We start from the raw sequence: 120,000 nt of genomic DNA, 5'->3' as shown, positions 1-120,000 counted from the left end.
AATATTTTAATAATAAAAGTTTGAAAATGTACTTTTGTGGCATTTTCTTTTCTCCATCTATATGTAAAATGAAATTGTGCATGAATGTCTAAAGCTTACAGATGTTTTTTATGTGAAACGAAGTAGAGTAGATCATTGTGAAAGGTTAGGGCGTCTATTTGGAGATTGCATATGAGTTCTCTGCATGCATTGCATAGGAACCCACCACGAGGTGTCTATGTTGTATCAATCTGATCATATTTTGGATAGTCTCTGATTGATTTACCTTATAGTCTTATTGAGCAAAATTGTGGCTGTGCTGCAATTGGTCTGTTTTGAAATAAGGAAACAGGTAAAACAGGTCTGTTTAGGCCAAGTAATATCTTGACCACACACCTTTAATGTAGTGAGAACCCATTAAGATGTTCAATATAACTAGTTGTTTGTTATATGAGAACCCATTAAGATGTTCAATATAACTAGTTGTTTGTTATATGAGAACCCATTAAGATGTTCAATATAACTAGTTGTTTGTTATATGAGAACCCATTAAGATGTGCAATATAACTAGTTGTTTGTTATATGAGAACCCAGTACACTGTTCAATGTAACTAGTTTTATGTCTCCTTTTACAAAGTAGACTTTGTAAATTAACGTTCATCTACTCTGCACGCTCGAAAGCTTCCATTCGGGTTCCCCGAAATGTGAAGATGTGTGCTTCCCAGTCATCACTGTGGCCAACACACCACTGAGGTACAGACCATAGAGAGAGATAGAGGACTCATCTTTGTCTCTGTGCCATTACAGCGTCTGTGACAGTGTGGGGCAGCGCCATTGAGGCTATCTCCATTTTGAAGTAGGACATTTTCTTCTTCACGATTGGCCGATCCCTCCTGATGACCCGGTTGGACATGACTCCAACTGGGTTTAACCGGTGTGAAATGGCTAGCTAGTTAGCGATGCGCGCTAGTAGCGTTTCAATCGGTGACGTCACTCGCTCTGAGACCTTTTGAAGTAGTTGTTTCCCTTTGCTCTGCAAGGGCCGCGGCTTTTGAGGAGCGACGGGTAACGATACTTTGTGGGAGGGAGTTGTTGATGTGTTAAGAGAGGGACCAAAGCAACACTGTTATATGGGCCACCAGGAGGGATCAACCAATGAAGTTGGAAGTCCCACCAAGTTGACTACATTAAAATGGTGGAAGCCCTCAATGGCGCTGCAAATGCTAATTTAGCCTTTTGGCCGCTAGAGGCCTCTATCATTCTATATGGTATATGCACACAAGCACCCCTCTTTGCCCCCCTCCCTAGGCCCCTCTCTCCAATGAAAACTGAGATTGCAAGGGGAAGGGTAGAACGACCTGTGTGACGCTAGCCACAATAACGATTAGCCACAATAGTGCAATTTGCGGTTCGCCTTCAAAATAAATGTCCCCCACTGAAAGTGATTCAAACGGATGCAAATATTAGAATCATGCCATATTTGGACTAGAGAATGCTAAACAAGGTCGGAATGTTGTTACATAAATTCAACAAAAGACAATAATTAGTTAATTTGACACCAGAAAAATCTGTTGAAATCGCACTGTGGATGTATTAGACTTTAGAATTGCATTGCGGGCATACTTATATGCACTGTGCAGCCTAACCTATGGATGAAATGGGGTGTCAGCCTACGCAGTGACACTGACAGAACACAACTCCGTGGAGTTTACACAAACATTAGCGTCTTAGCTCTTACTGCAGGTCTTTGAAAACCAGTGTGAAATGAGCCACATTCAGCCTATTAAAGCTATGGATAATCAGAGTGAAAACAAGGCAGATGTTTACGGCAAGAATAGGAAAGAGCTCACCTTTGAACTACGAGACATTCAGATGATGGGATCAAAGGCTACCTTGCACAGGAAATAACCCAACAGAGTGGGACGTGTAGCATGTGCAATAATTCCTGCAGCACAGCTATGTAATCCATGCAACCTAGACATTACTAGTAAAGATGGACATGACAACAGAAAGCAACCTGCCTAACATGTTCCTCGATCCTGCACACAGAGCAAGCACACACATAGAATTGTCTAGTGTAATCACATTTTCAGATACATGGTACATTTTTGATAATGTACACGTCAGGATCAACGTTTGGTATATTAACTGTACTCAGGAAACCTAAATCTACAGCCTATACGTTTGAAAAAGTAGATCAATTATTTTCTGATGCTACATTTGTAGGGGTAGTATGTCTCCCGAGTGGCGCAGTGGTCTAAGGCACTGCATCACAGTGCTAGCTGTGCCACTAGAGATCCTGGTTCGAATCCAGGCTCTGTCGTAGCCGGCTGCGACCGGGAGACCCATGGGGCGGCGCACAATTTGTCCAGGGTAGGGGAGGGAATGGCCGGCAGGGATGTAGCTCAGTTGGTAGAGCATGGCGTTTGCAACGCCAGGGTTGTGGGTTCGATTCCCACAGGGGGCCAGTATAAAAAAATATAAAACAGATAATGTATGCACTCACTAACTGTAAGTCGCTCTGGATAAGAGCGTCTGCTAAATGACTAAAATGTAAATATCGTAGAACACAAAGCACGAAGAAATAGGATTTCCACCAGACAAAGACCACTCATTTGTGCACTGCCAGGTGTGTTGGCAAGCATTCACCTGTTGAAGTTCCCATTCCAGCTAAGTGTCTACCATCTCTGCTAACGAGAGAGGATTATGACCCAATAAAAGAGGGAACGTGGTTTAGTGGTGGGATTATACTGTAGAAGTCTACAACAATCTGGTCAAGATTTAGTGGTGGGATTATACTGTAGAAGTCTACAACAATCTGGTCAAGATTTAGTGGTGGGATTATTACATTTACATTTACATTTTAGTCATTTAGCAGACGCTCTTAACCAGAGCGACTTACAGGAGCAATTAGGGTTAAGTGCCTTGCTCAAGGGCACATTAACGTCATTTAGCAGACGCTCTTAGCCAGAGCGACTCACAAATTGGTGCGTTCACCCTATAGCCAGTGGGATAACCACTTTACAATTTGGGGGGGGGGGGGGTTAGAAGGAATACTTTAGCCTATCCCAGGTATTCCTTAAAGAGGTGGGGTTTCAAATGTCTCCGGAAGGTGGTGTAGAACTGTAGAAGTCTACAACAATCTGGTCAAGGTTTAGTGGTGGGATTATACTGTAGAAGTCTACAACAATCTGGTCAAGATTTAGTGGTGGGATTATACTGTAGAAGTCTACAACAATCTGGTCAAGATTTAGTGGTGGGATTATACTGTAGAAGTCTACAACAATCTGGTCAAGATTTAGTGGTGGGATTATAGTGTAGAAGTCTACAACAATCTGGTCAAGATCCACAGGGATGCTGGCCCATGTTGACTCCAATGCTTTCCCACAGTTGTGTCAAATTGGCTGGATGTCCTTTGGGTGGTGGACCATTCTTGATACACACAGAAAACTGTTGAGTGTGAAAAATCCAGCAGCGTTGCAGTTCTTGAAACCGGTGCGCCTGGCACCTACTACCATGCGCCTGGCACCTACTACCATACCCCGTTCAAAGGCACTTCATCTTTTGTCTTGCCCATTCACCCTCTGAATGCCACACATACACAATCCATGTCTCAATTGTCTCAAGGCTTAAAAATCCTTCTTTAACCTGTCTCCTCCCCTTCATCTACACTGATTGAAGTGGATTTAACAGGTGACATCAATAATAGCTTTCACCTGGATTCACCTGGTCAGTCTATGTCATGGAAAGAGCAGGTGTTCCTAATGTTTCGTACACTTAATGTAGATGTCTACAACAATCTGGTCAAATGTTGCTTTTCAAAACAAGTCTGTACTAATGCCTCCTGTTTCTTTTGTTCGCCAAGAATTGAAGAACCTTTACTGGGAAAACAGACGTTCTGCCTAGTGTCCCCATAGGAGAATTCACTTGGTGGCGTTCTGAATTAGGCGGAGTGAGAATACCTGTGCATTTCAGGTATTCACATCAGGTTGCCATAGACATGGAGCATAGAGCGAATAATGAGACAACCATAACATTAAGCTGTAGAATATTGAGACAACCATAACATTAAGCTGTAGAATAATGAGACAACCATAACATTAAGCTGTAGAATAATGAGACAACCATAACATTAAGTTGTAGAATAATGAGACAACCATAACATTAAGTTGTAGAATAATGAGACAACCATAACATTAAGCTGTAGAATAATGAGACAACCATAACATTAAGCTGTAGAATAATGAGACAACCATAACATTAGGCTGTAGAATAATGAGACAACCATAACATTAAGTTGTAGAATAATGAGACAACCATAACATTAAGTTGTAGAATAATGAGACAAATATAACATTAAGTTGTGGAATAATGGACTCCTTACAGCAATACCAAATGGAAATCAAGGGCATTCTGTACAGATTACAAAACTACCTGACTGTGCAATACTTGGCATTGAATAGAGTTGTGATGGATATTGTCCTTGATTATGAATTCTGGCGTCGATGCCCTAAATTTAAAAAAAACGGCAGCAGTTGTGGTATCTACAGTGAGGGGGAAAAAAGTATTTGATCCCCTGATGATTTTGTACGTTTGCCCACTGACAAAGAAATAATCTGTCTATAATTTTAATGGTAGGTTTATTTGAACAGTGAGAGACAGAATAACAACAAAAAAATCCAGAAAAAAGCATGTCAAAAATGTTATAAATTGATTTGCATTTTAATGAGGGAAATAAGTATTTGACCCCCTCTCAATCAGAAAGATTTCTGGCTCCCAGGTGTCTTTTATACAGGTAACGAGCTGAGATTAGGAGCACACTCTTAAAGGGAGTGCTCCTAATCTCAGCTTGTTACCTGTATAAAAGACACCTGTCCACAGAAGCAATCAATCAATCAGATTCCAAACTATCCTACATGGCCAAGACCAAAGAGCTCTCCAAGGATGTCAGGGACAAGATTGTAGACCTACACAAGGCTGGAATGGGTTACAAGACCATCGCCAAGCAGCTTGGTGAAAAGGTGACAACAGTTGGTGCGATTATTCGCAAATGGAAGAAACACAAAATAACTGTCAATCTCCCTCGGCCTGGGGCTCCATGCAACATCTCACCTCGTGGAGTTGCAATGATCATGAGAACGGTGAGGAATCAGTCCAGAACTACACAGGAGGATCTTGTCACCAAGAAAACAATTGGTAACACACTACGCCGTGAAGGACTGAAATCCTGCAGCGCCCGCAAGGTCCCCCTGCTCACGAAAGCACATATACATGCCCGTCTGAAGTTTGCTAATGAACATCTGAATGATTCAGAGGAGAACTGGGTGAAAGTGTTGTGGTCAGATGAGACCAAAATTGAGCTCTTTGGCATCAACTCAACTCGCCGTGTTTGGAGGAGGAGGAATGCTGCCTATGACCCCAAGAACACCATCCCCACCATCAAACATGGAGGTGGAAACATTATGCTTTGGGGGTGTTTTTCTGCTAAGGGGACAGGACAACTTCACCGCATCAAAGGGACGATGGACGGGGCCATGTACCATCAAATCTTGAGTGAGAACCTCCTTCCCTCAGCCAGGGCATATAAAATGGGTTGTGGATGGGTATTCCAGCATGACAATGACCCAAAACACACGGCCAAGGCAACAAAGGAGTGGCTCAAGAAGAAGCACATTAAGGTCCTGGAGTGGCCTATCCAGTCTCCAGACCTTAATCCCATAGAATATCTGTGGAGGGAGCTGATGGTTTGAGTTGCCAAACGTCAGCCTCGAAACCTTAATGACTTGGAGAAGATCTGCAAAGAGGAGTGGGACAAAATCTTTCCTGAGATGTGTGCAAACCTGGTGGCCAACTACAAGAAATGTCTGACCTCTGTGATTGCCAACAAGGGTTTTGCCACCAAGTACTAAGTCATGTTTTGCAGAGGGGTCAAATACTTATTTCCCTCATTAAAATGCAAATCAATTCATAACATTTTTGGCATGCGTTTTTCTGGATTTTTTTGTTGTTATTCTGTCTCTCACTGTTCAAATAAACCTACCATTTAAAATTATAGGCTGATCATTTCTTTGTCAGTGGGCAAACGTACAAAATCAGCAGGGGATCAAATATTTTTTTTCCCTCACTGTATGTACAGTGGGGAAAAAAAGTATTTAGTCAGCCACCAATTGTGCAAGTTCTCCCACTTAAAAAGATAAGAGAGGCCTGTAATTTTCAGCATAGGTACACGTCAACTATGACAGACAAAATGAGAAAAAAAAATCCAGAAAATCACATTGTAGGATTTTTTATGAATTTATTTGCATATTATGGTGGAAAATAAGTATTTGGTCAATAACAAACGTTTCTCAATACTTTGTTATATACCCTTTGTTGGCAATGACACAGGTCAAACGTTTTCTGTAAGTCTTCACAAGGTTTTCACACACTGTTGCTGAATTTTGGCCCATTCCTCCATGCAGATATCCTCTAGAGCAGTGATGTTTCGGACTTTCAACTCCCTCCAAAGATCTTCTATGGGGTTGAGATCTGGAGACTGACTAGGCCACTCCAGGACCTTGAAATGCTTCTTACGAAACCACTCCTTCGTTGCTCGGGCGGTGTGTTTGGGATCATTGTCATGCTGAAAGACCCAGCCACGTTTCATCTTCAATGCCCTTGCTGATGGAAGGAGGTTTTCACTCAAAATCTCACAATACATGGCCCCATTCATTCTTTCTTTTACACGGATCAGTCGTCCTCGTCCCTTTGCAGAAAAACAGCCCCAAAGCATGATGTTTCCACCCCCATGCTTCACAGTAGGTATGGTGTTCTTTGGATGCAACTCAGCATTCTTTGTCCTCCAAACACGACGAGTTGAGTTTTTACCAAAAAGTTCTATTTTGGTTTCATCTGACCATATGACATTCTCCCAATCCTCTTCTGGATCATCCAAATGCACTCTAGCAAACTTCAGACGGGCCTGGACATGTACTGGCTTAAGCAGGGGGACACGTCTGGCACTGCAGGATTTGAGTCCCTGGCGGCGTAGTGTGTTACTGATGGTAGGCTTTGTTACTTTGGTCCCAGCTCTCTGCAGGTCATTCACTAGGTCCCCCCGTGTGGTTCTGGGATTTTTGCTCACCGTTCTTGCTCACCGTTCATTTTGACCCCACGGGGTGAGATCTTGCGTGGAGCCCCAGATCGAGGGAGATTATCAGTGGTCTTGTATGTCTTCCATTTCCTAAAAATTGCTCCCACAGTTGATTTCTTCAAACCAAGCTGCTTACCTATTGCAGATTCAGTCTTCCCAGCCTGGTGCAGGTCTACAATTTTGTTTCTGGTGTCCTTTGACAGCTCTTTGGTCTTGGCCATAGTGGAGTTTGGAGTGTGACTGTTTGAGGTTGTGGACAGGTGTCTTTTATACTGATAACAAGTTCAAACAGGTGCCATTAATACAGGTAACGAGTGGAGGACAGAGGAGCCTCTTAAAGAAGAAGTTACAGGTCTGTGAGAGCCAGAAATCTTGCTTGTTTGTAGGTGACCAAAGACTTATTTTCCACCATACTTTGCAAATAAATTCATTAAAAATCCTACAATGTGATATTCTGGATTTTTTTTCTCATTTTGTCTGTCATAATTGACGTGTACCTATGATGAAAATTACAGGCCTCTCTCATCTTTTTAAGTGGGAGAACTTGCACAATTGGTGGCTGACTAAATACTTTTTTTCCCCACTGTATGTTTGTTTTCCAAAGCAGTCCTTTCAGCGTTAACCCATTTTGCGACAAAGGAATGAGAGACCGTCTGTTGAATGAGTTGACAGAAAACGCAGTACTTGTTTAGAAAGATGTAGCTGAGTGATATAATTTTATGATATGCCTGTTTTGAATTACTCATTAAATTAATGAAGTCATCTAATGAAATGTAGATGGCTTGAATCTGACGTTTCATTTTTCGTTTCACAGTTGTGTTCTGTGAGTATCACTGAATAGGCTGATACCCCATTTCAGGGGTGCAACAATCTCTAATTTAGGCTGTACAGTCCAATATGTATGTTCAATACGCACAGTTGGCTGTATGCTTAATGTGGCTTATTTCACACTGGTTGTTCGTGTCCCACAATAAGAGTTAAGACGCTAATATTTGTGTCAACTCTACAGAGTTGTGTTCTGTGAGTGTCACCGAGAAGGCTGACACCCCATTTCATGGTTACAACATCCATAGGTAAGGCTGTACAGTGCATATAAGTATGCCCACAATGCAATTCTAAAGTCTAATACATCCACCGTAAGATTTCAACTGATTTGTACTTATTTTTGTGTCAAATTAACAAATGATTGTCTTTTGTTGAATTCGCATTCCGACCTTGTTTAGCATTATCTAGTCCAAATATTGAATGATTTCATCATTTATATCCGTTTGAATCACTTTCCATGGTAGACTTTTATTTTGAAAGCGAACCACAAAATCCACTATTTGGGAAGTGTGCAGGAGGGCATGGGAAAGAGGATTGTGTAGTTCCGGTGGATAAAGATGTGTGTGTCAACTTTAGGGGTGCTCATGTTGCTGGGGATCGGAAGTGTCCGGTACGAGAGAGGCAGGTTGAGGTGGTCAGAGTCAGAGCAGTGTAGAGGGTGTCGTATGCTGAGGCAGTGGAGAAAGTGGAGGAGGATGGGTCAAGGGTCAAGGGTCAAGGGTGAGGGATCCTGAGAGGATCCCAGTGAGTAGTAGATTTGTGCCAGCACAGAGGGATAGGCCAACGAGTGTTATGCTTCAGTAAGGTTGGCTTCTTAGCGTTCATAGCAATGGTTATCAACCGTACCGCAGAAATGGGACGTAAATCACAGAAAATATATATTGTGGTGGCAGCTGCAGAGAAGTATTTGGCTATACGAGATTTAACTTCAGAAGAGTTACAGGGTGTGTTGAGGGGTGGTGTCCCGTCCTCCCAGGCCGTTGGCATGGTGCAGGATCAGATAGGTTCAAAGTAGTGGAATGGGGTAGTGGGTTTTTAATGAGTGTAGGTGGCAGCTGCAGAGAATTATCTGGGTGTATGAGATTTTACTGCAGAACAGTTAATGGGGTGGTGATTTTTATGACATGGTGTTATATAGATGTAGGGTTAGTTGGTGGTGCAATTTTTTCCTTTTAGGAACAGGAATAATGAAGATCATTTTATGTAGATTGGCCGTGACTGGCCTTACACTTTAATACAGTAGGTGGTGTTGTATACACCTTTAAATTGGATGTGATCCGCCAACCCAATCCCAAAGAAGAAGAAGAAGTCCACTATATATGGAAATATAGCATATGGATCAGAATCTCAGACATCTTTAAAAAAAAAAGCTAGATGTTATCCTGGCCCAAGCGCTAAGAATACGTTGTGGAGCACTCAGGACCTCCCCGGTGGCAGCGATGCAGGTAGACTTGGGAGAGACGCCGTTCAAGTTAAGAAGACAACAGCTAGCCGTGACATATTGGGTAAATCTACAAGGACATCAGGTTACACATCCTACAAAAAAAAGGTGCTCCTAGAGTGCTGGGAACATGAACACAATCTGAATACAAGCTTTGGGTGGATAGGCAATTGCATTGCGAGAGAGATGGGTTTTTTTGGGGGAGGGAGTTTAGCCTCTCTGTGGTTCTTTCTGCTATCCCATCTTGGTTTCTCCCTCAGCCAGTGATAGATCTAGGGTTGCTTGAGAAGGTAAGAGATGTTGAGGAAGGAGTACATTCAGTTGTAAGTGAACATTTTAAGAACACAATACTACGCTTTCTTGAATATATTCCCAGATGGATCTAAGGACCCTGAAACAGGGAGGACAGGAGCAGCTTTTAGTGTTCCTGAGTTTAAGGAGGCAGTGACGAAAAAAAAAACAACGGATCATTTATCTGTTTACACAACGGGAGTTGCTGACCGTACTATTGGCTGCAGAGTGGGTGGAGGAGGTGTGGCCAAACAGGGTGGTCATCTGCTCTGACTCCTGGGCAGCACTGATGAGCTTACATTCATGTGTGTCTCAGAGCAGCCAGGATGTATTGTATGAGGTTTTACAGTGTTTGTACAGGGTGAAAACAGATGGGGGTATTTGGGATGTTCCTCTGGGTAACAGCTCATGTGGGGAGTAGAGGGGAATGAGGAGGTGGATGTTATCGCCAAGAAAGACTCCTAAACATCCTAATGTTGAGATGGAATTGTAAAGCAGAAGCCAAGGGATTAATAAGAACAGTGGTTAAAAATAAGTGGCAAGAGTTGTGGAACAGGGAGAGAAAGGAAAGACCCCTGTATAAGATCCAGGAAAAGATGGGGGCAGGGAGGTTCTCGGGCCGAGAGAGAGAAGGGAGGACAGTGTAATCACAAGGCGGAGACTGGGAAACACAAGGCTCAATAGTAGATTGAAAGTGGTGGGGAAACATCCGACTGAGAGGTGTGATCATTGTCAGGAGGAGATGGAGACAGTGGAACGTGTTCTATTTCAGTGCCAGAAATATGTGAGGGAAAAGGAGCGATTGTTATTAGATTTGAGGAGTAATGGGGTTGAAGAGCCAGGACTAAGTGAACTGCTGGGGAAATCTTCAGGGGATGTAGTATTTAATTATGTATTTCGTTTCCTTAGGGAGACGAGATTATTGGGTAGGATTTAGACCAGGGTTCTTCAATTCCGGTCCTGGAGGGCCGAAACACCTCTGTTTTTCATCCTCTCCTTCTAATCAGGGGCTAATTCAGACCTGGGATACCAGGTGAGTGCAATTAACTACCAGGTAGAAATAAAAAACAGAAGTGTTTCGGCCCACCAGGACCGGAATTGAAGAACCCTGATTTAGACCTTCGCTGTCTCTGGTCCACACTCCAGTCCAGTTGGTGGCGGTAATGCACCTTAAAGTTGGTTGCCAACCGCCATATAAAATCCACAGAAAAATCTGAAGTCCACTATTGTGGCAAGCTTCACACAGGTGGAAGAACGAACCATGAAAGCAGAAAGCTAGATGTTATATTCGGGAAAATCTTAACTATTTATCTTTTTTAAAAAGTTAAATAGATCTAAGTTGTATAATATGTGCAAAGGACTGTGAATCCAGAATTGTATCCAAACATTGGCAAACTTGACAAAAAAAACTAATCGCATATTGGAGCGCGGTCGAGTCTGGCCGAAGTTAGCGTGTTCGGCTAATCAGTTAGCTAGCAAACTATCAAGAAGCACGAAAAACCTGGTGAAACGGGGAAGAAAACAAAAGAGCGATTGAATATCAAGTAGTAATGTTGCCTTTAGGAATTAACTTGCGCTACGGATGAAAAATAAATCGAGGATTTGGAAAAACGAGGCTCGGGGAATCAACTAGCGAAGAAGCACAACAGCTAGCTACAAGACAACTGCAATGTTGTTGGGGCAGCAGGGACTGGTTCGCCGTTGTGTCAGCCCCTCGGTGTGTCGAGGCTGGCCACATTCGGTTCAGTGGAGACTCTGGGGTTTGTTTTTCCTGCTGTTGGTGGAAGGGGCCGTCTGCCTCGCCGACCCCGGCACCAGCAGTGCCCCTGCTCCGGGCATCGACAATCGCCCCAGTGTCAACGTCTACATGAGCGAGGAGGAGGTCAAGAAGCTTTTGGGTAAAGCACATTGTTGATAAAGGACTGATATAACAGCTAGCTAGCAGTTAACTGTTAGCTAATCACAACTATTTAGTTAACTACTGGCACAGGGTTAGTTATACATATATTTGCTACGGGTGTACTGCATACCCTTGACTGCTTGCTCCTAGCTAACTGGCTAGCCAGCTGGCTAACGTTAGCCCCCTGTAATGCAAACTCGGTCTAACAAACTAGCTAACTAACAAGCTACACCGGCTAGGTAATAGCTGACTTTTAAAATATTCAGGTGAGTCCAAGCAATATGGACCGCTGAGGAAGTGGTTTTCTTTTCGAGTAACCCATTCATAGACGCTAACTACCTTTCTAGCGCCTATTGACGATGGTATCTTCTGGCCGGGGTAGGTTTGTTAAGAGCCCCGACGCTCATTCTGAACGTTAACGCATCACTTGCGGTCATTGTTCTTCTATGGTATATTGGAGATCACACACTAATGTGCATCCCGACACCTACTATACGGGATGGAAAGAGGATCTCTCTCCCCCCCCCCAAAAAAAAAAAACCTGAACAAACTACCCACAGATCTGATCCCTACACCGGCTCAGGGGAAACCTGGGAGGGGAAACCTTGGCAGGTGGGTCTTCCTGTGCCAATGCACCTTACAAGGCTTTAGATGTAAAATCCTTGAGTCCCAAAACCTTTTCTGCCACAATAATGTCCAGTTTCTTAGACTTCTTTGAGACTTGTGCTCTACAGTTTATAACTTGTGGCAATGAATGCAACAAAATCCACCTTTTTAACACACAGGGTATCTTTTGTCTGGCAGCAAACATTTTACTACAGGCTGTGGTGCGTCCTCTACCATATCTTCACTAGCATCACTTGTTTTCCCAATTATTTTTTTAATGGCCTCCGCATAGGAGATTCGATTGACCTCTAACTTTTGCCACCTCAATTTCCTAAACCCTTACAGGAACCTCCAGGAACTCAGGATCATGATCTGTGGTCCTCTGTAGCTCCGCTGGTAGAGCACGGCGCTTGTAACGCCAAGGTAGTGGGTTCGATCCCCGGGAACACCCATACACAAAAATGTATGCACGCATGACTGTAAGTCGCTTTGGATAAAAGCGTCTGCTAAATGGCTTATTATTATTATTATTATTTTCTCCACCACAATCGCAACACCGTCGTCCTTCTACACACCGTTCTTCAGTATACTATGGTCTGCACACACTTGAAACATGGCCAAATCCTTTACAATTCTTACACTGCAGTGGTTTGGGGACGAAAGCTCATACGGCATATCTTGCATAACCAAGCTTCACATGTTTTAGTTTTTTCTTTTTTTTTCTTAAAAAAACAACAGGACCGACAGACATTCTTATTTCCCTCCATTCACCCAGCGGGTCAGACGGCGGGCACCAACCACACCAGGAATTCTCTTCAGGATTCAACCTGAACATCCGTCGTCGTCATCCCTGAGGCCCACTGCAGTCTTCCACTGCTCTTCAGAAATACACAATGAATCAAAATCAGACCACTCCTGGTCACTCTGACAGACTCCACTTTTCCAAGCGTACACTTCACCGTTTTCGACACCTCAAACGGGTTTCCCCACATATGCATCCTTACTCAACAAACGCATCCCAACAAGAAGCGATTCATTATCATTCATGCACGTATCCTCCACTCCAATTTTAGACAACTTCCTGTTTGTTCCAGTTTTCGATACTGCTGTTGTCCATTCAGAACATTCGTCTTCACCAGCTTTGCTCGACGCGCTGCTTGATTTCGAACTCTGCATCCACATGTTCGGAAGCTGAAGTCTATGCCCCTCGTCTGTGATTGGTCAACAGGAGGGATTCTTCAATGAAGTGTTTGTTGTCATTCAACATTTTAGACGACTTGTTTTCATGCACGTTTTTTCTATTGAGAAATACTGCACCAAACATCCTAGTTATATGTAAAGTTGGCGACCTAAGATCTTGTCAAAAATGTAAAAAATTGACAGATTTCTTTTCGAGTTATCTCAGATTTAATTCTGACTATTTGGAAGAAGTGTAATACTCGCTATGCCGTCTCAAGATGGACAAACAGTACTATTGCCGCTTTTTTCTTGTTTTTCAAGCAACAGTCTTTTCAAGCAAAGGTCGAAGGTATGCAGCACACTCTTTCGGTTCAGCTAGGCGCCAGCCAAACTGAAGCATGCGGAAGCCTTAAGCATTACCTGGGAGGAAGTGTAGGTTGTCAACTGGAGGCACACACAGTTTATGGATCTGTGCAAAACCTATAATGCAAATGTAAGTTCTCTGGGAGAAGTAGCTAGGGTTAGCTACCAACATTAATGCAGATGTACCCCAACAAGTTACCCACGTCTTGCGCTTGCAGATGCAGAAAAAGTGTATCTGCATTTGTTGGCTGCTTTGTAAAGTTGACTCCTAAAACAAGTACGCTATTGTGAGTGGCAGAAGCAGTTTTGGATATAGGCTATACAGCACGATGCATGCATTGTTCTTTACCGATTCACCCATAATGAATGCCTGCCTTGTGTGTAAAATATATAGTGTGACCATTAGTAACATGGAAAAAGATTTGAAATGAGAGATGCAGTATTTTTCAGATCCAAACCCATGGCTTTTAGGAACTCATTACGCTAATAGGAAGCATATGAAATGAGGACAGGGACCACTTTGTATTGAAGGAATAGGAAATCTGCTGCAGCATTTAGAGCCAGACCAGGAAGCCCAGGCTACAGGCATTCTGAGCCAAACACATGCATCATATTCTTAGAAGCACAGAAAACTGAATCTGAGATCTTGTTAAAGCCATCACATAATGGCATTTCCAAACTCACATGGGCCTAATGAACCCATTGCATGAACAGTAGGCTTTGGCCTAGCTTCTATACTGTTGACCACGGTCTATAACGCTCTGGTCAAAAGTAGTGCACTATGTAGGGGATAGGGTCCCATTTGGGACTAGACGTAACATCGTAAAAGTAAATCAGGACACTCAAATTAGTATGATATGTTAAGTTTTGGTATGGTTACATAAGACCGATTTTTTTGTTTTGTTTCTTAAGGCAAAAAATAAAGTAGGGTGGGTGGGCGTAATAATGCCAAAGTCTAGCAATCAAAAGGTTCCGCTTTCGAATCTCACCACGGACAACTTTAGCATTTTAGATCATTAGCAACTTTTCTACAACTTGCTACTTTGCAACTACTTAGCATGTTAGCTAACCCTAACCTTAACCCTTTTAGCTAACCTTAACCCTTTTAGCTAACCCTAACCTTAACCCTTTTAGCTAACCCTAACCTTAACCCTTTTAGCTAACCCTAACCTTAACCCATTTAGCTAACCCTAACCCTTTTAGCTAACCCTTTTAGCTAACCCTAACCCTTTTAGCTAACCTTAACCCTTTTAGCTAACCCTAACTTTAACCCTTTTAGCTAACCCTAACTTTAACCCTTTTAGCTAACCCTAACTTTAACCCTTTTAGCTAACCCTAACTTTAACCCTTTTAGCTAACCCTAACCCTTTTAGCTAACCCTAACCTTAACCCTTTTAGCTAACCCTAACCTTAACCCTTTTAGCTAACCCTAACCTTAACCCTTTTAGCTAACCCGTCCCCTAACCCTTTTAGCTAACCCTAACCTTAACCCTTTTAGCTAACCCTAACCCTTTTAGCTAACCCTAACCTTAACCCTTTTAGCTAACCCTAACCTTAACCCTTTTAGCTAACCCTAACCTTAACCCTTTTAGCTAACCCGTCCCCTAACCCTTTTAGCTAACCCGTCCCCTAACCCTTTTAGCTAACCCGTCCCCTAACCCTTTTAGCTAACCTTAACCCTTTTAGCTAACCCGTCCCCTAACCCTTTTAGCTAACCCGTCCCCTAACCCTTTTAGCTAACCCGTCCCCTAACCCTTTTAGCTAACCTTAACCCTTTTAGCTAACCCTAACCTTAACCCTTTTAGCTAACCCTAACCTTAACCCTTTTAGCTAACCCGTCCCCTAACCCTTTTAGCTAACCCTAACCTTAACCCTTTTAGCTAACCCTAACCTTAACCCTTTTAGCTAACCCGTCCCCTAACCCTTTTAGCTAACCCTAACCTTAACCCTTTTAGCTAACCCGTCCCCTAACGGTTTTGAATATTTCCTTTTGTATTGTGTTGTGGAATGTTGGGCTCCACATATTCAATGAGTTTCCTGCTGCATCACACACAGTATGTTAGCTAGCCTAGCACTAGTTTTGTTCCTAAGAAATCACATCGTAAAATGGCAACTACACAGTAATAACTTCTGCCTTCTTTTTTAAAGGCCTATGTGTATCCGGACTGGCGCGGTAATTGTGTAGTCGTGCAAAAAAGTCGTGCAAAAAAGACGTGACTAAAATAACCGGCATAACTGTTCGAAAAACATTAATTTTATTGTATTTTAAGTAAATATATCCTATATACACAATAGCAGTAGTGTAAAATATTTTTTTTATAAACAATTGTTTTTTTCTACCTTAATCCGTCAAACTGTCCATCTCCTCCCTCCAACGTGCGCTCCTCTGATGCTGTAACAGGGGTTTTCAACCATTTCTTGCCCAGGGACGACCTCCCAGGCAAACCGGTGACCCAGGGACCCCCATCATATGTTAGCAAAACATTGTTTTCTCTCACACGTCTTATCAGGTGAATGATAATGGCAAGGAGAGGTAATCAACGTTTTATTAATGATTTTTTGTTGTTGTTGTTGACCTCCCCACATTATAATTGGAAGAAGTGTAAACCCTTAACAGCCTATTGGCTAGAAAGGTAACTCCAAACACATGGTCTCTAATAGCAGCTGTTTAGCTGGTTAAACAAAGGTTAGCCATGTGTTGGCAAAAAATAATGTCCAAGTCAAGAAAGCTAACCAGCGGCACTGCCACACTGCTACTCATGGCTGCTTGTTCAAACCCTATGCAGATACTCCGGTGAGTATAATTAGCTCCAATGAGTGTAAATTGCTCAAGATTAAGAGTTGAGAAATTAAGTTGACATCATTATAAAGAACAAATGCCCCTCCTTTTCTATTCAAGATTCGTTTTATTCTCTTGTTAACAATATTCATAAAAACATTGAAAAACTTATAAAAAATAAAAAAATCTATTTTTTGCGGACCCCCTGGCCTGCAGTATCTCGGCGGACCCCCCCGGTTGAATACCCCTGCTGTATCATGATCTGTAGCTGTACTTATGCGTAGTGCTCTGGCTAGACGTTTTAATAAGAGTAGGGACAAATAATAACTCTGAAATGAGCTTAACAAAATTGTAAAAAAATTTTTTAGCAAATGATCAGCATATATGTGCGAGGAATGATGACAGGTGCCAGTTTTAGCGTTTTTTTCTTTTCTTTCCTCTCCATTAATGGGATGCAACTGAGCAAAAACGTAGTGTGATTTGAATCTTGTAGGCTAATATTTTCTATATCATTATTTCTCTCTCATTACAGAGTCCTCTCTACATGCTCTTGCATTGACCGCAGCAGGTCCTAGATTTTATATATTGCACCCACCCCATAACGTTGCCATGGAAAATTTTAATGTTTCCAATTGCCGATCAGCAACTGTCGTAAATCAGGCTGCATATTGTGGGTCCCGTGTAGCTCAGTTGGTAGAGCATGGCGCTTGCAAAGCCAGGGTTGTGGGTTCGTTTCCCACGGGGGGGGGGCCAGTATGAAAAAATGTATGCACTCACTTAACTGTAAGTCGCTCTGGATAAGAACGTCTGCTAAATGACTAAAATGTAAATGTGAAATATTGAACGTTGAGATTGCCGAAAGGTTTGGCAAGGAGTGGAATGTTAGTCTGAGTACCAGTGTCTTTAGCTATCAGATGTATACATCCTGTGAAATATCTGTCTCCTTGTTCCATCTGTGCTGCAACTGCATGACCACTGCAGACAGAGATGAGATGAGAAAATGGCGCGCCTTCATTTTGCCATTCAAACAGTTATAACGGTGACCGTGGACATTTTTTTTTTCCTGACAAATAACCACAACCCAAAACTCCATGACTTATCACAGCCCTAATCTGGTTATACTTTCACATATCGTACCCATAATCCTTCTGCCATAGCCTGGGTACCTAATCTGTTTAGCTAACGTTCCACTCCGTGTAGCTTTAGTGGTTAAGAGCGTTGTGCCAGTAACCGAAAGGTCGCTGGTTCTAATCCCCGTGCCGACTAGGTGAAAAATCTGTCGACGTGCCCTTGAGCAAGGCACTTAACCCTAATTGCTCCTGTAAGTCGCTCTGGATAAGAGCGTCTGCTAAATGACTAAAATGTAAATTGAATGTCATATGCCAGCGTTTAGCATAACCGTGTCAAGGAGTGGAATTGTAGCTAAACAGACTGGTAGCCAGGCTACTTCTGCCATGGCTATTTCATCTTTTGTTTAGGTAACAGGTGCTGCCTTTCTGGGCAGCAAGCAAAGCAGAGTAGGGCTGTTGCGGTGACCGTATTACCGCCACACCGGCGGTCACGAGTCATGAAGGCAGTCAAATTCCACGTGACCGTTTTAGTCACGGTAATTAGGCTTCTCCAAGCTCTGATGCTGCTGATGGTCATTAGTAGCCTACCAAACTTGCTATCTGCCTGATGCTCAGCACTCTATTGTCCCTCTAATCACTCTGACGTCAATGCAAATGTATCGAAAGTCTAATCAAACACTTAATGAGAGGCCATGAGCTCATGTTGCGCAACGTTTCAATAGGCTATGCAATTGCGCGAGAAAACAGAGTGATGGCCTCTACTAAAAAGAGGAGGATCAGCTTTTCTAGGCCTACTCTATTTATTTCTCAGCTTTCCTAATATTAAGCACGTTGCTTATATTTACAACAGGAGTATAGCCTACCTGGCTGGCATGATGTGTCTGTCTTCACTTGTAGCCTGTGAGAGACCCGATCACATGATGGAGCGCGCAGCACTCATGGAGAAGGGCACAACGGCCACTGGCCACAAAAGGCATGGATTTCTTTTAGGGTGCATTACGGCCACACAAAAGGGATGCCACCGTGAAATTCTAGGCATTATCAAGTGCTTGTCAAATTGTGAGTGACTGTAATGTGTACAGCCTGCGCAAAAAACAAAGCAGAGCTCATGCCTTTTCAAGTGACTTCTTTCAAATCATTATTAGTCTCATCACGCAGCCTTACAATGTATTAAACATCAAAACATATAGCCCAACGTTTGTAGAACAACTAAAGTTACATGAATAACTCTAAATGAAGCATATAGGAATACCTATTTATTTTGTTAATCGCTCAACACAGAATAGCCGCATATGCGCACTCCCTCAAATCCTTCGGAGAAAATATCCTTTCTATTTTATTCAGCTTTGTTCAATTTTATTCTTCATGCTATAAAATAATGCCACGGAATTCTAAGATAATCTTGTCTGCTAAATGAACTAGTGTAGCCCACAGCCATATGGCATAGCCAGATCAGGGCATAACATAAGGACAATTGAGAGTATGCTATTCTGTTCTTCTAAAATAGACTACATTTTCTTCATATCATGCTTCTTTAGACCTGTCTAAAATTAATAATAATTAATTTATTGTGAAGGCGTAGGCTATATCACATGGATTTATTAGATTTTTTAAATTTATGTAGATGTTCCAAAGGTCAGCATCAGTGGCTTGTAGGCGATGTGTTGAAGCCAGGAGATGCTGAATATGTTTATGTTAATCAACGGTCAATTACCGTGAGACCGACCCCAGTTATTTGCTTGATAATCACCGGCTGACGGAATTTCGTGACCGCCACAGCCCCTAGTGCAGAGTAGTGACTGAGAATGAAAGGGTCATTTGTAAGGGACTGTGATCCTTGGGGAACGGACCTAGAGTGGGCCTCTTGTTGCTGTTCTGCTACATAGATATCACATTAACATCAGGAGCTCCTGCCTTTTTTATCAGGGGGTGCGTCCCAAATGTCACCCTATTCCCTATATAATGCACGACGGGCCCTGGTCAAAAAAGCTAGTATACTATAGAGGGAACAGGGTGACATTTTGGACCATCCCATGATTTTATCTTGATGTTGGACTACATTTTTTTTTTTTCAGGAGTTTGCTGGCTGCAGATAGAATTCATTCAATTAAAAATAGGCCTACTTTCATTTAGGCTTTTCAACAAGAAGTGATTGTTTTTGTCGGCATAGCAAGCACAGCTGCATATATCGACCCTGCCAGACACTAGTTCCACAAGGAGTATGCCAAGACCTGAGACCAACAGCAAAAACCCTCTTCTCTCCTCTTTCTGACTCCGCTCGGGACTCAATAGAGACGACGTGTGTTCCTGCCATCCCCTCATCCCTCTCAGCCATTTCCTTTCCAATGCTCTGTGGTCTCTGGGGTCTCCCAAAGCTCTGTAATTCATTTTACAGACACTAATCGGATTCATTTTGCAACAGGAGTCAGAGTAGCTATCTGCTGCAGAGCACAGGACTATAGCCTACTGGTCTGTTCTTCTTCTCTGTTCTGTCTACTGTGTCCGTCTCTCTGTCCTTTTTTTCTTTTATGTTGACACATTCAGTTTTTTTCCCTCTGTGTTCAAACAACTGGAGTGTATTCACTAGAAACCAAACAGAACCAAAACGAAACGTGGAGGGACCTACATGAATTTGTCCAATAGAAACTCTTGTTTTTGTTGCAAAAGGTTTTCCGTTAGCAACTGTTTGCTACGGTTTGGACTTATGATCTCTCTGCTGCGTTTGAGAGGTGGAATATGATTGGCTGTATTTACATTACAGTCAGTCTGCTCCGATTCGCTGGAGTTTTAAACTCATCTGACACACCATGTAAACAACGTTGGAGATGGGGTCTTGGTGTTCTAAGGGTCTACAGGAGAGGGCATGTTTCTCCCTGGTTGCCTAAATCAATAACTCCTGTAATATGTGGATAGTTACATTCATAAGGCATAGGCCTAACTACTGTAATATGGTCACCATGTCAGAAACCACTTTTAGTTGTTGACGCTAGGGCATCTGGATTGTCTCACATCAGGCTAAAAGGGAGGTTGTCAAATTTGGTTAGTCCTGTATTGTGCGTTTTCTATCTCTGGTAGAGAAAACGTGACTTTTTGTTTTGGCAAAATCAAATCCAACTGTTTTCGATTCTTGGAAAGGGATAAGGCAGGTTTCCCGGAGGTGCTTTTTTAGCAGTAGGACTGTCGGTCAGTCTACCAGGGTCTTCTCTACAGTATGTATCTACAGGTAACAATGCCACAGAGTCGACAAAAGGACGTACATTTACACCCCTCCTACCTACCTCTACTGTTCTAGCCTGCTAGTGTGTCCTCTCTCGCTCTCTCTGTTTAGTTGTTGCTTCCTACTAGCCTGGTGGCTTAGTGGTTAAGAGCGTTGTGCCAGTAACCGAAAGGTCGCCTGGTTCTAATCCCCGAGCCGACTAGGTGAAAAATCTGTCGATGTGCCCTTGAGCAAGGCACTTAACCCTAATTGCTCCTGTAAGTCGCTCTGGATAAGAGCGTCTGCTAAATGACTAAAATTAAAAATGTAAATGTAGTGTGTACTTCTCTTTTTTTATGGCGTTTTTGATAGAGGCAGCCTGGGTATGGCTATACACTGTGTGGTTTCTGTTCGCCAGTCTCCTGAGGTTTGCCTGTCTGCAGTCCCTCTGGCTCTGTGTGGAAGACCATGTCCCACATGGCACCCTATTCCCTATATAGTGCACTACTCTGGTCAAGTTGGCTGCTTGCTTGGTATGTGGGGATGAACGTTTTTTGTGGATAGAGGATTCCTCCAATAAATGATAACTCACTCTGAAAAGAGAGAAGTGGATTGGAGGAGAGGAGAAAGAGCTTCCATGGTAGTGCGAAGGGGTGTGGTCTGTCTCTGTCCCACTGCAGGCTCTTTGCTAGGATCTTTTGTGTCTTAGGATCTTTTGTGTCTTAGGATCTATTCTCATTGACCAGAATTTAAGGAGAATTTCGAGAGATTCTTGAGAGGTATCGATTCTCGAAAGACATTACTGTAATGTGAACTTGCGTATTTCTCACATCTCGAACGCCACCTCCAGAGGCCGCCCACGACACTTGCCCAACGTTTGCCACTCTAAGCAGGGCAGTGTAAACAGAATGGTCTCGTTGAGTCCAACATTCATACAGTAAAAATGCTAATAGCGTATTTTAATGTTTTTGAAACAGCTGAAATGCATAGTCATTTTCATTATATTTGAAACTTGTTTTATTGAGTTTTCACCTGAAATTGCAGTAGCCCGTTAAATTCTGAAATTGTCCCTTTATCATTAAGGGTAGGGAGTCCAATAAAAAAAATCATATTTTAAAATATGTTAACTGTGTAGATACTCCTCTAGGAAAACCAATGGTCCAAACCTCACGTCTAAAACCAAAATCTGTTAAAGTTATTTAAGTTTTTACGCTTGTATGATGGTCAAAATTAGGGTGACTAAATCAATGGAGGCCAGAGGGGGGGAAAAAAGTGGTCAAAATATATTTAGCGCATAGCTAAGTATTTGTTGGGTAAGTATTAGGCATAATACCCAAGACGGTACAGTATGAAGGCAGGCAGAAACTACTTCTCCAATAGAAATCCCAGATGTCATGGCAACATCGGCTAGCTAAGCTCAACGCGCAGAAACGTGACATTGGGTCTAGCAGTCGTCTCCCGCCGGACTGCGCATGTGCAGACCGTCCAATCAAAGGCACTCTTTCTCTATAAAGTTGTTTTTGACAAATAAAAAAACGGGTACGTTTTTCGCTTTCACGAGGTTGGCCTAATAACACGTTCAACTACTTAAGACATTGACTAATCTAGGTTGTGCCTTTTTTTTTTTTTTTTTTTTTTTTTTTTTTTGTTGAGAAAATTAACAACTAATTATTTTTGTACTTCTCTCATTGACTTCTCAAATCCCGGCCTGGTCTGCTTCGCAAGCGTTCCCGGAAGTGTCACGATGTTGCGCCTCTGGGTTTAGAAACTCTGATACTGCAGTAAATGTATCATCACCAGCCAATGTGATCACACCATCGCATGCTTTCTCTCCTTTTAAAATGGGTGATGAGAGGGGGAAGGATATCCAGGTGCAGGGCAGGCCAATATTACTTGGCCAGTTGAACAACCAGAGAGCTGTAGGGCAGGCCAATATGACTTGGCCAGTTGAACAACCAGAGAGCTATAGGGCAGGCCAATATGACTTGGCCAGTTGAACAACCAGAGAGCTGTAGGGCAGGCCAATATGACATGGCCAGTTGAACAACCAGAGAGCTGTAGGGCAGGCCAATATGACTTGGCCAGTTGAACGACCAGAGAGCTGTAGGGCAGGCCAATATGACTTGGTCAGTCAGTTTGGTAGAAATGCAGCTGATCGCTGGTGCCGTTTTTTAAAATGGTGCTTTTACGTAATCCTTTCGACAGTAGGAGTCCTGGGCTGAGTGTTTAGCCCCAGGATGAGCTCTTTGTTTTCAAAAGTGTTGGGTGCCTTTCAGGTTGGCGCAATGCCTCGGCTGCCACCAGGTCTGTGTATACACTATACTGTTTAACACGCACGGCCTGCTGTTGACTAAAAAGGAATGGATTGTGATGTAATGATGGTTTATATGAAAAATTGATACATATTCAAAGCATTGCACGTTCTAGTTAGTTATTTTGGGAGTAAGGCTGTTTTGGGATTATATTTTCCTCTTGTCGTCTTCTCATTTTGATAACTTTACCAAAATTAGCCTACATTTCATGAGGAGAATCCCTCTGGTGGGATGAAGAGAGAACCAGACGTCTTAATGGGAATCCAGGCTTTGCCTCCACAGCATCACTAATTGTTTTCCCACATGACTGACAGCCAGGCTGGTGACTTCGTCTCGTAAATCCTTCTGTGTGACACTGGGTGTTTGCTTTGCTAACCGTCTCCAGTCCCCTCACCACCTGGCGTTCTCGTCTCCTCTCTTCTCCACCCCCTTGATCTGTTGGGGCTAAAGACATCTCCATATCTTCCTGGGTATCCTCTGGACAGCCTCAGACCCCCAGCACTTTAGAAACTAGAAAAAGCAGATTTAGAAAGAGGCCGTGTCATTCACTTTCCCCGTTAGGAAACGTCCGTGTGAACAAGCAGGAGAAAAACCATTGAAATACCCTTTTTATTGAAAATGAGCTTTTCATCAGCAGATTCATCAGCTGTGTGTGTTTGTGTGTGTGGGGCATGCACATATGCGTGTGTGTGCGCCCACGCGTGTTTGTGGTTTCTATATTCTCATAATACTAGTCTGTTCCACGATGGATCCCCTTCAAATCAAATTTTTTTTTTTTGGGGGGGGGGGGGGGGGCTCCTAATATTCAGGTTGGGAGAAGACATGGAAGAAGCAACTTTTGCAGATCTAATATTTGTCTGGCAATACTTCATCTTGAAAATGTAATCTAAAAGGAAACTTGGAAAGGGTCTCTCAACAAGTATCACAGAATCTGCATGTGTTGCACGTTGTCAGGATTCCACGAGGGCTGCCTGGCACATTCTGCAATGAGGACAACAGACACTGCTCTTACCGTCTTCTAGCAAGCAGATATCCAGCTTTACTTCTCATAGAGATGTGTGTGTATCAATGTGTAGCAACAATGCTCCCCTCACCACCCTCTCCTCCCCCTCTCTCCTATCCCTCTCTTCTCCCTCACCCCCCCCCCCCCCCCGTCACCTCCCCCTCTCTCGTTTCCTCCCCCTCTCTCCTCTCCCCCTCTCTTCTCCCTCTCCCCCTCTCTCGTTTCCTCCCCCTCTCTCGTTTCCTCCCCCTCTCTCGTTTCCTCCCCCTCTCTCGTTTCTTCCCCCTCTCTCCTCTATTCTACCTCTCTCGTCTCCTCACCCTCTCTCCTCTCCTCCCCCTCTGTCCTTCAGATGGTCTGAAAGGGGAGTGGGTGGGCTCAGAGAACAGAGCCTGTGAACAGTGTGTGGATGATTGACAGCTGTATTCATTTCCTCCTTGCCACTCACCAAGGGTTGTGGTGCCGTTGAAAGCGGGAGGCCCCCCCCCGCCCGGCCCTCTCTCTCTCTCTCTCCAAGATCTGCTGCTTTCATTTCACTGGTGGGAGGATTGCAGTGTAAAGGACACATTGGTTTTACCGCAACAGTGATTTGGTGCATAAAGTCATTCTTATTTAAATTAATACGAAGCCACAAACAATCTCATTAAATCATTGTTCAAATCAGTTTTTTTAGGCCTAGTTATTTTTTTGTCTAGGCTGCAGAATGATTTTCAAATTGGTAGGGCTATTTCTCTTGTCCATTAAAATACTCAGATATAAGTTATATTAGCCTACCTTTTAAAAACTAATATTCTAGCCGTATCAAGTGTAGGCTATTGTTATTTCATCTGGGTCAGCACATCTAACATTCTTTCTTCATTAGGCTGCTTTCAGACAGTTAAAAACAAGGAAGTGATGAGATTTAACTTAGTAACTATAGTGTAGCCTTCACTTAGTATCTATAGTGTAGCCTTCACTTAGTAACTATAGTGTAGCCTGCCTTCACTTAGTAACTATAGTGTAGCCTGCCTTCACTTAGTAACTATAGAGTAGCCTGCCTTCACTTAGTAACTATAGAGTAGCCTGCCTTCACTTAGTAACTATAGAATAGCCTGCCTTCACTTAGTAACTATAGAATAGCCTGCCTTCACTTAGTAACTATAGAATAGCCTGCCTTCACTTAGTAACTATAGTGTAGCCTGCCTTAGTTAAATCAGAATAAAACAATGGCTGACTTGGTGGGAAAGAAAAGCACGTCTTTGCCTGTTTGGCGGTTCTTCAGTTTCAGGCTGAATGATGGTGAGACAGCAGACCTGACCCAAGTCACTTGCAGAATATGCAGAAAGATTATCAGGGCAAAGGATGGACAGACAACAAACCTCCGTCATCCTGCTTAGTTCGCTACTCTGGGGCAGAAAAGGTGAACAGAATGATTAGAACGAACGACTGGGTCAAAACATGAGAAGATTTTAATGAAAAAAAAAGTAACACAAATATTTTTATGAATATGGACAGATACTCCAATCTCTGCTGTGGAGCTTTGCAGCTCCTTCAGGGTTATCTTTGGTCTCTTTGTTGCCTCTGATTTAATTCCCTGGTCTGTGCGTTTTGGTGGGCGGCCCTCTCTTGGCAGGTTTGTTGTGGTGCCATATTCTTTCCATTTTTAAATAATGGATTTAATGGTGCTCCATGGGATGTTAAAAGTTTTGGATATTTTTTTATAACCCAACCCTGATCTCCACAACTTATCCCTGACCTGTTTGGAGAGCTCCTTGGTCTTCATGGTGCAGCTTGCTTGGTGGTGTTGCAGACTCTGGGGCATTTCAGAACAGCTGTGTATATATACTGAGATCATGTGACACTTAGATTGCACACAGGTGGACTTTATTTAACTAATTATGTGACTTCTGAAGGTAATTGGTTGCACCAGATCTTATTTAGAGGCTTCATAGCAAAGGGGGTGAATACATATGCACACACCACTTTTCCGTTATTTATTTTTCCGATTTTTTTTTTTTTAAACAAGTTATTATTTTTCACTTCACCAATTTGGACTATTTTGTGAAATGTCCATTTACCTGAAATCCAAATAAAAATCCATTTTAAATTACAGGTTGTAATGCAACAAAATAGGAAAAACGCCAAGGGGGGATGAATACTTTTGCAAGGCGCTGTAGTCCCATGGTCACTACGTAGGGAATAGGGTGCCATTTGGGACGCAGACACGGTCTTGTTTGAATTCCTTTGGCCCATTCTAATGCCCCCGGAATATTCCACGGAATAGGAGAGGGGAGGGGGTATGTACTATCGCTGTCTGAAGTAAGTGAAAGGGAACACCTCAAAGATGGGCCTTTTTGTGAGTTACTGTGTGTGTGTGTTTCCACTGGGAGCTGAAATATAACGTTCACAGTATTTGAGAAGGTTGACTAGTATGTGTAGGTTGTTGTTGACAGGACACATAAACATGCTAGTTTAAGAACTCACTGGGCCATCACTTACTTTGGATTAAATGAATGCTAGGTTGCATATTGACCGTGTAGTGAGTGACTGCTAGGTAGCATATTGACCGTGTAGTGAGTGACTGCTAGGTAGCATATTGACTGTGTAGTGAGCGCGTGAGTGACTGCTAGGTAGCATATTGACCGTGTAGTGAGCGTGTGAGTGACTGCTGGGTAGCATATTGACTGTGTAGTGACCGTGTGAGTGACTGCTAGGTAGCCTATAGACTGTGTAGTGACCGTGTGAGTGACTGCTAGGTAGCATATTGACCGTGTAGTGAGTGACTGCTAGGTAGCATATTGACCGTGTAGTGAGTGACTGCTAGGTAGCATATTGACCGTGTAGTGAGTGACTGCTAGGTAGCATATTGACCGTGTAGTGTGAGTGACTGCTAGGTAGCATATTGACCGTGTAGTGAGTGACTGCTAGGTAGCATATTGACCGTGTAGTGAGTGACTGCTAGGTAGCATATTGACCGTGTAGTGAGTGACTGCTAGGTAGCATATTGACCGTGTAGTGTGAGTGACTGCTAGGTAGCATATTGACCGTGTAGTGAGTGACTGCTAGGTAGCATATTGACCGTGTAGTATGAGTGACTGCTAGGTAGCATATTGACCGTGTAGTGAGTGACTGCTAGGTAGCATATTGACCGTGTAGTGAGTGACTGCTAGGTAGCATATTGACCGTGTAGTGAGTGACTGCTAGGTAGCATATTGACCGTGTAGTGTGAGTGACTGCTAGGTAGCATATTGACCGTGTAGTGAGTGACTGCTAGGTAGCATATTGACCGTGTAGTGTGAGTGACTGCTGGGTAGCATATTGACTGTGTAGTGTAGAGGGGGGGGGTTCTCTTATACAGAACACCATCTGTGTGGAGTGGGGGGGTTCTCTTATACAGAACACCATCTGTGTGGAGGGGGGGGGGGGTTCTCTTATACAGAACACCATCTGTGTGGAGGGGGGGGGGGGTTCTCTTATACAGAACACCATCTGTGTGGAGTGGGGGGGGGTTCTCTTATACAGAACACCATCTGTGTGGAGGGGGGGGGTTCTCTTATACAGAACACCATCTGTGTGGAGGGGGGGGGGGGTTCTCTTATACAGAACACCATCTGTGTGGAGGGGGGGGGGGGTTCTCTTATACAGAACACCATCTGTGTGGAGGGGGGGGGGGTTCTCTTATACAGAACACCATCTGTGTGGAGGGGGGGGGGGGTTCTCTTATACAGAACACCATCTGTGTGGAGGGGGGGGGGGGGGTTCTCTTATACAGAACACCATCTGTGTGGAGGGGGGGGGGGGTTCTCTTATACAGAACACCATCTGTGTGGAGGGGGGGGGGGGGTTCTCTTATACAGAACACCATCTGTGTGGAGGGGGGGGGGGGGGGGTTCTCTTATACAGAACACCATCTGTGTGGAGGGGGGGGGGGGGTTCTCTTATACAGAACACAGTCTGTGTGGAGGGGGGGGTTCTCTTATACAGATGTTTTAAAAGAGGTGTAATATATTACGGTTGGTATGTTAATGAGGCCCAAACACCTCCCACTTTGACAAGATGGTCTGCCCCAAACACCCCCAACTATACAAGCCAGTGGTCTGCTCCTTCATTTTCACCCAACACCAGATAGGCCCAACTTTTACTCTGTACCAGTATCACCATTGTACATTCTCAGCCAAGTGTGAACCAAACATTCCTCAAAGGTTCAACCAAGCCATAACAACTTCTTAAACGGCTGGCTTGATGAAGATCAACAAATGCCTTTGCCCAGTTGTGGCTGCCCAATTTTAAATATCTAGGCTACAATTCAACACTTCATGCTCTCCTAATAACAAGGTCCAGTCCAAGGTAGCATCTGAATATTTTAGATGTTTCTCTATTTCCCTTCTCTGTAGTGATGAGAGACCTGGACACTGGGACTAGGCATCCACTATATTGCTTTCACCTATCCTGTGTTTTCAGTTCAGCTCAGTCCAGTTCATTTAGTACAAAATACGTTTCTCACAGATGCTGATCAATGATCAGTTCACACCACAACAAAAAGAAGGGAAAGCAGTGTTGATTTGTCTCATGTCAGTCCAAATGTTGGGACCTTTGCTGTAGTGATGGGGGGGAATCGATAGTTAGCATATCGCAATATTATTCTGGACGATGATACAGTGAGGGGAAAAAAGTATTTGATCCCCTGCTGATTTTGTATGTTTGCCCACTGACAGACATGATCAGTCTATAATTTTAATGGTAGGTTTATTTGAACAGTGAGAGACAGAATAACAACAACAAAAATCCAGAAAAACGCATGTCAAAAATGTTAGAAATTGATTTGCATTTTAATGAGGGAAATAAGTATTTGACCCCTCTGCAAAACATGACTTAGTACTTGGTGGCAAAACCCTTGTTGGCAATCACAGAGGTCAGACGTTTCTTGTAGTTGGACACCAGGTTTGCACACATCTCAGGAGGGATTTTGTTCCACTCCTCTTTGCAGATCTTCTCCAAGTCATGAAGGTTTCGAGGCTGACGTTTGGCAACTCGAACCTTCAGCTCCCTCCACAGATTTTCTATGGGATTAAGGTCTGGAGACTGGCTAGGCCACTCCAGGACCTTAATGTGCTTCTTCTTGAGCCACTCCTTTGTTGCCTTGGCCGTGTGTTTTGGGTCATTGTCATGCTGGAATACCCATTTACGACCCATTGTCAATGCCCTGGCTGAGGGAAGGAGGTTCTCACCCAAGATTTGATGGTACATGGCCCCGTCCATCGTCCCTTTGATGCGGTGAAGTTGTCCTGTCCCCTTAGCAGAAAAACACCCCCAAAGCATAATGTTTCCACCTCCATGTTTGACGGTGGGGATGATGTTCTTGGGGTCATAGGCAGCATTCCTCCTCCTCCAAACAAGGCAAGTTGAGTTGATGCCAAAGAGCTCCATTTTGGTCTCATCTGACCACAACACTTTCATCCAGTTTTTTATTTTTATTTATTTATTTCACCTTTATTTAACCAGGTAAGCCAGTTGAGAACAAGTTCTCATTTACAACTGCGACCTGGCCAAGATAAAGCAAAGCAGTGCGTTTAAAAACAACACAGAGTTACATATGGGGTAAAAAACATAAAGTCAAAAATACAACAGAAAATATATATACAGTGTGTGCAAATGTAGCAAGTTATGGAGGTAAGGCAATAAATAGGCTATAGTGCAAAATAATTACAATAGTATTAACACTGGAATGCTAGATGTGCAAGAGATTATGTGCAAATAGAGATACTGGGGTGCAAAAGAGCAAAATAAATAACAATATAGGGATGAGGTAGTTGGGTGGGCTAATTTCTGAATCATTCAGATGTTCATTGGTAAACTTCAGACGGCCCTGTATATGTGCTTTCTTGAGCAGGGGGACCTTGCGGGCGCTGCAGGATTTCAGTCCTTCACGGCGTAGTGTGTTACCAATTGTTTTCTTGGTGACTATGGTCCCAGCTGCCTTGAGATCATTGACAAGATCCTCCTGTGTAGTTCTGGGCTGATTCCTAACCGTTCTCATGATCATTGCAACTCCACGAGGTGAGATCTTGCATGGAGCCCCAGGCCGAGGGAGATTGACAGTTATTGTGTTTCTTCCATTTGCGAATAATTGCACCAACTGTTGTCACCTTCTCACCAAGGTGCGTGGCGATGGTCTTGTAGCCCATTCCAGCCTTGTGTAGGTCTACAATCTTGTCCCTGACATCCTTGGAGAGCTCTTTGGTCTTGGCCATGGTGGAGAGTTTGGAATCTGATTGATTGATTGCTTCTGTGGACAGGTGTCTTTTATACAGGTAACAAGCTGAGATTAGGAGCACTCCCTTTAAGAGTGTGCTCCTAATCTCAGCTCGTTACCTGTATAAAAGACACCTGGGAGCCAGAAATCTTTCTGATTGAGAGGGGGTCAACTACTTATTTCCCTCATTAAAATGCAAATCAATTTATAACATTTTTGACATGCGTCTTTCGTCTTTCTTTTTTGTTTTGTTATTCTGTCTCTCACTGTTCAAATAAACCTACCATTAAAATTATAGACTGATCATTTCTTTGTCAGTGGGCAAACGTACAAAATCAGCAGGGGATCAAATACTTCTTGACTTCACTCTGTGTATATATATATATATATACAGTGGGGAGAACAAGTATTTGATACACTGCCGATTTTGCAGGTTTTCCTACTTACAAAGCATGTAGAGGTCTGTCATTTTTATCATAGGTACACTTCAACTGTGAGAGATGGAATCTAAAACAAAAATCCAGAAAATCACATTGTATGATTTTTAAGTAATTAATTTGCATTTTATTGCATGACGTAAGTATTTGATACATCAGAAAAGCAGAACTTAATATTTGGTACAGAAACCTTTGTTTGCAATTACAGAGATCATACGTTTCCTGTAGGTCTTGACCAGGTTTGCACACACTGCAGCAGGGATTTTGGCCCACTCCTCCATACAGACCTTCTCCAGATTGCTGGGCAATACGGACTTTCAGCTCCCTCCAAAGATTTTCTATTGGGTTCAGGTCTGGAGACTGGCTAGGCCACTCCAGGACCTTGAGATGCTTCTTACGGAGCCACTCCTTAGTTGCCCTGGCTGTGTGTTTCGGGTCGTTGTCATGCTGGAAGACCCAGCCACGACCCATCTTCAATGCTCTTACTGAGGGAAGGAGGTTGTTGGCCAAGATCTCGCGATACATGGCCCCATCCATCCTCCCCTCAATACGGTGCAGTCGTCCTGTCCCCTTTGCAGAAAAGCATCCCCAAAGAATGATGTTTCCACCTCCATGCTTCACGGTTGGGATGGTGTTCTTGGGGTTGTACTCATCCTTCTTCTTCCTCCAAACACGGCGAGTGGAGTTTAGACCAAAAAGCTCTATTTTTGTCTCATCAGACCACATGACCTTCTCCCATTCCTCCTCTGGATCATCCAGATGGTCATTGGCAAACTTCAGACGGGCCTGGACATGCGCTGGCTTGAGCAGGGGGACCTTGCGTGCGCTGCAGGATTTTAATCCATGACGGCGTAGTGTGTTACTAATGGTTTTCTTTGAGACTGTGGTCCCAGCTCTCTTCAGGTCATTGACCAGGTGCTGTGTAGTTCTGGGCTGATCCCTCAACTTCCTCATGATCATTGATGCCCCACGAGGTGAGATCTTGCATGGAGCCCCAGACCGAGGGTGATTGACTGTCATCTTGAACTTCTTCCATTTTCTAATAATTGCGCCAACAGTTGTTGCCTTCTCACCAAGCTGCTTGCCTATTGTCCTGTAGCCCATCCCAGCCTTGTGCAGGTCTACAATTTTATCCCTGATGTCCTTACACAGCTCTCTGGTCTTGGCCATTGTGGAGAGGTTGGAGTCGGTTTGATTGAAAGTGTGGACAGGTGTCTTTTTTACAGGTAACTAGTTCAAACAGGTGCAGTTAATACAGGTAATGAGTGGAGAACAGGAGGGCTTCTTAAAGAAAAACTAACAGGTCTGTGAGAGCCGGAATTCTTACTGGTTGGTAGGTGATCAAATACTTATGTCATGCAATAAAATGCAAATTAATTACTTAAAAATCATACAATGTGATTTTCTGGATTTTTGTTTTAGATTCCGTCTCTCACAGTTGAAGTGTACCTATGATACAAATTACAGACCTCTACATGCTTTGTAAGTAGGAAAACCTGCAAAATCGGCAGTGTATCAAATACTTGTTCTCCCCACTGTATGTGTGTGTGTGTGTGTGTGTGTATATATATATATATATATTACTTTTTTCCCCACTGTATATGTGTATTTAGTCAGCCACCAATTGTGCAAGTTCTCCCACTTAAAAAGATGAGAGAGGCCTGTAATTTTCATCATAGGTACACGTCAACTATGACAGACAAAATGAGGAAAAAAAATCCAGAAAATCACATTGTAGGATTTTTAATGAATTTATTTGCAAATTATGGTGGAAAATAAGTATTTGGTCAATAACAAAAGTTTCTCTATACTTTGTTATATACCCTTTGTTGGCAATGACACAGGTCAAACATTTTCTGTAAGTCTTCACAAGGCTTTCACACACTGTTGCTGGTATTTTGGCCCATTCCTCCATGCAGATCTCCTCTAGAGCAGTGATGTTTTGGGGCTGTCGCTGGGCAACACGGACTTTCAACTCCCTCCAAAGATTTTATATGGGGTTGAGATCTGGAGACTGACTAGGCCACTCCAGGACCTTGAAATGCTTCTTACGAAGCCACTCCTTTGTTGCCCGGGCGGTGTGTTTGGGATCATTGTCATGCTGAAAGACCCAGCCACGTTTCATCTTCAATGCCCTTGCTGATGGAAGGAGGTTTTCACTCAAAATCTCACGATACATGGCCCCATTCATTCTTTCCTTTACACGGATCAGTCGTCCTGGTCCCTTTGCAGAAAAACAGCCCCAAAGCATTATGTTTCCACCCCCATGCTTCACAGTAGGTATGGTGTTCTTTGGATGCAACTCAGCATTCTTTGTCCTCCAAACACGACGAGTTGAGTTTTTACCAAAAAGTTATATTTTGGTTTCATCTGGCCATATGACATTCTCCCAATCCTCTTCTGGATCATCCAAATGCACTCTAGCAAACTTCAGACGGGCCTGGACATGTACTGGCTTAAGCAGGGGGACACGTCTCGCACTGCAGGATTTGAGTCCCTTGCGTCGTAGTGTGTTACTGATGGTAGGCTTTGTTACTTTGGTCCCAGCTCTCTGCAGGTCATTCACTAGGTCCCCCCGTGTGGTTTTGGGATTTTTGCTCACCGTTCTTGTGATCATTTTGACCCCACGGGGTGAGATCTTGCGTGGAGCCCCAGATCGAGGGAGATTATCAGTGGTCTTGTATGTCTTCCATTTCCTAATAATTGCTCCCACAGTTTATTTCTTCAAACCAAGCTGCTTACCTATTGCAGATTCAGTCTTCCCAGCCTGGTGCAGGTCTACAATTTTGTTTCTGGTGTCCTTTGACAGCTCTTTGGTCTTGGCCATAGTGGAGTTTGGAGTGTGACTGTTTGAGGTTGTGGACAGGTGTCTTTTATACTGATAACAAGTTCAAACAGGTGCCATTAATACAGGTAACGAGTGGAGGACAGAGGAGCCTCTTAAATAAGTTGTTACAGGTCTGTGAGAGACAGAAATCTTGCTTGTTTGTAGGTGACCAAATACTTATTTTCCACCATAATTTGCTAATAAAATCATAAAAAATCGTACAATGTGATTTTCTGGAGAAAAAAAATCTCAATTTGTCTGTCATAGTTGACGTGTACCTATGATGAAAATGACAGGCCTCTCTCATCTTTTTAAGTGGGAGAACTTGCACAATTGGTGGCTGACTAAATACTTTTTTCCCCCACCGTATCAGGAAGGTGTGACGGGAGTTATATCCGGAAGGTGTGACGGGAGTTATATCAGGAAGGTGTGACGGTAGTTATATCAGGAAGGTGTGACGGGAGTTATATCCGGAAGGTGTGACGGGAGTTATATCCGGAAGGTGTGACGGGAGTTATATCCGGAAGGTGTGACGGGAGTTATATCCGGAAGGTGTGACGGGAGTTATATCCGGAAGGTGTGACGGGAGTTATATCAGGAAGGTGTGACGGGAGTTATATCAGGAAGGTGTGACGGGAGTTATATCAGGAAGGTGTGACGGGAGTTATATCCGGAAGGTGTGACGGGAGTTATATCCGGAAGGTGTGACGGGAGTTATATCCGGAAGGTGTGACGGGAGTTATATCAGGAAGGTGTGACGGGAGTTATATCCGGAAGGTGTGACGGGAGTTATATCCGGAAGGTGTGACGGGAGTTATATCCGGAAGGTGTGACGGGAGTTATATCAGGAAGGTGTGACGGGAGTTATATCAGGAAGGTGTGACGGGAGTTATATCAGGAAGGTGTGACGGGAGTTATATCCGGAAGGTGTGACGGGAGTTATATCCGGAAGGTGTGACGGGAGTTATATCCGGAAGGTGTGACGGGAGTTATATCCGGAAGGTGTGACGGGAGTTATATCCGGAAGGTGTGACGGGAGTTATATCAGGAAGGTGTGACGGGAGTTATATCAGGAAGGTGTGACGGGAGTTATATCCGGAAGGTGTGACGGGAGTTATATCAGGAAGGTGTGACGGGAGTTATACCAGGAAGGTGTGACGGTAGTTATACCAGGAAGGTGTGACGGTAGTTATATCCGGAAGGTGTGACGGTAGTTATACCAGGAAGGTGTGACGGTAGTTATATCAGGAAGGTGTGACGGTAGTTATACCAGGAAGGTGTGACGGTAGTTATATCAGGAAGGTGTGACGGTAGTTATACCAGGAAGGTGTGACGGTAGTTATATCAGGAAGGTGTGACGGTAGTTATACCAGGAAGGTGTGACGGTAGTTATACCAGGAAGGTGTGACGGTAGTTATACCAGGAAGGTGTGACGGGAGTTATATCAGGAAGGTGTGACGGGAGTTATATCAGGAAGGTGTGACGGTAGTTATATCAGGAAGGTGTGACGGGAGTTATATCAGGAAGGTGTGACGGGAGTTATATCAGGAAGGTGTGACGGGAGTTATATCAGGAAGGTGTGACGGGAGTTATATCCGGAAGGTGTGACGGGAGTTATATCCGGAAGGTGTGACGGGAGTTATATCCGGAAGGTGTGACGGGAGTTATATCCGGAAGGTGTGACGGGAGTTATATCCGGAAGGTGTGACGGGAGTTATATCCGGAAGGTGTGACGGGAGTTATATCCGGAAGGTGTGACGGGAGTTATATCCGGAAGGTGTGACGGGAGTTATATCCGGAAGGTGTGACGGGAGTTATATCCGGAAGGTGTGACGGGAGTTATATCCGGAAGGTGTGACGGGAGTTATATCCGGAAGGTGTGACGGGAGTTAAACCAGGAAGGTGTGACTGGAGTTATCACTAAATTACTTATTTGTTTCCTTGCCTTGAAAGCAGTCCATGGACAAGGAGAAACTGCAATCCAGACATTTGTGTTTGTTTACCTCGCCTCACTGTGGCATAGGTTTTAGCCCTGTTCATCTGAGCATGCTCGGCAGTGTGTTTCTCTCTGGAGAGGCCAGACGGGTGGAGGCAGTGTGTATCTCTCTGGAGAGGCCAGACGGGTGGAGGCAGTGTGTATCTCTCTGGAGAGGCCAGACGGGTGGAGGCAGTGTGTATCTCTCTGGAGAGGCCAGACGGGTGGAGGCAGTGTGTTTCTCTCTGGAGAGGCCAGACGGGTGGAGGCAGTGTGTATCTCTCTGGAGAGGCCAGACTGGTGGAGGCAGTGTGTTTCTCTCTGGAGAGGCCAGACGGGTGGAGGCAGTGTGTATCTCTCTGGAGAGGCCAGACGGGTGGAGGCAGTGTGTATCTCTCTGGAGAGGCCAGACGGGTGGAGGCAGTGTGTATCTCTCTGGAGAGGCCAGACGGGTGGAGGCAGTGTGTATCTCTCTGGAGAGGCCAGACGGGTGGAGGCAGTGTGTACCTCTCTGGAGAGGCCAGACGGGTGGAGGCAGTGTGTACCTCTCTGGAGAGGCCAGACGGGTGGAGGCAGTGTGTACCTCTCTGGAGAGGCCAGACGGGTGGAGGCAGTGTGTACCTCTCTGGAGAGGCCAGACGGGTGGAGGCAGTGTTTACCTCCTGTGCTGTCATGGATGGAGGCTCTGGGAGGTACAGTTATACAGAAGGCCCCTCTGTTATACAGGAAGGTCTTTGTTCTACCGGCCTGGCCAGGCTGCGTCCTCCTCCTACCTGGCTACCAGCACCACCAACCGCCGCTAGCTGCCCATTGTCCTCCTGCTGTATGGGCTGCAACATGATCCACAGCTCCTCTCCTTACCCAGACAACATGGTGGCAGCATCCCAAATGGCACCCTACATAGTGCCCAGGGCTCTGATCAGTCAAAAGTAGTGCACTTTTATAGGGAATGGGATGCCATTTTGGAACGTACACTCTTGTTTACCCAGAGCTTCAGGACCAGAGTTATCACTCCAGATGGGCTGTTGCTCTTTCCTGTCCTGTTTATACCGTGGTAGCTGGCTGCGTAGGCAGCTGTCCTGTTTCTACCGTGGTAGCTGGCTGCGTAGGCAGCTGTCCTGTTTCTACCGTGGTAGCTGGCTGCGTAGGCAGCTGTCCTGTTTCTACCGTGGTAGCTGGCTGCTCATATCCCAGGCATGAATGCCAAGCTCATGATGAGACGGTGTTTTTCAATATGCATATTACCGTGCTCCACACTCCCACAATCTAGCTAATTTAATTATCAGCTAGCTATATGTGAATTGTATTAATCTAGCTAATCGGGTAGTTTTGCATGTAAAAAACGACCTGAAACTATTGGTCAACGTTAGCTACCAATTCTTTGTCTGTTATCCTGTGGTCTACTCACTAGGGCTGGCACAATTACCGCATAACCGTGTAACCGACCGTTATGAATGAAGACAGTTATGAATGATATTATTATAATTATACAATGTTGTAATCAGGCAACAAATGAGATGAGTGGGCAACTTGTCGTTCCGAAGTCAGTTCATTTTCTCTTGCTTCAGCTCAAAGCCAGACACCATTTGTTTTCAAGACATTTTGCATAGCTTTTTTTACATGGTTGTGTCACATTACGTCATCAACCCTGGGAATATTTCAGTTGAAGCTTGCATCGATTCATGCTTCAAAATGTGTACAAACAAAGTATGCATCTAGAACTGCCCTCTGTGCTCTGTTTCCCATACTGCCCTCTGTTTCATATGTTCATACGCTGACTGTTCCCGTGCTCCAATTTGCATGCTTGGAGCACGGTAGTATGCATATTGGGAAACACCCATTGTCTTTCCCAAATCACACTGCCCCATCGCTACTGAGACTGGTGTGTTTTAAAGATACTCTATGCAGAAATCGCCCCGCCATTTCCTGGTTGTTAAAATTCTAATTTCAGTTTGTGACAGAACAAGCAAGTACAGTGCCTTTCGGAAAGTTTTAAGACCCCTTGACTTTTTCAGTTACAGCCTTATTCTTAAATGGATTAAATAAAAAACATTTTCCTCAGCAATCTACACACAATACCCCATAATGACAATGCAAAAACTGGTTTTTAGAAATGTTTGCCAATTTATTATAAAAACTAAAATATGTTATTTACATAAGTATTCAGACCCTTTGCTATGAGACTCGAAATTGAGGTCAGGTGCATCCTGTTTCCATTGATCATCCTTGAGATGTTTCTAAAACTTGATTGGAGTCCACCTGTGGTAAATTCAATTGATTGGACATGATTTGGAAAGGTACACACCTGTCTATATAAGGTTCCACAGTTGACAGTGCATATCAGAGCAAAAACCAAGCCATGAGGTCAAAGGAATTGTCTGTAGATCTCCGAGACAGGATTGTGTCGAGGCACAGATCTGGGGAAGGGTACCAAAACATTTCTGCGGCATTGAAGGTCCCCAAGAACACAGTGGCATCCATCATTCTTAAATGAAAGTAGTTTGGAACCACCAAGACTCTTCCTAGAGCTGGCCACCCGGCCAAACTGAGCAATCAGGGGAAAAGGGCCTTGGTCAGGGAGGTGACCAAGAACCCGATGGTAACTCTGACAGAGCTCCAGAGTTCCTCTGTAGAGATGGGAGAACCTTCCAGAAGGACAACCATCTCTACAGCACTCCACCAGTCAGGCCTTTATGGTAGAGTGGCCAGACGGAAGCCACTCCTCAGTAAAAGGCACATGACAGCCCACTTGGAGTTTGCAAAAAGGCACCTAAAGACTCTCAGACCATGAGAAACAGGATTCTCTGGTCTGATGAAACCAAGATTGAACACTTTGGCCTGAATGCCAAGTGTCACGTATGGAGGAAACCTGGCACCATCCTTACGGTGAAGCATGGTGGTGGCAGCATCATGCTGTGGGGATGTTTTTCAGCGGCAGGGACTGGGAGACTAGTCAGGATCGAGGGAGAGATGAACGGATCAAAGTACAGAGCGATCCTTGATGAAAACCTGCTCCAGAGCGCTCAGGACCTCAGACTGGGGCGACGGTTCACCTTCCAACAGGACAACGACCCTAAGCACACAGCCAAGACAACACAGGAGTGGCTTCGGGACAAGTCTGTGAATGTCCTTGAGTGGCCCAGCCAGAGGGGTGGCTGAGGCTGGGGGCTAAGGGTTGGCCGGGCAGGGGCTAAGGGTTGGTAAGGGGTAGCCGGGGCTGAGGGAGGGAGGGAGGGAGGGAGGGGGGAGGGGGGGGGGGGTAGCTGGGGATAGGGGCTAACCAGGGCTGGGGGTAACCAGGGCTGGGGGTAACCAGGGCTGGGGTTAAGGCGTAGCCGGGGCTGGGGTAAGGGGTGGATGGGGGTAAAGTCTGTAAGGCCCAGATAAGGCAGTGACTGACCGAGAGAGGTGAGAGGTGAGAGGTGGAAGCTGAGGAATGTAAAGCTGTTTTGCTAGAGAGATCCACACATTACTCCTGAGGAATTCTCCCACTACCATGGTCTTGTTTTCCCCTAACCCTGGTCTACGTTCCAAATGACACCCTATTGCCTACAGAGTGCACTGCCTTGGACCAGGCTGGGCTCCAAGCTAACATTTTCCAGCCCATGATTTGGTTCACCAAATGTTGTTTTGCGCCGTCACACAATGGACAAAATGAATATAATCTTCTAAAGTCATTCAGAGCTTTGATAAAACGTGTAGTAGACTTCTGAGATGGTGTTCAAGAAATAAGCCGTTTCATCTTTTCATGTTGTGATTTCAAAATATTTTAATGTGCAACCTAAGCCAGTGATTGTCATGCATTTGTGTTGACAATTGAGCTAATTCTGTACTTTTAAAATAGGGCTCCAGAATTATTATTGATGACACTGCCTGCATCTCTATGTGCACTAATATAAAAGTCTACTTTATTTGCGGCTAATTCACCACCCGAGTAAATGGGAACTCAAAACACATTAGCTAGATCGCTGACTCCAAACATAATACCCACTGCTAGTATTAATCTAATGGTATTAATCTAACGGTACATTCAATGTCCTAAAAAACTTTGCAGTTGTGGCCTACCGCCCCAATGAGGGCCTATGCAATCTCAATGGCCAATGTGCATTTTGCACGCTCTGTATCTCAAAGCCATATGAAATACAGTATATTGGTTGTAAAATAGTTGCTATTGAGATTAATATTGATAGCTGTATTTCTCCCCCCCCCCCCCCCCCCCCCCCCCCCCAATTGGATTTGAAAATGTTATACAATCAGAAGACTTGTTTTTGTTTGTGGCTCGCTGGACACGGCAGTAGGCCCCACTAAGAGGTACAGGGGCAGGCAGACATTTTCATTACAGCAATCATGAGGATAATGTACTTTACTGTTGGACCGTGTGTGTGTGTGTGTGTGAGAGAGAATTCAACCCCTTTTTTAGCGCAAGCCTAAATAAGTTCAGGAGCAAAATGTACCTTAAAATGTGCTTAACAAGTCACATAATAAGTTGCATGGACTCACTCTGTGTGCAATAATAGTGTTTAACATGATTTATTTGAATGACTACCTCCTCTCTGTACTCCACACATTATCTGGACGGTCCCTCAGTCGAGCAGTGAATTTCAAACACAGATTCAACCACAAAGACCAGGGAGGTTTTCCAATGCCTCGCACAGAAGGTCACCTATTGGTAGCAGACATTGACTATCGCTTTGAGCATGGTGACGTTATTAATGACACTTTGGATCACAGTTTCCCGGTAATAGAAAACAAATACAAAACAGGATCAATAAAATTGGCGTCTACCAATTGTCCGGGAGAAAGAAAAAATCCCATTGCAAAATAATGCTTTTTTATCCCTTTTCATTAATGGAATTACCCGTTGATGGAAATACATTTGACCGGTCTTACTTATCGGTCTATAGGGCAATTTGCATAATTTAGTGGAGTTAAATTGGTGCATGTGTACAGCATATTCGTTAAGTGTCTTATTTATCACACGCATACAGATACAGAGCCTTTGAGCAGAAAATCTGTCGGCATCTCAAACAGCAACTGAATATACAACGGAAGACGGGCATCATCAGCACACCACTTTGCAATGAGCTGGAGGCGGTATGCATTTTGAAAACGTATACTTAATTTTCCAAACTTTTTAAAACATATTATATGAGGCATGTCTTACCTTGCTTCAAAGTAGCCTAGCCAAAATCAGACCATATCGATGGAGGCAATTATTTTATATCAACTTTATTTCGTTGTCCTGTAGCCAAAAGCACAATCCTAGTCATATTAGCATCCCATGCTAGTTGTTGCATATCAGATCTCCCCTCTTTCTAAATTTCTACCAGATATTTTCATCTGTCACATGAAACCGCTCTCATGTGCATTACAGAACCTACCAGTAGGCGTAGCCTTGTGCGCATTGCTGCGCTTCTAATGTGAAAAAATTAAGCTAAACTTTCTGATCTGTTGCATCATAATTAATGCTTTTTAACGTTTTTATTTTATGTAGCCGAGGCCTACTGGTTGTATGAATTTGGGATCCATCATCCCACAACTGTCCCAGAGTCTTTTTGGAATAGGCAATTTATTTTCTCGAAAAGCTGACCAATATAATAGGTAAACTGTTGGGGGATAGTAGATTGACATAGGCTAGTGATTTTGCTGTTTGTTACTTCGTATTGTTGGCTGAGGAAAAGTACATCTGGACAGTTTTCTAACATCTTCAAAGTGCACATCAGAATTCGGTAAGAAGTGACTGTACATCATTGCATCCTCGACATTCATGTTCTGTTAATATGAATTACCATAATCTAAATGTGATTTTATTTCATTCTGAGCACCCCGTGGGTGGACGCCGTAATCAGGTTATGCACTCAATGCATATGGGTCGGGTAAATTTCTCTCAAATGTCCGGTATATTAAAATGCTGCCGGTCAAATTAATTTCCTAATGTAAACCCTGCTTTGGATGGTGTATAAATACACCCAGTCTCTACAAACATACAGGCGTCCTTCCTAACTCAGTTGCCGGAGAGGAAGGAAACCGCTCAGGGATTTCACCATGAGGCCAATAGTGACTTTAAAACAGTTACAGAGTTTAATGGCTGTGAATAGGAGAAAACTGAGGATGGATCAACAGCGTTGTAGTTACTCCACAATACTAACCTAATTGACTGAGTGAAAAGAAGGAAGCCTGTACAGAATAAAAATATTCCAAACATGCATCCTCTTTGCAGTAAGGCACTCAAGTAATACTGCAAAAGATGTGGCAAAGACATGAACTTTGTCCTGAATACAAAGCATTATACTTGGGGCAAATCCCGACACAACACATCACTGAGTACCACTCTTCATATTTTCAAGCATAGTGGTGGCTGTATCATGTTATGGGTATGCTTGTCATCAGTAAGGACTATGGAGTTCTTTTAGGATAAAAATAAACAGAAAATAGAGCAAAGCACGGGCAAAATCCTGGAGGAAAACCTGGTTGTCTGTTTTCCAACATACACTGGGAGACATTCACCTTTTTAAGCAGGACAATAACCTAAAACACAAGGCCAAATATATACACTGGAGTTGCTTACCAAGACGACATTGAATGTTCCTGAGCCGCCTAGTTAAACCGGCTTGAAAATCTATGGCAAGACATGAAAATGGCTGTCTAGCAATGATCAACAACCAACGTGACAAAACTTGTAGAATTTTCAAAATAATAATTTGCAAATATTGCGCAATACAGGTGTGCAAATCTCTAGGAGACTTAGCCGGAAAGACTCACACCTGTAATCCCTGCCAAAGGTGGTCCTCTGTAGCTCAGCTGGTAGAGCACGGCGCTTGTAACGCCAAGGTAGTGGGTTCGATCCCCGGGACCACCCATACACAAAAATGTATGCACGCATGACTGTAAGTCGCTTTGGATAAAAGCGTCTGCTAAATGGCTTATTATTATTATTATTATTATTATTATTATTAAAGGTGATTCTAACGTGTATTGACTCAGGGGTGTGAATACTTATCAGATACTTCTGTATTTCATTTTCACACAAAAAAATCTAAAGTTTCTAAACATGTTTTCACTTTGTCATTATGGGGTATTGTGTGAAGATGAGTGGGAGGGGATATATATATATATATATATATATATATATATATATATATATATATATATATATATATATATATATATATATAATAATCTTTTTTTATGTTTAGCACATAATTTAATTTAAAGCATTAAGGTGTCTGTAATAGAATAAATGTAGTAAAACAAATGTAGACGTTAATAAATGCATTTCTATAGCTTCCACATTTATTTTATATAATGGTGGGGGAGTACCAAAATGGACCCACTTTGGCTTCAAAACAGCCATCTAGTGTATTTACAGAATAAGACACTGGTAGCAGCTAGAAGTGAGAGATCTTTAATCAATGCAAAATGAGTTAAATGAAGTTAGCTAAATGAGAAGGAGTAGGCTACAACGAGCAAGCATCAGGTAGGCTGTTTAATCCGAATGGAGTTGTTGTAGACAAGGACTGGGAGCGCTGCAACGTAGCCAGATGTTAGCTAGTTGGCTAGCTAGGCTAATTGAAGCTATATCAGCAAGATTCTTTTATATAGATTTTATATAATAAAGGCAGATGGGATGATGATAAGTTTGTCAACCTTTTCTCTCTCCCTCACGAGTCTCACACATCACCGGCCCATCCCCACACCATCTCTCCCGCAGGCTGTGCGGCGAACAAGTGTCCAAGTTTTAAAAAAACAAACGCATTTTCCCACTATCCGGATATCCATTAATTTTTTTTTTTTAATGAATTATTCAAAGAGTGACATTATTTCAAATGCCTGTGTTTGTGTCACTCTTTCAGGTCTGTATGTTGCACTAACCGTGTGTGTGTGTGGTTGTGTGTGGTTGTGTGGTTGTGTGTTTTGCAGGTCTGGATGCAGAGCTGTACTATGTGAGAGATGACGTGGTGAATCACTACGCTCTCTCCTTCATCTTGCCTGTACCCAGCGAGACCAACAGCCTACACTTTACCTGGAAATCCAAGGATAAGGTACACACTCACGCGCACAAAAACACACACACACACACACACACATATACATACACACACACACACACACACACACACACACACATATACACACACACATATACACACACACACATACACATACACACACACACACACACAAACACACATATACACACACACACACACACACACCCTTCTCTCCTCTCCTCTCCTACAGGTTGATTACAGGATGGGTTTCCATGTAGACAACCCTGCAGCTATGAACCAACCACAGAGCAACATCTCTACCCAGGGGGAGGTGCCTCGCACAGCCTCAGGTCTGTCAACCAATCACCACTTCCCATCCTCCTCTGGTATTATGAAAGTTATACATCTTCTGTATTATAAAATTATGTATTCATATTCAGTAGAGCCAGCTAAAATTGATTTGAGTTTTTATAAAGCCTGCTTTACAGTACAGTAACTAGACCCCCCCCCCCCAGACCTAGCAACACAGGGGAACCCAGTGTAATCTCTCTCTCTCTCTCTCTCTCTCTCTCTCTCTCTCTCTCTCTCTTTCTTTCTCTCTCTCTCTCTCTCTCTCTCGCGCTGTCTCTCTCTCTCTCGCGCTGTCTCTCTCTCTCTCTGTGTGGGTGTAGTGTTCAGAGTGGACCTGTTCTGCTCAGGGAAGGTGGATGGAGAGGCGGTCCTGACGGTACAGCTCAACCTCACCATCCACTCCAACAACTTCACAGTCCTCAACTTCAAGAGGAGGAAGATGTGTCACAAACGTAAGGCTCCTCTTCCTGTCAGTCAGGGCTGGCACAGTAACCGTGTAACCGACGATTATGGATGGAGACAGTTAATAAAATAACTGTTTTAATACATTAATAAATATATCCTATATACGCAATAGCAGTAGTGTACATTTAATGATTATTATAAACTGTTTTTCTACCTTTAATCCGTCAAACTGTCTCCATCTCCTCCCTCCAACGTGCTCCTCCCTCTGATGCTGTAACGCCATCTGTGTCTCTACTGATGCTGTAACGCCATCTGTGTCTCTACTGATGCTGTAACGCCACCTGTGTCTCTACTGATGCTGTAACGCCATCTGTGTCTCTACTGATGCTGTAACGCCACCTGTGTCTCTACGGATGCTGTAACGCCACCTGTGTCTCTACGGATGCTGTAACGCCATCTGTGTCTCTACTGATGCTGTAACGCCATCTGTGTCTCTACTGATGCTGTAACGCCATCACCACATATCTATCTTCTCCCACTGCCGGCCACCGGGCTAGTGAGTGGAAATGCCAACCGGATGCTTCAAATGGAATGTCTGGCTCTTTGTTCTGTCTGTGCTGCAATTGCATGACCACTGCATGATAGACTTGTTTACTGTGGTTGCTAGGCAATGCAAATAAACGTCCTACTGCAGGGCTTGACGTTAACAGGGGACAAAAAAATAAATTAAAGTTGGCCAAGAAAAATATAGATTTAAGTTGTCCGAAAGGACAAGTGAAAAAAAATAAATAAATAAATCACACACAAATCACAATATCAAACAATTATTCCGATCAGAGAGGCCAACATTGGAATAATATTAAAATCTATTTTTCATGTAGCCTGCAAAAATAGAAAGTGTAGGTGAATTGGCTACAGCCTCATGTCCAAACCGATGCTGACATGCATGAGGGAGGCGCCAGAAAACGGAGCCAAACTTTAATGACTTTTTAATTAGATGAATTTAGGCTAAACACCAGTCATGTTTGACAAATATAATGAAGGATAATTTAACATCTAAAGGCTTGACATAGTCGACATAGGCTACTCGAGGCACGGTTCATTCAGATCAAATGGTCACAAGACCGGAGAGTGAAGGACATTGCCTGTTGCACATCACCCACCTTGAATCTGAGCGGAGGCGGTCTGCGTTTTGAAACTATTTCATTATTTAGTCTTAAGATGTTATTAGCTCAGTTGGTAGAGCATGGCGTTTGCAATGCCAGGGTTGTGGGTTCGTTTCCCACGGGGGGGCCAGTATAAAAAAATAAAAACATTTTAAAAAAAACATGTATGCACTCACTAACTGTAAGTCGCTCTGGATAAGAGCGTCTGCTAAATGACTTTAAAAAAATAAAAAATAAACATGTTGGGAGGGGGTGGGTGCCAAGCTGACAGATGGAATTGTTTTAAGATGGTCATACTATGGATCATTTAGCTATTTGATTTTGAATTTTAGGACCCCTTTAGGTATAAAAAAAAAAAAAGGATTTGATAAAATATAGATTTTGGCCTTTACTACTGTGGCCAATTGAAACGCATTGAATAACACATTCATAAATGGCAAAAAGGACAGGTTACCTTCAGACGAGTCCCGTGACACTTGTGGAGGTCCTAAAGCAAAAACGGGGAACACCATCGTGTTCGTGAGAATCTCCCCTTTCTGACGCTACCAATCAGAAGTTGGCACATTGACGGTACCGACTTCAGACGACTTTCCTGACACTTTACGCTAAACGGTCTGATCTGTTGCATCAGCCTCATTGCTTTTTATCAAATGTTTATGTGCAGTGGTTGTATGCATTTTGGATCTATTGTCCCGGAAATGTCCCAGAGTCTGTTTTCAACCATAGACATGATTTTTATTGTGCCAGGGACAACCTTAATGTTGAGCCCTGGAGGTAATTATTTTATGAAGACAAAGTATTTGGTTGTAATTGTGATGTTGCAATATTTTATAGGCTACCAAGGGTGGCCAACCATCCTTCAAGAGAGCCTTAAAGGGGCAGTGTTGTATTTTGAGACAGGCTTGATTATGCAGAGAGTAGCCTACATGTCTTTTCTGATTCTCTATGGTAAATACACATTTTATTTTCTAATGTGGTTCCTTGCATCATACAATTATGTACAAATTGTGTTGGGGGGGATAAATGACTTGAGCATTTGGACAAGTAAAAAATCTGTCCTACTTGTCCAAAGGACAAGTGGCTAAAAAAGTGAATGTCAAGTCCTGTATTGCTGCTCCTGGAAGCCCTGTATTGCTGCTCCTGGAAGCCCTGTATTGCTGCTCCTGGAAGCCCTGTATTGCTGCTCCTGGAAGCCCTGTATTGCTGCTCCTGGAAGCCCTGTATTGCTGCTCCTGGAAGCCCTGTATTGCTGCTCCTGGAAGCCCTGTATTGCTGCTCCTGGAAGCCCTGTATTGCTGCTCCTGGAAGCCCTGTATTGCTTCTCCTGGAAGCCCTGTACTGCTGCTCCTGGAAGCCCTGTACCGCTGCTCCTGGAAGCCCTGTACCGCTGCTCCTGGAAGCCCTGTATTGCTGCTCCTGGAAGCCCTGTACTGCTGCTCTTGGAAGCCCTGTACTGCTGCTCCTGGAGGCCCTGTACTGCTGCTCCTGGAAGCCCTGTATTGCTGCTCCTGGAAGCCCTGTATTGCTGCTCCTGGAAGCCCTGTATTGCTGCTCCTGGAAGCCCTGTATTGCTGCTCCTGGAAGCCCTGTATTGCTGCTCCTGGAAGCCCTGTATTGCTGCTCCTGGAAGCCCTGTATTGCTGCTCCTGGAAGCCCTGTATTGCTGCTCCTGGAAGCCCTGTATTGCTGCTCCTGGAAGCCCTGTATTGCTTCTCCTGGAAGCCCTGTACTGCTGCTCCTGGAAGCCCTGTACCGCTGCTCCTGGAAGCCCTGTACCGCTGCTCCTGGAAGCCCTGTATTGCTGCTCCTGGAAGCCCTGTACTGCTGCTCTTGGAAGCCCTGTACTGCTGCTCCTGGAGGCCCTGTACTGCTGCTCCTGGAAGCCCTGTATTGCTGCTCCTGGAAGCTGCGCAGCAGACAGAGATGAGAGGAGAAAATGGTGCTCCTTCATTTTGCCATTCAAACTGTTATAACGGTGACCGGGGACATTTTTTTTCCTGACAAATAACCACAACCCAGAACTCCATGACTATCACAGCCCTACTATCAGTGTTAGTCCTGTGTTTGGGTGCAGTGTGTGTGTTTTGAGGCCCAGTTCCTCTCCTCTTTAATGAGGTAGGGGTGTGTGTCAGCACCTTGGTATGGTTCTCCCTCAGGCAGCTATAGCAGTGCTGAGTTGATGTGAGGGTTATGTTGAGGGAAAGGGTGTTTTGTCTTAAGCTCTGCTGCTACTATTTTTAAACCCCACTAGATAATTACACGCACACGCTCTTGTAATGGCCCACAGCCTACTTGTCATTTGCTTGCTTAGAGGAAACTGACAATAAATCTAATAAATCTGCCCGGACGGCTTATTTTTAAGCACATGAATCAAATCAGCCACCTGAGGAGGATGGTGTTTGTATGCCCCTCTCTCTCTCCCTCTGCCCAATATACCATGTTGTAAAATGGTGTCTGTCTGTCCAGGACTGTTAAGCAGCTGGCTATTTCCAAGTTGTATCACATCTTGGTACATGCTTAGTTTGTGTCAATCAGTGTGGCTACAGCCTTGTCTGGCAGACCTCCTGTGTTACCTCGCCATCCTTATCTATCCGTTAATGTTTTACTGTTTCCTGTCCTAACTCTTTCTTCTTCCTCCTCCTGTGTATCTCTAACAGGAATGCATTCTGATCCCAAGATTCCTCCGGTCTCCAACAACAAGACCATTCAGAGACCAGAGAGTAAGTAGGTCAATATATCATACATCATATATCCTGTCCCCTAAAGCAGCTCCATATAGACATACATCATATATCCTGTCCCCTAAAGCAGCTCCATATATCATACATCATATATCCTGTCCCCTAAAGCAGCTCCATATAGACATACATCATATATCCTGTCCTCTAAAGCAGCTCCATATATCATACATCATATATCCTGTCCCCTAAAGCAGCTCCATATAGACATACATCATATATCCTGTCCCCTAAAGCAGCTCCATATATCATACATCATATATCCTGTCCCCTAAACCAGCTCCATATATCATACATCATATATCCTGTCCTCTAAAGCAGCTCCATATATCATACATCATATATCCTGTCCCCTAAAGCAGCTCCATATAGACATACATCATATATCCTGTCCCCTAAAGCAGCTCCATATATCATACATCATATATCCTGTCCCCTAAAGCAGCTCCATATAGACATACATCATATATCCTGTCCCCTAAAGCAGCTCCATATATCATACATCATATATCCTGTCCTCTAAAGCAGCTCCATATATCATACATCATATATCCTGTCCCCTAAAGCAGCTCCATACACCCTCTAGTAAAGTCCTTTTGCCCACCTAGACTAGGATGTTACAGTGGACAGACTCTGCTCAGACTAAGTAGCAGTACACAACTACGGAGTTAAATATGGAACACAATGAATTGTAAAACTCTTTTTAGCTCAAACCCTGTAGGAGCCTCTCGTAAGAATCTGACAGTTCTGTTCTAAAGGCAAATGGCTCTTGGTGATCATTTCCTTCATCGTTAGTTCTACAGGAATCCTCTTTTTAAGACCACACGTCTGCTGTAGGATGTATACAGCCATGCAGTGCAATAACCCCCCCCCCCCCACTCCTCCACCTCTCCAGTCATCTGCTATAGACTCTGCCACAGCAAGGCCGTGTAACAAGAGTATGATACTAGACCTAGAGGGAGATGTGTTTGTCCTTTTCAAACTCTCTCTGATGCCCCCCCCCCCCCCCCCCCCCCTTTTTTATGATTATTTGTGTATAGTATTGTACTTTTTAAACATTTACTGCACTGCTGGAGCTAGAAACACAAGCATTTCACTTCACCTGCTTTAACATCTGCTAATCTGTGTACGCGACAAATACAATTTTATTTGATGAATTGATTTGACACCCTTTAAACCCCCCTGTGCTACTTTTGAGATCCCTCTTTCAAAGTCACTGAGATCTCTTCTAGCCATGGTAGCAAACATAATTATAAATGACCCTAAGGATGATGGGATGTTAACCGCTTAATTAACTCAGGAACCACACCTGTGTGGAAGCACCTGCTTTCAATATACTTTGTATCCCTCATTTACTCAAGTGGTTCCTTTACTTTGGCAGTTACCTTTATTTGACCAGTCTGTTGACCTTGGATCCTCTCCTCCAGATGGAGTATCCATCCCTACCACCTCTACCAGGGCGTTCTATATCAGTGTTGTGCTGTCTGTCTCTTTCTGACCTCTGACCCTCTCTCTCCTCCAGATGGAGTATCCATCCCTACCACCTCTACCAGGGTGTTCTCTATCAGTGCTGTCTGTCTGTCTCTTTCTGACCTCTGACTCTCTCTCTCCTCCAGATGGAGTATCCATCCCTACCACCTCTACCAGAGTCTTCTATATCAGTGCTGTCTGTCTGTCTCTTTCTGACCTCTGACCCTCTCTCTCCTCCAGATGGAGTATCCATCCCTACCACCTCTACCAGAGTCTTCTATATCAGTGCTGTCTGTCTGTCTCTTTCTGACCTCTGACCCTCTCTCTCCTCCAGATGGAGTATCCATCCCTACCACCTCTACCAGAGTCTTCTATATCAGTGTTGTGCTGTCTGTCTCTTTCTGACCTCTGACTCTCTCTCTCCTCCAGATGGAGTATCCATCCCTACCACCTCTACCAGGGTGTTCTCTATCAGTGTTGTGCTGTCTGTCTCTTTCTGACCTCTGACCCTCTCTCTCCTCCAGATGGAGTATCCATCCCTACCACCTCTACCAGAGTCTTCTATATCAGTGCTGTCTGTCTGTCTCTTTCTGACCTCTGACTCTCTCTCTCCTCCAGATGGAGTATCCATCCCTACCACCTCTACCAGGGTGTTCTCTATCAGTGTTGTGCTGTCTCTCTTTCTGACCTCTGACCCTCTCTCTCCTCCAGATGGAGTATCCATCCCTACCACCTCTACCAGAGTCTTCTATATCAGTGCTGTCTGTCTCTTTCTGACCTCTGACTCTCTCTCTCCTCCAGATGGAGTATCCATCCCTACCACCTCTACCAGGGTGTTCTCTATCAGTGTTGTGCTGTCTGTCTCTTTCTGACCTCTGACCCTCTCTCTCCTCCAGATGGAGTATCCATCCCTACCACCTCTACCAGAGTCTTCTATATCAGTGCTGTCTGTCTGTCTCTTTCTGACCTCTGACTCTCTCTCTCCTCCAGATGGAGTATCCATCCCTACCACCTCTACCAGGGTGTTCTATATCAGTGCTGTCTGTCTCTCTTTCTGACCTCTGACTCTCTCTCTCCTCCAGATGGAGTATCCATCCCTACCACCTCTACCAGGGTGTTCTCTATCAGTGTTGTGCTGTCTCTCTTTCTGACCTCTGACCCTCTCTCTCCTCCAGATGGAGTATCCATCCCTACCACCTCTACCAGAGTCTTCTATATCAGTGCTGTCTGTCTCTTTCTGACCTCTGACTCTCTCTCTCCTCCAGATGGAGTATCCATCCCTACCACCTCTACCAGAGTCTTCTATATCAGTGTTGTGCTGTCTGTCTCTTTCTGACCTCTGACTCTCTCTCTCCTCCAGATGGAGTATCCATCCCTACCACCTCTACCAGAGTCTTCTATATCAGTGTTGGGGTCTGCTGTGCTGTCATCTTCCTGGTAGCCATCGTCCTGGCTGTTATGCATTTACACAGCATGAAGAGAGTAGAACTGGATGACAGGTCAGTACCTGGGGACCCTAAGGAGGATCAATAAAGTTGTATGGAATTGAATTCTCACACAGCGTGCTGTCCCTTTTTTAGACTGGGGTGCGTCCATTCATCCTGTGTTCCCCTAACCTTCTCACTTCAACTGATCTCCGTTTACAGTGCCCTCCGTCAAATGTTTTATTTTGGCTCTATACTTTGAAAGTTTGGATTTGAAATCAAACATAGTCCTCCCATTTTCAGGAGACCAAAAGTATTGGGACAAATTCACATAGGTGTAGTAAAAAGTGAAGTATTTGTTCCAATAAGCTTCTAAATGAATGTGGATGCTACCATGATTACGGATAACCGTGAATAATGATGAGTGAGAAAGTCAGATGCACAAATATCCTACCCCCCCGTTATTGTAATGGTGAGAACTTTTCTTTTGTTGTTATTTACAATAAAAGTGACTCCAAAATGACACAGGACATTATTTACAATTTCACTTCTATTGGGCACAAAATAATCTGAAACGCAACCAAAACAAACAGCAAATACATCCAACAAATGTGTAGAGTCACGAGCGTGATGTAGTCATTGCGTGCTACGAATACGGAACCAAATACTTGTTACTACTTGAATACACATACAAGTTAATTTGTCCCAATACGTTTGGTCCTCTAAAATGTGTGTGTGTGGGGGGGGGGGTACTATGTACAAAAAGTGCTGTAATTTCTAAACGGTTCACCTGATATGGATGAAAATACCCACGAATTAAAGCTGACAGTCTGCACTTTAACCTCACAGTCATTGTTTGATTTTAAAATCCAAACTATTGGGAGTATAGAGCCAAAATAAGAAAAAAATGCATCACTGTCACAATAATTACAGAGGGCACTGTATTTGGTGACTGAACACACACACACCAGGGTTTCCTTTAGCCCGTAATTCAATAAATGAAAAGCCGATAAGTAAGATTGTTGCCGGCCAAATTGACTGGGCGAAAAAACAAAAAAACAATCCCATTGCAAAATAATGCTTTTTATCAATTGATGGAAATAAGTCGATGGAAATACATTTGACCGTCAAGCTTATTGGTGTGTGTGTGTGTGTGTGTGTAGGTTAATTTGCATAATTCTGTGGCATGAAATTGGCACGTGTTGTCGTTAGTCAACATGTATCTTATTAACCACCCATACACACAAATGTATGCACGCATGACTGTATGTCGCTTTGGATAAAAGCGTCTGCTAAGTGGCTTAATATTATTATTATTATTATTATTATTATTATTATTATTATTATTATCACATGCGCACAGCATACAGAGCCTATTTTGATCTGAATATCACCTCTGCACTAGAGCTCCAGCTGCCAGCTCCGCAGTTCGTTGCTGCTGGAGTGAAATTATTATTATTCTAAATGCAATTGTGTGTTTAACTGTTTTGATGGCCTAGATTTAAAAAGAGCTACTATTTATTTATTTTTCTCGACTGCCAGCCTAATTGAAGCCATTCAAGGCTTAGCGCGTTACCCACCACTTTGCAATGTGAGCTGGAGGCTTTTTGCTTTTTGAAAACTGATACTTCATTCTTTACTTCATATTAATTGTCTTTAACTTGCTTCAAAATGTGGCCAAAATCCGACCATTGAAACGTGGAGGCAATTGTTTTATAAAGACTTCATCTATGCAATGGAAACCGGCATTTCTCTCCTGTTCTATTGGTTTTCATATCAACTTTCATTCGCTGTCCAGAAGCCAAAGGAACAATCCCAGTCATATTAGCATCCCATCCTAGTTGTTGCATCTTTAGATTCCTCCTCTTTCTTTCTAAGTTTTTTTAATGGAGATTTTCATCTGTCAGCCGTTGAACCGCTCGCATCAGGTGCGCCGTTTAGAATGGTGTTTTCACGCAAAACTGCTTCGTTACTTGAGTTGCATGTTCTGTTAAGATGACCGTGGGTGGACGCCCGAATGGGTCACCCCCCCGATGCATACGGTCTGGTAAATTTCTCAAATGGTCCATAAATAAAAAATCTTCCCGGTCACGTTGTCTGGCACCGGAAACCCTGACACACACACACACACACACACACACACACTCCTGACAACACCCAGGCCAGTCTTTATTTAACAATCCAGCCAAACCTAATTGGAGGAAATCTAAGTCATGAGAACCAGCACACTACACACTACACACACACACACACACACGACACACACACACACGACACACACACACACACTACACACACACACTACACACACACACACACCAGTGGAACCACAGCCCTGGTTAGGCCTGTGCCTCACTGCATTTACCCAGGGTTGTGTTCATTTAAGCATCAAATGTAAGAAAACTAACTCAAAAACAGTGAGGGACTACCTTAACTTGTCCAATAAGAAACAGTCATTTTCGGTTTCTGTTGCAAAACGCTTTGCTACGTTTTGCTAGGATGTGCGCTAATGAATACGTTTTATTTTGTTATATTTACTATGTTAGCTGTTTCCTATGCCATTGTCTCTACTGCAGTAGCATATTGATGTCTACACACAGTGCATCATAAGCCAGCACAGCTTTTAATATCTCCATAGATATGTGCTTTAGATGGGTTAGAACAAGTTGAAACCTGCACAATGGTTATAAAGAGGATATTCATCTGTATTATTTCAGTTATCGGAAGGACCCACATTAACAAGGCTTCTCAGTGCTGATCAGTCATAATGTAGATGACAGGATGACCTGATCCTAGATCACCATTCCTACTCACAAGTATGGATGTGGTCTGAATTAGATTTCCAACAACAGGATTTTCAGGTTCACTACTTTTTATAGATTTCTACCACCGATTCCATCTTGGTAGGTTCATATCAGTCAGTCTCAGTGTTATCTCAGGCCATTGTTGATATGAATCATCCGTTTCTCTCGCTCTTGAATAAATTCTCACATACTCCCACAGCCAGCCAGGAATCTATCTAATTCAATATTTGAGATAAATCGAGTTGCTTTAATGCTGTTTATTAGGGTTGGTTTGATTGAATCAGTCTGCTGTTGGTGAGGATGTGAACAGACAGACCCTCCTGGTATTCTAAATGGGAAGATGCTAAACAGGATTTCTTAGTGGCGTGTTGTACAGCAGTGATGGGTTCTCTCTCTGTTAAAGTCTGGTTTGAGACCTAGCAGGACAGAACAGGCTGCCCCAGGACGATGTCATAGGGTGCCTGGCCAGGTGGCCAATAGGAGCAGAGCAGGTGTTTTTTAACTGAAAAATGACTTTATATAATGATGTTAGAGACGTGTGTTGTGAAGTTGCTTTCTTCCTCGTTCCTGAGTACGGTTCTCATCCCCTCTCTCCTCCCCTCCTTCCTGAGTACGGTTCTCATCCCCTCTCTCCTCTCCTCCTTCCTGAGTACGGTTCTCATCCCCTCTCTCCTCTCCTCCTTCCTGAGTACGGTTCTCATCCCCTCTCTCCTCTCCTCCTTCCTGAGTACGGTTCTCATCCCCTCTCTCCTCTCCTCCTCTGTGTTCCAGTGTCTCGGACAGCGGTAGTTCCCAGGGCCTGTCCCAGCCGTCCACCCAGACTACCCAGTACCTGAGAGCTGACACACCTAACAACGCCACCCCTGTCACCAGTAAGACACATGCAAACGCGCGCACGCAAACACACACACACACGCAAACACACACACACGCAAACACACACACACACACGCAAACACACACACACACGCAAACACACACACACACACACGCAAACACACACACGCGCAAACACACACACACGCGCAAACACACACACACACGCGCAAACACACGCGCAAACACACACACACGCAAACGCACACACACACACACACACACATACAAGCACACACAAGAAACAGTAAGACACTTCGACGACTCTACACCCCCATCTACACTCACACAGAAAATAACAGCAAGCTTATCCAAGAACATCTTATCATATTCAACTTCCAAGGTGCCGTAACTAACAGGTTCTGACAATGTCCTGGTCCAGCCAGTTGTTTGCAGTGAGTCCTCAGCGTCTGTGTGCTGTGTGGCATTGCTAAATCCTGTCTCTTTTGACACTTACTTGCATTACTTTGGTATTTTCTTATGCCATGGACTGATGGTCACAAACATTCTTTACTTTAACGATAGGATCTGTGTCCTTGTTGAATACACACACACCTTCTGATGCCGGCACCATGATAAGATTAGAATCATGGAGTTAGAATACTAGAATGGACATGAACCTTCTCATGATGGGATAAAGGTCAGCCATTTTGGTCAGGGAGTTGGTCAACCATGGATTGCCAGTGCTGTGAAAAATAATGAATTTGAAGAATGTATCTGTATGTTTGTTAGCTAGCTAGCTAGTTTTAGAGGAATTATTTTATATACATTTTTCAAATTAACTGCCAATATGTCAACATTACATTCAAACAATGCAGTCAATCCACAGCAATACACTGGCTGAAATCAGTTGATAGGACTTAGACAAGTTGTAAATGCAACAAGTACTGATATTGTATCATATAATAGCACTCACAGCTGTCTGTTTTACAAATATTCTAGAGGCTATTTATACAGAACATTTGTATGAAACCAATATAAACTGTATTTATAATTATAAGACAATATTTTAGGTTACAATTCGTTTACACGATTTCTGATATATCACAGGATTCTGCCTCTAATGCTATTCATTCCAATTAGACTGGTTTGGATTTGTCCCTGACCAATATGGCTGCAATTTCCTTGCCTGGCTAGCCATCCACATCGCTCTGGCCAACTGACATTTCTTCCCCACGATGAGTCTGGGTTTGCTTCCCTCCCCGGCGATTTCTAGAACGCAAACACATTCTGACCGTTCTGATTGGACCCAGAAACGGATGGGCTGGGCCAGAGTTGGCCTCCATGATGATGACGTTCTCAACTTTTGATACTCTGATTTGTTAGAGACCATCCAATCGTTGGTCAATTTTGTACAACGTCCCTAATTTTTAAGTCGCACAAATTACTTCTAGGATGGCAGTCTCAGACTGAATATACACTGATCAAAAATATAAACGCAACATGTAAAGTGTTAGTCCCATGTTTCATGAGCTGAAATAAAAGTTCCCAGAAATTTTCCAGACGTACAAAAAGCTTATTTCTCTCAAATTTTGTGCACGAATGTGTTTACATCCCTGTTAGTGAGCATTTCTCCTTTGCCAAGATAAACCATCCACCTGACAGGTGTGGCATATCAAGAAGCTGATTAAACAGCATGATCATTACACAGGTGCACCTTGTGCTGGGGACAATAAAAGGCCACTCTAAAATGTGCAGTTCTGTCACACAATACAATGCCACAGATGTTTTGAGGGAGCGTGCAGTTTGGCATGCTGACTGCAGGAATGTCCACCAGAGCTGTTGCCAGAGAATGTAATGTTAATTTCACTACCATAAGCTGCCTCCAACGTCGTTTTAGAGAATTTGGCAGTACGTCCATCCGGCCTCACAACCGCAGACCACGAGTAACCACGCCAGCCCAGGACCTCCACATCCGGCTTCTTCACCTGCGGGATCGTCTGAGACCAGCCACCCAGACAGCTGATGAAACTGAGGAGTATTTCTGTCTATAATAAAGCCCTTTTGTGGGGGCAAAAACTAATTCTGATTGCCCACCCATGGCTGCGCCCCTGCCCAGTCATGTGAAATCCATAGATTAGGGCCTAATGAATTTATTTCAATTGACAGATTTTCCTTATATGAACTGTAACTGAAATTGTTGCATGATGCGTTTTATATTTTTGTTCAGTGTATGTAGCGATCAATAGAGGAATTAAATTCAAGGCCATTCTGAAACTGAGGGTTTATAAGAAATAGCCCCTGTAGTAATTTAATAGGATCTATATGGTATATGTCTATATTATCTGTAGGAACTATGCTTGTGTGGGATGTGGATCTACACTGAATGTACAAAACATTAGAAACACTGTCCTAATATTGAGTTGCACCCCCTTTTGCCCTCAGAACAGCCTCAATTCGTCGGGGCATGGACTCTACAAGGTGTCGAAAGCGTTCCACAGGGATGCTGGCCCATGTTGACTCCAATACTTTCCCACAGTAGTGTCAAGTTGGCTGGATGTCCTTTTGGTGGTGGACCATTCTTGGTACACACTGGAAACTGTTGAGCGTGGAAAAACCCGGGAGCGTTGCAGTTCTTGACACACTCAAACCGTTGTGCCTGGCACCTACTACGATACCCCGATCAAAGGCACTTCAATATTTTGTCTTGGCACACATACACACTACTGGTCAAAAGTTTGGACACATCTACTCATTCAAGGGTTTTTCTTTATTTTTACTATTTTCTACATTCTACATAGTGAAAACATCAAACCTATGAAATAACACATATGGAATCATGTAGTAACCAAAAAGGTGTTAAACAAATCAAAATCTATTTTATATTTGAGATTCTTCAAATAGCCACCCTTTGCCTTGATGACAGCTTTGCACACTCTTGGCATTCTCTGGCTTGTACTGTACACAATTCATGTCTCAATTGTCTCAATGCTTAAAAATCCTTATTTAACCTGTCTCCTCCCCTTCATCTACACTGATTTGAAGTGGATTTAACAGGTGACATCAATAAGGGATCATAGCTTTCACCTGGATTCACCTGGTCAGTCTATGTCATGGAAAGAGCAGGTATTCTTAATGTTTTTCTTGAAATCAAATAGAGCCAACTAAAGGCGTTAACCCTCCACATCTCTCAAGACAGCTGGAGCACCTGGGCCAGCCACTCTTAAACACCTGACTAATGAGATGACAAGCCAGCACAGGTGTGACACATACTGACTAACACCAATCGGTGCGCCCAACTTGCTAACGTCCAACCTCGAAATATAAATGGAAAAACCAAAGCCTGTAACACCTTCCCCCTAAAGACAACAAATATATTCTATATATGTTTGCGCACAAACAGAAAACAACTTCCATTTCACAACATGATCAACTTAAATGGGTCACAGTCACACGTCCGTCCGTCTGTCTTGATGTGCACCCTGGTGAAAAGTAGTGCACTACAGTGCATTCAGGAAGTATTCAGACCCCTTCCCCTTTTCCACATTACAGCCTTCTTCTAAAATGGATTAAATAAAAATATCATACTTCTACACACAATACCCCATAATGACAAAGTGAAAACAGATTTTATAGAAATGTTTGCAAATTTATACAAAATAAAAAACAGAAACCTTATTTACATAAGTATTCAGACCCTTTGCTATGAGACTTGAAATTGAGCTCAGGTGCATCCTGTTTCTATTGATCATCCTTGAAATGTTTCTACAACTTGATTGGAGTCCACCTGTGGTAAATTCAATTGATTGGACATGATTTGGAAAGGCACACACCTGTCTATATAAGGTCCCACAGTTGACAGTGCATGTCAGAGCAAAAACCAAGCCATGAGGTCGAAGGAATTCTCCGTAGAGCTCCGAGACAGGATTGTGTCGAGGCACAGATCTGGGGAAGGGTACCAAAACATTTCTGCAGCATTGAAGGTCCCCAAGAACACAGTGGCCTCCATCATTCTTAAATGGAAGGAGTTTGGAATCACCAAGACTCTTCCTAGAGCAGGGCGCCCGGCCAAACTGAGCAATCGGGGGAAAAGGGCCTTGGTCAGGGAGGTGACCAAGAACCCGATGGTCACTCTGACAGAGCTCTAGAGTTCATCTGTGGAGATGGGAGAACCTTCCAGAAGGACAACCATCTCTGCAGCACTCCACCAATCAGGCCTTTATGGTAGAGTGGCCAGACGGAAGCCACTCAGTAAAAGGCACATGACAGCCCACTTGGAGTTTGCAAAAAGGCACCTAAAGACTCTCAGACCATGAGAAACAAGATTCTCCGGTCTGATGAAACCAACATTGAACACTTTGGCCTGAATGCCAAGCGTCACATTTGGAGGAAACCTAGCACCATCGTTTCGGTGAAGCATGGTGGTGGCAGTATCATGCTGTGGGGATGTTTTTCAGCAGCAGGGACTGGGAGACTAGTCAGGATCGAGGGAAAGGTGAACGGCGCAAAGTACAGAGAGATCCTTGATGAAAACCTGCGCCAGAGCGCTCAGGACCTCAGACTGGGGCGACGGTTCACCTTCCAACAGGATAATGACCCTAAGCACACAGCCAAGACAACAGTCTCTGATTGTCCTTGAATGGCCCAGCCAGAGTCCGGACTTGAACCCGATCGAACATCTCTGGAGAGACCTGAAAATAGCTGTGCAGCAACACTCCCCATTCAACCTGACAGCGCTTGAGAGGATCTGCAGAGAAGAATGGGAGAAACTCCCCAAATACAGGTGTGCCAAGCTTGTAGCGTCATACCCAAGAAGACTTGAGGCTGTAATCGCTGCCAAAGGCGCTTCAACAAAGTACTGAGCAAAGGGTCTGAATACTTATGTAAATGTAATATTTCAGTTTTTTATTTTTAATAATGTCTAAACCTGTTTTTGCTTCGTCATTATGGGGTATTGTGTGTAGATTGATGAGGGGGAAAAAATACAATTTAATCAATTTTAAAATAAGGCTAACGTAACTGTGGAAAAAGTCAAGGGGTCTGAATACTTTCTGAATGTATATAGGGAATAGGATGCCATTAGGGATGCCTCCTGTTTCTCATCCCTACTGCCTGCTCTACTCTACTGTCACCAGAACTGCATTCCTCCTTCAAACACCATCATGTCTGTGATGGAAATCATCTAATTAGCTAAACTGGAGTCAGAAGGTTGTGAGAAACAAGACCGGATTCTTGTGGCAGACAAGGGCCTGTCTCTGTTGAGAGGGTTATATCTGTATGTTTGTCCCAAATGGCACCCTATTCAGTGCACTACTTTTGACCAGGGGCTGTAGGGAGTAGGGTTCCATTTGATACCTGCCCCCCCTGTGTCAAAGTGTCGTTGATGCGAGAGCAGCTCTCTGTTCTGTCACCTCAACTGTCTCTTTCAGATGTCTGAGATGGGAGCAGTAGGAGTCTTGCCCTGCCTGACATCACGTGGTCTTGTTTGATAATGTGAAGCGGTTGGGGTCTAAGCTATAGTAGTGGTAGTAGCAGTAGCAGTAGCAGTAGCAGTAGCAGTAGTAGTAGCAGTAGTAGTAGCCTAGTAAAGCTAAGCACTGTCCGTTCGGTTTAGTACTCATCATTAGTTTTGGAAAGGGATAGCCCCTCAAATACAGAGAGAGCTGATCCAGGGTGCTGGTGCCAGAGAGAGCTGATCCAGGGTGCTGGTGCCAGAGAGAGCTGATCCAGGGTGTTGGTGCCAGAGAGAGCTGATCCAGGGTGTTGGTGCCAGAGAGCTGATCCAGGGTGTTGGTGCCAGAGAGAGCTGATCCAGGGTGTTGGTGCCAGAGAGAGCTGATCCAGGGTGTTGGTGGTAGAAAGAGCTGATCCAGGGTGCCAGAGAGCTGATCCAGGGTGTCTGTGGTAGAGAGCTGATCCAGGGTGTCGGTGGTAGAGAGAGCTAATCCAGGGTGTCGGTGCCAGAGAGAGCTGATCCAGGGTGCTGGTGCCAGAGAGAGCTGATCCAGGGTGCTGGTGCCAGAGAGAGCTGATCCAGGGTGCTGGTGCCAGAGAGAGCTGATCCAGGGTGTTGGTGCCAGAGAGAGCTGATCCAGGGTGTTGGTGGTAGAAAGAGCTGATCCAGGGTGCCAGAGAGCTGATCCAGGGTGTCGGTGGTAAAGAGCTGATCCAGGGTGTCGGTGGTAGAGAGAGCTGATCCAGGGTGTTGGTGCCAGAGAGAGCTGATCCATGGTGTTGGTGCCAGAGAGAGCTGATCCATGGTGTTGGTGCCAGAGAGCTGATCCAGGGTGCCAGAGAGCTGATCCAGGGTGTCGGTGGTAGAGAGCTGATCCAGGGTGTCGGTGGTAGAGAGAGCTGATCCAGGGTGTCTGTGGTAGAGAGAGCTGATCCAGGGTGTCTGTGGTAGAGAGAGCTGATCCAGGGTGTCTGTGGTAGAGAGAGCTGATCCAGGGTGTCTGTGGTAGAGAGAGCTGATCCAGGGTGCCAGAGAGCTGATCCAGGGTGTCGGTGGTAGAGAGCTGATCCAGGGTGTCGGTGGTAGAGAGAGCTGATCCAGGGTGTCGGTGGTAAAGAGCTGATCCAGGGTGTCGGTGGTAGAGAGCTGATCCAGGGTGTCGGTGGTAGAGAGAGCTGATCCAGGGTGTCGGTGCCAGAGAGAGCTGATCCAGGGTGTTGGTGCCAGAGAGAGCTGATCCAGGGTGTTGGTGCCAGAGAGAGCTGATCCAGGGTGTTGGTGCCAGAAAGAGCTGATCCTGGGTGTTGGTGGTAGAGAGCTGATCCTGGGTGTTGGTGGTAGAGAGAGCTGATCCAGGGTGCCAGAGAGAGCTGATCCAGGGTGTCGGTGCCAGAGAGAGCTGATCCAGGGTGTCGGTGCCAGAGAGAGCTGATCCAGGGTGTCGGTGCCAGAGAGAGCTGATCCAGGGTGTCGGTGCCAGAGAGAGCTGATCCAGGGTGTCGGTGCCAGAGAGAGCTGATCCAGGGTGTCGGTGGTAGAAAGAGCTGATCCAGGGTGTTGGTGCCAGAGAGAGCTGATCCAGGGTGTTGGTGGTAGAAAGAGCTGATCCAGGGTGCCAGAGAGCTGATCCAGGGTGTCGGTGGTAGAGAGCTGATCCAGGGTGTCGGTGGTAGAGAGAGCTGATCCAGGGTGTCGGTGGTAGAGAGAGCTGATCCAGGGTGTCGGTGGTAGAGAGAGCTGATCCAGGATGTTGGTGCCAGAGAGCTGATCCAGGGTGCCAGTTAGAGCTGATCCAGGGTGCCGGTGGTAGAGAGAGCTGATCCAGGGTGCCAGAGAGAGCTGATCCAGGGTGTTGGTGGTAGAGGAGCTGATCCAGGGTGTTGGTGCCAGAGAGAGCTGATCCAGGGTGTTGGTGGTAGAGAGAGCTGATCCAGGGTGTCGGTGCCAGAGAGAGCTGATCCAGGGTGTCGGTGGTAGTGAGAGCTGATCCAGGGTGTTGGTGGTAGAGAGAGCTGATCCAGGGTGTCGGTGGTAGTGAGAGCTGATCCAGGGTGCCAGAGAGAGCTGATCCAGGGTGTAGGTGGTAGTGAGAGCTGATCCAGGGTGTCGGTGGTAGAGAGAGCTGTTCCAGGGTGCCAGAGAGAGCTGATCCAGGGTGTTGGTGGTAGAGAGAGCTGATCCAGGGTGTTGGTGGTAGATTGAGGGATTTTTTTTATTTTAATCAATTTTAGAATAAGGCTGTACGTAACAAAATGTGGAAAACTTCAAGGGGTCTGAATACTTTCCGAATCCACTGTATATCAACATTGTTTTTTCAGTTTCATTCCGTTCATGCCACCAACCATTTCCATTCATTGTGATTACCGTTTTTAAAAGCCAATTTATGCTTGATCCGAAAACGTGGTCTGAGGCTCCTTATGGAGAGTGAGGCGCAAGTACGTAGCCTCTGGAGGCATGCAGAGGCCAGATCGAGCTCCGTGCCGCATCGGCGTGCGCCTCCCAAATGTTGTAACAATGCGGAGTGCTCCGTATAGCTCCTCATTGACATGATTGGTTGACAGTAGGTGGGTGTGGGAGGTCCTGTATAAACGCAAACTCACTTCCTTGACAACTTCCTCTGCTCAACAGCTCTGTGCTGCTCCGCAAAGCACAAGAAGTATGAATGCGCTGACTTCTGCAGAGGCCGTATCACCCTAAACGCTGCACGGCCAATGCAGATGTCGGTTTGACCATGCCTTTTACTCAGTGGTGTTTACATGCGTCTGTGTAAGAGGGTGTATGTACACTGTGGCCATCTAGTGGCTGTGTCCTCCTATTACACGTTGTTGTGGCTGTTCAGCCCTCTACTGTCTTGTGGTTGCTTGCTTCAATGTGTTTAATGGTACCATCCAACACCAGCCATTTACCCAACCCTTAATCACCTCTGTTGCTCTCTCTCTCCAACTCTCCCTCCCTCCATCCCCCTCTCTCCAACTCTCCCTCCCTCCATCCCCCTCTCTCTCCAACTCTCCCTCCCTCCATCCATCCCCCTCTCTCTCCAACTCTCCCTCCCTCCCTCCATCCCCCTCTCTCTCCAACTCTCCCTCCCTCCCTCCATCCCCCTCTCTCTCCAACTCTCCCTCCCTCCCTCCATCCCCCTCTCTCTCCAACTCTCCCTCCCTCCCTCCATCCCCCTCTCTCTCCAACTCTCCCTCCATCCCCCTCTCTCTCCAACTCTCCCTCCCTCCATCCCCCTCTCTCTCCAACTCTCCCTCCCTCCATCCCTCTCTCTCCCCAACTCTCCCTCCCTCCCTCCCTCCATCCCTCTCTCTCCCCAACTCTCCCTCCCTCCATCCCCCTCTCTCTCCAACTCTCCCTCCCTCCCTCCATCCCCCTCTCTCTCCAACTCTCCCTCCATCCCCCTCTCTCTCCAACTCTCCCTCCCTCCCTCCCCCTCTCTCTCCCCAACTCTCCCTCCCTCCATCCCCCTCTCTCCCCAACTCTCCCTCCCTCCATCCCCCTCTCTCTCCCCAACTCTCCCTCCCTCCATCCCCCTCTCTCTCTCCAACTCTCCCTCCCTCCATCCCCCTCTCTCCCTCCAACTCTCCCTCCCTCCATCCCCCTCTCTCTCTCCAACTCTCCCTCCCTCCATCCCCCTCTCTCTCTCCAACTCTCCCTCCCTCCATCCCCCTCTCTCCCTCCAACTCTCCCTCCCTCCATCCCCCTCTCTCCCCAACTCTCCCTCCCTCCATCCCCCTCTCTCTCCCCAACTCTCCCTCCCTCCATCCCCCTCTCTCTCCCCAACTCTCCCTCCCTCCATCCCCCTCTCTCTCCCCAACTCTCCCTCCCTCCATTCCCCTGTCCTCTCACCATCAGACAATCACTCTGGCACTGCACCCATTCTCCAGCTTGCTGCTGCCACCTTCCCAAACCCTGGTGCCCCCATCCATGAAACCAAAAGTAAGTTCACTCACTTGTAGTCCAGTCTTACCATGGGCCCATCCATTGCACCTGTTTCAGAACTAGGCCCCTGTGTTTTGGGCAGTCATGTCACATGACCTGCATTTTGACCTTTTTTTATTTAAAGCTTTTTCATCAATCCGTCCCCTTTTTTTCTTATGTCAGATGGTCCAGCTCCGTCCTCAGACAACTATATTTCGTTTTAGGTGGATTTCTCTTTTCTGGACACAGCTTCAAATACAGGATAATCTAGGTCATGTGACATTATAGTCCAAAACACAGGGCCCAATTCATAACTTCTACTAACTCATTAGTTCTTCCCCATGTTTATTCTCTGTCATTTATATATGTCTACCTAATCCATCCACATTGCTGGAGTTGGCTCCGTCCTCTAAGTGCTCACTTTTCATGCTCCTTCCAGTAAATGTATTTCATTTAATCAGTACTATCATTGGGCGATGTTGCAGTGCCGTTCCTCGCAGTGAAAATGACTTAGTCTGATCTCATCACCAGGGCTGGTGGCACCATTATCCTATAATCTTGTAACGGACAATTATGGACAATGACCGTCAACAAATTTGTCATAATCGTCTCAATACATTTATTTGAGGAGGGATTTAACTTTATTTTCAAGTATATATAGTTGACCTAATAGCAGTTTAAAATGTTGACATGAAAAGGGTAAAATTGGTAATGATTTTACGAGCAGAACAGAACGGTCTGGAGGAAAAGCTTCATTTCCAAAAGTTCCAAGTAGTCAAACAATTTTTTTTTAAATATGGGGGTGTCACCAGAGCTATGTTGTATTCGTTAGGCCGTAGCCAAAGATGCAATACAATCTCTAAACATGTATCAACAAAAATGACAATTATGAAATCCGTGGTCGTTTTCATGACATTCGTTACCCAAAATTCCATAATCGTCACAGTCCTACCCATCACACTCGGGTGGTTGACGTTGAACGTAGTTTGGTGGTGTTCTCAGTTTACACACTAGGTGGCAACAGCAAGCTGTAACATCTCTTGGGTCTCAAGACTGTAGAAATACTAGAAGGGTTATGTCTGCTCGCTGTAACGGATGGTACTGACCTTGTGCTACAGTTACATTATATAATAAATAAATGACCTTATTTGCCTTTTCTGATTATTTCTTAATAAGTAAACAAATATGTATTTGTGTACAGTATCTTACTGTTAGATAGTATTGTGCTGTTTAAAAAATCAAATCAAATGTTATTTGTCACATTCTCAGAATACAACAGGTGTAGACCTTACCATGAAATGCTTACTTACAACTTACAAGCCCTTAACCAACAATGCAGTTTTCATTTACTAAATGAACTAAAGCCCCCCCCAAAAGGTTAGTTGAGGTAATTTGTACATAGGTAGGCAGGGGTAAAGTGACTATTCATAGATAATAGACAGCGAGTAGCAGCAGTGTAAAACCAAAGGAAGGGAGGGGGTCAATGCAAATAGTCAGGGTGGCCATTTGATTAATTGTATATACAGAGAGGGAAAAAAGTATTTGATCCCCTGCTGATTTTGTACGTTTGCCCACTGACAAAGAAATTATCAGTCTATAATTTTAATGGTAGGTTTATTTGAACAGTGAGAGACAGAATAACAACAACAAAATCCAGAAAAATACATGTCAAAAATGTTATAAATTGATTTGCATTTTAATGAGGGAAATAAGTATTTGACCCCCTCTCAATCAAAGATTTCTGGCTCCCAGGTGTCTTTTATACAGGTAACGAGCTGAGATTAGGAGCACACTCTTAAAGGGAGTGCTCCTAATCTCAGCTTGTTACCTGTATAAAAGACACCTGTCCACAGAAGCAATCAATCAATCAGATTCCAAACTCTCCACCATGGCCAAGACCAAAGAGCTCTCCAAGGATGTCAGGAACAAGATTGTAGACCTACACAAGGCTGGAATGGGCTACAAGACCATCGCAAAGCAGCTTGGTGAGAAGGTGACAACAGTTGGTGCGATTATTCACAAATGGAAGAAACACAATAACTGTCAATCTCCCTCTGCCTGGGGCTCCATGCAAGATCTCACCTCGTGGAGTTGCAATGATCATGAGAACGGTGAGGAATCAGCCCAGAACTACACGGGAGGATCTTGTCAATGATCTCAAGGCAGCTGGGACCATAGTCACCAAGAAAACAATTGGTAACACACTACGCCGTGAAGGACTGAAATCCTGCAGCGCCCGCAAGGTCCCCCTGCTCAAGAAAGCACATATACAGGGCCGTCTGAAGTTTGCCAATGAACATCTGAATGATTCAGAGGAGAACTGGGTGAAAGTGTTGTGGTCAGATGAGACCAAAATTGAGCTCTTTGGCATCAACTCAACTCGCCGTGTTTGGAGGAGGAGGAATGCTGCCTATGACCCCAAGAACACCATCCCCACCGTCAAACATGGAGGTGGAAACATTATGCTTTGGGGGTATTTTTCTGCTAAGGGGACAGGACAACTTCACCGCATCAAAGGGACAATGGACGGGACCATGTACCGTCATCTTGGGTGAGAACCTCCTTCCCTCAGCCAGGGCATATAAAATGGGTTGTGGATGGGTATTCCAGCATGACAATGACCCAAAACACACGGCCAAGGCAACAAAGGAGTGGCTCAAGAAGAAGCACATTATGGTCCTGGAGTGGCTTAGCCAGTCTCCAGACCTTAATCCCATAGAAAATCTGTGGAGGGAGCTGAAGGTTCGAGTTGCCAAACGTCAGCCTCGAAACCTTAATGACTTGGAGAAGGTCTGCAAAGAGGAGTGGGACAAAATCCCTCCTGAGATGTGTGCAAACCTGGTGGCCTACTACAAGAAACGTCTGACCTCTGTGATTGCCAACAAGGGTTTTGCCACCAAGTACTAAGTCATGTTTTGCAGAGGGGTCAAATACTTATTTCCCTCATTAAAATGCAAATCAATTTATAACATTTTTGACATGCGTTTTTCTGGATTTTTGTTGTTGTTATTCTGTCTCTCACTGTTCAAATAAACCTACCATTAAAATTATAGACTGATCATGTCTTTGTCAGTGGGCAAATGTACAAAATCAGCAGGGGATCAAATACTTTTTTCCCTCACTGTAGGTCCTGGATGGCAGGAAGCTTGGCCCCAGTGATATACTGGGCCGTACGCACTACCCTCTGTAGCGCCTTACGGTCGGATGCCAAGCAGTTGCCATACCAGGCGGTGATGCAATCGGTCAGGATGCTCTCGATGGCGTAGCTGTAGAACTTTTTGAGGATCTGGGGACCCATGCCAAATCATTTCAGTCTCCTGAGGGGGAAAAGGCGTTGTCGTGCCCTCTTCAACTTTCTTAGATAGTATTGTACTGTTAAACAGCTGGAGCTTGAAACACAAGCATTTCACTTCACCTGCTTTAACATCTGCTAATCTGTGAATGCAACAAATAAACTTTGATTTGACAAAGGCGCATACCAATCCTGACCTCACTGTCGCCTTTAGGCATCATGTGGTTCTTGGAAGTTTATTAAGCATTTTCCCCTTTTTCCATATGCTGTCCCAAACAGCTTTGAATGAATGGATGGATGTGCACTAGCATGCGAGGATCCCTCAGGCTTAGCTTAGTTTAGCTTGTCCTGGACTGGATTAACTCAACCCAAAGAGTCGGCCTGTCCGTCTGACTGAAGCTGGGATGTTTTATGGTGTTTTGTTACTGATGTTTAAATGTGCAATCTGGGATCTTTACAGGCGTTTTTGTCTTTAACGTGAGGAACCACTTGAGTAAATGAGGGATACAAAGTATATTGAAAGCAGGCGCTTCCACACAGGTGTGGTTCCTGAGTTAATTAAGCGGTTAATATTTAATCATGCTTAGGGTCATGTATAATCATTTTGGCTACCGTGGCTAGAAGAGATCTCAGTGACTTTTGAAGGATCCCAAAAGGAGCACAGGGGGTTTTAAAGGGTGTGTTAGTGACTCACAACCCGCTGTCCCCGCGGTTATATCCGTGGGGTGGTTGGGTTAAGGGTCATGAAATATTGGGTGGCGGGCAGATGGGTTGAATAAAGAGAAAACAATACGTTTTAAAAACAATCCATAAATTGTGACGAGGTGTGAATAAAGGAGTCAGGCGCCGGAGGTAAAACACAGAAGTCCAGAGTTTATTCCGTTTACATAAATCAAACGCCCCAAGCGTCAAAACGTAACTATTACAAGGGAAAACACCCACCTTGGCAATAACACAGTGAAGAGTAGCTCAACCGAGCTACACGCTCTCACAACAAACAATCACTCACAAAGACAAGGGGAACAGAGGGAACACTTATACACATACTAATTAGGGGAATGAGCACCAGGTGTTTGTGTGTGTGTGATTGACAAGACATGACAAGTGGAGTGATGAGAATGGGATCGGCAGTAGCTAGTACTCCGGTGACGACGAACGCCGAAGCCTGCCCGAACCAGGAAGGGGGGGGGCAGCCTCGGCGGAAGTCGTGACATAAAAGTATCATTCTTGTGCAATTTATATCTACAGGCTACATTGAGGTTTTTCTTTCATTATTTTTAGGCTGTCTGGCGTTTAGTGCGTAAGCTTTAGGGCCTAACTTTTAACACACCAATCGCCTACACACCAATCGCCAAACGCTTTTGGGAAGGGGCAGAAAAAGTGAACGTTGATCCGCTGAGGGCAAAAAGGATCATGTCAAAGGTTAATTCAAATAGAGAAAAGCTGCGAAATGGAGATTTGAAATTTAATAGAAGGGAAGGCCAGAACAGTAGTCTAATGTTTGGGAAAGATTTGGTGAAGTGGTAAAAGAGGATGATAGCAGTGCCGGCTATGTTATGTGTGATGATTGTGAGGCGCTATACAAATTCGACAGTCACAAGACGGGGACTTCAAATAGGCCTGTGGCACGTCAAGGGAACTGTAGCCCACTGTTCAGTTGGGTTAAATGGAAACTGAAATCCGGACCCTAACTGTAGGTCTATAACCTAGCCTTAATAGTAACTCCTGCAGAATTACTCCTGCATTGCTTTCAGTAAAAATAACACACCAAATGTACATTTTGACTTGGGAACAGGAGTGGAGAAATGTGACTTCTTTCAGCATCTTGAGAGAATGTGAACGCGCAGTTGGGGACTTCCGTAGAGGTGGTATCTTTATCAGGATCATCCAAGCCCAACTGGGAAAAACTAATTTTCTATTTTAGCGCGTTAGGCCGGTGCGGGCCTCCCCAGATTTTCACTTTATCACATAGTCTGGTGGTTACGGATGGGGTTATTAGCAGTTGCGGGTAAACAAACAGCTGACCCGCGCACCGTGTTTGTGGGTCTATCACCTGATCTCAACTCAATTGAACACTTAGGAAGGTTCCGGAGGGGAACCTGAGACTGCGTTTTTTTTCTCCACCACCAGCAACAAAACACCAAATGATGGAAGTCCAATAGAGTCTATGCCGAGGCGCATTGAAGCTGTTCCGTTCTGCTCGCGGTGGCCCAACACCCTGATTTAGTCACTCTATTTAGTCAGTTACCTGTGTATTCAAATGTGTCTGCTGTTGGTGCTCAAACTCAAATCCCAGATTGTAGCTTTTAATACTTTCATGCCAATCTGATTGCTCAACTCCTCCTCTGTTTTAATATCGGTATTTTTGGATTGCGTCTCGTCTCGCCTCACTGCTCCAGTCTTCACCGGCGGTTAACCAGACGCGGCTGAGGTTGAGTCCCAAATGGCGCCCCTATCCCTTATCTAGTGCCTTACTTTTCCTCTGGTCAAAAGTAGTGCACTACATAGGGAATAGGGTGCCATTTTGGGATGTACCCTGAGTGACTGGGAATAAGGCGGCCTCACAAAGGATTCCTTCTTTACCTGTTAGCCAGCAGCAGTCAGATAACACATTACAGTACAGCATATTGTAGTCTATCTTCACTAACATGTTACAATATGCATCAAAACTATGAAATAACACACATATGGAATCATGTAGTAACCAAAAAAGTGTGAAACAAATCAAAATGTATTTGAGATTCTTCAAAGTAGCCAGCCTTTGCCCTGATGACAGCTTTGCACACGCTTGGCATTCTCTCAACCAGTTTCATGAGGTTGTCACCTGGAATGCATTTCAATTAACAGGTGTGCCTTGTTAAAAGTTAACTTGTGGAATTTCTTTCCTTCTTAATGCATTTGAGCCAATCAGTTGTGTTGTGACAAGGTAGGGTTGGTATACAGAAGATAGCCCTATTTGGTAAAAGAAAAGTCCATATTATTGCAAGAACAGCTCAAATAAGCAAAGCGAAACGACAGTCCATCATTACTTTAAGACATGAAGGTCAGTCAATATGGAACATTTCAAGAACTTTAAACGTTTCTTCAAGTGCAGTCGCAAAAACCATCAAACGTTATAATGAAACTGACTCATGAGGACCGTGACAGGAATGGAAGACCCAGAGTTACCTCTGCTGCAGAGGATAAGTTCATTAGAGTTACCAGCCTCAGAAATTGCAGCCCAAATAAATGCTTCACAGAGTTCAAGTAACAGACACATCTCAACATCAACTGTTCAGAGGAGACTGCGTGAATCAGGCCTTCATGGTCGAATTGCTTCAAAGAAACCACTACTAGACACCAATAAGAAGAAGAAGAAGAGACTTGCTTGGGCCAAGAAACACGAGCAATAGACATTAGACTGGTGGAAATCTTTCCTTTTGGTCTGAGTCCAAATTGGAGATTTTTGGTTCCAACCACTGTGTCTTTGTGGACGCAGAGTAGGTGAACGGATGATCTCCGCATGTGTGGTTCCCACCGTGAAGCATGGAGGAGATGTGAGGGTGCTTTGCTGGTGACACTGTCTGTGATTTATTTAGAATTCAAGGGAGTCTTAACCAGCATGGCTACCACAGCATTCTGCAGTGATACGCCATCCCATCTGGTTTGGGCTTAGTGGGACTATCATTTGTTTTTCAACAGGACAATGAAACACCTCCAGGCTGTGGAAAGGCTATTTTACCAAGAAGGAGAGTGATGGAGTGCTGCATCAGATGACCTGGCCTCCACAATCACCCGACCTCAACCTAATTGAGATGGTTTGGGATGAGTGAAGGAAAAGCGACCAACAAGTGCTCAGCATATGTGGGAACTCCTTCAAGACTGTTGGAAAAGCATTCCAGGTGAAGCTGGTTGAGAGAATGCCAAGAGTGTGTAAATCTGTCATCAAGGCAAAGGGTGGCTATTTTGAAGAATAAAATATATTTAACTTTTTTTTTGGTGTTATTTCATAGTTTTTATGTCTTCACTGTTATTCTATAATGTAGAAAATAGTAAAAAATAAAGAACAGCCGTTGAATGAGTAGGTGTGTCCAAACTTTTGACTGGTACTGTGTGTCTGTAAAGATGTTATGAAATGGACTCTGGATACATGCGGTTTATCTAATCAGCCTAATCCCTGGTTGGTTGTCTTGTGTGATTGTACTGTAACAGACATCAAGAGAATTTAAAACGAACTTGCCAATTTGAAGATGTTGATTCAGTTTTAGACATGGATTTCAAACTCTTTGAGCCTCAGATAAAAGTCATATTTCAGTCATCATACTAAGGTTCCAACTCCTTTACATATTTTCACGTTTATTGGAAGGCGACGGTGAAAGAGACAGTAAAGTTAGGAGAGAGTGTATTAGAAGGGAGGAGAGCGTGTATTAGAAGGGAGGAGAGCGTGTATTAGAAGGGAGGAGAGCGTGTATTAGAAGGGAGGAGAGCGTGTATTAGAAGTCTGATTTCAAACCCTCACTGACTTGTCTGTATGTCTCCCTCCCTCTCTCTCTCTCTCTCCCTGCCTCTCTCTCTCTCTCTCTCTCTCTCTCTCTCTCTCTCTCTCTCTCTCTCTCTGTCTCTCTGTCTCTCTGTCTCTCTGTCTCTCTGTCTCTCTCTCTCTCTCTCACCCAGGCTACCCGTCCCTGCGTATTGAGAAGAACGACCTGAGAAGTGTTAGTCTGCTGGAGGTCAAAGCCAAGGTCAAAGACATCGCCATCTCCAGACTGAGAGTCACTCTACGGGACGTCCTGCACGAAGGTAACCACACACACACACACACACACACACACACACACACACATACACATACACACACACACACACACACACACACACACACACACACACACACACATACACACACACACACAGAGTATTGCACCAGCGACTGCAACAGTTCGCAACCAGCGACTGCAACAGTTCGCAACAGTTTGCGATGGTTAACTGCATTAACCATCGCAACACAAATATCCTGATTGCATCTCTACAGCATTAGTGAGACAACTATAGCCTACAGTCACAGGACACAGACCGTGACTGTGGCGGGACCCAACTTGTCCGATAGATCTGCTGTTGACTTCTGGGAAATGTGTCCTCTGACCTCTGCAATTATCTCCATGTTGTGAAACGAAAGAACACAGAACACACTGTTCGACTCCATTTCCTACTAAGCCCTTACAAGGTGTTTTGTGACGTCTGTGCGCACGCCCCAAATGGCACCCTATTCGCTGGCACGCCTAGGGGCCCTGGTCAAAAGAAGGGCACTGTATAGGGTTTAGGGACACAGACGCACACATTGATTCATGACTGATGGATGAATGTTATTGTTTTACGTGGTTGTGAAATTTAAAGATGTTACAGAACACACGGTCGAATGACCAGATCCCACTTCCAACTAAGGTGATCTACCCCCAGAAAAAAAAAATATAATAATAATAATAATTACATTTGCCCAATACATAGATCAATGAAATTCGACCAAAACAAAGGAAACGCCATGCACGGAAAATTAGCCAACTGTGTGTTTCACATAATGGGTAAAAATGGGAGTATATGCATGTCAACCCCAATACATGTTCATGCCATCGTCACCAACTGCATTACACTTCAAAACGGCTTCAACTACCACCACCGATTTCTATATGGCTAGTTATGCTACCTGCTTATGCGAATGGGGTGTTAGCACTTAGCAGCCATGTTTTATAAAGGTGAAAAGGGATAACTTCTAAATATAATGCAGCGAAAACAGCCAAATATATCCAAATGGGATTTTAGTAACCACGTTGTGGGCCGGCCGGTTAGAACACATACATCATGACTGATTTTTACAAATATCCACATTGTTAGACCATATGTTTTTGATTGGCCACCAATGAGGGCTTCCTTTACACTTTGCTCACGGTCTGCATTCCATTGACCTCTATACGACATGTATTGCTTCATTCAGGTAGTAGTATGCGATGTGTGGATATTTGGAATTAGAGGTCTTCAACGTGTCCAAAAAGTTGGACCCGTTCCGAAATGGTTCCGTGGCTTTCCCACCCCACCAGCTATGCGTACATAGCTCGTAACCGACTTCAGTGGCCAAATGCTCACCTTCGATGGCCACTGGCACGCTGGAGAAGTGTGCTCTTCACGGATGCGTGTATGGCGTCGTGTGGGTTAGCGGTTTGCTGATGTCAACGTTGTGAACAGAGTATCCCATGGTTACTGTGGGGTTATGGTATGGGCAGGCATAAGCTACGGACAACAAACACAATTGCATTTTATCGATGGCCATTTGAATGCAGAGATACCGTGACGAGATCCTGTGGCCCATTGACGTGCCATTCATCCGCCGCCATCACCTCATGTTTCAGCATGATAATGCCCGCCCCCATGTCACAAGGATCTGTACACAATTCCTGGAAGTTGAAAATGTCCCAGTTCTTCCATGGCCTGCATACTCACCAGACATGTCACCCATAGAGCATGTTTGGGATGCTCTGGATCGACGTGTACGACAACGCGTTCCAGTTCCCGCCAATATCCAGCAACTTCTGTCTAGTTCCTCGTTTAGATCTCTTGGAGACAGAGTGCTGAGGAAATGTATCCAAAAGGACTCGTCTCAGGAGGAAATTGACAATATCGCCCTGGCCTTGCTCCAGCGTAGCTCTGGTCTGGCCCTGGCTTTGCTCCAGCGTAGCTCTGGTCTGGCCCTGGCCTTCCTCCAGCGTAGCTCTGGTCCGGCCCTGGCCTTGCTCCAGCGTAGCTCTGGTCTGGCCCTGGCTTTGCTCCAGCGTAGCTCTGGTCTGGCCCTGGCCTTCCTCCAGCGTAGCTCTGGTCCGGCCCTGGCCTTGCTCCAGCGTAGCTCTGGTCTGGTCCTGGCTTTGCTCCAGCGTAGCTCTGGTCTGGCCCCAAGCTGAGGAGTCTGCTGAGAAGATGATGACACAACGGCCTGCAGAAATCACACTACTCCTCAGCAAAAACCTGATCTGATCCTCCCTGGCCTCCCATAGCCCAAGGCTGTGTGTTCTGTGTTATAACAGCGAGTGCTTATTTCTTGTATGTTGGAGAACATCACCCACTTCTTTGCCGTATTCCTGTGAATATGGTTTACTGAGTTTATTTGGTGGCTTTTTTTTATCACACAGCCACAGACCACATTCAAAACCCTCAGGCACACTGCATAAACGGTGTTGTTATCATTGATGACCAGTCACACATGGTGCACGTGTAGACCTAATGATCTGTGCTGGCGTCTTTAGTTTAGGATTGTTGTTTGCTGACCACTCGTGATATCCAATTCCCTCTCCCCGGAGACCTCACCTTTATCAATGTGCCTGCCTTGTGCAACGAGGACTGGAGAAAGTTGTTTTTGCCAAAGTGATGTTGGAACTATTCCATTCAGATTTACAGCAGAAAATTACCTCAGTCGGTGCTCTCCAGAGCACCGGCCCTATAGGAAGAGGTCAGGATGTTTGTGAGGGAGGGAGGGAGGGAAAAGGAGCCCTTGGAGGGGGCTCTCCACTCTGTATGGGTTTCTTCTGTTCCAGCGAGCCTGCAGGTCCAGACTCGCCCGACAGAGCCGGGGAGAGAATGAAGAGACAGTTAAACACTAACCCTGTTGTTATCCGTCATCACCACTCCTGTTGAGACACAGGGCCAAGTTACACAGGGCCAAGTTGGCCTCCAGGCCTGTATTCTTCAGTTTACCTTGATGATTGACGCTGTTTTAATGTATTTTTACCTGCTTCTCTCCTCTGTTTCTCTGTCCCTGAAGCTATCAATGCTTATATAGCGCCCTTCTCTCTTTACCGTGTGTTGAAGCTGTTTTGTCAGAATAGCTCTGTCATTGTCCCGTGATTTTGTTTTTAGGTTGACTGTCATCAGCATAGCAATGGTAGGCGAGACTTTGAGGATATGACCAAAGTTAGTGACGAGAGGACCTAGAACCGAGCCCTGGGGGACACCAGGAGAGGACCTAGTACCAAGCCCTGATGGACACCAGGAGAGGACCTAGTACCGATCCCTGGGGGACACCAGTAGTGAGACATTAAAGAATACCTAGAAACAAGCCTTGGGGGACACCAGTAGTGAGACATTAAAGAATACCTAGAAACAAGCCTTGGGGGACACCAGTAGTGAGACATTAAAGAATACCTAGTACCGAGCCCTGGGGGACACCAGTAGTGAGACATTAAAGAATACCTATAAACAAGCCTTGGGGGACACCAGTAGTGAGACATTAAAGAATACCTAGAAACAAGCCTTGGGGGACACCAGTAGTGAGACATTAAAGAATACCTAGAAACAAGCCCTGGGGGATACCAGTAGTGAGACATTAAAGAATACCTAGAAACAAGCCCTGGGGGATACCAGTAGTGAGACATTAAAGAATACCTAGAAACAAGCCTTGGGGGACACCAGTAGTGAGACATTAAAGAATACCTAGTACCGAGCCCTGGGGGACACCAGTAGTGAGACATTAAAGAATACCTAGAAACAAGCCTTGGGGGACACCAGTAGTGAGACATTAAAGAATACCTAGAAACAAGCCTTGGGGGACACCAGTAGTGAGACATTAAAGAATACCTAGAAACAAGCCCTGGGGGATACCAGTAGTGAGACATTAAAGAATACCTAGAAACAAGCCCTGGGGGATACCAGTAGTGAGACATTAAAGAATACCTAGAAACAAGCCCTGGGGGATACCAGTAGTGAGACATTAAAGAATACCTAGAAACAAGCCTTGGGGGACACCAGTAGTGAGACATTAAAGAATACCTAGAAACAAGCCTTGGGGGACACCAGTAGTGAGACATTAAAGAATACCTAGAAACAAGCCCTGGGGGATACCAGTAGTGAGACATTAAAGAATACCTAGAAACAAGCCCTGGGGGACACCAGTAGTGAGACATTAAAGAATACCTAGAAACAAGCCTTGGGGGACACCAGTAGTGAGACATTAAAGAATACCTAGAAACAAGCCCTGGGGGATACCAGTAGTGAGACATTAAAGAATACCTAGAAACAAGCCCTGGGGGATACCAGTAGTGAGACATTAAAGAATACCTAGAAACAAGCCTTGGGGGACACCAGTAGTGAGACATTAAAGAATACCTAGAAACAAGCCCTGGGGGACACCAGTAGTGAGACATTAAAGAATACCTAGAAACAAGCCCTGGGGGATACCAGTAGTGAGACATTAAAGAATACCTAGAAACAAGCCCTGGGGGATACCAGTAGTGAGACATTAAAGAATACCTAGAAACAAGCCTTGGGGGACACCAGTAGTGAGACATTAAAGAATACCTAGAAACAAGCCTTGGGGGACACCAGTAGTGAGACATTAAAGAATACCTAGAAACAAGCCCTGGGGGATACCAGTAGTGAGACATTAAAGAATACCTAGAAACAAGCCCTGGGGGATACCAGTAGTGAGACATTAAAGAATACCTAGAAACAAGCCTTGGGGGACACCAGTAGTGAGACATTAAAGAATACCTAGAAACAAGCCTTGGGGGACACCAGTAGTGAGACATTAAAGAATACCTAGAAACAAGCCTTGGGGGACACCAGTAGTGAGACATTAAAGAATACCTAGAAACAAGCCCTGGGGGATACCAGTAGTGAGACATTAAAGAATACCTAGAAACAAGCCTTGGGGGACACCAGTAGTGAGACATTAAAGAATACCTAGAAACAAGCCTTGGGGGACACCAGTAGTGAGACATTAAAGAATACCTAGAAACAAGCCCTGGGGGACACCAGTAGTGAGAACAGGAGAGGACCTAGTACCGATCCCTGGGGGACACCAGTAGTGAGAACAGGAGAGGACCTAGTACCGATCCCTGATGGACACCAGTAGTGAGACATTAAAGAATACCTAGAAACAAGCCTTGGGGGACACCAGTAGTGAGACATTAAAGAATACCTAGAAACAAGCCTTGGGGGACACCAGTAGTGAGACATTAAAGAATACCTAGAAACAAGCCCTGGGGGATACCAGTAGTCAGACATTAAAGAATACCTAGAAACAAGCCTTGGGGGACACCAGTAGTGAGACATTAAAGAATACCTAGAAACAAGCCTTGGGGGACACCAGTAGTGAGACATTAAAGAATACCTAGAAACAAGCCCTGGGGGACACCAGTAGTGAGAACAGGAGAGGACCTAGTACCGATCCCTGGGGGACACCAGTAGTGAGAACAGGAGAGGACCTAGTACCGATCCCTGGGGGACACCAGTAGTGAGAACAGGAGAGGACCTAGTACCGAGCCCTGGGGGACACCAGTAGTGAGAACAGGAGAGGACCTAGTACCGATCCCTGATGGACACCAGTAGTGAGAACAGGAGAGGACCTAGTACCGATCCCTGGGGGACACCAGTAGTGAGAACAGGAGAGGACCTAGTACCGATCCCTGAGGGACACCAGTAGTGAGAACAGGAGAGGACCTAGTACCGAGCCCTGGGGGACACCAGTAGTGAGAACAGGAGAGGACCTAGTACCGATCCCTGAGGGACACCAGTAGTGAGAACAGGAGAGGACCTAGTACCGAACCCTGGGGGATACCAGTAGTGAGAACAGGAGAGGACCTAGTACCGAGCCCTGGGGGACACCAGGAGAGGACCTAGTACCGAGCCCTGAGGGATACGAGTTTTACAGAGCCCTGAAATGCTGTTCATTGGGGTTCTATGTCATTTTTATGTTTTCCAATGAGTGATAAAGGAATTAACAAAAGCCCACCCTCTGTCAGCCAGTGTGTGTGAGGTGACGTTTCACTGTCAGTCTGTCAATGAGACGCGCCTGCCTCTGCCCTTGTACTTTCCTTTTAATAAAATCTGTGCTCTTCTTTCACAGGAACGTTTGGCCGCATCTTCCACGGTGTTCTATTGGACGAGAAGGACCCGACCAAGGAGAAGCAGTGCTTTGTGAAGACTGTGAAAGGTACGCAGTCGTCCATTCCCTCATCACTGCCTGCAACCCATTCAGTCCCATGTCACTGCTTCAGCTATTGCGCTCTAGTGTAACAAACAATGTTTTCCATCCGTAAATTGAAACATTATGCTGTAAAGGTTGTTTTAACGTTTTCCCCGTCTCCCTTTCATGGGTAACTTAACGTGTGTTTAAAAAAATAAAGGGCTTGGCAAACAGTGTTATGGCAGGTGCCAGGATGGCATGTCCCTGAGTAAACTGAGTACCACCTGATCTGTTTCCAGGAAGTTGCTATGTCTGTTTCATCTCTATGCTCCTGCTGCAGACAGAGAAAGCCCTCGGTTCACAAATGCCACTGTTAAAGGGCTGACCGAAAGTTAAAGCCGGTGTCAATTGTACCATGGTCAGAAAATGAATGGTACACAACACGAGAATAGAGTTCATCTGTCTTTGGATGCTAAACCTTTCAAGAACCTTTTCAACAGTGTTATTGACATATTAAAGCGTCACAAGACCCTATCATTGTTAATGTGTATACTGTGTATTGCTGCTATCTGCGTGGCTGTGATGAATTTCCCACCAGTTTGAATAAACAGATATCCATTTATCTTATTAGGTTTCCTGTGCATATAAAAACAATTGTTAGCAGGGCTGTTAGCCTACGGATTAGACCATAATGTTAACCTAAGGTTATGGGTTTGGGTTAAATGGACTTAGGCAACCTCTGACCACTTGACTTCGATCTCGTCAGGTGGAAGGGTACCCGTAGGTTACCACCCCCACAGCATATGGCTCTCCTTCCCGCAGGCGTTCTCAGGTTCATGTCTCCCTTTCCAGCTGACCTTTGCCCTCTAGCTCCTCTAGACACTTCCATGTTTATCCAGGGTGGGGTGGGTACCAAACCATGAACAATGTGCCCACAACCATGCCAACCATACCAGGGTCCTGCTTTGTTCATCGTTCCACTTCCTCCTCCTCTTCCTCCCAGCAGGCCCCGAGGGCAGGAAACATGCCTGCTTCCCAGAAGGCCTCTCTCTCACTCCCAGATTAAACACGGGCCCTCTGCAGACCTGGGTTCAAATAGTTTATGAAATCACTTCAAGAACTTTATCTGGGTTTTGATTGAGTTTGGCAAAAAAAGAATCAATAGAATAGTCGCACGAGTGCAAACCCCGCTGACACTCCAGGAAGACTAGAGCAAACGCCCAATAATTTGAATGATTTTAAATAGTAATAGAACCCAGTTCTGGGCCTCTGTGTGGCTTGGCTTGGCAAGAGTCAATCTAGCGTCTGTTTCTCCAAACCAGAGAAGATATAACTCTCACAGGAAGCCCTGACTGGTGGGGCTGTTCTCAGAGAATAGAATGGTGTGAGGTCAAGAGGGTTGTTAGACTGTTAGATGACCTTTTTTAGACTATTTCCCCCCCCCCCCCCCCCCAGTTAGTCATGAGGAATGTTCATGGCTCAGCTTGTTCAAGAAGGGTTAGCATACAGCCAAGCAGTCGTAGCATACAGCCAAGCAGTCGTAGCATACAGCCAAGCAGTCGTAGCATACAGCCAAGCAGTCGTCTACTGAGTGGGGTTTTGGGGTTGTGTTCCAAAACTTAAGTTGGGTGTTCATCAAGACTGCACTAATATATCCCCTGATTTTCTAGACTAAACCTGAGTGTCTTGTCTTGTCTTCTCTTCTCTCCTTCCTTCTTGATTTCTCTCTTTTGCTCTTTCGCCTCTTCTCTCATTCTGTAGACCAGGCCTCTGAGGTGCAGGTGACCATGATGCTGACAGAAAGCTGTAAACTACGAGGACTTCATCACAGGTAAATCAGTCAATCAAATCACCAGAGGTACGTCACAACCAGCTGAACCGAGATCAGACAGATCTCTGTTTTTTAATTCTGCGGGTTAGTCAGTAAGTCAAAGGGCTAGCCTCTGGCGTCCTTGTTTATTTCCACATGGCATCGACATGACGAGACACATATATATATACAACTCAGACTGACTGAGCTGTCTGCTCAGCAATAACTCATCATCCCACACATTCATTCTAATTCTATGGTCGTAACAACAGAATGTCCCTGAACTGGAAACCTGTTGAAAGAGTCACCTTGCACAACTAGATGCCAACTAGATTTCCGTACACTAAAGATTACATGTTATAAAACGGGTGGTTTGGATCCTGGATGTCAATTGGCACAATTGAGTTTATTTATAATTGTAAGTAGTCCAACCTGATCCCCCAGAGAACAGCACTTAAAAGCATTTATTAAAACACTTGTTTCCAAAGTGGTCCTCAAACAGCATTCCAGCCGTGACGATATTTACATTTTAGTAATTTAGCAGACGCTCTTATCCAGAGCGACTTAGTTAGTGAGTGCATACATTTTTCACCACATTTTTATTTATTTGCTACACGTATATACCACGATATATTACCCCAAACTCACACTGTCATAATAACACGAGCTCCCTTGAACTAGGCACTACCTTGGAAACTTGTTGAAAGGGTCCCAGCACCACCCTGTTTAGCTTCCCACATTAAAAGATTACACACTGTTGTCTTAGGTTGTTCCTCATTCTGCGTGAACCCTTGAACTGTCCGCTATGCTAGGGCCATGTGTTGTGCGCAATCATGTGACACAGCAATATTTGATCCTGTGTTTTGAAGCTGTATCCAGAAAAGAGAATTCCACCTAAAAAATGAAAGCAGTTGTCTGAGGACGGAGCTGGACCATCTGACATGAGAAGAAAAAGGGGACGGTCTGATGAAAAAGCTTTTAAATAAAGGTTAAAATCCAGGCGTGTGACATGACTGCCCAAAACACAGGACCCTAGTTATGACTGGAACGTCAGCCTGTTGCATTGTTGGTCCTGATTCAAGGCTGCTGCAGTCTGACACTTCCCCAAAACACCTCTGAGCATTGGACTGCTTGTCCTGCCGTACGTGTGTTGTGTGTGCAAGATATTGGGTCTGTGCGTGTGTGTGTGCACTGGGTGATTATGTGGAAGCCGTGTAAGTTCGTCACGGCTGGGCCCACACCTTCCTCTTCCCCTTCCTGAGGTCAGGCTGTCACAGTGAGAGACGACTCTCCTTTCATCTGCTCTCCGAGACGCATCCTCCTCCGTCTGTCTGGCAGCCACTAATGTCCCGTCAGCCAACACCGAAACCAATCTTCCCAGAACTCCCTCCTGTGTGACACATTGTCACGCAATGGGCTTGACTGGTTTTAACATCTCACCAATCTTCAACAAAATATATGCCCATTCAGTGGAGTTGGTTTCACCCCTGCTGAGACACAGGATTAGTAATATTTTCCATTGGTCTAAGTAGAGATGTAATACTCATTAATACTCCACGCGTTATTCGTTTTTGTGTCTGTGTGTGTTGGGGAAGGCAGAAGACACATCTAACCCAAAGGACAATAAAGTATCTATATTGCTAGATATATTACTGGCATCTCTTGCGAAATATATTTTTATCCCAGTGAGACACACCTGGATAAATAAAGTTGAGCTCTTTCTCAAAGCTCCTGATCGGGATCACGTTCTGTGCGGGTTATTTTACACTCCATAGCTACTGCTCCCACTCCACCTCCCATGTGTTATTATACACTCCATAGATACTGCTCCCACTCCACCTCCCATGTGTTATTATACACTCCATAGATACTGCTCCCACTCCACCTCCCATGTGTTATTTTACACTCCATAGATACTGCTCCCACTCCACCTCCCATGTGTTATTATACACTCCATAGATACTGCTCCCACTCCACCTCCCATGTGTTATTATACACTCCATAGATACTGCTCCCACTCCACCTCCCATGTGTTATTATACACTCCATAGATACTGCTCCCACTCCACCTCCCATGTGTTATTATACACTCCATAGATACTGCTCCCACTCCACCTCCCATGTGTTATTATACACTCCATAGATACTGCTCCCACTCCACCTCCCATGTGTTATTATACACTCCATAGATACTGCTCCCACTCCACCTCCCATGTGTTATTTTACACTACATAGATACTGCTCCCACGTGTTATTATACACTCCATAGATACTGCTCCCACTCCACCTCCCATGTGTTATTTTACACTCATTTACATTTACATTTTAGTCATTTAGCAGACGCTCTTATCCAGAGCGACTTACAGGAGCAATTAGGGTTAAGTGCCTTGCTTAAGGGCACATCGACAGATTTTTCACATAGTCGGCTCGGGGATTAGAACCAGCGACCTTTCGGTTACTGGCACAACGCTCTTACCCACTAAGCTACCTGCCGCCCAGAAGTTTACACTCCATAGCTACTGCTCCCACTCCACCTCCCATGTGTTATTTTACACTCCATAGATACTGCTCCCACTCCACCTCCCATGTGTTATTATACACTCCATAGATACTGCTCCCACTCCACCTCCCATGTGTTATTATACACTCCATAGATACTGCTCCCACTCCACCTCCCATGTGTTATTATACACTCCATAGATACTGCTCCCACTCCACCTCCCATGTGTTATTATACACTCCATAGATACTGCTCCCACTCCACCTCCCATGTGTTATTATACACTCCATAGATACTGCTCCCACTCCACCTCCCATGTGTTATTATACACTCCATAGCTACTGCTCCCACTCCACCTCCCATGTGTTATTATACACTCCATAGATACTGCTCCCACTCCACCTCCCATGTGTTATTATACACTCCATAGATACTGCTCCCACTCCACCTCCCATGTGTTATTTTACACTCCATAGATACTGCTCCCACTCCACCTCCCATGTGTTATTATACACTCCATAGATACTGCTCCCACTCCACCTCCCATGTGTTATTATACACTCCATAGATACTGCTCCCACTCCACCTCCCATGTGTTATTATACACTCCATAGATACTGCTCCCACTCCACCTCCCATGTGTTATTATACACTCCATAGATACTGCTCCCACTCCACCTCCCATGTGTTATTATACACTCCATAGATACTGCTCCCACTCCACCTCCCATGTGTTATTATACACTCCATAGATACTGCTCCCACTCCACCTCCCATGTGTTATTTTACACTACATAGATACTGCTCCCACGTGTTATTATACACTATATAGATACTGTTCCCACTCCACCTCCCATATGTTATTATACACTCCATAGATACTGCTCCCACTCCACCTCCCATGTGTTATTATACACTCCATAGATACTGCTCCCACTCCACCTCCCATGTGTTATTTTACACTCCATAGCTACTGCTCCCACTCCACCTCCCATGTGTTATTATACACTCCATAGATACTGCTCCCACTCCACCTCCCATGTGTTATTATACGCTCCATTGATACTGCTCCCACTCCACCTCCCATGTGTTATTATACACTCCATAGATACTGCTCCCACTCCACCTCCCATGTGTTATTATACACTCCATAGATACTGCTCCCACTCCACCTCCCATGTGTTATTATACACTCCATAGATACTGCTCCCACTCCACCTCCCATGTGTTATTATACACTCCATAGATACTGCTCCCACTCCACCTCCCATGTGTTATTATACACTCCATAGATACTGCTCCCACTCCACCTCCCATGTGTTATTATACACTCCATAGATACTGCTCCCACTCCACCTCCCATGTGTTATTTTACACTACATAGATACTGCTCCCACGTGTTATTATACACTCCATAGATACTGCTCCCACTCCACCTCCCATGTGTTATTATACACTCCATAGATACTGCTCCCACTCCACCTCCCATGTGTTATTATACACTCCATAGATACTGCTCCCACTCCACCTCCCATGTGTTATTATACACTCCATAGATACTGCTCCCACTCCACCTCCCATGTGTTATTATACACTCCATAGATACTGCTCCCACTCCACCTCCCATGTGTTATTATACACTCCATAGATACTGCTCCCACTCCACCTCCCATGTGTTATTATACACTCCATAGATACTGCTCCCACTCCACCTCCCATGTGTTATTATACACTCCATAGATACTGCTCCCACTCCACCTCCCATGTGTTATTATACACTCCATAGATACTGCTCCCACTCCACCTCCCATGTGTTATTATACACTCCATAGATACTGCTCCCACTCCACCTCCCATGTGTTATTATACACTCCATAGATACTGCTCCCACTCCACCTCCCATGTGTTATTATACACTCCATAGATACTGCTCCCACTCCACCTCCCATGTGTTATTATACACTCCATAGATACTGCTCCCACTCCACCTCCCATGTGTTATTTTACACTCCATAGATACTGCTCCCACTCCACCTCCCCGGCGATATCGCACTTCCGCATCTGCGGTGAAAGGTGACAGAGCTATAGCGGGTGTTTGTCGGACCATGAGACATCCCGAAAATCGGTCTTCTCACAGAAAACCTACAAACTATTATGACAACTCTGTGGAAAGATGAGACTCTCATGAACACGATGACCCTCACAAGCGTCTTGGTGCAGCCGACCTGCCAACTTCTGTCTGTAGCGTCCGAACCGTTTGGGCTACACACTAATATGACCGCTCTGTGGAAACGTGAGCCTACCACGAACACGTAGATGTGGGTTGTTTTGCTGTATGACTCCCACAGGCCTCACAAGACTCATCTCATCTTGAGAAAATTAATGGAAGGACAGTATACAGTTGAAGTCTGAAGTTTACATACACCTTAGCCAAATACATTTAAACTCAGTTTTTCACAATTCCTGACATTTTATCCTAGTAAAAATTCCCTGTCTTAGGTCAGTTAGGATCACCACTTTATTTTAAGAATGTGAAATGTCAGAATAATAGTAGAGAGAATTATGATTTATGATTAATGATTTATTTCAGCTTTTATTTCTTTCATCACAATCCCAGTGGATCAGAAGTTTACATACACTCAATTAGTATTTGGTAGCATTGCCTTTACATTTTTTAACTTGGGTCAAACGTTTCGGGTAGTCTTCCACAAGCTTCCCACAATAAATTGGGTGAATTTTGTCCCATTCCTCCTGACAGAGCTGGTGTAACTGAGTCAGGTTTGTAGGCCTCCTTGCTCGCACACGCTTTTTCAGTTCTGCCCACAAATTTTCTATAGGATTGAGGTCAGGGCTTTGTGATGGCCACTCCAATACCTTGACTTTGTTATCCATAAGCCATTTTGCCACAACTTTGGAAGTATGCTCGGGGTCATTGTCCATTTGGAAGACCCATTTGCGACCAAGCTTTAACTTCCTGACTGATGTCTTGAGATGTTGCTTCAATATATCCACATAATTTTCCTTCCTCATGATGCAAAAACGAGTTTTAATGACTCCAACCTAAGTGTATGTAAACTTCCGACTTCAACTGTACATATACATACAGTGAGGGGGAAAAAGTATTTGATCCCCTGCTGATTTTGTATGTTTGCCCACTGACAAAGACATGATCAGTCTATAATTTTAATGGTAGGTTTATTTGAACAGTGAGAGGCAGAATAACAACAAAAAAATCCAGAAAAGCGTATGTCAAAAATTTTATAAATTGATTTGCATTTTAATGAGGGAAATAAGTATTTGACCCCTCTGCAAAAATGACTTAGTACTTGGTGGCGAAACCCTTGTTGGCAATCAGAGGTCAGACCTTTCTTGCAGTTGGCCACCAGGTTTGCACACATCTCAGGAGGGATTTTGTCCCACTCCTCTTTGCAGATCTTCTCCAAGTCATTAAGGTTTCGAGCCTGACGTTTGGCAACTCGAACCTTCAGCTCCCTCCACAGATTTTCTATGGGATTAAGGTCTGGAGACTGGCTAGGCCATTCCAGTACCTTAATGTGCTTCTTCTTGAGCCACTCCTTTGTTGCCTTGGCCGTGTGTTTTGGGTCATTGTCATGCTGGAATACCCATCCACGACCCATTTTCAATGCCCTGGCTGAGGGAAGGAGGTTCTCACCCAAGATTTGACGGTACATGGCCCCGTCCATCGTCCCTTTGATGCGGTGAAGTTGTCCTGTCCCCTTAGCAGAAAAACACCCCCAAAGCATATTGTTTCCACCTCCATGTTTGACGGTGGGGATGGTGTTCTTGGGGTCATAGGCAGCATTCCTCTTCCTCCAAACACGGCAAGTTGAGTTGATGCCAAAGAGCTAGATTTTGGTCTCATCTAACCACAACACTTTCACCCAGTTCTCCTCTGAATCGTTCAGATGTTCATTGGCAAACTTCAGACGGGCCTGTATATGTGCTTTCTTGAGCAGGGGGACCTTGCGGGCGCTGCAGGATTTCAGTCCTTCACGGCGTAGTGTGTTACCAATTGTTTTCTTGGTGACTATGGTCCCAGCTGCTTTGAGATCATTGACAAGATCCTCACGTATAGTTCTGGGCTGATTCCTCACCGTTCTCATGATCATTGCAACTCCACGAGGTGAGACCTTGCATGGAGCCCCAGGCCGAGGGAGATTGACAGTTATTTGTGTTTCTTTCATTTGCGAATAATCACACCAACTGTTTTCACCTTCTCACCAAGCTGCTTGGCGATGGTCTTGTAGCCCATTCCAGCCTTGTGTAGGTCAACAATCTTGTCCCTGACATCCTTGGAGAGCTCTTTGGTCTTGGCCATGGTGGAGAGTTTGGAATCTGATTGATTGATTGCTTCTGTGGACAGGTGTCTTTTATACAGGTAACAAACTGAGATTAGGAGCACACCTGAGATTAGGAGCACTCCATTTAAGAGTGTGCTCCTAATCTCAGCTCGTTACCTGTATAAAAGAAACCTGACCAATCTTTCTGATTGAGAGGGTGTCAAATACTTTTTTCCCTCATTAAAATGCAAATCAAGTTATAACATATTTAACATGCGTTTTTCTGGATTTTTTTGTTGTTATTCTGTCTCACACTGTTCAAATAAACCTACCATTAAAATTATAGACTGATCATTTCTTTGTCAGTGGGCAAACGTACAGTGGGGGAAAAAAGTATTTAGTCAGCCACCAATTGTGCAAGTTCTCCCACTTAAAAAGATGAGAGAGGCCTGTAATTTTCATCATAGGTACACGTCAACTATGACAGACAAATTGAGAAAAAAATATCCAGGAAATCACATTGTAGGATTTTTTATGAATTTATTTGCAAATTTAAGTATTTGGTCACCTACAAACAAGCAAGATGTCTGGCTCTCACAGACCTGTAACTTCTTCTTTAAGAGGCTCCTCTGTCCTCCACTCGTTACCTGTATTAATGGCACCTGTTTGAACTTGTTATCAGATTAAAAGACACCTGTCCACAACCTCAAACAGTCACACTCCAAACTCCACTATGGCCAAGACCAAAGAGCTGTCAAAGGACACCAGAAACAAAATTGTAGACCTGCACCAGGCTGGGAAGACTGAATCTGCAATAGGTAAGCAGCTTGGTTTGAAGAAATCAACTGTGGGAGCAATTATTAGGAAATGGAAGACATACAAGACCACTGATAATCTCCCTCGATCTGGGGCTCCACGCAAGATCTCACCCCGTTGGGTCAAAATGATCACAAGAACAGTGAGCAAAAATCCCAGAACCACACGGGGGGACCTAGTGAATGACCTGCAGAGAGCTGGGACCAAAGTAACAAAGCCTACCATCAGTAACACACTACGCCGCCAGGGACTCAAATCCTGCAGTGCCAGACGTGTCCCCCTGCTTAAGCCAGTACATGTCCAGGCCCGTCTGAAGTTTGCTAGAGTGCATTTGGATGATCCAGAAGAGGATTGGGAGAATGTCATATGGTCAGATGAAACCAAAATAGAACTTTTTGGTAAAAACTCAACTCGTCCTGTTTGGAGGACAAAGAATGCTGAGTTGCATCCAAAGAACACCATACCTACTGTGAAGCATGGAGGTGGAAACATCATGCTTTGGGGCTGTTTTTCTGCAAAGGGACCAGGACGACTGATCCGTGTAAAGGAAAGAATGAATGGGGCCATGTATCGTGAGATTTTGAGTGAAAACCTCCTTCCATCAGCAAGGGCATTGAAGATGAAACGTGGCTGGGTCTTACAGCATGACAATGATCCCAAACACACCGCCCGGGCAACGAAGGAGTGGCTTCGTAAGAAGCATTTCAAGGTCCTGGAGTGGCCTAGCCAGTCTCCAGATCTCAACCCCATAGAAAATCTTTGGAGGGAGTTGAAAGTCTGTGTTGCCCAGCGACAGCCCCAAAACATCACTGCTCTAGAGGAGATCTGCATGGAGGAATGGGCCAAAATACCAATAACGACTTACAGAAAATATTTGACCTGTGTCATTGCCAACATAGGGTATATAACAAAGTGTTGAGAAACTTTTGTTATTGACCAAATACTTATTTTCCACCATAATTTGCAAATAAATTCATGAAAAATCCTACAATGTGATTTTCTGGATTTTTTTTCTCATTTTGTCTGTCATAGTTGACGTGTACCTATGATGAAAATTACAGGCCTCTCATCTTTCTAAGTGGGATAACTTGCACAATTGGTGGCTGAAACTTGCACAATTGGTGGCTGACTAAATACTTTTTCCCCCCACTGTACAAAATCAGCTGGGGATCAAATACTTTTTTCCCTCACTGTACATACATATACACATACATACATATAAATACATATACATACATATATACATATCCTTTAAAAATATATATTTCCCATTATCATTTTGACCTAAGTGTATGTAAACTTCCGACTTCAACTGTATATGGAGACTGTTTAGTGCCAAAAATAAGGGGTTAAATACATGGGGGGGGACATCCTGATATTTATTATCTCAGATATAGGACAGACACTTTAGAACAAACTTTCATTTTATTATTTTTGGGACTCTGTTCCATGCAGTGAATCTGTAATTCAACGCGTTTGAATGGGCTAATAGCATTAAGGCCAAATATATATACTTCAAAATTTAAAATCAAATAGCTAAGTCATCCTTGGCATGACCTTCTTAAAACAATTCCATATAGCTTAGTAGAACCCCCTCCCCGGCTTCGACTGTAGAGGGTTAATATTCTACTGAAGCTTGGAATGCAATAGTTGGAACATTTCTTTTGAACATGTCCTTTGTGTACAACATGAAGTTGGTTTGTTCATCAGGGAAGCGGCAGCGGAGCACAGAGCATCCTCTAGGTTGGCAGCGGAACAAAGAGCATCCGCTAGGTGTAAAATCTCTTCAGCCACGGCAAAACGGGTTTCCAGAACATCCGTAACCTCAGCCACTCCGAATAAAGTTTCCATACGTATTTCAGATGTGTTCTCTCCTTTCCCCCGAACACAGATGATATGTCCTCCAGTACCCCCAGCAGTACATATTTATGTTGTGGTCCCGGACAAGCACACCTGATTCTACTTGTCAACTAATCTTCAAGCCCTTGACAAGTTGAATCATGTGTTTTTGTCCAGGGTTACAACAAAATGTGTGCTGTTAGGGGTACTTGAGGACCCAGAGTTGGGAAACACTGGGCTAACTGATGTGTGCAGTATGTTTACCCTTGTGTTTCTCTCTGTCCTCCAGGAACCTGCTCCCCATCAGTCACGTGTGTACAGAGGAAGGAGAGAAGCCCATGGTACTGCTGCCCTATATGAACTGGGGTAACCTCAAACTGTTCCTGAGACAGTGCAAGCTGGCCGAGGCCAACAACCCACAGGTGAGCCCCTAACCCTGGCTCCGGCCTACTGCCGTCCTACCGTTCTATGGTTATCCTACCATTATCCAAACCCTGGCTCCGGCCTACTGCCGTCCTACCGTTCTACTATGGTTATCCTACCATTATCCAAACCCTGGCTCCGGCCTACTGTCATCCTACCGTTCTACTATGGTTATCCTACCATTATCCAAACCCTGGCTCCGGCCTACTGCCGTCCTACCGTTCTATGGTTATCCTACCATTATCCAAACCCTGGCTCCGGCCTACTGCCGTCCTACCGTTCTACTATGGTTATCCTACCATTATCCAAACCCTGGCTCCGGCCTACTGTCATCCTACCGTTCTACTATGGTTATCCTACCATTATCCAAACCCTGGCTCCGGCCTACTGTCATCCTACCGTTCTACTATGGTTATCCTACCATTATCCAAACCCTGGCTCCGGCCTACTGCCGTCCTACCGTTCTATGGTTATCCTACCATTATCCAAACCCTGGCTCTGGCGTACTGTCGTCCTACCGTTCTATGGTTATCACTACGCCGCCAGGGACTCAAATCCTGCAGTGCCAGACGTGTCCCCCTGCTTAAGCCAGTACATGTCCAGGCCCGTCTGAAGTTTGCTAGAGTGCATTTGGATGATCCAGAAGAGGATTGGGAGAATGTCATATCGTCAGATGAAACCAAAATAGAACTTTTTGGTAAAAACCCAACTCGTCGTGTTTGGAGGACAAAGAATGCTGAGTTGCATCCAAAGAACACCATACCTACTGTGAATTATGGAGGTGGAAACATCATGCTTTGGGGCTGTTTTTCTGCAAAGGGACCAGGACGACTGATCCGTGTAAAGGAAAGAATGAATGGGGCCATGTATCGTGAGATTTTGAGTGAAAACCTCCTTCCATCAGCAAGGGCATTGAAGATGAAACGTGGCTGGGTCTTTCAGCATGACAATGATCCCAAACACACCGCCCGGGCAACGAAGGAGTGGCTTCGTAAGAAGCATTTCAAGGTCCTGGAGTGGCCTAGCCAGTCTCCAGATCTCAACCCCATAGAAAATCTTTGGAGGGAGTTGAAAGTCCGTGTTGCCCAGCGACAGCCCCAAAACATCACTGCTCTAGAGGAGATCTGCATGGAGGAATGGGCCAAAATACCAATAAACAGTATGTGAAAACCTTGTGAAGACTTACAGAAAACGTTTGACCTGTGTCATTGCCAACATAGGGTATATAACAAAGTATTGAGAAACTTTTGTTATTGACCAAATACTTATTTTCCACCATAATTTGCAAATAAATTCATAAAAAATCCTACAATGTGATTTTCTGGATTTTTTTTCCTCAATTTGTCTGGCATAGTTGACATGTACCTATGATGAAAATTACAGGCCTCTCTCATCTTTTTAAGTGGGAGAACTTGCACAATTGGTGGCTGACTAAATACTTTTTTCCCCCACTGTAGTTAGCAACTTCCTTAAAACTGCACGCAGAGACATTAAAATGGTATCCACGAGTTCTTCTGACTCTGGGGAAGTAGAATTGCTAAGTACCCCTTTAATCTGGAGCTTAAGGCATAGACACTGTGTCCCATTGTGCTTGGTACCCCCAGGGGTCCTTTGATCCACTTGGCACGTAACGTAACGTAAATCCAACCAATCAATCAGCCTTGAACCGAGACTCTCGATTCTCACACGCACATGCGCGCGCACACGCACGTTCCGAGAGGGAAAAGCCCTGTTGAAGGTGCAGCAGAAAAAACCTGCTGACTAATTTTCCATCACAAGACTAAGCTTGCTGCTCAATAGCTGTGAAGAGAACTTCCTTTGTATGTTTGGGATAACACACCACCACTTTGCCTCCCGTCCATCCTCTCAAAATATACTTTTGCCCGATTTGGTAGGGGACTGACAAAGACATACTCGTAACATTTCTTTCCTTGTGCTGTCGTAAAATAAACATGTAGACATAAATCATCGGTGTATCTTTAGATACGTCCCAAATGGCACCCTATTCCCTATATAGTGCACTACTTTTGACCAGAGCGCTATGGGGAATTAGGTTGCCATTTGGGAGACACCCTGAAGTGTCTGGAAAGCACGGAGAGAGCATAGCATTATTCCGGTCTTTAGCATAGCTTTATTCCGGTCTTTAGCATAGCATTATTCCGGTCTTTTGCATACCATTATTCCGGTCTTTTGCATAGCATTATTCCGGTCTTTAGCGTAGCATTATTCCGGTCTTTAGCGTAGCATTATTCCGGTCTTAAGCGTAGCATCAATACAGTCTTTAGCATAGCATCATTCCAACTTTAGCATAGCATTACAGTTTGGCTCATTCTCTACTCAACATTTAAAAAAATTAAAAATAAAAATACGCCATTTAGCAGACGCTTTTATCCAAAGCGACTTAGTCATGTGCGCATACATTTTTACGTATGGGTGGTCCCGGGGATCGAACCCACTACCTTGGGGTTACAAGCGCCGTGCTCTACCAGCTGAGCTACAGAGGACCAACCTACATCTGCTTCACAAGGTGTTATTATATCTGTTAAAGTAAACAAAGCCCTTGTGTAAATACAGTACCAGTCAAAAGCTTTTCTGATGTATCAAATACTTATGTCATGCAATAAAATGCAAATGAATTACTTAAAAATCATACAATGTGATTTTCAGGATTTTCTCTCACAGTTGAAGTGTACCTATGATAAAAAATTACAGACCTCTACATGCTTTGTAAGTAGGAAAACCTGCAAAATCGGCAGTGTATCAAATACTTGTTCTCCCCACTGTATACCATTTGTCTATTCGCTCTGTCACTAACATAGGCCTATGGCATTGTAGTAAATTCTTGTTTCAAAGACAAAGGTGGGCGCACATATCCAGATTGGTGACCAGAAAAAACGTTTGCTTAATTTTCTCCAGTTTTGCAAAAACAGAGTAGCCTACCGACGTTAATATTATCCATGTAAAGTACCGTTTAGCATGTAAAGTACAGTTTAGCAATGTTTAGCATGTAAAGTCTGTTTGCTACGGACACATCTTTTCTACATCAATAAAGGCTACCTGGTGATTTCATTAATCATTTTCATATTTCAGATAGGCCTAGTTTGGGTGGGTTAATTCTATAGCACAGTGGTGGTACTGGTATGTCTAAAGATAGCTGTGACAGCACACTACCTTCAATACTTATGGGATGAAGATGGAACATTCTGGCGAAATGGTTAGGATATCTGCAGTATTGAAGGTCCCCAAGAACACAGTGGCCCTCCATCATTCTTAAATGGAAGAAGTTTGGAACCACCAAGACTCTTCCTAGAGCTGGCCGCCCGGCCGAACTGAGCAATCGGGGGAGAAGGGCCTTGGTCAGGGAGGTGACCAAGAACCCGATGGCTGCTCTAACAGAGCTCCAGAGTTCCTCTGTGGAGATTGGAGAACCTTCCAGAAGGACAACCGTCTCTGCAGCACTCCACCTTTCAAGCCTTTTATGGTAGAGTGGCCAGCGGAAACCACTCCTCTGTAAAAGGCACATGACGGCCTGCTTGGAGTTTGCCAAAAGGCACCTAAAGACTCTCAGACCATGAGACTGATGAAACCAAGAGTAAACTCTTTGGCCTGAATGCCAAGCGTCACGTCTGGAGGAAACCTGGCACCATCCCAACGGTGAAGCATGGTGGTGGCAGCATCATGCTGTGGGGATGGTTTTCAGTGGCAGGGACTGGGAGACTAGTCAGGATCCAGGGAAATATGAACGGAGCAAATTACAGAGAGATCCTTGATGAAAACCTGCTCCAGAGCGCTCAGGACCTCAGAGTTATGTAAATGTGATATATCCGTTTTTTATTTGTAATAAATGTGCAAAAACTTCTAAAATCCTTTTTTTGCTTTGTCATTATGAGGTATTGTGTGTAGATGAGGGGGAAAAAACAATTTAATCAATTTTCGAGTCTCATAGCAAAGGGTCACAATACGTATGTAAGGCGCTTCAACAAAGTACTGAGTAAAGGGTCTGAATACTTATGTAAATAAGTTATTCTTTTTTTTGTTTTTTATACATGTGCAAAAATGTCCACCTGTTTTTGCTTGTCATTATGTGGTATTGTGTGTAGATTGCTGAGGATTTTTTTTACTTAATCCTTTTTAGAATAAGTCTGTATCGTAACAAAATATGGAAAAAGTACAGGGGTCTGAATACTTTCCGAAGGCACTGTATATATGGTTCTGGGTTTAATCACGCTTTAATGTTTTATATGTACAGTGAGGGGAAAAAAGTATTTGATCCCCTGCTGATTTTGTAAGTTTGCCCACTGACAAAGACATGATTAGTCTATCATTTTAATGGTAGGTTTATTTGAACAGTGAGAGACAGAATAACAACAAAAAAATCCAGAAAAACTATGTTATAAAATGTTATAAATTGATTTGCATTTTAATGAGGGAAATAAGTATTTGACCCCTCTGCAAAACATGACTTAGTACTGGTGGCAAAACCATTGTTGGCAATCACAGAGGTCAGACGTTTCTTGTAGTTGGCCACCAGGTTTGCACACATCTCAGGAGGGATTTTGTCCCACTCCTCTTTGCAGATCTTCTCCAAGTCATTAAGGTTTCGAGCCTGACGTTTGGCAACTCGAACCATCAGCTCCCTCCACATATTTTCTATGGGATTAAGGTCTGGAGACTGGCTAGGCCACTCCAGGACCTTAATGTGCTTCTTCTTGAGCCACTCCTTTGTTGCCTTGGCCGTGTGTTTTGGGTCATTGTCATGCTGGAATACCCATCCACGACCCATTTTCAATGCCCTGGCTGAGGGAAGGAGGTTCTCACCCAAGATTTGACGGTACATGGCCCCGTCCATCGTCCCTTTGATGCGGTGAAGTTGTCCTGTACCCTTAGCAGAAAATCACCCCCCAAGCATAATGTTTCCACCTCCATGTTTGACGGTGGGGATGGTGTTCTTGGGGTCATAGGCAGCATTCCTCCTCCTCCAAACACAGCGAGTTGAGTTGATGCCAAAGAGCTCGATTTTGGTCTCATCTGACCACAACACTTTCACCCAGTTCTCATCTGAATCATTCAGATGTTCATTGGCAAACTTCAGACGGCCCTGTATATGTGCTTTCTTGAGCAGGGGGACCTTGCGGGCGCTGCAGGATTTCAGTCCTTCACGGCGTAGTGTGTTACCAATTGTTTTCTTGGTGACTATGGTCCCAACTGCCTTGAGATCATTGACAAGATCCTCCCGTGTAGCTCTGGGCTGATTCTTCACCGTTCTCATGGTCATTGCAACTCCACGAGGTGAGATGTTGCATGGAGCCCCAGGCCGAGGGAGATTGACAGTTATTTTGTGTTTCTTCCATTTGCGAATAATCGCACCAACTGTTGTCACCTTCTCACCAAGCTGCTTGGCGATGGTCTTGTAGCCCATTCCAGCCTTGTGTAGGTCTACAATCTTGTCCCTGACATCCTTGGAGAGCTCTTTGGTCTTGGCCATGGTGGAGAGTTTAGAATCTGATTGATTCTGTGGACAGGTGTCTTTTATACAGGTAACAAGCTGAGATTAGGAGCACTCCCTTTAAGAGTGTGCTCCTAATCTCAGCTCGTTACCTGTATAAAAGACACCTGGGAGCCAGAACTCTTTCTGAAAATTATAGACTGATCATTTCTTTGTCAGTGGGCAAACGTACAAAATCAGCAGGGGATCAAATACTATTTTCCCTCACTGTATGTATGTCTCTGGGTTTAATCACGCTATAATGTTGCCTGGCGCTGATGTCTTCTTTAACACAAAGGGTCCAATTAATACGAGTTGAGTCACGCTGACAGATCAGGTCACAGAACATTAAACAGCTGGAAATCTCTTCCCTGTGCGTATGCATGCCTGTGTGTGCATGCGTGTGCCTGCATGCGTGTGTCTATGACAGCTGTAAATCTCTGCTCTGTCCATCAGAGCCAGCCCCGGCCCACAATGCACCTCACCCCAGCAGTGTGTCTGACTCAGGCTGAGGTTGCATCCCAAATGGTACCCTTTTCCCTATGTAGTGCACTACTTTTGACCAGTGCCCATGGGGAATAGGGTGCCATTTGGGATGCTGGGCAGGATTACGTCAAAGCCGTGATGTGGTGCATCAGGAGCCCTCTTTCTTTCTTCTGGGGAATTAGCTCTCACAGCATGTCATCCGTCCTCTTCAGCTCTCACAGCATGTCATCCGTCCTCTTCAGCTCACACAGCGTGTCATCCGTCCTCTTCAGCTCACACAGCATGTCATCCGTCCTCTTCAGCTCACACAGCATGTCATCCGTCCTCTTCAGCTCACACAGCGTGTCATCCGTCCTCTTCAGCTCACACAGCATGTCATCCGTCCTCTTCAGCTCACACAGCATGTCATCCGTCCTCTTCAGCTCTCACAGCGTGTCATCCGTCCTCTTCAGCTCTCACAGCGTGTCATCCGTCCTCTTCAGCTCACACAGCATGTCATCCGTCCTCTTCAGCTCACACAGCGTGTCATCCGTCCTCTTCAGCTCTCACAGCATGTCATCCGTCCTCTTCAGCTCACACAGCATGTCATCCGTCGGCTAGTTGTCTGTCACCTTTCCAGGTAAAACACAATATGTTTATGTAAATAGACGCCGCTAGGCTAAGCTACATGAATTAGCATCATGACATGCTGTTTATGTGTACTCTGCGAGGCTAAGCCATCCGAGCTAATTGGACAGATAACACGATGGTAGTGAAGCAGGCTTATGGTTCCTCCTGTCTCACTAGATGATCTTCTACTTTGGATGTGTCCCACCTAGGATCTACATAGTGCACTGCTTTTTACCAGAGCCCTGTGGGCCTTTTGGTTTCTGTATTAGTCAGGGGTCCTTCAGGCCTGTCTCTTGGGGCCCTCTTAAAAACAAAACAAATAGCTTTTATCCTAAACAGGCTATATGGCCCTCTGTCCTGTCTGTAAAACTTTAATAGCTACAAGACTAGTTTCATTCTTGTTATACAGTATTTTTCTTGTGGAATCTGAAAAGTGCTTTAAAAAGCCTCCCATAATAAGTCCTACTACAGTGATCTGAAAAGTGATTGAAGCCATTGTTATTTTTTCTCAGAGTGGTGAAATTGTAAACCTCACCAACCAGGCTACTTCTCTGAATATCCACTTTCCACCACGCTCTCTCGCTCTCGCTCTCGCTCTCTCTCTCTCTCTCTCTCTCTCGCTCTCGCTCTCTCTTTCTCTCTGTCTCTCTCTCTTTCTTTCTCTCTCTCTCTCTTTCTCTGTCTCTCTCTGTCTCTCTCTCGCTCGCTCTCTCTCTCTCTCTCCCCCTCTCATGCTCAGTTTCTCTCCCTCTGTCTCTGTAGGCCATCTCCCAGCAGGACTTGGTCCACATGGCGATCCAGATCTCATGTGGGATGAGCTACCTGGCCAGGAGAGAGGTCATCCACAAAGATCTGGCCGCCAGGAACTGTGTGTGAGTATCTCATGACCCTGTCCTGCTCGGCTCATCTGCGAACACTCTATGCAGGAGTTGTGACAGAGCGCAGATATGGGATATGCATCCGTTTTGTTGTTTTTATTTTTGTCCTATCGTGATGCAACGGTGCCGAAACTATATTCTAGACACCCACCTGAGCGACCCACCCACTAAGGAGAAGTCTATTACTGCAGGTAGCCTACACAGCCATGACAGAAAGATGAACGCAGACCCACTAAAGCAGCACTGCCCCAAGAGCCTGAGCCTGAGTATATGTACAACATATGATAATAATAATAATATGCCATTTAGCATATGAGTGTATACAACTATTTAATCCATTTTAGAATAAGGCTGTTACGTAACAAGGTGGAATAAGTCAAGGGGTCTGAATACTTTCACTACCTCATACCCCTGCACATTGACTCAGTACCGGTACTTCCTGTATACAGCCTCATTATTGTATTGTTTTACGATTTCCTTTTTTATTTAGCAAATATTTGTCTTTTTAACTCTGCGTTGTTGGGAAAGGGCTCGTAAGTAAGCTTTGCACGGTGAAGTCTACACCTGTTGTATTCGGCGCATGTGACCAATACAATTTATTTGATTTGATAACATACCATTTAGAAAACCTACAGAAAGTGTTTGTCAACTACTGTGTTGGGTGATACCTTCGGTTCACACTTTCTGTTAAAGGTCCCTATATAAGGACTTGATATCACATTTGTAACCAATACACAACGCATTCATAAGCATTTCATAAACACTTAATAGCAACAACTGTAAGAGCATGTAAATGTATGTTGAATCAGTTAACCATGTCCTCTACCCCCCCTCCTCTCCTCTGTTGCCATGTCCTCTACCCCCCTCCTCTCCTCTGTTGCCATGTCCTCTACCCCCCCTCTCCTCTGTTACCATGTCCTCTACCCCCCCTCCTCTCCTCTGTTGCCATGTCCTCTACCCCCCCTCCTCTCCTCTGTTGCCATGTCCTCTACCCCCCCTCCTCTCCTCTGTTGCCATGTCCTCTACCCCCCCTCCTCTCCTCTGTTGCCATGTCCTCTACCCCCCTCCTCTCCTCTGTTGCCATGTCCTCTACCCCCCCTCTCCTCTGTTACCATGTCCTCTACCCCCGTCCTCTCCTCTGTTGCCATGTCCTCTACCCCCCCCTCTCCTCTGTTACCATGTCCTCTACCCCCCCTCCTCTCCTCTACCCCCCCCTCCTCTCCTCTGTTGCCATGTCCTCTACCCCCCCTCCTCTCCTCTGTTGCCATGTCCTCTACCCCCCCTCCTCTCCTCTGTTGCCATGTCCTCTACCCCCCCTCCTCTCCTCTGTTGCCATGTCCTCTACCCCCCCCTCCTCTCCTCTGTTGCCATGTCCTCTACCCCCCCTCCTCTCCTCTGTTGCCATGTCCTCTACCCCCCCTCCTCTCCTCTGTTGCCATGTCCTCTACCCCCCCTCCTCTCCTCTGTTGCCATGTCCTCTACCCCCCCTCCTCTCCTCTGTTGCCATGTCCTCTACTCCCCCTCCTCTCCTCTGTTGCCATGTCCTCTACCCCCCCTCCTCTCCTCTACCCCCCCCTCCTCTCCTCTGTTGCCATGTCCTCTACCCCCCTCCTCCCCCCCCCCTCCTCTCCTCTGTTGCCATGTCCTCTACCCCCCCTCCTCTCCTCTACCCCCCCTCCTCTCCTCTGTTGCCATGTCCTCTACCCCCCTCTTTTCCTCTGTTGCCATGTCCTCTACCCCCCCTCCTCTCCTCTGTTGCCATGTCCTCTACCCCCCCTCCTCTCCTCTACCCCCCCCTCTCCTCTGTTGCCATGTCCTCTACCCCCCTCCTCTCCTCTGTTGCCATGTCCTCTACCCCCCTCCTCTCCTCTGTTGCCATGTCCTCTACCCCCCTCCTCTCCTCTGTTGCCATGTCCTCTACCCCCCCTCCTCTCCTCTACTCCCCCTCCTCTCCTCTGTTGCCATGTCCTCTACCCCCCTCCTCTCCTTTGTTGCCATGTCCTCTACCCCCCCTCCTCTCCTCTGTTGCCATGTCCTCTACCCCCCCTCCTCTCCTCTGTTGCCATGTCCTCTACCCCCCTCCTCTCCTCTGTTGCCATGTCCTCTACCCCCCTTCCTCTCCTCTGTTGCCATGTCCTCTACCCCCCCTCCTCTCCTCTGTTGCCATGTCCTCTACCCCCCCTCCTCTCCTCTGTTGCCATGTCCTCTACCCCCCCTCTCCTCTGTTGCCATGTCCTCTACCCCCCCTCCTCTCCTCTGTTGCCATGTCCTCTACCCCCCCTCCTCTCCTCTGTTGCCATGTCCTCTTACCCCCCTCCTCTCCTCTACCCCCCCTCCTCTCCTCTGTTGCCATGTCCTCTACCCCCCCTCCTCTCCTCTGTTGCCATGTCCTCTACCCCCCCTCCTCTCCTCTGTTGCCATGTCCTCTACCCCCCCTCCTCTCCTCTGTTGCCATGTCCTCTACCCCCCCTCCTCTCCTCTGTTGCCATGTCCTCTACCCCCCCTCCTCTCCTCTGTTGCCATGTCCTCTACCCCCCCCCTCCTCTCCTCTGTTGCCATGTCCTCTACCCCCCCTCCTCTCCTCTGTTGCCATGTCCTCTACCCCCCTTCCTCTCCTCTGTTGCCATGTCCTCTACCCCCCCTCCTCTCCTCTGTTGCCATGTCCTCTACCCCCCCTCCTCTCCTCTGTTGCCATGTCCTCTACCCCCCCTCCTCTCCTCTGTTGCCATGTCCTCTACCCCCCCTCCTCTCCTCTGTTGCCATGTCCTCTACCCCCCCTCCTCTCCTCTGTTGCCATGTCCTCTACCCCCCCTCCTCTCCTCTGTTGCCATGTCCTCTACCCCCCCTTCCTCTCCTCTGTTGCCCTGTCCTCTACCTCTCTTCCGCTGACAGTATTGATGACAGCATGCAGGTGAAGATCTGTGACAACGCCCTGTCCAGAGACCTGTTCCCCACGGACTACCACTGTCTGGGAGACAATGAGAACAGACCGGTCCGCTGGATGGCCTTGGAGAGCCTGCTCAACAATGACTTCTCTACTGCTAGTGATGTGGTGAGGACACACACAGGAAGCCAGCTAAGGCCATGGAGCGCTCCTCTCCACCACCAGCCAGACAGCCATGCCCTGATGTCCCTCCCTCGTACCTGACCTCTTCATTCCTGATGTAGCTCTGCTGCTCCGAGTCCTCACCCCTCCCTCTTTATATCCTCCGCACCCTGTCTTGACTTCCTCTAAACCTCTCTGGGTCATAGGTTACTACACACATGTTAATGAACCAGTGTTACAGCCGCACACATCCGCACACAGCGCCACACACACACAGCGCCACACGCACACACAGCGCCACACACACACAGCACCACACACACACAGCGCCACACACACAGCGCCACACACACAGCGCCACACACACAGCGCCACACACACAGCGCCACACACACACAGCGCCACACACACACAGCGCCACACACACACAGCGCCACACACACACAGCGCCACACACACACACAGCCGCACACATCCGCACACAGCCGCACACACAGCACCACACACACACAGCGCCACACACACACAGCGCCACACACACACACAGCGCCACACACAGCCACACAAAGCCACACACACACATCCACGCACGCACACACACGCACACACAGCGCCACACACACACACACACAACCACACACACACACAGCCACACACACACACACAGCCACACACACACAGCCACACACACACAGCCACACACACACACACACACACAGCCACACACACACACAAACACAGCGCCACACACACAAACACAGAGGTATTGTTAATGAACCATAGTCACCAAGTCAGGGCATGATGACTCCAGGGATCCTAGTAGTCATTCAGACTTTCTCCTAAAGCTTTCATTGATGTCAATGGAAGACTTGAGCGATTTTCTGAGTGTGCATCTCAAGTCTGAATACCTTCTGGTTCATGTTCAGCTACCATTGTGGATCTCAAGTCTGAATACCTTCTGGTTCATGTTCAGCTACCGTTGTGGATCTCAAGTCTGAATACCTTCTGGTTCATGTTCAGCTACCGTTGTGGATCTCAAGTCTGAATACCTTCTGGTTCGTGTTCAACTACCGTTGTGGATCTCAAGTCTGAATACCTTCTGGTTCATGTTCAGCTACCGTTGTGGATCTCAAGTCTGAATACCTTCTGGTTCATGTTCAGCTACCGTTGTGGATCTCAAGTCTGAATACCTTCTGGTTCATGTTCAGCTACCGTTGTGGATCTCAAGTCTGAATACCTTCTGGTTCATGTTCAGCTACCATTGTGGATCTCAAGTCTGAATACCTTCTGGTTCATGTTCAACTACCATTGTGGATCTCAAGTCTGAATACCTTCTGGTTCATGTTCAACTACCATTGTGGATCTCAAGTCTGAATACCTTCTGGTTCATGTTCAGCTACCGTTTGTTATATTGTCTTTGTAGAACACTGGCCAATTTTCTGAAGATGACTGATGAATGAAGTGGTGACTTGGTTTCAAAACCTTAATAATTTTTATATTATTGATGTTTATATTATTGATGTTTATAGTTATACTCTACTGGAATAATCTTATCATGTTCTGTTCTTTGGAAATAGGAAATTGGTTAAAAGCTAAAGTCGGATGGATTCAGTATGTTGGGAGTTGCAGCCACTACCTACAATGGTTCTGATAACTGGCTGTTCTCAAACACTGCATGGTTCAGAGAGACGGGGTTCGCTTTCAAGCCCTTATCAAAACATTTAGGAACAATGTTTTCTATGTTGGGTGTACATTTTCAGCTAAATTTCCTTGCATTGTGTCAGTGGAATGCTTTGTTCAGCCATTGGCGCTGTTCAGCCTGTACAGAACATAACTTTCCCTGACACTAATCTCACACTGAGAGACCTTATCCCTAATTTTAACACATTTCTGCAACAGAATATAGAACATTGTTGAAAAGTTTCCCTGATTTTAAATCCATGCATGTGAAGTATCTCTGTCCTATGTTGTATTGTTTAGCCTGCATATAGCTAATGTTCCGCAGAGACAACCAGAAGGTCCAAGAGAGATTTGTACACACACTTTCCTTTGTTCGTCCTAGATATTATTTAGTGTATGTCTGTCACCCTGTCTTGTTGGTCATATCAATGGATGTCTGTCCCATATAAATAGAATTAATTGAATCTTTATTCCTTTGGTCCGTTCTGCCTTGTGATCTGACCTCTAAACACCTGACCGCTAACCTGTGTCCCTGTTCCTCAGTGGGCGTTTGGTGTGACCCTGTGGGAGCTGATGACCTTGTAGTCTAACCCCTGACCTCTTAACCTGTGTCCCTGTTCCTTAGTGGGCGTTTGGTGTGACCCTGTGGGAGTTGATGACCTTGTAGTCTAACCCCTGACCTCTTAACCTGTGTCCCTGTTCCTTAGTGGGCGTTTGGTGTGACCCTGTGGGAGTTGATGACCTTGTAGTCTAACCCCTGACCTCTTAACCTGTGTCCCTGTTCCTTAGTGGGCGTTTGGTGTGACCCTGTGGGAGTTGATGACCTTGTAGTCTAACCCCTGACCTCTTAACCTGTGTCCCTGTTCCTTAGTGGGCGTTTGGTGTGACCCTGTGGGAGTTGATGACCTTGGGACAGACCCCTTACGTGGACATCGACCCCTTCGAGATGGCAGCCTATCTGAAGGACGGATACAGAATAGCACAGCCAATCAACTGTCCCGATGAACTGTAAGTACAATAGCACAGCCAATCAACTGTCCCGATGAACTGAAACACAGACATACAGGGCTTTTAGACCGTTTTTATGTGTTTTAATTGATTAAGTTTGATCAACACTTATTGTAATTGACAATTCTATAGTTTTATTGGTCTTAAGTATTTCCTGTATACTGTATCTCATGAGAATTGTCTCGCAGTTTGAATCTCCAGCTGTTCGTTAACTGTAGTGTATCCCTTCAGAATAATGATATGGCTTCTTATGGGATGTTCTCCTCTCTCTTATCAACATAAGCACATGTACTGTCCTGCATGGAAAGTTGACTATAGGACTGTCCTGCATGGACAGTTGACTATAGGACCCTCCAGAGGGGAGACAGTTGACTGTAGGACCCTCCAGAGGGGAGACAGTTGAATATAGGACCCTCCAGAGGGGAGACAGTTGAATATAGGACCCTCCAGAGGGGAGACAGTTGAATGTAGGACTCTCCAGAGGGGAGACAGTTGAATATAGGACTCTCCAGAGGGGAGACAGTTGACTATAGGACCCTCCAGAGGGGAGACAGTTGACTATAGGACCCTCCAGAGGGGAGACGGTTGACTGTAGGACCCTCCAGAGGGGAGACAGTTGAATATAGGACCCTCCAGAGGGGAGACAGTTGACTATAGGACCCTCCAGAGGGGAGACAGTTGAATGTAGGACTCTCCAGAGGGGAGACAGTTGAATGTAGGACTCTCCAGAGGGGAGACAGTTGAATATAGGACTCTCCAGAGGGGAGACAGTTGACTATAGGACCCTCCAGAGGGGAGACAGTTGACTGTAGGACCCTCCAGAGGGGAGACAGTTGAATATAGGACCCTCCAGAGGGGAGACAGTTGACTATAGGACCCTCCAGAGGGGAGACAGTTGACTGTAGGACCCTCCAGACGGGAGACAGTTGAATATAGGACCCTCCAGAGGGGAGACAGTTGACTATAGGAACCTCCAGAGGGGAGACAGTTGACTATAGGAACCTCCAGAGGGGAGACAGTTGACTATAGGACCCTCCAGAGGGGAGAGAGCCAAATGGGTGAGAGTTCAGCTTCAGCCGGATGCCTTACATACTAGGGTTGGGCGGTAGCCAGACGTCATACTGTCCTACTCTCATCCTGGGATTTACGGTATTACCGGCTCAGTACACAAGGGGGCGCCAAAGAAACACAAAAAGTCCATTTGGCGTCTATTAGCAGAATGCTAACAGAATTAGCACAAGTAATAGAGCATTTCCATGGAGGCTGCTAGCTAAATATGCTAACGAGTGCAAAAACATGCAATCCAGCTCATAAAGTTATACATATATAGGTAGGAGCTACCGAATGTCATTTTTGGTGAGTTTGGACATTTATAAGCAAATGAACAAAGTTATGAGGCATGCTTATGAGGCATGCTTGTCTGAAGGAAGACCAGTACTGCCTCTGGGGCAGCATGTGTACACTCTGTGTCTGGGTGGAGTCTGGAGTCGCTAGGGCAACGGGCCTGCCTGCTCTGCTCGAAGAGGGGGGAGGAGCAGACGGCCCGAGAACTGAGCGGAGAACGAAACGCTAGGAAATCAAGAGCCTACAGATAACTCATACAAAGGGCTTTGACTTCTCGAACAAAGCAGAAAGCTAACACAATATGATGCCCGTCACCTTATTTAATTCAGCCACTTAGATAACTAGCAACTTTAGCTTAGGGGTCGCGTTAACGCAGAATTTGAAGAATTTGAAATATCTTGTTTTGTAACTGCAGCTCTAAAATGCTTCTTATTGTAATTTTTGCTCGGCGTCAAACAAATTCTGTGCTTCAGTTTCTCTTCTCCACTAAAGGCCTTCTATCAGCAGGCTGCTTTCTCACTGTGTCGATACTTTGCTCCAGTATTTTTCTCCGGTAAAATGCAAGCTCATCTTTAAACAAAACATTAGGAAATGTAGCTGGCTACGTTCTTTCTATGATAAACATTAGAAATATGATGGGCATGCATTTGTTTTTGCTGCGTTGCACTTCTGTTGTCATCTGATGAAAATGAAGCTATTTTCTGCCGAATGTGTTGCACGAATGTATTTTTTTGTGTGAAGGAAAACTATAGTTGCACATCCCTGATCACTCAAATTAAGAAAATAACACTTGTCTTTCAATATAAAAACGCGACCCCTGTCAATACACAGCTGGACTCACCGGCTCCCGCTTTCTCCGGTTGTGCTATTTACAAACAAACACGTGACTGGCTCAACCGTTCTGGGGAACTACGGTAAACTTCACAATGTAAAAATAACGTGACGGGTGAAATGAAGAACGCAATCTGTTTTATCTCCTAACATACTGCACAAGTTGACTGCGGGTATTTACTTTAAAAAATAGCTAAAAAATATTACAAATGTATAAAAACAACTTCTAAGAAATAGTTTCGATGGTATTGGAAAAACCATCTTGTGGCTCTTTCCAAATACCCCGTTATACAGTATATACGGTAAACAAGCCTAGTGCACACACACACAGGCACGTGCACGCACACACACACACACACACACACACACACACAGCCCATGTTCGGGAGTCTCTGTTTGCATGTGTTATTCTAGAGCTGTATAAGTCCAGCAGCTACGTGGCGGGGGCAGCTGTCTCTCAGCGTCATTCATTACAGACGGAGTCTTATCCACGTCCTGCGTCTGTCGGGGGGGCTGCAGGGAGGCGTTGGACTGCTGTGGACGAGCTGGCCAGGAATCACAAAGGGACAAAAACTGGCTTCTGTGGCTGAATCCCAAATGGCACCCCTACTCCCTATATTAGTGCACTTTTGACCAAGGTCCCTCGCCTCTGACCTTTTTCCTCCCCAGTGCGTTTTTAGAAGCAGATGAGAACGCAAGGAATTGAGGAAAGACAAATTGTGAAAGAACCTATGTCCGCTTCAAAGCTAGATGTTCAAAAGTAGCGCACTATACAGGGAATAGTGTGCCGTTTGGGACTTCGGTGTTACTGTCATCACTTCAACACTCCGTGATGTACGGTTGGATGAGCGGACGCCAACAGCGTTGGACAGGCAGGGAAGTTGAGGAAAAGCTAATCGGACTGTTGTTTGGGGAGCTGCGGCACACGTTTCCTTCAGAAAGAGTAGGCGTTGAGTTGGATTGTTCCACCAGATAGAAGAATTCAGGAGACCTTGAGGGATGCAGGACTGATGGTGTGATGTTGATTTCTCTGATGACCCAAGTACTGAATAGCCTTGACACTGGGAATGTGACATTTTTTTTTAGTACATGCAGTGCTTTTTAGACCCCATTTGGCAGTCCTTATGGGGTTTTGAGTCAACGTACACTGTGCTAGCCTAAATGGCTTGTGCGAGGTGCATGTTCACTTGCTGACCCAGCTAATTCTCTCTCTCTGTCTGTTTGTCTGTCTGTCTAGGTTTGCAGTGATGGCGTGTTGCTGGGCCCTGGATCCAGAGGAGAGGCCGAAGTTCCAGCAGCTCGTGCAGTGTCTGACTGAGTTTCATGCGGCGTTGGGGGCATACGTCTAAAATCTAGCCCCAGGCTTCTGCACGGACCAGGCCCAGGAGTTACTGAACAGCACTAATCACCACGAGGAATACATGTACAAACCTTGTGCCTTTAGAAATTGAAAGAAGACTTTATTATGAACATTATTATGAGGAATTGTTTTGAGTGAGGTTTCTGTAATTCGTGCAAGCTTCAAGCTGTTCTCACAGCGGAGTTCGATGGATTCTCTTTCAGAGGTCGTCATATTTCCCAGCAATACCTCACAAGCTTCCAGAACAGACCTATACCCTCACTATGTGACCCACAAGGACGTCACCTCTTTTAGAAGAACGTAAGAAGCTTTAAAAGCTGTCACCGCCATTTTCCTACCAACTTTTGAGGACCCGTTTGTAAAGACAGACTATGCTAATATGTTGTTTTTTTCCATGTTAGAGAAGAAGAGATGTACGTTTCTGGTTGTAGATCTGAGAGGATGAGTCCACCGTAGACTGAGGCTTCATGTATAGTGGCAGGGCACCAAAGTGGACACCCTCTTCACCTAGTACACTACATGGGGCATTTGGGCCGCAGATGGAGCGTCTTTTGTGTACTGAAGTCATGGTACGGTAAACTCAAGGTTGGTACGAGAGGCCTCTTTGGGGGATGGAACGGTCGGTCTCCAAGGCCAAAGCAGCTCTGCTCTGCTGGACATTTTATATTGGACAATGACATGTGGTGTGTCTCTAGTCTCCACAGATCTCCACTGAAGGACCTATTGAACATTTTGTGCCACACGTTAGTTTCCCTTTTCCTTGGGAGACGTGCCAATGGAGCGCTAGCATAGCTGTCGTTGTCGCCACATCCCATGATCCCTTTAGTATCTGTTTAGCCAGTAGTGTTGACCAGACTGTATGAATGCTACAGACCGTGTACAGGACACTACATACCCTCATGGAGAATGATTGGTTTATGAGTTATGTTGTTCACTCATTGGAAAGCTACCCATTGTATCCCCTTTTTGATATTCACAATCACAACTAGCAAGTTCAATATCACATATCTGAGGGGAATGAATATCTAACAGGGTTGTCGTCATCGATAATATTCTGTGTTTTTGAGTTTGACTGTTCTGTGTCAGAACAACAACCCAGCTACCCAACCACACGTTGTTTTGAGAAAGTATGAATTTGTACTAGGGACACTAATCACTGCGAAAAACGGAATAAGTGCCAACCTTGGCAACGTCATGGCTAGCTCTTGTCCGAGGCGTTACGTGCTGCTTGCTCATGCTGAGCCTTCAGCATCAGCAAGCAGCAGGTAATGGCCTGGGGCCAGAGCTACATCATGGCCTCATCTTCTAAGATCTGTAGGATGTCAACAGGATCACTGCATGTTGAATTAAAGGGTGTTCATTCTGTAAACTGAATTCAGACCCCAAAAATTAAATGCGTTTCTTCTGATTCATGTGGTCGGTTTTTATATGTAGGTTTTCACCCGTTCTGTTTGTAAAGGCTGTGTCCCAAATGGCACCCTATTCCCTATATAGTGCACTACTTTGGACATAGGGCTCTGGTCAAAAGTAGTGCACTATGTAGTTCACAGGGTGCTGTTTGGGACACTATCCTAAACGTTTGCCTGTTTTTGAAGTGCAGGAGGAAATGGGCCTGGCCTGATTGGCAGGATCCTCGCTGTGCTTAGGAGTTTCCTGAACATCAAAGCTTTTATTGTACAGTAGCATAGCAATGGTTTCACAGTCGCACAGCCAAGAACCAATCTGAATTATAATCACAGTAATTGATAACCACAACTCGGGCTGAGGAGGTATTACTGAGGCACAGAGACGTAACATATAGGATTTATAAAGGCTCATACATGCCTATAACAAGTTATTAAGCATTATACCTGCAGGCTATAAGTGTTACCTATAGAACAGTTTCAATAACCAAGAATCTCACCAGAAAGATGAACATGTTCTGCCCAGCGTTAGTTTCGGTGTGTCAAAATTTCAACCATAGATCCCTTATCGCAGTATGATTTACTAGTCGGTGTGGCTCTGAAATGGCACCCTGTTCCATTTGGGATGCGTGCCCTGTACGGACTGTACATACAGCAGGGGAACAAAGGATGAAGTCCCACTACAGGGAAACGTGCTACACCTTTTCAACATGGCATAATGGAAACTGATCCGAAATCTTAATTTGTGGAGGAAACCAGGTTGATAAAGCCTCCGAGGTGCTGAGCAAGACCCTGACCTGATGTCTGAGGTAGGTCCCAAATAGCATCCTACCCCCCCCCCCTACGGGCCCTGGTCAAAAGTAGTGCTCTCGTTAAGAAATAGGCTGGCCATTTGGGACACACAGTGTAATACATTTTAGTCATTTTAGCAGACGCTCTTATCCAGAGCGACTTAACAGTTAGTGAGTGCATACATTTTCATACTGCCCCCCCCGTGGGAATCGAAACCCACAACCCTGGCGTTGCAAGCGCCACGCTCTACCAACTGAGCTACACACGGGACCCATAAAAAGGGTTTGGTTGTTCAGAGGGGCTCTATGTGCAAATGTTGTAACACTTACAGAACAATGTCGTCTTAGATTTCCAGATGCTATCTAAGCCTTTGCATTGATAGTCAAACTTTTTTATTTTGCAGTTTTGAAGCAAGCATCCCTGCATAATATGAAACCACTTCCTAAAACATCTTCCTAAAAAACCTTTTTGTAGTAAAAATATATTTCCTTCTGCTTCTGCAGTTGTCTGTAAAATGGTTCTTGCTACAACACTCAACAGCTGTTGATTGGTTAGAATGAGGGTCGCAAAATTGCAGTAACTTTTCCAAAATGTCAGTGTTTTCCAGAAATCCTAGTTAGTGTTCCTGAATGTCCAGCTTATTCCATCCTGATTGTCTTGAGTCTTTCAACTGCGATTCCTGGAAAACCAGGGAATCTTGGGAAAGCTAATATTATTTTGCAACCCTAGTTGGGGGGGGGGGGGACTCCTTCAGACTCAAACCACTGCAGATGTTTAATCGTTCCATTTTAAGGACAACATCTTTTAGGGATGGTTTCAGACACTTGGAAAAAGAAAAGGAGAGCTGCTCAGATGCAACAATTCAACAAACCCAACCACCAACGTTTCCACGGACAAGCTGTCGTCATCATTATACCCTGATGAGGACAGCTTGTCTGTCGAAACGTTGGTTGTTGAATTGTTGCATCTGAGCACCTGGAGTGAACGGCTCTCCTTTTTTTCTTTTTCTCCAAGTGTTCTGCTCCGTTAGCCAGCACCTCTCCTAAACAGGTGTATTGCTTTCACCTCCATAGTTTCAGACAATAACTTGATATATGAGAACATGGTGTACCTAAACGGTGTCCTAATCAGTGTTGCTCAATGAGTCTTCTAATGGAATGTCCAGAATGTCCTATGTACTGTAACAGACTAGTATTTTCCATGCCTTTGCGTAAAGTGGCTAACTGTAAGGGCAACTGGTGACGAGCAGAATGTTATGCTTTCCTGTTTTGATTTCTTCATCAATTGGCAAAGTGTAGAAGAGCCTTGCAGACGTCTCTTACCTTCTCTCCCAATTAATCAATCAAATGTATTTTTATGAAGCCCTTTTTACATCAGCAGTTGTCCCCAAAGTGCTTAACAGATACCCAGCCTACCCCTAAGAGCATGCTGCCTCGGGTCAGTAAACCTGGCAACACTCCAGATCTAGTACCAGATGGGATGACCCAACCCACCACCAAAAATCAGACTGGCTGGTCCATTTTTAGCCCAGTGGGCCATTCTAACCTGCTTTTTTTCCTTTCTTTCTTTTTTTCTCAAAATGATAATTATCTGGTTAATAATGGAGGTGGAGCGGATGACAATGGGCCGGTGTGTTAGAAATGCCAGGGCCGGTTTCTGGACCCAGTTCGCCCCTGATCACCACCACTTGGTCTCTGCAACCACCTGACACCCTATACGTAGATTTAGTGCCCATTTCAGGTGTGGTGCACAGTATTAACATATTAACAGCAGCAGTAACAATAGGTCAAAGTAACGCCTCATTTGATATGAATACTTTTCAACCTCCCAGCGTACATTGACAAACTAAAAAAAATATGTTGTGGTGTTGATTTATTGGAGTGTTATTGATTTATTGTAGTCTATCGATGCCCTTTTCTTTCCTGGGTTGACTTTCGTAGTTCTTCCCACTGTGTGCGCAGCTGCTAAGCCTTGAACTGGCTTTGATGGAATAATGACACCTTTTGTAAGGCTTGTGTGATTTATCAGAAGAACACCTATTACCTCCTGTTGGATGTGTGTCAAGAAGGGAGCGAGGGAGGGTGTGCCTGTCTGCGTGCATCTGTCTGCCTGCATGTCTGCCTGCCTGCCTGTCTGTCTGTCTGTCTGCCTGTCTGTCTGCCTGCCTGCCTGTCTGTCTGCCTGTCTGTCTGCCTGCGTGCGTGCGTCTGTGTCTCACGTTCACGGCTAAACAACAGGAGGTGGTGATGCTTGTCTGTCAGAGGTAAACCCAGACTTTTCAACTAGCTTGTGTGTCGGATCCGCACCAGGCAAGATGGGTATCAATGGCTATAAAATAAACTGCTGTCATACTTTTGAAGTGCCGAACTGTAAATGTTGAAAAACAAAAGCAGAAACTTTTGTTGGATGGTCAATTTAAGAAGTTTAAACTGAAGACTTGCAGTGCTGCAATTAAACAGATTGACTACATTTTGTGTATAATTATTTATTAGATGTTTGTCTAAACAATGACATAAGTCTTGTTCCTATTGTTGAGTAAAAACAATCTCCGCGCGGCGCATGTAAAAACTGGTCGTGTGCCAAATATGCTCTTTCATCATTACGTTGAAAACATTTGTGCGAGTGGAGTTGTGGGCTGAGTCGGCCCCATTACATCACTGTGAGCCATAAAAGCTCATTGAGACTCACCGGAGCAGAACACCGAGACTGCTACTACCCATCTGACTTCAACATAGAGAGATTCACTGCTGCTGAGTTTTGCTTGCCAGGACTGGACTCTCTCTCTCTCTCTCTCTCTCTTCTCTGGATACCTTTTTACTCTTCACAGCAAATGGAGATTTATGCCAAAGATATGAAGAAACCAAGATCAGTGTTCAGCAATATAAAGGTACGTTGTTTAGCGTTAATTATTTATCAGCCTTCTCATGCATATTACTTTATTATTGGAGAGAAATTTGACTGAAAATCTACCCATCCTATTCATTTAGGAGAGTATTTGGGGGTATTTTCTCCAACATATAATTGTCTCTGATTTGATAATAGTAACCTTTTGATCCGTACAGTCATGCTCAGGTGGCGCTGAGCAGCTAGGAAGCTCGGCACCAGAGTTGATCACCCTATCTCCTTCGTTACTCTTTCTGGGTGCTGATAGATACTTCATTATATTGTCAACCTGTTGTATGTCTGAATGATCAACATGGCTGATCAAAATACGTGTGTCTTCAGTGGATATACCCTGCCCTAGACCATGAGATAGCCTGCCCTAGACCATGAGATAGCCTGCCCTGTACCATGAGATAGTGACCCTACATTATTCTAGACATAATAATACACCCTATAGTTGCCAAGGCTACTGATTCTCACCCTGTTACCAGAGCAGTCTGTTATGTTAATAAGGGAGCTACAACTAGGGAAGTTTATTCTAAATACTAATTATGTCACACAGCTATGTTGGCCACACCTGGATGTTTCAGCATGTTGCCCGGGGTGGAATGGTGTACCTTCCACTGCTTCAGTTGTCATCGTAGCTACAAATATTCCTGAAACGTCTTTTCCTCTCTTTGTTTGGTCTGTTTAACATACGGTTCATTACCCATAGAGCCGGGTGGGGGATCATTACCCATAGAGCCGGGTGGGGGATCATTACCCATAGAGCCGGGTGGGGGATCATTACCCATAGAGCCGGGTGGGGGATCATTACCCATAGACCCGGGTGGGGGATCATTACCCATAGACCCGGGTGGGGGATCATTACCCATAGAGCCGGGTGGGGGATCATTACCCATAGAGCCGGGTGGGGGATCATTACCCATAGAGCCGGGTGGGGGATCATTACCCATAGAGCCGGGTGGGGGATCATTACCCATAGAGCCGGGTGGGGGATCGCTATCTTAATGTACCCATGACCAGCTCTCTGCAGGTCATTCACAAAAAATCCAGAAAATCAAATTGTAGGATTTTTAATGACTTTATTTGCAAATTATGGTGGAAAATAAGTATTTGGTCAATAACAAAAGTTTCTCAATACTTTGTTATATACCCTTTGTTGGCAATGACACAGGTCAAACGTTTTCTGTAAGTCTTCACAAGGTGTTCACACACTGTTACTGGTATTTTGGCCCATTCCTCCATGCAGATCTCCTCTAGAGCAGTGATGTTTTGGGGCTGTCGCTGGGCAACACGGACTTTCAACTCCCTCCAAAGATTTTCTATGGGGTTGAGATCTGGAGACTGGCTAGGCCACTCCAGGACCTTGAAATGCTTCTTACGAAGCCACTCCTTCGTTGCCCGGGCGGTGTGTTTGGGATCATTGTCATGCTGAAAGACCCAGCCACGTTTCATCTTCAATGCCCTTGCTGATGGAAGGAGGTTTTCACTCAAAATCTCACGATACATGGCCCCATTCATTCTTTCCTTTACACGGATCAGTCGTCCTGGTCCCTTTGCAGAAAAACAGCCCCAAAGCATGATGTTTCCACCCCCATGCTTCACAGTAGGTATGGTGTTCTTTGGATGCAACTCAGCATTCTTTGTCCTCCAAACACGACGAGTTGAGTTTTTACCAAAAAGTTCTATTTTGGTTTCATCTGACCATATGACATTCTCCCAATCCTCTTCTGGATCATCCAAATGCACTCTAGCAAACTTCAGACGGGCCTGGACATGTACTGGCTTAAGCAGGGGGACACGTCTGGCACTGCAGGATTTGAGTCCCTGGCGGCGTAGTGTGTTACTGATGGTAGGCTTTGTTATTTTGGTCCCAGCTCTCTGCAGGTCATTCACTAGGTCCCCCCGTGTGGTTCTGGGATTTTTGCTCACCGTTCTTGTGATCATTTTGACCCCACGGGGTGAGATCTTGCGTGGAGCCCCAGATCGAGGGAGATTATCAGTGGTCTTGTATGTTTTCCATTTCCTAATAATTGCTCCCACAGTTGATTTCTTCAAACCAAGCTGCTTACCTATTGCAGATTCAGTCTTCCCAGCCTGGTGCAGGTCTACAATTTTGTTTCTGGTGTCCTTTGACAGCTCTTTGGTCTTGGCCATAGTGGAGTTTGGAGTGTGACTGTTTGAGGTTGTGGACAGGTGTCTTTTATACTGATAACAAGTTCAAACAGGTGCCATTAATACAGGTAACGAGTGGAGGACAGAGGAGCCTCTTAAAGAAGAAGTTACAGGTCTGTGAGAGCCAGAAATCTTGCTTGTTTGTAGGTGACCAAATACTTATTTTCCACCATAATTTGCAAATAAATTCATTAAAAATCCTACAATGTGATTTTCTGGATTTTTTTTCCTCAATTTGTCTGTCATAGTTGACGTGTACCTATGATGAAAATCACAGGCCTCTCTCATCTTTTTAAGTGGGAGAACTTGCACAATTGGTGGCTGACTAAATACTTTTTTTCCCCACTGTAGATATTACACAAGAGGCGTGGCAAGCTACATATGGGCAGTACCAAAACAAGTGATCTAATGATTCTGTCTCTTCGCAGCAAAATCTGCAGAGCTGAGATGGTTGTATCCCCCCATATAAATTATATAACATTCTATTGGTTGCAAGAATTTTGTATAATAATTTAATTTAAATAGAAAACTCTTAAGTTTTGAATCCGGCGTCATTTTGTTTATCAGTTCATAAACCATGTGCCATGGAATCGGCACTGTGAAAATCCCCTCCCAATTATTTTACAACCTGTATTGTGCAGCTGTGAATTTATTTTAATCCTTAAATGAAACTGGTATACTTTTTTTTATTTATCACAATTTTCTTTAGCCAATTTTGGTCTTTAATGCCAACAGACGAGTTCCTCACCTTCTCCCCTTTCCACTTGCCTCCTCCATTTCGGCAGTAATGCTGCAATCAGTTGGTTGTAATTTTGGGTAGAGCAGACATTTTCATATATTGTTAATAGCTGCATGTGCGACATAACTACACCAGTTCTATTTATGAGATAAGTTAGTCTGGTCTCATTTCAGTCAACTGAAATGAAAAATCATTTTAGTTTAGTTATAGTTTTTTTTCTGGGTCTATTTAGTCAGTTATAGTCTCGTCAATTGCCACAGAAAAAAATAGGTGTTTGACGAATCTTTGTTGACGAAATTAGCACTGGGTCTGACTTAACATTGTGGCTGCGTCCCAAATAGCACCCTGTTCCCTTCGTAGTGCACTACTTTTGACCAGAGTCAGGTAGAACATTCCGTCGCTATATCAAATATGGAATGCGTAACAGGTGGAGTGTCCTTCTGGTACACTAATCCCATGATAGATTAGCCCTAAATGCTCTTGTTTTGAGGCAAACAACTAATCATTTATTATCTGAGCTGTTCTCCGGAGAAAGTATTGGGCAGCTTACAACCTGTCATTGTGTACGAACAGTGTGTTGTAACAATGTAACTGATCCCTCTGCTGTCTGAGATACAACGCAGACAGAAGAGGTGGCAGGGAGGAGGTCTGTCAGAATCTGTCCAAAACCAACACATTGCATCCACTCTGAGCCTGAGTGTTGTTTTCCTATGGGGTTCTCACAGGGTACAGGGTAGGACTGCAGAAGGTCACAGGGTACAGGGTAGGACTGCAGAAGGTCACAGGGTACAGGGTAGGACTGCAGAAGGTCACAGGGTACAGGGTAGGACTGCGGTAGGTCACAGGGTACAGGGTAGGACTGCAGAAGGTCACAGGGTACAGGGTAGGACTGCGGTAGGTCACAGGGTACAGGGGAGGACTGCAGAAGGTCACAGGGTACAGGGTAGGACTGCGGTAGGTCACAGGGTACAGGGTAGGACTGCAGAAGGTCACAGGGTACAGGGGAGGACTGCGGTAGGTCCCTTTTAGATACAGATTTGTGCTGCAGATTGAAAATCCTGAACCTCTACTTCATCCCTATGGTACATGTTATATCACAACACACACACACACACACTCTCTCACTCACTCACTCACTCACTCACTCACCCACTCTCACACTCTAGAAGCAATAGAAACACAAACACACACATTCCCAAACCAGGTGGTCCAGCTCAAAGCCCAGATGTGTACAGCAGGAAGGTGTGTGTGTGTGTGTGAGAGAGATTGACGTTGGGCTCCATCAGTGTGTGGGCATGTCAGTTCATGTGCAGAAGCAGTAACCAGGTAGTCCGTCAGTGTTGTCGTGTTGTGTCCTCATGCGTCTGTCTGACGCAGCGGAGTTAGATCGGTGTGATTACTCTTCATGTGCTGGCAGCATTGGGCCCCATCCCTTCCACTTCCGAGTGTCTTACGTATATTACCGGAATTGTAGGCTGTGAAATCACAGATGAACACAAACACTGACACACCATTTACTGCATCCTAGATACTGCCTTCCTGTATCACTCAGCATGGATTCTGCCTCCCTGTATCACTCAGCATACAGTGGGGGAAAAACGTATTTAGTCAGCCACCAATTGTGCAAGTTCTCCCACTTAAAAAGATGAGAGGCCTGTAATTTTCATCATAGGTACACGTCAACTATGACAGACAAAATTAGATTTTTTTTCTCCAGAAAATCACATTGTAGGATTTTTAATGAATTTATTTGCAAATTATGGTGGAAAATAAGTATTTGGTCAATAACAAAAGTTTCTCAATACTTTGTTATATACCCTTTGTTGGCAATGACACAGGTCAAACGTTTTCTGTAAGTCTTCACAAGGTTTTCACACACTGTTGCTGGTATTTTGGCCCATTCCTCCATGCAGATCTCTAGAGCAGTGATGTTTTGGGGCTGTCGCTGGGCAACACGGACTTTCAACTACCTCCAAAGATTTTCTATGGGGTTGAGATCTGGAGACTGGCTAGGCCACTCCAGGACCTTGAAATGCTTCTTACGAAGCCACTCCTTCGTTGCCCGGGCGGTGTGTTTGGGATCATTGTCATGCTGAAAGACCCAGCCACGTTTCATCTTCAATGCCCTTGCTGATGGAAGGAGGTTTTCACTCAAAATCTCACGATACATGGCCCCATTCATTCTTTCCTTTACACGGATCAGTCGTCCTGGTCCCTTTGCAGAAAAACAGCCCCAAAGCATGATGTTTCCACCCCCATGCTTCACAGTAGGTATGGTGTTCTTTGGATGCAACTCAGCATTCTTTGTCCTCCAAACACGACGAGTTGAGTTTTTACCAAAAAGTTCTATTTTGGTTTCATCTGACCATATGACATTCTCCCAATCCTCTTCTGGATCATCCAAATGCACTCTAGCAAACTTCAGACGGGCCTGGACATGTACTGGCTTAAGCAGGGGGACACGTCTGGCACTGCAGGATTTGAGTCCCTGGCGGCGTAGTGTGTTACTGATGGTAGGCTTTGTTACTTTGGTCCCAGCTCTCTGCAGGTCATTCACTAGGTCCCCCCGTGTGGTTCTGGGATTTTTGCTCACCGTTCTTGTGATCATTTTGACCCCACGGGGTGAGATCTTGCGTGGAGCCCCAGATCGAGGGAGATTATCAGTGGTCTTGTATGTCTTCCATTTCCTAATAATTGCTCCCACAGTTGATTTATTTAAACCAAGCTGCTTACCTATTGCAGATTCAGTCTTCCCAGCCTGGTGCAGGTCTACAATTTTGTTTCTGGTGTCCTTTGACAGCTCTTTGGTCTTGGCCATAGTGGAGTTTGGAGTGTGACTGTTTGAGGTTGTGGACAGTTGTCTTTTAAACTGATAACAAGTTCAAACAGGTGCCATTAATACAGGTAACGAGTGGAGGACAGAGGAGCCTCTTAAATAAGAAGTTACAGGTCTGTGAGAGCCAGAAATCTTGCTTGTTTGTAGGTGACCAAATACTTAGTTTCCACCATAATTTGCAAATTCATTAAAAATCCTACAATGTGATTTTCTGGATTTTTTTTTCTCATTTTGTCTGTCATAGTTGACGTGTACCTATGATGAAAATTACAGGCCTCTCTCATCTTTTTAAGTGGGAGAACTTGCACAATTGGTGGCTGACTAAATACTTTTTTTCCCCACTGTAGATACTGCCTTCCTGTATTACTCAGCATAGATACTGCCTCCCTGTATCACTCAGTTTCCAAACGCTTGCGCTATACTGAACATGACCCTGTTCTCAGGCATAAGAAACAAGTGGAAACTCAGGGTTAATATGTGTCAGAAGAAACGCTGTTTCACAGAAGCATGTGTGCAAAGAGTTTAAATAATCTGAAAAAACCTAACATCTTTATAGGTCTCAGAAAACTGATGTGTCAAACCCATACTGTTTACTATGTAGAAAAATGTCTCAATGGTCAAATTCACAGTAGCCCTAAGCACTTCTTCACATGCACTGTATGTGACCACAATTATTTTAATTACAACAATGTTAAGGAAGGAATGTTCGTTGATCAGAAAATTTAGCAAATTTGTTTTGTTGCAAAATCCTGTGAGGTTCTAGCCTCTGAGAGAATCTATAAAGCCAGAGCATTTGGCAACCTTTACCTTTCTGATAGATGGACTTGGCCTGGAAACTGCAAAACTGAAGATAATATATTTTCTCCTAAACGTTGCTTTAGTTGCATGAGGAACTGTGTTAAATCAAACTGACACCTAGGTTCAGGCAGTCAGGGCATGTCAACAAAGGGTTCAAAAAGTTGTATTACTATCAACACAGCTTGTCACCACAGATTGGACATGGCTTTGGCTTTGGATTTAGAGAACATTCTGTTTGTCTTTTCAGTACTTCACTGAGCTTATCTCTCTTCTGTTGGTTGGCTAGTGGCTACACCCTCTATGTACAGAGAAGGGTTGCGTCCCAAAGGGCACCCTATTCCCTATATAGTGCACTACTTTTGACCAGAGCCTTAGAGAATAGGGTTCCATTTGGGACCCGGCCAAGGTGTGTCTTTCTGACTGCTACATGCCTCCGCTCAGTTCTGTTCTGAGACAGGTCAACCTCATGTGGCTACCTCTGTTTACAAGTTTATCGCTTTCTTTCTTTCTTTCTTTCTTTCTTTCTTTCTTTCTTTCTTTCTTTCTTTCTTTCTTTCTTTCTTTCTTTCTTTCTTTCTTTCTTTCTTTCTTTCTTTCTTTCTTTCTTTCTTTCTTTCTTTCTTTCTTTCTTTCTTTCTTTCTTTCTTTCTTTCTTTCTTTCTTTCTTTCTTTCTTTCTTTCTTTCTTTCTTTCTTTCTTTCTTTCTTTCTTTCTTTCTTTCTTTCTTTCTTTCTTTCTTTCTTTCTTTCTTTCTTCTTCTTTCTTTCTTTCTTTCTTTCTTTCTTTCTTTCTTTCTTCTTTCTTTCTTTCTTTCTTTCTTTCTTTCTTTCTTTCTTTCTTTCTTTCTTTCTTTCTTCTTTCTTTCTTTCTTTCTTTCTTTCTTTCTTTCTTCTTTCTTTCTTTCTTTCTTTCTTTCTTTCTTTCTTTCTTTCTTTCTTTTCTTTCTTTCTTTCTTTCTTTCTTTCTTTCTTTCTTTCTTTCTTTCTTTCTTTCTTTTCTTTCTTTCTTTCTTTCTTTCTTTCTTTCTTTCTTTCTTTCTTTCTTTCTTTCTTTCTTTCTTTCTTTCTTTCTTTCTTTCTTCTTTTCTTTCTTTCTTTCTTTCTTTCTTTCTTTTCTTTCTTTCTTTCTTTCTTTCTTTCTTTCTTTCTTTCTTTCTTTCTTTCTTTCTTTCTTTCTTTCTTTCTTTCTTTCTTTCTTTCTTTCTTTCTTTCTTTCTTCTTTCTTTCTTCTTCTTTCTTTCTTTCTTTCTTTCTTTTTTTTTTTCTTTCTTTCTTTTCTTTCTTTCTTTCTTTCTTTCTTTCTTTCTTTCTTTCTTTCTTTCTTTCTTTCTTTCTTCTTTCTTCTTTCTTTCTTTCTTTCTTTTCTTTCTTTCTTTCTTTCTTTCTTTCTTTCTTTCTTTCTTTCTTTCTTTCTTTCTTTCTTTCTTTCTTTCTTTCTTCTTTCTTTCTTTCTTTCTTCTTTCTTTCTTTCTTTCTTTCTTTCTTTCTTTCTTTTCTTTCTTTCTTTCTTTCTTTCTTTCTTTCTTTCTCTTTCTTTCTTTCTTTCTTTCTTTCTTTCTTTTCTTTCTTTCTTTCTTTCTTTCTTTCCTTTTCTTTCTTCTTTCTTTCTTTCTTTCTTCTTTCTTTCTTTCTTTCTTTTTTTCTTTCTTTCT

At 44.7% G+C, this 120,000-nt stretch overlaps 2 protein-coding genes across 4 annotated transcripts in view; both read left to right on the top strand.

Annotated features, from left to right (window-relative positions):
* Positions 1-30, top strand: part of LOC311116505 (sushi, nidogen and EGF-like domain-containing protein 1) — a gene marked incomplete at its 5' end in the record, with an annotated part of 43,531 nt that extends 43,501 nt beyond the window's left edge. Inside the window, one exon of the mRNA XM_084191593.1 lies at positions 1-30. This exon is cut by the window's left edge and continues 711 nt beyond it.
* A 10,863-nt stretch (positions 31-10,893) lies between these two features.
* Positions 10,894-108,128, top strand: LOC311116507 (tyrosine-protein kinase RYK-like). 3 transcript variants are annotated; one of them, XM_084191595.1, is made up of 16 exons: positions 10,894-11,566; positions 43,468-43,589; positions 43,789-43,888; positions 44,210-44,341; positions 48,118-48,180; positions 51,029-51,167; positions 54,668-54,768; positions 64,023-64,106; positions 72,034-72,159; positions 78,245-78,331; positions 80,066-80,135; positions 89,860-89,992; positions 97,336-97,445; positions 100,344-100,503; positions 103,049-103,185; positions 106,598-108,128. In XM_084191595.1, the coding sequence occupies exons 1-16, from the start codon at positions 11,338-11,340 to the stop codon at positions 106,707-106,709; spliced, it is 1,905 nt and encodes a 634-aa protein (XP_084047721.1). In that variant the 5' UTR covers positions 10,894-11,337; the 3' UTR covers positions 106,710-108,128. The 3 variants fall into 3 exon arrangements, with proteins under 3 accessions (XP_084047721.1, XP_084047720.1, XP_084047722.1); XM_084191594.1 differs by having other exon boundaries at positions 43,789-43,924; XM_084191596.1 differs by lacking the exon at positions 64,023-64,106.
* The last annotated feature ends 11,872 nt before the right edge of the window (positions 108,129-120,000 follow it).

The sequence above is a fragment of the Coregonus lavaretus genome, assembly GCF_964263955.1.
Source record: "Coregonus lavaretus genome assembly, contig: HAP1_SCAFFOLD_550, whole genome shotgun sequence".
Lineage (NCBI taxonomy): Eukaryota > Metazoa > Chordata > Actinopteri > Salmoniformes > Salmonidae > Coregonus > Coregonus lavaretus.
The sequence above is the reverse complement of the archived record's forward strand: the minus strand, read 5'-3'. Positions and strand labels throughout refer to the sequence as shown.

Bases quoted from the DNA above. Each gene is read 5' to 3' on its own strand.
- LOC311116507 (XM_084191594.1), top strand. From the start codon at position 11,338: ATGTTGTTGGGGCAGCAGGGACTGGTTCGCCGTTGTGTCAGCCCCTCG. The intron at 43,925-44,209 runs GTATTATGAAAG...GTGTGGGTGTAG, and splicing joins CCACTTCCCATCCTCCTCTG to TGTTCAGAGTGGACCTGTTC. The intron at 72,160-78,244 runs GTAACCACACAC...CTTCTTTCACAG, and splicing joins ACGGGACGTCCTGCACGAAG to GAACGTTTGGCCGCATCTTC.